This window comes from Chiloscyllium plagiosum, unplaced genomic scaffold (assembly GCF_037043375.1).
Source record: "Chiloscyllium plagiosum isolate Xiang-an unplaced genomic scaffold, Cpla_swu_hap1 HiC_scaffold_10, whole genome shotgun sequence".
Taxonomy (NCBI): Eukaryota; Metazoa; Chordata; class Chondrichthyes; order Orectolobiformes; family Hemiscylliidae; genus Chiloscyllium; species Chiloscyllium plagiosum.
This window is the reverse complement of record NW_028270148.1, coordinates 66,457,434-66,558,744: the sequence shown is the minus strand read 5'-3', so window position 1 is coordinate 66,558,744 and position 101,311 is coordinate 66,457,434. Positions and strand designations below refer to the sequence as shown.

Below are 101,311 nucleotides of genomic sequence, written 5' to 3'. Positions count from 1 at the left end.
TCCAGGTCCATAGCCTTGCTGGTGCAAGTCCAGGTTTGGTCCATAGCCTTGCTGGTGCAGGTCCAGGTTGTGGTCCATAGCCTTGCTGGTGCAGGTCCAGGTCTGGTCCATAGCCTTGCTGGTGCAGGTCCAGGTCTGGTCCATAGCCTTGCTGGTGCAGATCCAGGTCCATAGCCTTGCTGGTGCAGGTCCAGGTCCATAGCCTTGCTGGTGCAGGTCCAGGTCCACAGCCTTGCTGGTACAGGTCCAGGTCTGGTCCATAGCCTTGCTGGTGCAGGTCCTGGTCCATAGCCTTGCTGGTGCAGATCCAGGTCTGGTCCATAGCCTTGCTGGTACAGGTCCAGGTCTGGTCCATAGCCTTGCTGGTGCAGGTCCTGGTCCATAGCCTTGCTGGTGCAGATCCAGGTTGTGGTCCATAGCCTTGCTGGTGCAGGTCCAGGTCTGGTCCGTAGCCTTGCTGGTGCAGGTCCAGGTTGTGGTCCATAGCCTTGCTGGTGCAGGTCCTGGTCCATAGCCTTGCTGGTGCAGGTCTGGTCCATAGCCTTGCTGGTACAGGTCCAGGTCTGGTCCATAGCCTTGCTGGTGCAGGTCCTGGTCCATAGCCTTGCTGGTGCAGATCCAGGTTGTGGTCCATAGCCTTGCTGGTGCAGGTCCAGGTCTGGTCCATAGCCTTGCTGGTGTGGGTCCAGGTTGTGGTCCATAGCCTTGCTGGTGTAGGTCCAGGTCTGGTCCATAGCCTTGCTGGTGCAGATCCAGGTTGTGGTCCATAGCCTTGCTGGTGCAGGTCCAGGTCTGGTCCATAGCCTTGCTGGTGCAGGTCCAGGTCTGGTCCATAGCCTTGCTGGTGCAGGTCCAGGTCTGGTCCATAGCCTTGCTGGTGCAGGTCCAGGTCTGGTCCATAGCCTTGCTGGTGCAGGGCCTGGTCCGTAGCCTTGCTGGTGCAGATCCAGGTTGTGGTCCATAGCCTTGCTGGTGCAGATCCAGGTTGTGGTCCATAGCCTTGCTGGTGCAGATCCAGGTTGTGGTCCATAGCCTTGCTTGTGCAGGTCCAGGTTGTGGTCCATAGCCTTGCTGGTGCAGGTCCAGGTCCATAGCCTTGCTGGTGCAGGTCCAGGTCCTGGTCCATAGCCTTGCTGGTGCAGGTCCTGGTCCATAGCTTTGCTGGTGCAGGTCCAGGTCCTGGTCCATAGCCTTGCTGGTGCAGGTCCAGGTCTGGTCCATAGCCTTGCTGGTGCAGGTCCTGGTCCATAGCCTTGCTGGTGCAGGTCCAGGTTGTGGTCCATAGCCTTGCTGGTCCAGGTCCTGGTCCGTAGCCTTGCTGGTGCAGATCTAGGTTGTGGTCCATAGCCTTGCTGGTGCAGGTCCAGGTCTGGTCCATAGCCTTGCTGGTGCAGGACCAGGTTGTGGTCCATAGCCTTGCTGGTGCAGGTCCTGGTCCATAGCCTTGCTGGTGCAGGTCCAGGTTTTGGTCCATAGCCTTGCTGGTGCAGGTCCAGGTTGTGGTCCATAGCCTTGCTGGTGCAGGTCCTGGTTCTTGCCCATCACCTTGCTGGTGCAGGTCCAGAAAATAAATGGAGGATTTCTGCCTCAACCATTAAACAGGGCAGTAAATTCCCAGATACCCCACTCTCTGATTGAAAAATAGATTTTCCTTATGTTCTGTCTAATCCTGTGATCAGTCACCTTAAATCTATCACAAAAACAGAAACTGCAGGCGAAACTCAGAAACTGTGGAAATAAAGCAGAGTTAACATTTTGTGTCCAGTGATCAGAATTTATGTTGCCAGCCCAGCTGAGTGTCTCCAGCAATTTCTGTTTTTGTTTCTGATTCCCAGCATCTGCAGTTCTTTGTTACCTTTAATCTGTTAACTGACCTCTCTGTGAGGGGAATCAGGTCTTCCCAGTCCACTCTATCCAAGTCCCTCATTATTTTGTATTCTTCAATTAAATGACCTCTCAACCTCGTCTGTTCTAGTCTTAACCTCTCAAGCCTTTCCTCGTACTATTTTCAAGATCCAGCAACATTATTGAAAATCTTTTCTGTACTGTCTCTAGAGAAATTATGTCCTTCCTGTAATGTGGAGGCCAGGATTGTACAGAAACCTCCGGCTATGATCTAACCAGTTTTACATAGTTCAAACGTTACACCCCTACTTATGTATTTAATGTCTCATCCATTGAACCAAAACATCCCATAGTCTTCTTTACCAACTCATCTCCCTGTCCTGCCACCTTCAGGGAACTGGGGACTTGCACTCCATGGCTCTCAATTCCTCTATCTTTCTCAATATTTCCTGTTTATTGTTTATTTTCTTGCTCTGTTTGCCTTCACCAAATGCATGGTCTTTCATTGCTCTGAATAAATTCCATTACCAGCTTTCTGCCCATTCAACCATAACATTGTGGCCATCCTGCAGTCGTTGATAGCCATTCTCTTCACTATCAATTAGGCAATCAATATTTTTGTCATCTGAAAACTTCCCAGTCATGCCTCCTGCACCCAAGTCTAAATCATTCATATATACTCCCTAATAAAATCCACTCTATGTAACTATTAACATGGAAACTGCACTCAAGAGTTAATGCTGGTTCTCAATATAGCTAGCTACTGATGCAGGAAAGATTTGTTGAAAATTGTCTGGTTCAATTGATGATCTCATTTGTAGTACCAATTTGATGCGGGTGTCATGCGATCTTTTGGGGTAATTCCTAAATGGAAGCAATTAATATTTTTCAATTATTGTATCAAAGTTACAGAACGTGCACACTCTCAAAATAAGAATTCTGCCTACAGCTGTGTTTGAAGAGTGATACATTAACAGAGGTACTGGTGCTTTTTGTTATCTAGGTTGTAAATGTGAACCCAGACACTTATGTACCTCTGAATGTACTTCTTATACATTAGTGAACTGTGATAAGTATTTTTGGTTTCTTCATTATCATATTATCCACACCTTGTTTTTATCTTATGAGGGTCAATGTTAAGCAATGCTGCATCAATTAAAATACCCTGCTGGTAAACCCATCTTGCCCCATATTTGTAAACTTGCAGATTGTGCAACGAATTTGTTATTCAAATGTTTTTATTTCATAAATTTATTATTAGCCTATTTAAAATCAAACTGGCAATAGAGAAAATTTTGACAATTATCATATATTGATCAGATAACAATATAAGCGATATATAGAAAAATATCTTGACTAACAGGTTGGAGTTTACTGGGGAAATAGGGAGGAATCACAATGAGAACACAATCACATCAGTTATGATTTTACTAAATAGTGGAGTAGGCTAGAAGGGCCAAATGGCCTACTCCAGCTTATAATTCACATGTTCAGAAGAAAGATAATCTACTGCAACTAAAGGGGAGGCATATGGTCAAACCCAAAACATAGAGTGACTTCATCAGAATTAAACAATAAAATAATTTTTATAAAGATTACTTGAAATGAGTTGAGCAAATATTTCAAAAGAAACTAGATACCTTCTTTGATGTAATGGCCTGCTTCTCATTTTAAACAGAGAAGAATAGCATGCAATGTTTCAATAAACAGCTGTAGTGTGCTAAAGAAAGGATATTAATTAAGAGCAGGATTTGGTCTGATTCAGTCTTGTACATAAGACAAAAGGTTAGGTAAATGGTAAGGTAGGTCTACTTAATCAAACAATGATATTAGTTTCAGATTCATTAATGCCTGCTGATGGAAACAGAGAAATATTGGAATCTTGATTGTTAGAAAAGCAGAGGACAGAGCTGCTTCTATTCAATCTATATCTAAATTAGCCTCATAAGAGGGTTAAGAGTATACAATTAACAGTGTTAGGTGGGGCAATTGGGAATGCCACCTTCTCTAGATTGAGATCACGCTCTTTTTGGAATTGGTGTCTTTAAACAATTAATAGTAATAAGCACAGAGTTTTAATATTAGAAAATGGCCTCTAATAATAACCTAAATAGTCTTAACAAACCTGTGCAATTAGAATCACTTGCCCCATTAAAGGCAGTTCACTTTGATAAATATAGCACAAATCCAGAGGTGTACGCATGACGATACTCTTTCCTAAAATTGAATGCTTGATCATCATTAACATTAATGATTAATGGGAAAGCATCATTGTTACAATCAATTATCTCCTTTGAAAATCACATTTGATATGAAGATACAAATCATTTATATTGCCTCTTATTTAGCCCTGCAACCTAACCCCACTATTATAGCTTCTTTTGCTCATTTGTGAGTGATAAGCCAAGTTTGAAGTTTTATTTCAGGACCCAAACCTAAGTGACACAGTCAGGCACACCAACAAATATAATGTCGCTAAGTGTTACATTCAATGAACCAAATTAAATTTCATTTGTACACTACACCTTTATGGTGGTGATGGTGCCAAACTTGTAATCTACAGGATCTGAACTAAACGTCCAGAAAACATGAGTACAATTATGTCTTTGTATTAAGAGAATTTGAATTCAGGTTTTAAAATAATCTGGGTAAGTAAACTAGTTTTAGTAAGTGTAACTGTGAGACTATTAGAAAAAAAGCATAAGTTAATCAGTATATTTTTGGGATGGAAGTTTTGCCATCCTTAGCTGGTCTAACCTATATGACTCCGGACACTCTCCAACTCGTATGTGGTCTATCAAACTTCTTGGTTGTTCCTGAAGTACAGTTCAGGACAATTAGGGATCAGTAATCCATGCTGACCTTGCTGATAGTGTTCATAGTCTGCAAATGAATTTTAAATATTTAGCTCATTTATAAATTCAAGATGAATTTTTAATCTTTTTTTAAAAAAGAATCATAACATATCATCAATATGCCATTCTAATCTTCTCACTAGATGAAGCTTTAGTGAAAACCTAGTTCAAGAATGTGGACATAGTAACGGCATCCTCCCAACGCGCTTGACAATTCAAAATGTTTGGCTATGTGCCAGATCTCATAAGATACTAATAAATTTGGCCGCTAGTGTTCATTTTATTCTGGTACTATTCTTGTTTTCAGCATGTTTTTGAATTAAGCATTTAAAGAAGGATTAGGATATCTTTCATGATAAAAAAAACTGGTTGGTACTAAAGATTGCTTTGCTGCTGACTTTATTAAAACAAGGCACATTAGAAATTTTCATTTGTATAAATGGAAAATTCTTCTTCTGTCAAACAAATGATAAAATATTTGTCAAAGCTAATAAATGTGTGTTGAATGTCTAGAGTATGCTAAAATCATGATAAGTTACCAAATAGTTGAATTCATCAGCAGTTATGCCAATATCTTCTGATACTAGTAATATTGGATGCGAACATTTACAGAATGTTGAATTGTTTGTATAGCATGTTAAGAGTTAACTTATATGGAGGCACTGTAACATATCTTATGTTGAAATGTTAGCTTGGTTAAATATTAGATTCCATCGAATATTGCATTCTATTATTGCTCAGCCAGTATATTAATATTTGCTCATCATTCAACATTAACATACACAGTTAAATCTTTATAAATCAAATCAATGAATGAAAATAAAAGAAAGCTTCTGTTTATAAAAACAATATTTGCCGAATCCAATGTTTCACTTTTTAAAAATCCCTCACACTAAACAAGGGCTCTCTGTCTAGGCGTGATATTTAAATGATGGCAGAACTTGTCCAGTTTCATCAAATGATGGTCTGTAATTGAGAAGGTGTCTGTCTGTGCCATACAGTCATGTGTATAACATATACAGCATCGTCAATCAGCAGTATTAATGACATAACATTATTGGTCTAGCAAGCACTCAAACTTCTCTATGAATCATCGGTAGACCACCTTGTTCAGCACTTGAGGGGGGAAATCTGTGATTTAGTAACCTCTCGTTGGATAAGTTATCATATTTGCAGTTCACTTATCTGTTATTATCCAAATTTTACATATTTTAAGCTCAATTCTGGCAAACCTAATTGTAGAAATCATTTTTTTTAAATAAATTGAGCAACAGTTGATGCCATTTTACCAATCTTGTTTCGGAAGGAGTTATTATTCTTTTCCTTTGGAATGATAACATCAGTTTCAAATGTCAAATGCTCTAAAAATGTAAGATGCCCAGTCTTAGGATATTAGAAAAAATAGTTGAGTGTCAAAGATCTTCCTTCATCTGCCATTATTCACTGATTATAACCTGTATCCTGATTGGAAAAATTAGGAGTGGTAGAGCAGGATTTTCAGGATTCTGTGGAAACAGGTGATTCCAATAGTTTTATCAATGAATGGCATGCAAAGCAAAATGTTATCTAGAAATTAACAATCACAATTTTGTTTTATGTTGATAAGTCTATAGGAGGAAGACTTTAACCAACTTTTTATTTTATTTATTCATTTATAGCTTTTATTGCCTGTCCCTAGGTGCCCTTGAGAAAGTGGTGGAAAGTTGTCCTCTTGAACCAATGCAGTCTACATGCATCAGGTAGATCCACACAATGCTATTTGGGAGGGAGTTCCAAAACTTTGATCCAGTGACTGATAGGCTGGGACTATAATTCCAAGTCAGGATGGTGATTGGATTGGAGGAGATCTTGCAGATTGTATGTATCCATTGCCCGAGTTTTTCTAGATGGTAGTAGCCGAGGGCTTAGAAGGTACTTGTCTCAGGTGCCTAGGTGAATTTCTGCAGTGCATCTTGTAGGTAGCATTGCATTCCTACTTCTGAGATAGCATGGGCAAAGACTGAAACTGAACATCTAGAATTTTAATAAGTAGACTATATTAAGAAATGTTATATTATGTTTAATTTTAGAGTGCAAATCCTGCCCTAGGCAGCTCGGATCAGTGAATATTGGAACTCCATGTGGGTAACTGTCCAGTGGATATGTGGCCTCTTTCAGTGATGAATAATGGGATCCTTGAGCCTCACTCTAGAGAGGACCAACTACAGTATTACCTGGTATAGTCTGGTTCTAGACACTGCCAAAATGAGAGCTGACAATAGCATTGATCTTGATCAGGTTAAAACCCAACAAAATAAATGTGTCTGTTAATTGCTCTATTTAGAAAAATAAATAAATGCAGAGAATGTTTTGAGTAGCATTTTCTTTTTGAGATATCTGTTCACTTCCACTCAGCAAAGTGCTGAGTCTGAGACATGCGATAACCGGAGTTCACATTGACAGTGCTAGTGAGGAGAAAAATCCACATTGGCCCTGGTCATGACTGCAGTCCAATGAATTTCATTGAAAATTAGGATTTTAAAAAGGATTTCACACTATTATGGCAAAAAAATGTGTCAAGTTAACAAACCAGAAAATTTGTCCAACTGTAAACAGTATAGATGAATAAGATAGTGGAGTGGAACTTTCATTTTCAAATCTAAAACCATCTGAAATTCCAAAAAAAAAGAAGAAATTGCTTTTTGAAGTGCCTTTGCATCTTTGGGACTTTGGAGTTTGACACATTTTTGAGGTATGCTCTCGTATCGCTGTAAAAGCAAACATTACATGCCAACTAGCAAACAATGAGGTTACACAAGCATCAACTGAATAAACAAATACAAGGATAATCTCTTTTGGTGAGGGAGAGATTTTGTCCAGGACAACCCAAGAGCTCCCTGCTTTCCTTTGAATGGCATTTTGGGATCTTTTTTCATCATTTGAGGTTTGCAGTTCAGCCTTAGTTTAATAGTTCATTTGAGAATTGGTACCTTCCTTCGTATTGAATTGCAGGGACAGCCTGGATTATACATTAATGTCTGTAGGGGGCTTAAACCCACATCTTTCCGATGCAGAGGTGAGAATGTTGCCAACTGAGTCAAGCTGACATTGACATCTAAAATTTCAATTAAGTATTGAATATGCTGCAGCCAGACTTTCAAACTGTCGCCTGACACCATTCAACTCAGTGATGGTTTTATGTCAGGAAGCCACATCAAAAGTAGTTAAAGGTGTTAAATGTCAACTAAAGGTTGAATTAAATGAAACATATTCCATTTCTTTTTTTTTTGCCAATCCCTGCACTCACTATTATCCTGCCATATTTTTCCTCCCCTAGCTCTCAAACTCCTCTCCCCTCCTGTTATTATCTCAGCAGTTCCAACTCGAGACTGTAGACTTTCCACTATTCCTTGGTTTCTTTCACACTGAGCTCCCAGCTACGTCTTTCTTAAATTAATGTCTTCACTGCTGTCTCAGCTCTGGATCACCTTCGTTCACCTCCCTTACATTGCCTCAAATTGTTTCACTGTCTGGTTCCTGCCATCTTTTTTTTTGACTTTTTCATGCTTCTGTTTGCTATGCACTATCTTCCTGGCTCAGATTCTCACTTCAATTTGCAGTTTATATTTAATATTATCCTCTTTTCTTTCTTTGGTCTCTTTCTCCTTTTAAAATTGGTTTTCCACTATTCATGTCAACCCCTCAAAATAGCCACAAGCAGGATCTTGAGGCCTGATCTGTGATACACTTACAAGCCTTCTGTACCTGACTTATTGCATACATCACACTCGCCCCCTAGAAAATCCATTACTGATAGTGTGTTATGCTATGCGTGCGATATCAATACATCATCAGTCCATTTATTATCCTCAGCAACACACTTGGGAAGTAAACCATAGAGTCAACTGAACAAAGCCTAGTGCAACAAAGAAATTAAATCATGTCGCATTCACAGGTACCTCATTACTTCAAAAAACTGTAGGTGCATACAATGGAGAATTAACATATGTTTCTGCAATTTAAGTTCCACTCATAGACTTTCAAGTGCTTACAAGAAAATAATTCACCTGGATTATTTTGATTAAAAAAATTCATGCACTGCAAGTAAAGGCAAGTGATAATATCTAATGTCTAGAAAGCTTCGTCATTTTTAGTCAGTTTAAATGATCATTTTCTGATTGCTGTATCCAACTGCAGCCTTATCTGCCCAGAAGGAACATCAGAACATCACAGATGCTCTCGGTGTGCATACCCTTAGTGAAGCCATAAGATCCCCTGTCTCTCCAGTCTCCCCATTATTTTAATCACACAAACATAAATGTGGGAGACTTGTCTATATAACTCAAACGCTGAGGTTATTGGCCAATGATGTGGGTGGCATGGTGGCTCAGTGGTTAGCACCTCTGCGTCTCAGCACCAGGGATCAGGTTCGATTCCAGCCGCGGGCGACTGTCTGTGTGTAGCTTGCACATTCTCACTGTGTCTGCGTGGGTTTCCTCTGGGTGCTCCAGTTTCCTCCCACAGTCCAAAGATTTGCAGGTTAGGTGAATTGCCCATTGTGTTCAGGGGTGTGTTGGCTAGGTGCATTAGTCAGGGGAAATGTACAGTAATAGGGGAGGGGAATGGGTCTGGGTGGGATGCTCTTCGGAGAGTTGGTGTAGACTTGTTGGGTTGAATGGCCTGCTTCCATACTGTAGGGATTCTATGTCCTTGCTGCTATACATTGATTTCAACTTTGACAGAGTGGGAACGACCGTTTAAACCTGATGGGAGGCAGCAGGGTGCCCAGAGGAGGACAAATAAAGAATTATTTATTAAATTTCTGTGGGTTAGGAGGAGTAGAAGTGTCTCTCAGAGAGCTACAAGGAACCTGTGGGCTTCTAACCACAGGCTTCAGCTCTGAGATCGTGGAATCCAGTTACTGTTTCACTTCTCCTTTCTGCCGGTTCGTGTTTACTCCCACTTACTGCCACCTGGAAACTGGATCAATGTGTGACCGGACGGGCTGCTCAAAATGATGGACTTGTGAAAAAAGGGACAATAAATGAGGCATGCTGGGAAATTGAGGCAAACCTTGGCCAAAAGTGACTGTGCTCAAGGACTCTGAAATAGACAAGCTGCAGAATTCAGACAGGCTGCAGCTACAGACAGACAGTATACAATTAACTCAGCAGCTGCAGACAATACAATATACATTTCAATTTGAATTGAATGGAATTGACTGAATGCCATCCCCAGGACAATCAGAAACATTGAGCTGTTTACCAGGCGAAGGGGCACCTTACACCCTTATTTGGAGAGGGCTACCTGACCCCCACACATTCAGGAATGTATGTCCAAGGGCCACCCTGTTATTAACATGTCAACACCTGGCTGGTTCCAATTGATCAGGGTCTCAGACTCAGGGGTTCAGATTGCTTTGGCCCCTACACTCCTCATTCCCAACCTTAGACTTTTACATTCCAGCAGACACCATGGAGTAACAATTAGGGAGGAATTCTGACTGAGATTTAAGCTTTTTGGCCAAGTGTATTGAGATCAAATACTTAGTTATTTTTCCTCATTGTCCTATTTAATAATTTCATAAAGTTTACTCTAGGGGACCATTATCAGGTACCCAAAGAATATTTAAAAGTCTCTGGTGCAAATTTGGTTATGCCTTGGGTGTGTCTAGGTGATGTATGAATTGGGTATTGAACACCAGCAGGTTGCCTCACATAGAAAATAATCATAGAATCCCCAGAGTGTGAAAGCAGGCCATTCAGCCCATCAAATCCACACCAACCCTCTGAAGAGATCCAACACCCCATATATCCCTGTAACCCTGCATTTTGATGGGTAATCCACCTAACCTACACATCTTGGACTATTGGAGGAATCAGAGCACCTAGAGGAAACCCACGCAGACACGGGGAGAACGTGCAAATTGCATACAGATAGTCACCTGAGGGTGGAATTGAACCCAGGTTCCTGCACTATGGGGTAGCAGTGCTAACTACTGAGCTATCACACCCCACAGAACTGACCTTGGCAGGTGTATTGTCCTAGAACTTTACATCAGCTGTTATGAACCAGGCAGCAACCACCAACAAATGATAAGGTGATTTTTATACCTTGAAACTTTGAGCCAGGATCCTTTAGAGGCAGGAGGAGCAGGGTGTCTTCCTGGATAGATCCAGAGCATGAGCTAGAGTGGACCTGGTACGGTCATCATGCTGGTGGTGAGTGAGCCCCTGTTTATTTTTCCAGGGTGAGCACAGGACCAGGAATTGACAGCTGCCACATCGGTGGAGGCGATGTCGGCGAGGTAGGCCCAGCAGCAAGAGGTAGTGCTTGGGGGTCAACGACTTTGTTGTTGGTTGAGTCTAGCACTGGCGGCGGTGAAGCAATGGTAGAAGGGCATCTCAGCAACATCGACAAGGTGTGCCCAGCAGTGCCAGATGTGACTCTTACATTGATGGGTCAGGCACGAACAGTAGTCACGGAGGAGAATCGGCCAGCAGTGAAAGGTGATGCATGAAGAGCAGCAATTTCAACATTGGTTAGGTTCAGTGTGGACAGCAGTGAGGCAGTGAAGGAGGGATGGTGGTGCGGGCATCGTTGATGATGAGCTGGCGCGGGACTGATTGAGTCTAAGCTATTTCTTTCTATTTGTTTTTCCTAATTTTTAAAACTGTTCAAAATGGCACTGGATTGTGACTACAGTGGAAGTGTTTTTCACTGTATTTTTCTGTTTTTCTAAATGTAAAGTACACAAGGCAATAAAAGCATTAATTTATTCAGCTGCTGTTGGCTGTGATGGGCAAACCTCCTGCTCTCTTCCTTCCCCACCAGCACCTGGAATCTGTTGCTGCAGAAACGGAGCTCCATGTGGAGGCACCATGCACACTTAGAGATTGCCCAGATTCTTACGATAAAGGCTGAAGCTCAATTTTGGGCTGGCCTCCAATTTCATGGATGGGAATACATTCGATACACCAGTGCTTTCACATCTGAAACTGGGAGCAAACAAGCTTCGCCTTATTGCATTTTCAACTAAGAATCAAGTACTTCAACTGATAACATCGACGTAATGTGGCTACAATACCCAATCAGAAGCTGAGAAGCAACTCACCTTCTGACCTCCAAAGCCTGTTGACAACTTATAAGACATACATTTGGAGTGTAATGAAATGCTCTTCACTTGTCAAGATGAGTGCAGCTCCAATAACACAAGAAGCTCACCAGCACCCAGTGTAAAGAAGTCTGTTCGATTGACATCTCAGCCATCACCCTAAATGTTCACTCATTCCACCATTTGCATACAATGGCAACAGTGTGTACTATCTACTAGATGCTCTGCAACAACTCACCATAGCTCTATTGAAGCACCTTCCTAAAGCCACGACGTACCCCATCCGGGAAGGACAAGGCTGGCAAATGCATGGAAACGTCATCACTTGTAAGTCCTCCTCCAAGTCACCATCCTGACTTGGAAAGTTTTTACCATTTTTTTCACTATCTTTGAGTTAAAATCTCAGAACACTTCTCTTAACAGTCCTCTTGGTGTAGCTACAGCACATTGATTACAGCAATTCAAGAAGTCAGGTCATCACAACCTTCTCAGGAACAAAGTTAAAAATCACACAACACCAGGTTATAGTCCAACAGGTTTAATTGGAAGCACACTAGCTTTCGGAGCATCGCTCCTTCATCAGGTGGTTGTGGAGGACACAATTGTTCTCAGGAACAATTAGGGATGGTTAAAAAATGCTGTCTAGTGAGGAATGCTATATGCCATGAATGAATAAAAATAAATAAAAACATAGGTTTTTGCCTTAAGCTTCAACACTGAAAATGTTCAGGATTATGGTACAATCCTACCAATGCACACTCCAAAATCTTACTTTATTCTAATCATTCAATCTGGCATGAAGTACAAGTAGCAGATGATAGTAATATTGATGTCCTTGTTTTCACACAAATCCCCCTGTTACTATCCAAACCCACTCATGCTGTATTTATATGTGAGATACTTAAGACTGTTGATGAACAGATAGTTCAACTTTACCATGAAGACGTGAGAAAGTGCACATATCACATGAAGAATCATAGAATCCCTACAGGGTAGGTGCAGGCCCATTGAGTTCACACTGCCCCTCCAAAAAGCAGATCTATCCCCTACACTATCCTCATAACCCCACATTTACCATGGCTAATCCACCTAGCCTGAGCATCCCTGGACCCTGTGGGCAATTTAGCATAACCAATCCATCTAACTTGTACATCGTTGGTCTGTGGGAAGAAACTGGAGAAAATTCATGCAGACACAGGGAGAATGTGCAATCTCTATACAGACAGTCAACTGAGGGTAGAATTGAACCTGGGTCCGCAGTGCCACTGTGCCACCACAAGAAGCATTATCACTTGATTTAACAATAGCTCAAACATTGTACTGCACAGACTTTTGAGGATAGCACAAATCAAATCAGCGTGTCATGAGTCATCATGCATGACTGAGCAGCAGTGAAGCCAGAGGTTATGATAGAATATTTGCCAGCTGCTGTGGAGAAACATTCTCTTACTGAGGACTCAGATTTGCACTTTGAATGTGCAGCCTTGCTGTAATCTAATCTCTCTATAAATCCCCTGTTGAAAGCGCAAAGAGAAAATTGCCTTCAGTGGTATGCAAAGGATGAATTTTCAACCAATAAAGTGAAGGAAGCAGAATTGTTATACCTAACCGTTTGGGTCCTCAGCAATGAGTCAAAAGGGCTCAAAAGGAATCAGAAAGAAATGAAAGAAAATAGCTAAACAATGTTTGTAATATAATCTGGTACTATTGAACTGTGTCTCCCAGAGTTTGTGTTTTGTCTGCTAATACTCATGTCTTTGTATGTCTGTCCATATGTATGAATGGAAATTTTTAAAAGGTGTAGAATTGAAGTTATGCAGTTATAGATCAGCAATTGAACTTGCTTATTTTTTTTACCATTATTAGAAAAGAGTTTTATTGTAATAAATAATTACTTTCCTGTTAATAGAGAAAATCTGATGTGCATAATCTTTTAACCTGAGTTGGGCAGTTTGATTGAAATTAGTAATTTGGCAGTTTAATCAATTTTTCACGTTTGAGATGAATCCAAGAATAATATGGCTTGCTTTCCAGCTCATTATCCAAGTGAATTATGACAAGAGGCTTGATACTAAGAGGTTGCTTGTGGTAGTGCAAGCTCAGGGCAAGGGACTAATTATTTATCACCAAAATGGAAAGACATTGCTCACTCAAATGATTCTGAATCTTTGGAATGCTTTACCCCAAAGGGTTATGGATGCGCCATCATTGAATATATGTAAGTCTGAGATAGATATATTTCTCTCAGGGAATCAAAAGGAATGTCGAGTGTCATGTGGAATTCTGGAGCAAGATGGATAGGAGCAATTTAACGCAGACCCTAGAATCTATATTGAAAACAAAAAAAATGCTGGAGATCCCAGAAAGTGAAGTAGCAGCTCCATGAAGAGTCATCCAGATTGAAACATTCGTTCACTTTCCCTCCATGGACGCTGCCTGACCCATTGTGATCGGCAGCATTTTATTTTTGTTTTCAACAGAATTGATAGGCTATTTATCTTCTCTTTCAGTTCATGTTTTTATGTTCCTTTCTCCAGCATGAGGATTGCGGTTGTCTCCACAACAGCAGCTGCAAACCCAGTTGTGATGTAATGTTTAAAGCCTTATATCTGAGCTCCAATGCAGCACGAGAAGAAGCCAATCAAATTTTCGGGCTTATTTTTATCAAAAATTTAGTAAAGAGTCCATTTCAATGTACATCACAGAGGGTTGCTCTCTGTGATTTCCAATGAGTTATCTTGGGCAGTTCCCTGCTGCTCACTTCTATATGTATTTACTATGCCTCAGTGATGCTGCTCTCTTGCTATCTTGCACTTCCAGTTGCAGGAGTATTCATCATAACTGGGGCTTTTCAGGATTTTTGCTACCAATGTCATATTTAAAGGTCAGCTGTTCACCAGGTCAATCCCTGCCAGCCACAGATATCCCTTCACAGTACATGTAGAGGAAGGGAAAATATAAAAGAGCAGTTTCAGAGGGCACATGGGTGCCACTCCAAAGCAAATAGAAGCTCACTTTCATAAATATTGCCTCTTCACATTATCACTTGCCTGATTGACTGTCACTGTAACTGCAGCAATAAGAATGCAGCTACACAGGATACAGGTCTTTAGCACCATTTCATGTTTGAACCATGTCTAAGGTAGTGCTACTCTTCCTCACACTCAGTGTAGCATAACATCTTCTAATTGTTAAGGACTGACTATATTCCAAAATTCCACTCCACACCCACCTTATTCCCAATCTTGGATGTCCTGCCTTAATTGATTAGTGACAGATTCCTGACTGACTCACCACTAACACTCAGACTGTATACACTGGACCCATTTGGAACCCACTTCCTGGGCTGAACCTCTGTCTCTGACTGCCCCAAGCACCCACTTTACTGTGCCCAAGCCCCTGAACTGATGTTAGACAATGCCCTTGACTCACTGGGCAAGTATCCCTGACTGGTGACAATTCTCCTTCTCCCTCACTGAGAACTGCTTCCTTTATACTTTCAGACAGGCAATTTAAATGAAGCATATGTAATATACTTACCACATGAGTTCCTGGCACATGGTGTAGGTGTGACATTGACATCTCATGGGGCTGTAAAGCAAAATGTCCACTCCTTGACTAATCACTGCTGGCAAATGTGACTGTCTGCTTGGCTTTGACGTTTTGCTCAGAAGCAAAGCAAGACAGAAATTCAGTGAACCTATAAGTTCAGTAAAGCTATAAGTTCAGTGAACCTATAAGTTCTGAATGATGCAGCAATGCACAAAGAGTCAAGGCAAGGCAGGGATGTTGTGAGCATCCAATTAGGAGCAGAATGAGTAAGCAATAAGAGAGATGCACCTTGCTGTGATGTGTGAGATGGATGTCTACTCCTGCGCACATAGTATCCTGGCAGCATTACAATGCAATGTGTCAATGTACTCCAAAGTGTAATGTTAAAGTAAGTAACTGTATTCTCAGTCCATCAGAGATGTGCCATGATGGTGTGGAGAGGCTGGTGCATGTCCAATGTCAACCTTTGAGTACACCTTTTTTATGTGGTTGCTGTCCATGGAGTATATCCTGTGAAGTTGGGGTCACTTGATCAAGATTACGTCCCAGAGAAGCAAGCAGTGAGTTAGAGCCACCAGGAGCTTGCTCTGATTTCCATGTTGGATATCATCACTGCCGAGTTTTTCTCTGCCACTTGGGAGAATAGCAAACTGCATATAAATGAGGTCAGATTAGGTAATAATGAGATGCTACTGCATGCACATTGGCCTCTCGCCATCCACTAGTGAGTTTCTCATCTTGTTGTTCAAACGCTGGCTTCCAAATGGGACTTTGGTTTTTCAACATTGAGAATCTCATTTTTCCATTCGTGCCATGTTGTCTCATTTTTTATACTTTTCAGAGACTGGATGCTGAAGGTCAGGCTGAGGTCATGATCTCTATGCTTGTTGCCATGCAGTCTCACACTGTTGCCAACATGGCTGTGGGTTCCAGTGATTAAAGAGGTTTGCAAGCTATCAAAAAACTTTTTTTCTCCAGAAATTACTGGGATTGTTGAGGTAGCATGCCAGGGAAATGGCATTGGCTCCTTGGTGCAAGAACCTGCTGTTCTTCAGCCAGGATGACAACATTCAAACTTCCTCTAGCACTGTTCCTGTAGTATCCCTGCTTAAACCTGTCAGCTGGTATTTTACCACAAACACATGAAGCACATAATGAAGATATGTCAGTCATTTACGTAGATTCTTTTTTTCTAATTGATATGATGTGGGTGTTGCTAGCTGGCCCAGCATTCATTGCACATCCCTCATATGTCAGAGGGCTATTAAGCGTCAATCATATTGCTGTGGTTCTGGAGTGACATATGGGCCAGACAAAGTAAGGATGACAGTTACCTTCCCTAATAGGAGTTTGCACATTCTTCCCGTGTCTGCGTGGGTTTCCTCCGGGTGCTCCGGTTTCCTCCCACAGTCCAAAGATGTGCGGGTCAGGTGAATTGGCCATGCTAAATTGCCCAAAGTGTTAGGTTAAAGGGGTAAATGTAGGGGTATGGGTGGGTTGAGCTTCGGCGGGTCGGTGTGGACTTGTTGGGCCGAAGGGCCTGTTTCCACACTGTAAGTAATCTAATCTAATCTAATCTAATCTAATCTAATCTAATCTAATCTAATCTAATAAGACTCAGTGAACCAGATGATGTTTCCTTCCCTGACAATCAAAAATGGCTTCATGGTCATCATTAGTCTCTTAGGTTTTTATTTGATTCAAATTCCATCATTTGATTTGAATGGGAGTCCCCAGAATATTTCCTGGTCCTTGAGATTAATATTCCTGAAGAAGGGCTTGCGCCCGAAACGTCGATTCTCCTGCTCCTTTGATGCTGCCTGACCTGCTGCGCTTTTTCAGCAACACATTTTTCAGCTCTGATCTCCAGCATCTGCAGTCCTCACTTTCTCCTCCTTAAGATTAATAATTTAGCGACAATACCACTGGACCATTGCCTCCCCATGGTTTAAAAAGATGACAACATATAATACCATCTAACATGTTAACATTTGTAATCTTTTGGACTACGCCTACCTCTGTGTGATGATTTCATGAACATGTGCATTGCATCCTGAATGGTAAAGCACAGCAGTTTTAGCAACATCTCTTAAAGGTATACCACAATATTTAGCAGCTAGTTCAAGCTGCTGCCACTTTCACTGAAGTGGCACCAAAGTACTCAAGGCCTAAAATTGCTCAAGGTAAGATTATCCTCAATCTCCCCCACTTCATGTCATCAGCCTACCAGCTGCTATATTGCAGCCAGTGTGATAGCAATGTGAAGGAATAATAAGCTAGGCAAACGCACAAGAGAAAACACAGGGTAAATAGATAAATATCGGATGGATTGGTTACAGTGTTGTTGCATAAATTTTTTCAGGACTTTCCTTGTTGTGACATGTTCTATACAGGATTTTAGCCGAGAGGATGCTGTGCTAGCTCCTAGCTGAACAATGGAAAGATGAAGAAATATGGAATTACAGTGATGCAGACAAATTTTCATAGGAACCAATCTCTTCTTTGAAATTCACAGATGGACTGTCTGGAATGATGGTGGCCCTGATACGTTATTCCTTCAACCTCTCCTTCCCTCTCTACTTCTCCTCCTCCAGCTCCTCATCCTAAAGTGCTCATTGAAGACCTGATGTGTTGGGCTGTCCCCTCATTAGTGTCAGGCTGTGTAGAACACAACAGACCTCCTCAAATTAGAGATACCTTCTTACAAGTCTCTTCCTACAGCTTCTATGGAGTGTCCATGCTGGGGAAAGGTCCTTTCATCTTGCTACTGAAATGCACAATCCTGCAGTCATGTCATCGAGTCATAGAGCCATATAGCATTGAAATAGACCCTTCGGTCCAGCTCGTCCACACCAATCAAGTTTCCCAACCTAAATTTGTCGCATTTGCCTGCGTTTTGCCCATATCCCTCTAAGAAATGAAGAAAAGGTTTTAGTGAGTGAGAAGGTCTTTCTGCTGCAGATAAATGGGTGTCCGTTCAGTTATTGGTTCCTTCCAGTGCTTCAAGTGTATGTAACTATAAGTATGAAATGCCTTGGGTTTGTTTGTTTTACATATGTAAAGACTGTGTACTGAATCAAACTCTCCTAGTGACTAAGAATGTATATAAAGATTATTTTCATGAATAAAGTATATTTTTGAAATAAAACAAAGTAGTAGTAGGTCAGTGGTTGGAAAGATTCCGTTTTTCAGCAGAGATTATGAGTCCTGTTTGAGTGCAGGTGTTCAGGACATAAGGGAGGGACTGGATAAATTACTGAAAAAGGAGGATGAGCAACCAATAGTTGTTTCCTATTCATGTACCTGTCCAAATATCTTTGAAATGTTGTAACTGTGTCTGCATCTACCAATTCATCTGGCAATTCATTCCACATACAAACCACCCTTCATGTGAAAAAGTTGCGCTTCAAGTCCCTTTTAAATTTTCTCTCTGTCACCTTATAAATGTACCCTCTAGTTTTGAACTCCCTAACTTTAGGTAAAAGACCTTTGCTATTCACCTTATCCAAGCCTGTCATGATTTTATAAAGAGTCTAGATTAGAGTGGTGCTGGAAAAGCACAGCAGGTCAGGCAGCATCCAAGCAGCACTTCTATAAGGTCACCGCTTAACCTCCCACACTCCAGTGAAAAGAGTCTCAGCCTATCCAACCTCACTTTAAAAATCTAACTTTTCATTCCTGGCAACATCCTGGTAAATCTTTTCTGAGCCCACTTCATTTTAATAATATCCTTCCTATTGTAGGGTGTTTTATAAATTCTCAAGGATCGGGTTCGCAGGAGAGTAGTCTGACACAGACCAGGAGAAAAGAACTGAGAGACGAGTTTGCTAGAATATGAGTATTTTATTCCCCGCAGTGTCGCCTCAACCAGGTCTCGTACTTACAACGGGTCTGGTTTATACTCACTCTACATGTTACCGGAACTGGGAGCCGTCAGTTCTCGTAGAGCGGTTGCCAACAACCCACGCTCGGCGGTTAAACGTAACCCGGAGCAGACTCTACCGAACTGGTGACTTTCCCAGCTTATATACTCTTTCGAGATCTAAACATTCATGCGAACAACAGGGCAAGACTAAGCAACACCTTCCATTCCGGTAACATATTCATGCGAACAACAGGGCAAGACTAAGCAACACCTTCCATTCTGGTAACATATTCATGCGAACAACAGGGCAAGACTAAGCAACACCTTCCATTCCGGTAACATATTCATGCGAACAACAGGGCAAGACTAAGCAACACCTTCCATTCCGGTAACATATTCATAATAAGATTCACACATGTATTGGGACATAATTTTAACCCTTTCACCACATTCCACTGATTGGCCCAATACATGTGTTACATCATGCCCATATATATTTTTTCCAACAAGCGTCTACGTACACGCCAAATATACAAGCAAGTCAGGATATTACAGCATGTTAAGATCACCAGGACTCCTACCAGGATCGATAAGGGTGGGAATAGGAACTTCCCCGCAGTGGAGGACATACCACTCAACATATCCCACCAATGATGAGCTGACTCTACTTCCACTACATGGGCAGCGTGTACTACCTCCTGTCCATGTATAAAGGTAGACACTGTAACCTTGGTGACATTGGTTTGATGCTTTCGTAATATCTGCTTAAGCTCCTCGGATTGGTCCAATGCTTGCTTAAACCGATCCAGGGAAATGTTCCAAGGATTCATCAGCACTTTCCACTGCACCTTGGTAAAGTGGTGAGCACTGCTATAATTGGTTAACAGATAGGTCTGATTCTGCCATTGCCACTGATAGACATTTGAGAGGCATCCCGAGAACGGTACTGTGGGAAGCGTAGGATGTGGGTTATTGGTAGCCACACAGAGCGTGTGTGGCCCAATCTGCCACATCATGTCCCTTGGAGTTTCAACAGTCCATTCGCACAGGGCCGTTCCCTTAGTCAAGCAAGGGTCCCGATATCTGTCCATCAGTAGGCAAGTTTTTCCCTGATCAGTCTGTTCACAAGCGGACAGATCATAGGTAATATTGGTATCTGGGCTAAACCACTGCCCCCTTGTCTTCAGAAAATAATATCCAGAAGATGTAATCACTGGTAATACATAATATCGACAGACCGTAACAGTGTGGGTTACATTCATGGTAACAAAGTATCCTCTACACATAGTTGCATTACACCATGTTCTTTCTGGATGGGTTATCATCCACAATTTCTCAGATACATTCCATATTCCCCTCCACGCTTGTACATTAGGGGATGTTACCACACGCAAAAATCGTTCTTTCTGTATTTGTACGTGCAACATTTGAATATGACAGGCAGTCCAATTTAACTGAGCTGTAATGTTTTCAAACAGTTGTTGAGTAGCGTTCCAAACATTCAGTTCCCATTGTAGGGATTGCATCAATATTTTAGCTGTTTCTTCTTGAGTCATCATCACAGAAGGCATCCATCTCCCGATGGTGTGCAGCCCTTGTGAAGTAGCCTGTCCTGTGTTGGATAATTTAGTACGGGTTACCTCAGAGTCAATAGCATTTGAGATACCCATGACAGTTCCTGCACCTCCCAGTAGAGTGTCATACCATGCACGCCGCCTCCTCTTATGTTGGCATTCTGGGATAGCCGGCAGCCGCACCTGCCAGTGAACATCAGTGTGCAGTACTGCCTGGGCCATCTGCTGACAAGTTGACATAATGGGAGCCAACTATGTGCGGTGCGCGTCAGAGACGTTAGGACGCACCAAGATCAGCCATAACATTCGAGTCCGGTTTTGAATAACTGTTCCATTGCTGATCCAGATGTCCTCATCTGGCGGCACGGTGGCACAGTGGTTAGCACTGCTGCCTCGCAGCGCCAGAGACCCGGGTTCAATTCCCGCCTCAGGCGACTGACTGTGTGGAGTTTGCACATTCTCCCCGTGTCTGCGTGGGTTTCCTCCGGGTGCTCCGGTTTCCTCCCACACTCCAAAGATGTGCAAGTCAGGTGAATTGGCCATGCTAAATTGCCCGTAGTGTTCGGTAAAGGGGTAAATGTAGGGGTATGGGTGGGTTACGCTTCGGCGGGTCAGTGTGGACTTGTTGGGCCGAAGGGCCTGTTTCCACACTGTAAGTAATCTAATCTAATCTAATCTAATCTCATCTCCAGTCGTGATGTTCCATCGTGTCCCGTTTGAGCTTTCACATTCACGAGCGGTTATATTCCAATGACACATATTCACCGTTGCATTCAACATCAATGTACAGTTAGGGGTTATCAAAGTTACATTTCTCCCCTTATAACATCGTACACAAGTATACATTTGACAATCACTCGTGAGATCTAAAATTGTACACCATTGATTTGCCGCGCACTTAAAATCATCTTGCTGTCGTTCCTCACTACTAATTTTCCAACCTACATTTTGTTTCGATAAGGGTACCAACGACTGAGCTGGCACACTCCTCCAGACTGATTCCCCAGGATACATAATGGTGACCAGACTGTCTTTTCCTTGGGCTATGATCTCTGCCGGTTTGGGGGGACCAGTTGTCTGGCGTACCCATACCTTGGCACCCTTAGTGTCAGTAGACCCAAATCCCCCCGTCCCACGCTCAGTAACCTTAACGGGAGCTCCCGTCTCTTCCACCGTTGTAAGGTTACATGGTTTAATAACTAATTGTGCTATTCTGTCTCCCTTCTGTATCACATAAGGTTCAGATGTGATGTTGACCAGGACTACTCCCAATTCTCCTTGGTAGTCCGCGTCAATTACTCCTGCCATTACATCAATCCCCTTTAGTGACAATCCCGATCGCGGGAGGATATGCCCATAGGTTCCAGGGGGACAAATCAATCCTAATCCGGTCTTAATCACCGTAGGTTTTTGTTGGACCAAAGTCTGTGTAGTTAACGCTCGTAAGTCCAGTCCAGCCGAAGCCGGTGTGGCCCTTACGGGAATATTAGCTTCCTTAGCAAATTTCCACATTTTAATAGGCTGTGCCTTTGGGGTATCACACACCCGTATCATCCGATTCAAGGGCGTCACCCCGTTTCCCAATGGACGGTTATTAATTTGCTTTACTACCCGAATCAATTGTTTCTTCCAACCTGTTAAATTATTACATCCTCCTGCCTTTCGCAGGGAGGATTTTAGAAGCCCGTTCATTCGTTCAATAAGTCCCGCAGCTTGCGGATGGTAGGGCACGTGATAAATCCACTCCACATGGTTATCATGACACCACTGCTTCACCATCCCTCCTGTGAAATGGGAGCCATTGTCACTCTGGACCTGTATGGGCAATCCATAAAATTGTTCGATCAAATCTAAACACCGTAAGGTAGCCTGTTGGTTGTTATGTCGACAGGGATGGGCTACCAAAACCCCAGACATAGTGTCCACAGCTGTACATATATGGTTACATCCTTGTGAGGAAGGTAATGGACCCACAAAGTCCATTTGCCAGCTCTGTCCCGGTCCCTCTCCTCGGTGTATATGTCCCATCATATGTTGGGGCACTCCCTGCCGTTGATGCTGACACTGCTCGCATTGATTTACTGCAGTCTTGACATCATCTACCATAAGATCTATTCCCCGATCTCGAGCCCACTGCAAGGTTCCTTGCACTCCCCAGTGTCCGGCCTTAAGGTGTGCCCATCTAGCCAAGTCCACTGAGGTGCCCCTTTGTACACTCATGGCTCGGACAATGCCGTCTACATATCGGTTATGTAAAACTTCCGCATCATTTCGGGATGTATGAGCGTCTACATGGGTAATATATATATCTAGATGTCGAGCCTTCTCCCATATATCTTCCCATAATTGTTTACCCCATACCTCCCTATTCTGAATCATCCACTGATTGGCCTGCCAAGTTGGCATCCATTGGGTCATGCCATTAACCACTGACCAGGAGTCAGAAAACAAATAAACTCCCATGACCCCCGCTTGCATGACCACCATATGTACTGCTTTTAATTCTGCCCACTGACTACTTTTCCCCTCGCCTAGTTCTTCTAGGGTTATACCTTGTTTCGGATTAAAAGCGGCAGCTTTCCATCTACGTTGTCCTGCCTTCCATTGGGCTGACCCATCTACAAACCAAGCCGTGGTTTGTTCATCCAGGGTCAGTTCATCATACCGTTTGCCCATCTTGACGGGTGATTCTTTATACTCAATCACCTCAAACCGCTTTTCCCCTTCCTCAGGGGCCTCCGCCACTTGCTCATGCAGGACTGACACTCCCTTTTGTCCAGTCCGCACTCTTTCTGACACGTACCATTTCCATTTGATAATGCTGCTCTCTTGGGCGGTTCCTATCCTGTGGGTAGTGGGGTCACTGAGTACCCACGGGAGGATAGGAATAGCTGTTCTCATGATCACTTCATGTCCAATAGTTAGAGCTTCAGTTTCCACCAAGTTCCAGTAACATGATAACAATTGTTTCTCAAAGGGGGTGTATCGTTCCCCTGCCGGGGGCAATTTCCGGGACCAAAATCCCAATTCCGCAGGAGGCTGAGCCCGCGGTAATTCATGCATAATTGCCTCCCCCTGTTCATTCCGTATGGGATTCCCTTCCCCATCTAACATTACTTCCCGCTGCACCGGGAGGCGTCTCTGGACTTGTTTTCTCCTAACTACTGGTTTAGCCTGGAGTACGGGTGGGTCATCTTCATACTGATCATCTGAATCTCCCCAAATGTTTCCATCCCAATGATCGATATCCCACCGATCCCCGTTATTTAACTGGGCTACAAACGCCCGTACTTGTACTGGGTCCGGGGTTCGAGGGACCTTCCTTTTCTCTTTCCGTTTCTTAGCAGACAGATACATTATAGTTCGTCCTGCTAGTTCAGTTAATGCTGTCAATTCAGCCTTTAACTTCATAATTTCCTGCCTCAACATAGAGGCATCTCCCGAACTGAGTCCCTGCTCATGTTTCAGGAGGGCTAATTCTGCTTCAGCTTTTTGGCGCTTGTCTGACTGTTGTCTACAAGCCGCCGCACATGCCCACATCCTCCGCTGTACCCCAGGCAAGGGGTTCTTCGGCAGGACTGAGATCTTCTCAACGGTGGACAGCAGCGACACTGGGGTTCCTACGCCCTCGGCTTCCCAGTTTTCCGGTCGCCCCCCACCATTTGCCCACATCCTCCGCTGTACCCTAGGCAAGGGGTTCTTCGGCAGGACTGGGATCCTCTCAAGGGTAGACAGCAGCGACACTGGGGTTCCTACGCCCTCGGCTTCCCAGTTTTCCGGTCGCCCCCCACCATTTGCCCACATCCTCCGCTGTACCCCAGGCAAGGGGTTCTTCGGCAGGACTGAGATCTTCTCAAGGGTGGACAGCAGCGACACTGGGGTTCCTACGCCCTCGGCTTCCCAGTTTTCCGGTCGCACCCCACCATTTTCCCACATCCTCCGCTGTACCCCAGGCAAGGGGTTCTTCGGCAGGACTGGGATCCTCTCAAGGGTAGACAGCAGCGACACTGGGGTTCCTACGCCCTCGGCTTCCCAGTTTTCAGGTCGCCCCCCACCATTCCTCAAACAAACTGCCACGTCATGCCACGGTCCCTGCCATCCCGGGACGGTTGGGACCTCCACAGTTTGTTCTTCTGGTTTCTTAGTCCTTTTCCCAAACATTGTTCTGTATCAAAATCTCTCCCCAATTGCGATTGATCCTGCCGACTACGCCAAAAATGTTTTATAAATTCTCAAGGATCGGGTTCGCAGGAGAGTAGTCTGACACAGACCAGGAGAAAAGAACTGAGAGACGAGTTTGCTAGAATATGAGTATTTTATTCCCCGCAGTGTCGCCTCAACCAGGTCTCGTACTTACAACGGGTCTGGTTTATACTCACTCTACATGTTACCGGAACTGGGAGCCGTCAGTTCTCGTAGAGCGGTTGCCAACAACCCACGCTCGGCGGTTAAACGTAACCCGGAGCAGACTCTACCGAACTGGTGACTTTCCCAGCTTATATACTCTTTCGAGATCTAAACATTCATGCGAACAACAGGGCAAGACTAAGCAACACCTTCCATTCCGGTAACATATTCATGCGAACAACAGGGCAAGACTAAGCAACACCTTCCATTCCGGTAACATATTCATAATAAGATTCACACATGTATTGGGACATAATTTTAACCCTTTCACCACATAGGGTGACCAGAACTGTACACAGTACTCCGAAAATGGTGTCATCAACGACCTGTAAGTTTCAACATGACATCGCAATGGTCTGAGCAAAGAAAGTAAACATGCTAGACACCTTCTTAATCACCTTGTCTATCTGTAATGCAGCTTTCAAAGAACTTTGTATCCAAACCCTTGTGCGTGCTGTTGATAGGTTCTCTCTACTCAAAGGGGATAATGGTAAGTTTCTTTTCCTTGAACTCAGTGATACAGCAATGCATGGAGAATTACATGTTGTTGACAATATTGCCAGTTGAAATTTCCATGGTAATGTTCACAGCCATTGGCAGCACTGGTCTGGGGCTCCAGCTCTGGTTGGAGGAGGTGGCACAATTTGGTGAGCCACCAGATTGGTGAATTGGAGCTTCCTCAGACACTTCTGTTGGTAAAGATGAAGGCAGGAGCAATGCTTTGCAAATACAGGAGATGCTTATAGATTCTACTGAGAAGCTGCCTCTTTCTCTTTCTGTAGATAGCTTTCTCACTCTGTTCCTAATGATGCATACCTCTCAAGCTGCAGCCTAAAGGGACTGCCACTAAAGGGACTCTCTATTAGCAAAAGCATGTTTTCTATTGGCAGTTCACTGAACTATTTGGAAAAATTGGGAACTATATAGATTTGCTCTGGACTATTTCGAAAAGTCCAGCACTACATCTTTCAAGAACACCTCTGCCAACTGTTTACACAATATTTACTCTTGGTCTTCAACAGCAAAAGAAGGTTAAAAGCATCTCACTGAACGGTTCCATGCTGAAGCCTTGAAATAGCAAACTAGTGAAATATTCCTCATATGTGCTCCACAGTGAGTGTTCAGGAGAAGTTGTTAACAGGACATATGTTCAAAATTGCAGACGAGACACTAAAACAGCATTTAATACTGATTGACGTCACAATCTTCCCACTCTGCAAAATTCTGCTGTCCATAAGACATGCCTGCCTATCCAAGTGGGATGATCCATATGAGCATGGAAAATTGGATTGGCCATCATTTTCAAAAGCACAATAGCTCCGTGGACACCAATTTTATGTTTCAAATTTCATCCTCTCCTTCTATGCAAGCTCCTCCCCATTTACAGATGTAAATTTGGATTTGGCATGTTACCACTACATTATACATTGTGCTGCTTGTAAACCTATAGACATCCCTGAACAATCTTGAAACTTTTATGAGAGCAGAATTTCTGCATGATTCCTTTATATCTATGTTATATCTCATAGTGCTACAGCTCAAGGAACTATTTGTTACTTAACAATTTAACAAGGGAAGGCAATGGCCCCAATGATATTACAGGTGCCACCAAGCTATTAATCCAACAAGCTGAAAATGTGTTGCTGGAACAGCGCAGCAGGTCAGGCAGCATCTAGGGAACAGGAGAATCGACGTTTCGGGCATAAGCCCTTCTTCAGGAATAAGCCCTTCTTCCTATTAATCCAACAATCCAGGTCATGTTCAGGGGCCCCAGTTTGAATCCTGCCATGGCAGAAGGTGGAATTTGAATTCAATAAAACATTGGAATTGAATAAAACATTGGCATTAAGAGTCTAATGATGACTATGAAGTCATTGACACTTGTCAGGAAAAACAAAGTCTTTTGGCTCATTAATGTGCTTTAGAGAAGGTAATCCTTAAGTGGTCAGGCCTACATGTGACTCCAGACTTATAGCAACGCAGTTGATTCTTAACTGCCCTCTGAACAATTAGTGATGGGTAATAAATGCTGGCCTAGCCTAAATCCTGTGAATGAATTCAAAAATTGTGCTCATATGTTTGTCCTCAGGCAGTTCAGATTTTCACAAAGCTTTGGCCACAATCCTCTGTGGTGCTGAATTATCTAGTAGCCTGCCCATCCATAAGCCAGCTTTCTCTGTTGGCAAATGGCACATTGGATTCTGATCTTGATAATGTGCTGGATTTATGATGAGAATTTGAACTTGAAATGGAGTGTTAGTTTAAGTGCAGGCACAGTGTTTAAGTTGCCAAAAAACACATTGATGTCCAGTAGCCTGCTCCATAGTACTGACTTTTAGCTTTAACCTGGGTGCATTTGCCTCAGTCTGCATTAAAAACCTACTTGAGAGTTGTGTTACCAAACTCCTTGTGCAAATCACTCCTTTGCAATCACATTTTGAACAATATCCACCTGAAAACAAGGTGAGAACACAAAGGCAATTCATGTGGCTCATAAAACAGGCAGACAAATACTCCCATAAACATTTAGTTCCCTTAGCTGCTTTCTTCTCATCACTAGGAAACATTTAGTTCAGGGTACTTGTGGAGACAGGTTAGTTTTTATACTTTGGAGATTTTCTCAAATGTGCAGTTCAATGATCAAGAGGAGAAGCAAAAGACTTCAGAGTAGTGCAGTATTACCTGCAGAACAACGGGTATAGGCAAGGTTCAGCTTCCCTGACCTGTTAAAATAGTAGAGCTTTCACAGGCTTAATGCATTGTGTTAGATAGTCATAGATACATGTGGCATCCTAGATACTTTCTCTCTGCTTGACATGTAGCCATGTATTATCAGTCGCTTTGGAAGAACAGGAAGAGAAGGAGCAAGTAGTGCAGGAACATTGGAGACCCTAATGCAACAAAAATTGCTGACATTGTTTCCAGGATGCCAGGGATTCCATTATAGCTGTAATGTTCAGTTAGTTACCACTGTATAACAATTGGATCCATGGTCACTATTTTTCACCATCTCTCTCTCCACCCAATCCCTTCAGTGCAAACAGGTTCTGCAACTATCCACTGCCTAGTCCTCTATTTGACCATGTCAATGAATGTCTTCCCATTACTGAAAAGACAAGTTGTCCACCAAAAATCAGTAATGAGCAACATAGAAAAGGTGATGCATTCTAATTGAGTTTAGGTGATTCTACAAAAAGCACAGATGCTCAAGAATATGTCATTTATTCAGCTATCAATGCCTTGATGAACCTTACAGATTAGATTACTTACAGTGTAGAGACAGGCCCTTCGGCCCAACAAGTCCACACCAAACCACCTGAGCGCAACCCACCCAGACCCATTCCCCTACATTTACCCCTTCACCTAACACTTCAGGCAATTTTAGCATGGCCAATTCACCTAACCTGCACGTTTTTGGACTGTGGGAGGAAACCAGAGCACCCGGAGGAAACCCACACAGACACAGTGAGAATGTGCAAACTCCACACAGTCAGTCACCTGAGGTGGGAATTGAACCCAGGACCCTGGTGCTGTGAAGCAGCAGTGCTAACCACTGTGCCACCATGTCGCCCATTGCCACTGTGCCGCTCGTGAACCATGAAGCTTTACTCTTTCTCTCCTTCATCTCCCAAAGATTTCAAGGGGAGAATTATCATTGGATGACGAGATCACGGAAAGCAGAGGGAGAGGATGAAGATGGATGAAGAAGAATAATGTCCATGGAATTTTCTGCCATAGAAAGCAGTTGAGACCAAACCATGGAATGCTTGCAAGAAGGAGTTTGTTATTGTGCTTAGGGAAAAATGGATCAAAGCGTATGGGGCAAAAGCAGGAACAGTGTATTGAGTTAGATGATCATAATGGCAGAGTAGCTTTTAAGGGCTGAATGGCCTGCCGCTGCTATTTTATATGTAAGATATGGCCCTCATCTCTGTATCATTTTTTTACATTTCCACTGCTGCAATGACCAGAGACACTGAACCTAGCCAGTTACCATCCTATTAGTCCACCATCTGTCATTAGTAAAGTGATAGAAGCTGTTATTAACAGTGCTATCAAACAAATTGTTTAACAATAACCTGCTCACTGATGTCCGGTTTGGGGTCTGCCAGGGCCACTTAGGTCCTTACCTCATTAGAGCCTTGGTTCAAACATGGACAAAAGAGCTGAATTCCAGAGGTGAGAATACTCTTGACCTCAAGACCACATTTAACTGAATGTGGTATCACCGATCCCTAGCAAAACTGGAATAATTGAAAATCAGGGAGAAAACCTTCTGCTGGTTGGAGTTATACTCGGCACACCGGAAGATCATTGTGGTTGTTGCAGGTCGGTTGCCTCAGCTCCAGGACACCTCTACAGGAGTTCCTCTGGGATAGTATCCTAGGCCCAACCAAATTCAGCTGCTTCATCAATGACCTTCCATCTATCTTCAAGTTAGAAATGGAGATGTGTGCCAATAATTGCACAATGTTCCGCACCTCTTGTGACTCATCAGTTACTGCTGCAGTCCAAATGCAGCAAGACAAGGACAACATCCAGGCTTGGATTGACAAGTGGCAAGCAAAATCTGTGCTACACAAGTCCAGGCAATCACCATCTTCAACAAGAAGATCACCCAAACTCCATCAGATAAACAGTGCTCCTTGATATTCAATGGCATTACCCTCACTGTATCCCCCACAATCAACAACCTGGTGGACACCACTGATCAGAAATGGAATTGGACTCATATATATATATGTACCATCGCCATGAGAGCAAGCGAGAGGTTAGGGAGTGTGCAGCAGGTAATATAGAAGCATAGAAGATGGGAGCAGGAGTAGGCCATTCAGCCCTTACAGCCTGCTCTGTCATTCTTTATGGCCGTGGCTGATCATCGAGCTCAATACCCTAATCCCACCCTCTCCTCATATCCTTTTATCCTTTAGCCACAAGAACCACATCCACCTCCTTCTTGAAAACACTTAACATTTTGTCCTCAACCACTTTCAGCGGTCATGAATCCCATAAGTTGATCACTCTCTGGGTGGGGCAATGTCTCCTCATCTCAGTTCTAAAAGGTTTGTCCTGTTATCCTTAAACTATGGTTTCTGATTTTGGATTTTGACAACACCAAGAACATCTTTCTGCATCTAACCTGTCTAGTCCCATTAGAATTTTATAGCTTTCTCTGACAATCCCTCTCATTCTTGTCAACTTCAGTGAATACAAACTGAAGTGACTCAATGTCTCCTCATATATCAGTCCTGCCATCTCAGCAATCAACGTGATAATTCTGCACTGCACTCTGTCTACAGCAAGAACATTATTTCTCAGATAAGAAGACCAAAACTTCACACAATATTCACCCTCTGACTCTTCAAAGCCAGACCACTGTCAACAAGGCACACAGTCAGAGGTATGATGAAACACTCCTCACATATCCAATTGAAATCAAAAATCACACAACAGCAGATTATGGTCCAACAGGTTTATTTGGAAGCACTAGCTTTCGAAATGCTGCTCCTTCATTAGGTGGTTGTGGATTATACTCATTCCTGATGAAAGGCTTTTGCCTGAAATGTTAATTTTCCTGCTACTTGGATGCTGCCTAACCTGCTGTGCTTTTCCACCACCGCACACTTGACTTCCAAATAAACCTGTTGGACTATAACCTGGTGTTGTGTGATTTTTAAATTTGTACACCCCAGTCCAACACCGGCATCTCCAAATCATATCCAAATGACTGCAGCTCCAATAAAATCGAAGACGTTCAACCTAATCATAGACAAAGCAGCCACAAATATTCACTGCCTCCATCACTGCTGCTCAGTAGAAGCAGTGTGTATAACGTACAAGCTGCATTGTAGAAATTCACCAAGGCACCTTAGACAGCACATTCTAAACCAATGACCACTTACACAGAGAAAGATAAAGGCAGCAGATTATGTGGGAGCACCACTATATGTAAGTTCCCCACCAAGCTACTCACTATCCTGATTTGGAAATATATCACTGTTGTTTCAGCGTAGCTGCATCAAAATCATGTAACTCACTTCCTCACAGACTGGTGGTGGTAACTACATGAAATGCCTACACTAAATGATTGAAGTATTTCAAGAATGAAGCTCACTGCCACCTTCTCATGAGGAACTAGTACCTAGGGAGGCATGCTAGCCAATCCAGTGACACCCAGAGCCCAGTAATGAATAAAACATCTTTTTTTCTGAAAATGGTCATATTTCACTCACTGCTGAAATCGCATTGTTAGCACTGATTATTTTCTGACCTGTTGGTCAATGACATTTAGTTGTCATCAAGTAGCTAGTGGACCCCAAACACATCGGTTAGTCAGGAAGGCTAAAGTGCAACTGAACTCCAGCTCCCCTTCGCTCTCAATTCTAAGCTGTAAACTTTGTGTCAGCTATCCCTGGTTTTCTTCTTCTCCTTGGTATTCTGTGCTCTGTTACCTTGCAAGGATAGAATGAACCAACCTGTGAATGACTGTAATGTTCATCTATGGATTTGATGAGAGTGAACGTCAAAAAGAAACATCAAGTGGCAAAAGGATCAGCGTGAGTGACAGGGGTGGTTGATAGATGAGGAGGTGAGGAATTGCATAGAAACGGAGCGATGGCTGAGCTGCTATTTAATGTGCAAGTGAGGGGTGACATGGTGGAATAAGCTCGACAAGGCAGAGTGATAGTGCGGAGTGTGATGATCACAACAGCCAAAAATTGCACTCACATTCACTGATCTGGCTAAGTCATTAAAGCACTTAAATAAAACAAAGAACTGCAGATTCTGGAAATCTGAAGCAAAAACTGAAACAGCTAGAGAAACGTAGCAGCTCTGGCAGCACGTGTGAACAGAAAGCAGAGTTAACCTTTCAAGTTCAGTGAGCCTTTTTCAGCAACGGTTTAGAACTCTTCCGAAGAAGAACCATGATCTTCCTGAATGACAGAATACATTTGAGGGGCTGAATGATTTACCTTTGCTTCTAATTTGTAAGTAATTCATATATTCAGGTTATTAGGGCGATGAGTCTGCATTCACTTTTGCTGGTGATGAAAGTTAGATTGATTCAACTAGATCATCTTTCACCACAGCTCTCGCTAGCTTTCATGTGTACACACTTACTCAAATGTGTTTCATAACGTGAAGAACCTCCAACACAACTCACTAGCATTGCTCTTCATTTTCACTTCCACATTCAGTCACCATTGGGAAACAGGCAAAGTTTAAACTTAAGGCCAAAATTGACATCTGGAAGTAAATGAAAACGTTGTGTTGCAATGAGCTAATACACCGTCACTCTACATGGGGGAGGGATGCTCCTTTGAATAATAGGTTTCATCTTGGTGTGATTTGAATCTCAGTGGAATCATCTAGGAGGATACCTGCATTTATTACACGAACCATTCACCAAGTAGTTTGTTGGGATTGGGGACTGAACATTGTCTACCGCTGCTGACCAGAAATAGATGAAGTAATCGATTAATAGTGCAGAAAAGAAAGTGAAAAATGGTAAGGAAACAAATTCCAAGTGTTACTGTTAAGATAACTCTGAATAAAATTTAATATAGTAATATATAGTTTCTGAAATTTCAAATTTTAACAATGTGCTGGTGTGGAGCTTTACAATTGCATGTTACGATTCCTATACAATGTCCAATGGATAACTTTATTGTAAGCCTGTAACATGTGAAAGCTTCTGGATGCTCTGAGCTGTGAGTATTCTCTTGGAGTCCTGTCCAAGAATAATCTGGTGAAAATGTGGACAGAGAACTGCAGACCTCTGCTTTCCCCGAACATATGTGGCTCTGATCAGTCTGGTATTTCAAGAAAACAAGGTCCTGAACCCTAATCCTCAGACACATAACAAAGCACACTTCACAGCTGTGATGCACTGCAACTATCAGCTACGAGACCTGAGTGTGTCCCACGACAATGCCTCCTTTATCACCCTGAGGACAAATAACTAGACAGCAATATTTTCTGCTTGAATGCACCAAGCTTCTCTCACAACTCATGACTGAAAGAAAAACTGGACTGAGAGAGAATGTTTGTTAAGTGATTATTCTAATTTACTAGCTGATGTAAATTTAAATGAACTGACGCCAATGCAGACATGAATAGACCCACCATCACAGGAAAGCAGAAAGCTAACCAATATTGTCTCAGCAGCCACTTGGAGAGCACGGGTAATGTCAAGGGGGCCGTATGCACAAAGCATCACTAGTGTGACAAATGCTTCCAATGAGTAAATATTTTGTTATATTCTCAGAACTAAAATGTGTCTTGTTCATGCATTCAAAATGTACAATTTTACTACGCAATAAAAATAGAAACATCGTAGCTTATATTGATTTTCCATATACGGTTGTCTTTATACATTTGAATCTCTTAACTGGGAAGCTTGTTGGTTTTAAGTTTTAAAGATTTTTAATTAACCTTTGTTCACCACAAATAGGCCATGATTTTCAACTTCCTTCCAAATCAGGGAGGTGTCCGCATTGCCCGTCTGATGACACCGTCACAAGGCTCGAACCATTATTGAGTTCATGCCTCATTACAATATTCATGGCGAGCTGCCAGCTCTACAGCACTTATTATTAGCAGCGAACCCTTGGGGGAGGGTGAGAAATTGAATGGAGACATCACAGTCTAAAGGCAGATTACACCTCTTAAAGGGGAGGTGTACTTTTCCAATACTGTCCCTTGCAAAGAACACAGCTGACAATGTATTTGACCAACCCTCTTAGAAGCTCCTTATTTGGTTCAATCTCGATTTTTGTCTGGTTACACTTTTGTGAAGTGCCTAGGGACATTTTTAAATGCCAGTGTGTCTCAACAAAGAGGCCCAAAGCCATCCTATAATTGGACATCTGGGTATTAGTATAGTTTGTACTTGCATGGAGGATAAGTCAGTAAGAGACCAGTAGTACTTGGAAGTGAATGAACTCTAGCTTCAAGTGCAAAATAGAATGCACTGCCTGGAAGAGTGGAATCTGGAGGCAGGTTCATTTGAGGCACTCAAAGGGGGTATTGGATGGTTATTTGGTAAAACTAATGTGCAAGGGAATGGGGAGAAAAGCAGGATTTTGGCAACGGGTAACAATACTCATTTAGTGAGCCAGTGCAGGCATTGCACTTCTGTGACTCTAATTCTGAGTTTGTATCATTTGCAAGTTTTTCTGGTTTTTCCTTGTCACAGCACCTCTTGTACTTTCACAAGGAGATTGGGCATTTGAGGAGCACAGTTACCAAACTGGTTGCCTTTCCTTCAGCAGTTTGATGGTGTAGGTGGTGGTTGGGTTGGAGAAGGACAAGAGGGAGTATTGGGTTGTGTCATGCTTACCCCTCTCATCGTTGCTTAACTTTAATAAGGGTCCTAGATAAGCACCAAGTCCCTCAGTTAAATCTGTAAGGGACCGAGCACTTAATTTAGGTAAAATAAAAGCAACATAGATGTTGGGAATCTGAAATCAATCAATTTCTGAAGAAGAATCATATTGGACTCAAATGTTAACTCTGTCTCTCTCTCTTTCACTCTCTCTCCACAGAGGCTGCCAAACCTGAGTTTCTCCAGCATTTTCTGTGCTTAGTTTAGGTCACTGACTTGGATGGTGATAAAATACTTTACATACAAGGGGTGGCACGGTGGCTGAGTGGTTAGTACTGCTGCCTCACAGCACCAGGGTCCCAGGTTCGATTGCAGCCTGGGGCGATTGTTTGTGTGGAGATTGTTTGTGTACAGTCTCCTCGTGTTTGCGTGGGTTTCCTCTGGGTACTCCAGTTTCCTCCCACAGTCCAAATGATGTGCAGGTCAGGTGAATTGGCCATGTGTTAGGTGCATTATTCAGAGGGAAATGGGTCTGGGTGGGTTACTTTTCAGAGGGTCGGTGTGGACTTGTTGGGCTGAAGGGCCAGTTTCCACACTGTAGGGAATCTAATCTAATACAGGGCAACTTTTTCACACAGAGGGTGGTATGTGTATGGAATGAGCTGCTAGAGGAAGTGGTGGAGGCTGGTACAATTGCAACATTTAAGAGGCATTTGGATGGGTATATGAATAGGAAGGGTTTGGAGGGATATGGGCTAGGTGCTGGCAGGTGGGGCTAGATTGGGTTAGGATATCTGGTCGGCATGGACGGCTGTACATCTCAATGACTCCATGTGTCGGACTTTTTCAAACACCTCAAAAGTGTAAGTCGTTAGTCCCAGAATTTGTTTCTTGATCGAGACACTTTACCACGTCAATTCCTCACACATCTCCCTGTTACTTCCCCCAACTTCCAAGATCCAATCTTAACATTTCAGTGGAAAATGATGGCTGGGATCTAAAACAGATACAATATCTGAATTATAATATATATATATATATATATGGTGCATATTTCAGAAAGGCATGTGGGGTGCCTAAGATAAGGCCTACTTTAAAATGGTGCCAGGTATTCTATATGCACAAAGTGAGGAAGCAAATTTGACCTTCACTTTTTGATTCATCTCAAACTGAAATTGCCTCCATCAATCCTAGAGCACTGTGAATGACAACACATTGTGTCAAAATGCAACAAAGTCAAAAGCCCCTGTTATCCCTATACAGTGGTCGCATAAAATGGAGCATAGATTTGGATTGTGAATTCTTATGCAGTGAATAATCACTTACAACTACACCAATGCACGGAATATCCTTTCTACTGGCTCTTTGTAGCAAATCTGCCCAAATCTTCTCTTTACACCCTGTGGCAGGAGCCAACAGACAGGGAAATGCAGAGTTACAGTGATGGAGGTGTGCTCTTCAGAGGGTTGACATGGACTCAATGGGGTGAACTGCCTGCTTCCATACTGTAGGGATTCTATGAGACCATTATCTTCTCCATGAGGTCCTTGAGTCGAGTAGGGAGATCTGATGAAAAGGGGAGAAAATGTCAGAAAGCTTTCTCCATTAAAAAAAGAATTAAACACATAAAAGAGATTTTAATTTTTTAAAATGCATTATCTTCTTATGGTTTGTTCACATATTAAACAAAGGTGGAGGATTGATGCTCAGAAGAAAATCTAGTCCGCCCATTACTGACAATATAAAGTATATAATTTGCAAAACTATATTAAATGCTAATTCTTTTCTGCTCATATGTGTCAGAGGCTATGAGCTATTCTTGAATTGTGACTGATGAATTTGGACACTGCTTATATCAAACTCATTACCTCACTAATGTCAGCATGGATTTTCAGTATTCACCCTATGACCTGAATGAGTTGGGTACTTGCACCAATATCAGAAAACACTAATGTTCCAAATCACTACCTACACAACCATTATTATAAGCAATTCACAAATCAATAATACCCACCTGGTTTTCCTCCATTCTATGCACACTATCATTATTTCTCAGATCCTACATTAATTGGCTCTCACAGTTATTCTTCACTTTATCCCATTCCACAATCTGTCATGTTCTTCCTCCTGAATGTAGACACCAGAAAACATTGCAAACTAGTAAATTATAAAATAAATTGCTCTTGAAAAGTATCGCAGGTTTTGAAAACAGTCACCGTAATCATGCATTAGTTCAAAACCCAACCCAAATTCTTTGGTTATTCAGCCCTCTTTGTAACAGGGCTCTTCAGGGCAGAGTATTTTCCAGATTATGAGTAAAAGCAGTCCAGTCTGGCTCACCCACTACCAAGTTTGATTTTCTTCATTTGGGAGCCTCTTCAACTGTATTTGATACTTCCTACAAGGTACTGCTTGAGATTGTAAATTAACCACAATACATCCTCAATGCTATAGTTTATTATTAAATAATTATTATTGTATATACAATTTAATTTCATCAAATACACAGCAGCATAAATATAGAAATAAACCTCCTTTGCAGAAACAGATGCTTAGCTAGGAACAGCACAAATGTTTGATACTTTGATTTCTTGGCATGATTTTTTTCATTTATCTGGAGATCCTGCCATTGGGCCTGAATCTGGTTAACAGCACCCACTGTGGTGGGCAGCTGGAGTTGGGGCCATATATTGGCCTAGTGACCAACTAAAAGGTATCCAACGAAATCTTGAGGGGGTGGGGGGTTTGGTGGGGCTGCCCCCAGATGCTGTTAGCCCTATCAGCAATCGGACAACTCAAAAGCACCACAGATCATGGTAGTCTGTGACAGAACTCCTCAAATGTCAAGGTGCCCTTAAAGGGAGCTCTGGTAGATTGTGGAAAACCAAGTCCCGAGCCATTGGAGTGAAAAATTTGGTTAAACACCATCAGACAGGTTGCTGCAAGTGACCTCCTGCTGTTTGCAAAATACCCAGATTCAAAAATTACTAACTGACCACTTTGTGTGTCAATTCTTATTGTTTGCTAAGCTTCCAAGCTTTCCTTCCCTAGCACCAAATGGCATTGAAAGCAGTTGAATAGCTTTGATGACATCTCTGCTCACCATTTTGTATATCTTCTTGCCCCTGTTTTGACATAACTGGGAAGAAAGTGTCAATAGTCACTGTCTTCTGTTCCACATTCTAAAATGTGTAAAAGAGGTTATCAAGCTGACCAATTTATTCAGGCCAAAAGTAATTCGCACCGGATTTTGTCATTAACCAAAAACACTCTATTTCTTGCAATACACTTAGCTTCAATGAAACATAGAGAAAAGAAGGGATTTCTGATCTACTACAATGCAGTTTAAACTACATCTCTTCAAAACCCCTAAATATAAACATACTCAGTCACGATTAAGAGACACAAAAGACAGATGATTTGACGCAAACACTTTGGGTGGAAATGAGTATATATACAGGATAAACAAAATTCTAAAGGTCAAGAGTTCAGATATGAAGGGTTTGTTAAATTGACTTACATCGTGCTTTTTGAGTTTTAAGCTTTGACTTTAAGGTGTTGGACATTCTGCACTTTAATAATTGATCAGGTAATCCTAATCCTTTTCTTAGTAGATTTCTTTCCATTAAGATTTCTTAGTTTTCTGTTTTCTCATATGAAGAGAGTAAAGGAGAGGGAATGATGGATTCTTTCAATTTACAGGTTCTGGGTGGTTCTCCTTTCTGGTCATCTGAGTACTTACTGCTGTTTAGAACTGTACAGTTCAATCTTTCAGAGGGCTGTGGTCAGGCAGAATTTCCTTGTCTCAAAAGGCCTTTGTTGCTACTCACTGTCACTTACTGCTTCAAAACGCAGTATCATTTGCCGTAGCCAATATATAGCATTTGGATTGGAAGTTGCAAGTATCTCCTTGTCAGACAATCATAGTGTCCTACAGAAAGGAGACAGGTTCTTTGGCCCAAACTGGTCCTTGCCGACCAAAATGTCCATCTATGTTCATCCCATTTCCCCTCACTTGGCTTATATCCTTCTAATCCTTTCTTATCCATGCATTTGTCCAAATTCCTTTCAAATGTTGTTAATGTACCCGCCCCAACCATTTCCACTTGCAGCTCAATCCATATGCTCTGTGTAAATGAGTTGCCCATCGGGTTCCCTTTTATTCTTTCCCCTCCAACCTTAAACTGATGCCCTCTAGTCCTCGATTCCCCAAGCCTGGGAAAAAGACGGAGTGCATTCACCCTATCATGCCTCCCATGATCTTATATACTTCTATAAGGATCCCACCATCCCCTCCAGGTCTCCTTCACTCCAAAAAAAAAGTCCTAGCTTGTCCAACCTCTGGCTATAACTTGGACTGTTGAGTCCTTACTGTATCCTTATACATTTCTTCTGCACTCTTTCCGGTTTAATAACATCATTCCTATATGAAGGTGACCAAAACTGAACACAATACTCAAAGTGCAGCCTCACCAAAGTCCTATATAACTGCAACATAACTTCCCAACTTCTATACTCAATGCCCTGACTGATGAAGGCCAGTGTACAAAAAGCTTCTTCACTGCCCTATCTAGCTGTGGCTCCACTTTCAGGGAACCCTTCCTGAATACCAAGGTTCCTCTGTTCCACTACACTCCTTAAGGCCCTACCATTCACCATGAAACTCCTACCTTAATTTGACTTTCCAAAATGCAAGACCTCACACTTATCTATATTAGTGGGCGGCATGGTGGCCCAGTGGTTAGCACTGCTGCCTCACAGCGCCAGAGTCCGGGGTTCAATTCCCGCCTCAGGCGACTGACTGTGTGGTGTTTGCACGTTCTCCCCGTGTCTGCGTGGGTTTCCTCCGGGCGCTCCGGTTTCCTCCCACAGTCCAAAGATGTGCAGGTCAGGTGAATTGGCCATACTAAATTGCCCGTAGTGCTAGGTTAGGGGTATAGGTGGGTTGTGCTTCGGCGGGTCGGTGTGGACTTGTTGGGCTGAAGGGCCTGTTTCCACACTGTAATGTAATCTAAAATCTAAACTCCATTTGACATTTCTCGGCCCACTTCCCCAGCTGATTATGGTTCTGCTGCAATGATACCTCCTACTTTAGTATTGTCTGTAAACTTACTAATCAGATCTGTACATTCTCATCCAAATCACTGATATAGATAACAAACAGCAATGAACCCAGCACTGACCCCTGATGCACTCCATTAGGTACAGACCTCCTGTCCAACAAGCATTCTTCCACTATTATTCTCTGTTACCATCAAGCCAATTGTGTATTCAATTTGCCAGCTCTCCCTGGGTTCCACATGATCTAACCTTCTAGAGCAGCTTACCATTTGGAACCTTATCAAAGGCCTGACTGAAATCTGTTAGGACTGCGTCTACTGCCCTGCCTTTGTCAATCTTCCTGGTCACTTCATCAAAGAACTCTAACAAATTTGTGAGGCATGATCTCCCATTCACAAAACCAAGCTAACTATTCCTAATCAAACCCTATCTTTCCAAATGCATGTATAGCTTACCAACCACAGATGTCAGGCTTACTGGCCTATAGTTCCCAGGATTTTCTTTGCAGTCCTTCTTGAATAAGTGCACAACATTCGTTACCCTCCAGTCTTCTGGGGCCTCACCCGTGGCTAATGATGATGCAGTCCAACATTCAAGTTTGCATCACATATAGGTAGGATGGTTAAAAAGGCATCTATCACTCTTGCCTTCACTGCTTAGTCCTTTGAGTATAGGAAGTTATGTTGAAGCTGTACAGAACATTGGTGAGACCTCTTCTGGAGTACTATTGTCCCCCAGTAGGCAGGCGGGACTGGTTTAGCTTGGAATCTGTTCAGCATGGACTGGTTGGACTAAAGGTCTGTTTCCATGCTGTATAACACTATGAATCTACAAAAGAAAACAATGTGGTCTCTGCTGCTATGTCTCATGGTGTTATGGTCTTACATTTCCATCCTGTCACCAATAGGTTGGGAAAACTCAGTTCCTAGAAAATTGAACAGTGCCTGCCACTCAAACTAATTAGCTTCATTTTGAAAAGCGATACCATTTACAGATTCTTTATGAAATATGGAGCTTTCATTTATTTTAACTAAAGAATTGAATCTTTCAGTGGAAACAAGCCTATACTGAAACATAGGCAGAATTGAATTCTGGAGGGCTGATTCCTTTGACACCAGTGAGCTCAACACTTCTGACATATTAAGCAATGAACGACATTGGTCATAAAGCACAGAAAAGTCCAAGTTGGTGCACGTATCAATGGAGCAGTAATTAACATTGACAATGATTACATTTCTGTTGGGCATATCATTCTCTTGTATATTTGCTGATCAATAAGCAAAAGATAACATCTATTGGTTTTTCTGTGAGCAGCACCTATTGAAGAAAAAGATATGCGTTCGAACCACAAAAGTTCCCTTGGAAAATTAGCTTTGGAGGCTCGAATTAACCTGAGTTTTAACAACAAAAAGACATTAAGTTTAGAGCAGATTTAAAATTACAGTAGAGAAACGGTAAGTTTGTCAGTTGCAGTAATAACTGCTACTTACCCAACTACCAAAAATAACTGTCTGAATTCAGAGTATAAATTTCTTGCTAAACATTCAGGAATGTTTCTAAGTATCTTGAATCAGCCTGATCATAAATATTGTAAGCTGTTTCCAGCAAAGGCCTGAGCTTGAGTCTTCTGGTTCAGCAACAGGGACACTACCCCATGACGTAAGAATCCCAGAACTGCTCCTTCTAAATATGGGCATGACCACATTGGGGGTAGTTAAGGCTTTAAATGAGATTTTATCAATTTTAATACCCACACCTGTATAATAATAAAATAGCTTCTTCCCTTTTCCTCAGCTGTTCATTTGTTTCACTCATCGGTAGAGAGTTTCTCCAATCATTAAGGAAGATCATATATGTCAGCCTTGAAAACTAGCAAAATCTGGACAATCGCTTGGTAAAAGCTGCCACAGATGGACAGTCAAACCATTGCACAAACACTTAACCTTCAGCAGTGTATATGCACAATATTCCTTCAACTGTGTTAAAGGAATCAAAACACAAAAGCATGAAGACTGAAGGGGAAATCCTTAAGTTGAAGACACAAAATTGCTGATGCGGTTGTAAGAAGAGATCTATAGACTTGATCCATCATATCACCTCAAAATACTAAATTAAAAATGACGTATCCTGGACAATTCCAAGCACATTATCTTTCACAAAAAATTTAAAAGAAAACAAAGTGGCATTGGAATTTTCAATGGAAGAATCAAAACTTATGCAAAAACATGTCATTTGCAACTGACTAACTAGCATCTCCCATGTTCAGCACCAACAATGGGGCAGTGGTTTAGTGACTCCAGTATTTAAAGAGTCAATCCAAAAACAGAATTTAACAGAGCTGGAAGCAAAAGAAGACTAGGTGTGACAATGGATTCAGGATGTTTCAAGTCTCTACCCTGCTTCAATAAAGCCTTCTTCTCTGTACTGCTGGGGGCTGTGAGGAATTGGAGAGAGATAATCTTAAACAGCAATGGAAGGAGGAAACCACACTGTGGCCAGAGGCAGCCCAGGAGCTTAACAGGAAGGCATTTTGCCACGCTTCTGGATTCAGTGCAGGAAATGCTTTAATGACCTAATCAGTTCATGATAAGTGAGTGTAGCTGCACATTTACCTACATCCTGTTGTCAACATCACAGCACCCCTTGACTCTGCTTTCTCATGACTATTCCATCACATCATTTACAGCCTGTTATCTTATAAATGCATCCGCCCTTTTCCTTCTATACTTTTCCTCCCATCCATTTCTATCCATCCATCATTGACACCCATCTTTATATTGATGTAATTTGATACCTCTCTCACATTGTCACCCTCAACAAAAGCAATGCATCTATTGGGTGAACACTTGCCATTACAATCATTCATAGGTCAGCTCTTTCCCCTGTTGCAGAATACTAAGATGGAGACAATCAAACATGGTCCTACTCAGATTTTACAGCTAACAACTGCAGCAGAGGAAGATCTGAAGGCCAGTGAAATCAGACATCTCTGGCTATCAAAGATTGTGAGAAAGAATATATAAGAGGATGTGTTTTACTCTATTTCTCATTTTTCTAATTTTAAATATATTTATTTATAATTCTTCCTCATCAACCAAAACCTGTTCTGAGTTTATTTCTGCTCTGTTCACTGGACAGCACTGTCTTGTGTTGGGTTATGGTTCCACTGCCATCAGCAGTGCACTTGTACTCACCAAAGTAACCATTCTTCCTTTGCATGCCCAGAGACTGAATCTTCATGCATTTTTCAAGCGAGTACAAACAACAAGGTTAACCTTACTGTCCCGTTCTGCCGTGAGCACTTTCCAACAAGGGTCACTGGACAGTGATCAATCTCAGGAACTCTGCTTAATTTTTGTCAGAGATGCAGAGGTGAATTGTCACACCCTCTCTCCTGCCTTTTAGGATATACAGTAATGCAACTCAGTACAGGGTCACAGATAAAACCTGGAGTTTACAGCTCAAAATGGCTCAATAATACTAGTGAACAGTTACTGACATCAACAGAAATTATTATGAATATGATAAACTTTTAATAGCAGTTGCCAGCATGTAAACCAATTTGCCATATTTGGATTGTTAAAATGCACAGTAGGTAACATACTCATTGAATTCTTGCTTGCTTGCGATAATCCTGATTCTATCTGTTATTTTGAGTAAATCTCAATGACATACACTGTGCCTCTATACAGATATTGTTAATGGTATAATCTGTAAACCAATTGCAACTTTGGGTTCCAATTGCAACTTTGTACCTATGTCTAAGTGAAGAAGCTTTCCCCAAAGGTCGGAACTGGTCAGAAGAGGATCAGGATGTGAAGATTCCCTGAAATATTATTTTTACCATATTTTGTAAGGTAAGAAGAAACATTACGGGTCCACTAGGCCTCACATGTACTATACAGGACTTCCCCAATCCAGCCTTGGGCTGCTGTCGGTTGGGTAGGGAATAAATCTGACAAAAAGCCACTGAGACTTAAATCCGTCCCTTGTTTTTGGTGCAACAATGGTGGAAACCATGCAGTTTTTTTTCTTTTTATTATCATCTCTTCTATCGGACCTGGTCCATGAGATGAAGGGAGCTGAAATAAACACTGACAGTTTATCACAATGAAAGTTCAAACCACAAAAACCACTTTAAGAAATTACTTTTTGACTGATTCTTCAGAGTCGAAATAACTGTTTTGCAATAAATTTTGCTGCATAGTTCAAGTAGACTTGAACACTTTCAAAACATCACAGTCAATACAAATTAATACAATTTTAAAAAAACCCATTGGAACATTATTTCTTTTATGCTGTACCTTGCTTTCTTGCAGCAAAGATGCAGACTGTGACCATGAAACATACAAAGGTTTATTTTGCGCTTTCAATTTTATTTGAATCATTTTATCAGCAGGGTATAATTCAAAAGATAACATGTGGCTCAGTGGTTAGAACTGCTGCCTCACAGTGCCAGAGAGCCGGGCTCACTTCTATCCTCGGGCAACTGTCTGTGTGGAGTTTGCACATTCTCCCCTTGTCTATGTAAGTTTCCTCTGGGTGCTCCGGTTTCCTCCCACAGTCCCAAAATGAATCGTAGAGTTCCTATAGCGTGGAAGCAGGCCATTTGTCCAATTGAGTCCACACCCAAATCCACCACCCTACCCTATCCCTGTAACCCTGCATTTGCTATGGCTAATTCAGCGAGCCTGTACATCCCTGATACTGTGGACAATTTAGTATGGCCAATCCACCTAACCCTCACGTCTTTGGACTGTGGGAGGAAACCAGAGCAGCTGTAGGAAACCCAGATTGGCCATGCTAAATTGCCTATTGTGCCCAGGAAGGTGTGGGTTAGCCATGGGAAAATGCAGCATCACAGTGATAGGATTGAGGGGTGGGATGCTCTTCAGAAGGCCAGTGTGGACTTGATGGGTCGAATGGTCTGCTTTCACATTGTAGGGATTCTATGATTCTATAATTAATCGAATTTATCAAATCAATTGTGGAGAGGAGTTTAATAACATCCTTTCACGTGAAACTTGAATGATTGTAACTTGCCTCAAACTTTAAGTTGAACCATTAATTCACATCTGTACCTTTGCAAAGTACAAACTGATTAACTACAGAGCACTCCAGGCATTGGCATGCAAAGAATTCCTTATTATAAGATGCTTGCAAAAGTACAAAACTGGATTAATTCTAAGCAGCTGTTCAAGTCCCAACAAAAATAAAGTATTCCTTGTCTTAAATGTTGTGTCTCCCTGTGGTAATTTTATATGTGTCTGCTGTATTACACACATGCATATGTACCTCAAAACTGACTGGGCTATTATTGGTACTGTAGAAACCTTTGGAGCATAATCTAAACACAACACAATTAACCTAAATGTGAATTGGATTTTCATGCAGCTTGTTTAGAAAACACTGCTCATATAGCGTCAAATTTTCTGAGATGAAACTTCTGCACTCATCTTGATGTTCTATTTGTCTCATGTGAACTTTCATGATACATTTTCCGATTGTGTTGAGTTTGCACATTCTCCCCGTGTCTGTGTGGTTTCCTCTGGGTGCTCCTATTTCCTCCCACAATTCAAAGATGTACAGGCCAGGTGAATTGGCCATGGTAAATTGCCCATAGTGTTAGGTGCATTAGTCAGAGGGAAATGTAGGGAATGGGTCTGGGTGGGTTACTCTTCGGAGAATTGGTTTGGACTTGTGGGCCGAATGGCCTGTTTCCACACTGAAGGGAATCTAATCTATGGCTATCGATGATACAAATATCTCAGCAAAGGACCCAGCAAACGCTTTCCACAGGGTTTTAGGGTACATGATCAGGTTCTGGAGATTTATCCATCTTTATGCATTTGGAGCTATTCAGCACTGCCTCCTCTGTAATATTTCCCCGCATTCTGTATCTTCCATATCCTTCTCCTCAGTAAATCCTGATGCAAAATATTAATTTAGTATCTCTCCCAAATCCTGCAGTTCCATACATAGGCTACCTTGCTGATCTTTAAGGGGTCCTATTCTCTCCCTAGTTGCTCTTTTGTCCTCAATGTATTTATAGAATCTCTTTGCAATCCCCTTAACCCTATTTGCCAAAGGTATCTCATGTTCCTTTCTGCCCTCTTGATCTCCCTCTTAAGTATACTCCTACTGCCTTCATAGTCTCTTCGGGGTTTACTTGATCTCTGCTGTCAATACATGATATATGCTTCCTTCTTTTTCTTGACCAAAACTTCAATTTCTCTAGAAACCCAGCGTTACCTACCCCTACCAGCCTTGCCCTTCACCTTAATTGAGCTTACTATCTCTGGACTCTTGTTATCTCATTTTGACAGAGGTAGAAGTAAGGAATCTTTAATGACAGAGCATACCTGAGGCTGGATAGCATACGAAGGTATCAAATATTTTTCATAACTGTGGCCAGGGAGGGAAATAGAATGTAGAACATAGAACATAAAGCAATACAGCGCAGAACAGGCCCTTCAGCTCTCGATGTTGCTCCGACCTGAGAACTATTCTCAGCTTGTCCCCCTACACTATCCCAAAATCATCCATGTGCTTATCTAAGGATTATTTAAATCTCCCTAATGTGGCTGAGTTGACTACATTAGCAGGTAGGGCATTCCATGCCCTTACCACTCTCTGCGTAAAGAATCTGCCTCTGACATCTGTCTTAAATCTATCACCCCTCAATTTGTAGTTATGAATGGTGCTCACAATGGAGAACATAAAGAATTAGCTGATGGTTATGCTCAATCCCTTTTCTCAGTACTGTTGCATACATTTGTCTTAGTAATGGCAGATTAGAGGCATCCTCATTGAATTGCTTCTCTCAATTTGTAAATCCTCTTCTTCCCACCCGTTTCTATGGCCTTTTCCTCAAAGTGGGTGAGAATCCTAAAACCGGGAGCGCCACTTCTTGTCACATTGTACTCCTGATGATTATGAGCACGTTTTTCCTGAAAGCAGACAGAGTGATTGAGTATCATCCCATACTCAGTTTCATACTTCATGAAAATACATGCTTATGTTAGCTCCTGAGCCCCCTCCAGTAAGTGCATGACACCTACAGTATCCTGGTGGTTAAAAACAATGACTGCAGATGCTGGAAACCAGATTCTGGATTAGTGGTGCTGGAAGAGCACAGCAGTTCAGGCAGCTGCTCCTTGGATGCTGCCTGAACTGCTGTGCTCTTCCAGCACCACTAATCCAGAACCTACAGTATCCTGCAATTCATACAATGAAGACAGTATGAAGAGGCTGCACATATTCAGTCTGCACGGTTGATCTGTTGCTGAGGCAAGCCACCCAAAGTCCTAATAGACATTCCTCTATATTTGCATATTTGCCTATCACCACTCAACTCCAATCATGGCTTGTTAGGGAACATCATTCTCCAAAGAGGGAAAAAACAATGGTAACTGACTTCAGTTTCAGCAAGTATAGTATTTTGCCAGCTGCAAGTTGTGATTCTGAAGGCACATATTTCTCACTCACGGAGAGTTTAATTTGATAGGTGAACTTAATTCTACAAAGATTTTCTTTTCATGAATAAGAATTACGTCGAGAACAACATGCTGATATTTGCCGTTGAGAAACTTGATCCACCGTCAAACTTCCCAAAATGTCCTACCATAGTTCCACTCAGCCATCAGGAAGTTAGTTTTTAGCCTCGTGCTCAATTCAGTTTTTCCACTTGTTTCAAGGAGGGAAGTTGGATGGTCTGCAGTACATTGCAAATTGGCTTGAGAGAATAGGAAATGGATCTTTTGGATACATGAATTCAGAGTGGAAAGATTGAATGGAAAGATTTGGAGAAGAATGCTTTTAGGCTCGAGTTGATTGCTTTGACACTCAAGATAAGGAACAGCACCATGTGCTCAGTCTGGGTAACAAGAAGCCCACTAGACTCTTCAGTTGGCTGTTGGAGGTGAGAGTAAGTGGAGTAAGGATAAAGGTTTACAGAGACAGGGCATAACATGGTAGAGCCGTGGCCTGCCTATGTTTTCATTACTGTGTGTGGAGTGTGTCAGTAAAGGGTTTCCTTCTTTATACGTACGTTTATTCAGTTCCTATAACAGATGGTTTTCATGCCGATTAATACTTTCCACCTCTCAAGGCTGACGACAGTCCACAAACCATCTAATTTTCCTAATCAGCATTTCACTTTTTCCAGCTCATTTTGTTTCTAATATTTTAAACTGAAATAAAATAAAAATAAAAATCCTGTGAACGCTGGAAATCGGAAACAAAAAAAATGATCAGTTAGCATCTATAGAGAGAAATACAGAGCATTAAATATTTAAGTTATATCATTGATGATTTCCTGATTACACATAACTACATGCTAATGGACATGTTAATGAGAAGAATCCAGTGAAATAGCACTGGCTTAGATTTGTAATTTGGGTGGAGTTAATAAATATTTATTGTTAAAAGATCTAACAGGCTAGCTATATTCTTACTTTAAAGTACAACCTCATAGACATCAACTGGAACTCAACATTAGAGGCAGAAGCTGTCAGAAGAGGAGAGTGAGACCCATTAGTCCTTGATGTGGCTAGCTATTTCTGCAGGTAGATATTTAAGTGAGTTGTTTGGCAGATCAATTTTAAGAAGTACGTTCTATTTCAAAGACAAATAGGGGTCCTATTGAGGAAACAATTGTGAGAGCTTTTCTGGGGAATGGATGTAAAAGTTGGAGTTAAGAGCATGGTTTCACCAATTAACTGTTATAAAGCATTGTGATGATTTGAGTGCCAAAGATTAAGAATTCGGGAGGTTAAAGGTTCGTACCAAATGATTCGGGGCAGGATCTTTCTAGGAGTGTACACAGAGTGGCTTTTAAAGAGTTAGGAGATAGGACAAATGAAATGGTCAGGGATTGTTTTCTCTGTGGTTGAGTCTAGGGATGTATTATAAAGTTGAAGGGTTACTGTGAACATGGGTGAGAAAGTTTGCCTGAAGAGAGAGGTTTGGTTCAGGTGAGGAATCGGTGAATTTCAAGGAGAGATTGCAAAATAACAGATAGAATTTGAAATCATTGAGAATGAGGAGTCATTGCAGAAGCTGAGTGAGACCAAATGTTCCACAACGTGTTCGACAAAGTACCTCAAAAAAGATTAAGTTAGAAATGCCCATGGTGTTTAAGGCAGAGAAATAGTGTTTGAGCAGGAAAGAATGAGTAGGGAGAAGGGGTTCTTTTTCAGGTTGCCAACCTGTCACCAATGGGGTTCCATAGGGATCAGTGCCGGGACTGCAACCGTTTATAATGCATATGAATGTCTTGGATGCACTGTAACCAAATTTTCAGACAACACAAAAGTAAGTGGAAAGGCAGTTTGGGAAAGGGATGCAAACAGTTTACAGAGAAATATAGATCATTTATATAAATGGGCAAAACAGTTGGCAAATGGAGTATAATGCAGGAAAATGTAAAGTTGTTCATTTTGGAATGGAGATCAAAAAACAAAGTATTATTGAAACTGAGAAAAAACCCCTGCAGGAACTCCTTCATTCGTCAGCAGCAGAGGGATACATGACAGCGGGGACCAGTGGGCTACAGGGAATATATTTGGGCAGTAGCTGAACCCGAGACACGTCACGTGTAGTGTCTCCCACCTGCCCTCTTCCTCAAACCAAGAAAAAAGGGACTCTGTGGTATGTTGGTAAGGTAAGGTTTCCCATTTTTTCTATTTCTTCTGTATCATGTAATTGGTTAAAAAATTACATTTTTTATTTATCTATTAATTAGTTATTTGAAAAAGACCAGAGCAGACAAATATTATGAAGTATTTAACTCATAAATTTATGTAAAGTAATCAAGTAACTAACTAAGTAGAGATGGCTGAGCAGGTGATGTACTGTCGCTATATGATGTGGGAGCTGGCTAATCCCAGTGTAAATGGCAGTGACCACATCCACAGCAGGTGTTGGTTGTTGGAGGAACTCTGGATCAGAATTAGTGATCTGGAATCTGAGTTTCAAACACTGTGGCACATCCAGGAGGGGGACAGTAACCTGGACGCTTTGTTTCAGGAGGCAGTCACACCTGGTAGAGTAAGTCATTCAAATTCAGTTAGTGATCAGGGACAACAGGGTGTGACTGTAATTGAGGCAGGTAGGGGGATTCTGAGTTCAGGAGTGGAGGAGCCTCAACTTTTGACCTTATCCAACAGGTATGAGAAGTTTGTTCCCTGTACGAATGAGGGAAAGGGCAGTGGGGAGGATGTGCCAGCTGACCATGGCACCCTGGTGCAAAAGGCCATTCAAGGGGGGGGGGGGCAAAAAGACAAGTGAGAGTTATAGGGGATTCTATAATTAGGGGGACAGATAGTATCCTTTGCAAGCTGGATCGGAGGAAGGGAAAGGGAAAACGCCAGGGAGTATGATAGTAAATAAAAAGGTAAGCAGCAGGTTAGCATTTGTGCAGGAAGATTTAAATTCAAGGCAGATTGAAAGAAGCAAAAAGGAAGGATAACTCAGGAAATATTATTAGAAATGTTGGAAATCATGAGGGTAAGAAAGCTAGCATAAGGGGACACTTCACCTGAATGCTCGTAGCATTCGTAACAAGGTTGATAGGTTAACGTCATAAATCATCACGAAAGAATATGATTTGGTAACCATTACAGTGACATCGTTACAGGATGGTCACAACTGGGAGTTAAATATCCAGGGATACCAGACTATTCGGAAGGACAGACAGGAAGGTAAGGGAGTTGTGTAGCTCTGATATTCAAGGATGACATTAGAGCGGTGCTGAGAGATTATACAGTTCTACAAAGAATGAGGTTGGATCCATTTGGGTGGAAATGAGAAATTCTCAGAGGAAAAAGTCACTGATAAGCATAGTCTATAGGCCACCAAATAATAACATCACATTGGGGCAGGCAATAAACAAAGAGTTAACTAATGTGTGTAAAAATGGTACATCAATTATCATGGGGAACTTCAATCTACATGCAGATTGATCAGACCAGCTTGGTCAGGGTAGCCTAGAGAAGGCGTTCAGAGAGTGATGCAGAGAAAGCACAGCCGATCAGGCAGCATTTGAAGAGCAAGAGTATCAATGTTTCGGGCAAAAGCCCGTGTTCAGGAATGAGGCTGTGAGCTGAGGGGGATGGAGAGATAAATGGGAGGGGGTGCAACTAGGGGGAAGATAGCTGAGAGTGCAGTAGGTGGATGGAGGTGGGGGATGGTCAGAGAGGAGAGTGGAGTGGATAGGTGAGAAGGAAGATGGACAGGTAGGACAGGTCATGAGAGCGGTGCCAGGTTGGAAGGTTGGAACTGGGATAAGATGGTGAGGCTTGCAGGGGGGGTGGGTGCGGAATTGACGAAACTGGTGAAATCCACATTGATACAGTGGGGTTGGAGGGTCCCGAGATGGAAGATGATGTGTTCTTCCTCCAGGCGTCAGGTGGTTAGTGTTTGATGATGGAGGAGGCCCAGGACCTGCATGTCCTTGGCGGTGTGGGGGGGAGTGAGTTGAAGCATTTGGTCACAGGGCGGTGGGGTTGATTGATGTGGGTTTCCTGGAGATGTTCTCTGAAACGCTCTGTGAGTAGGCGTCTGTCTCCCGAATGTAGAGGAGACCGCATAGGAAGCAACAAATACAGTAAATGACATGTTTGGAAGTGCAGGTGAAACTTTGATGGTTGTGGAAGGCTCCTTTGGGGCCTGGGACGGGGGTGAGGGGAGCTGTAGGCGCAGGTTTTGCAATTCCTGCGGTGGCAGGGGAAGATGCCAGGAGGGGAGGGCGGGTTGGTTGAGGGCGTGGACTGACAAGGGATTTGCTGAGGGAATAGTCTTTATGAAAAGCAGATAGGGATGGGGAGGGAGATTTATCTCTGGTGGTGGGGTCCATTTGTAGGTGATGGAAATGGCAGAGGATGATGCCATGTATACGAAGGCTGGTGGGGTAGAACGTGAGGACCAAAGGGGTTCTGTTCATGTTGCAGTTTAGAGAATGAGAAGGGGAATTTAATTATGAGATATGATGAAATGGCCAAGGCATTGAACAGGTATTTTGTCACGGTCTTCACAATGGAGGGTACTAATAACATAGACTCATAGAGTCATAGAGGCGTACAGCATGGAAACAGGCCCTTTGGTCCAACCTGTCCATGCCGACCAGATATCCCAACCCACTCTAGTTCCACCTATCAGCATCCGACCCACATCCCTCCAAACCCTTCCTATTCATATACCCATCCAAATGCCTCTTAAAAGTTGCAATTGTACCAGCCTCCATCAATTCCTCTGGCAGCTCATTCTGTACCAATACCACCCTCTTCGTGAAAAAGTTGCCTCTTAAGTCTCTTTTATATCTTTCCCCTCTCACTCTAAACCTTTTCACCCTCTAGTTTTGGACTCCCCAACCCAGGGAAAAGACTTTGCCTATTTACCTATCCATGCCCCTCATAATTTTGTAAACCTCTATAAGGCCACCCCTTAGCTCCAGGGAAAACAGCCCCAGCCTGTTCACCTCTCTCTATAGCTCAAATCCTCCAATCCTGGCAACATCCTTGTAAATCTTTTTCTGCACACTTTCAAGTTTCACAACATCTTTCTGACAGGAAGGAGACCAGAATTGCATGCAATATTCCAACAGTGGCCTAATCAATATCCTGTACAGCCGCAACATGACCTCGAAACTCCTGTACTCAATACTCTGACCTTGACAAAGAGACAAAGGTAGATGAGGACCTGGAAACAATTATTATTACAGTAGACATAGTGTTGGGCAACCAAATGGAGTTAAGATGGAGTCTCCTGGCCCTGATGGAATACATCCCAGGGTACTAAAAGAGATGGCAGGAAAAATAGTAGGTGGACTGGCGGTAATTTTCCAACATTCGTTGGACTCTGGGGCAATCTCAGCAGATTGGAAAACAGCAAATGTGACTCCTCTGTTTAAAAAGGGAAGCAGACAAAAGATGCGGAATTATAAATCAGTTAACTTAACCTCTGTCATGAGGAAGATGCTTGAGTCTATTATCAAGGAAGAAATAGCAAGGCATCTCTTTAGAAATTATCCCACTGGGCAGACGCAGCATGTGTTCATGAAGAGCAGGTCATGCTTCACAAGTCTTTTGGAATTCTATGAAGACATTATGAGCAAGGTGGACAATGGGGACCCAGTGGTTGTGGTGTACCTAGATTTCCAAAAAGGCCTTCGACAAGGTGCCACACAAGAGACTGCTACATAAGATAAGGATGCATGGCATTTGGGGTAAAGTATTAGCATGGATGGAAGATTGGTTGACTAACGGGATGCAAAGAGTGGGGATAAATGAGTACTATTCTGGCTGGGAATCAGTGACTAGGGATGTATCTCAGGGATTGTATTGAGACCACAATTATTTACAATTTATGGAGATGATTTGGAGTTGGGACCACGTATAGAGTGTCAAAGTTTGTAGATGACACTAAGATGAGTGGCAGAGCAATGTGTGCAGACGACTGTGAAACTCTGCAGAGAAACATGGTTACATTGAGTGAGCGAGCAAAGGTCTGGCAGTTGGAATACAATGTAAATAAGTGTGTTTTTGTCGGAATAATAGTACAAAGGACTATTATTTAAACGGTAAAAAGTTGCAGCATGCTGCTATGCAGAGGGAACTGGGTGTCATTGTGCATGAATTACAAAAGTTTGGTCTGCAGGTACAACAATAATTAGGAAGGTAAATGGAATTTTGTCCTTCATTGTGAAAGGGATGAGTTTAAAAGCAAGGAAATTATGTTGCAGCTGTACAAGATGCTAGTGAGGCCACACCAGGAGTACTGTGTGCAGTTTGGGTCTCCTTACTTGAGAAAGGATGTAGTGGCATTGGAAAGGTACAGAAGAGGTTCACTAGGTTGATTCCGGAGTTGAGGGGGTTGGCTTATGAGGAGAGAATAAGTAGATGGGATTATATCATTGGAATTCTGAAGAATGAGGGGGGTTCTTGTAGAAACATATACAATTATGAAGGGAATAGATAAGATATAAGTAGAGAGGATATTTCTACTGGCAGGTAAAACTAGGGCAAGATGGCATAGCCTCAAGATTAGAGGCAGCAGATTTAGGACTGAATTGAGAAGGAACTTCTTCACCCAGAGGGTTGCAAATCTATGGAATTTCTCGCCCAGTGAAGTAGTTGATGCTACTTCAGTAAATGTTTTTAAAGCTAAGGTAGATTTTTTTGTACAATAAAGAAATTAAGGGATATGGCAAGAGTGTGGGTAAGTGGATCTGAATCCACAAAAAGATCAGTCATGATCTTATTGAATGGTGCACTGGGCTCGAAGAGCCAGATGACCTACTCCTGCTCCTAGTTCTTATGTTGTTATGAAAGTTGCAACACAAAAGGACTTGGGGGATACTTGTACATGAAGCACAGAAATCTAGCACACAGGTACAGCAGATAATCAGGAAGGCTAATGGAATGTTGGCCCTTATTTCAAGGGGGCTGGAGCATAAGAGCTGGGAAGTCTTACTGTAACTACAAGGTGCTGGTGACCACATCTGGAGGACTGTGAGCAGCTTTCATCTCCTTTTTTAAGGAAAGATATCATTTCATTGGTGCAGAAAAAGGTTTATTAGGATGCTCTCCAGTATGGAGCGATTGTGTTATGAGCAAAGGCTAAATGGGTTGGGTTTCAACTCATTACAGCACAGAAGAATGAGAAGTGATCGCTTTGAAATATATAGGATTTATCTGAAATAAATAATTGTAAGTTTGAAAAGACAGGCAAGGGAATATATATGGCTGGTTGATTGGAGGAGGATAAGATGCCAGGTAAGAAGGGAAAGACATAAATGTGCCTTGGTGACAAAGACCAAAATGCAAATCTTCGAATGGGGCACATGGTGAATAGTACTGTTAAATAAGAAAACTTTGCTAAAGGAGAAGGTCATGATGTGGAGGTGCTGGTGTTGGACTGGGTTGGACAAGGCCAAAAATCGCACAGTACCAGGTTATAGTCCAACAAGTTTATTTGAAAACACTAGCTTTCAGAGCACTGCTCCTTCATCAGGTGCTAGGGAGAAGGTAGCATCTCTCAGAGAAAGGGCATTAATCAAATAATTTGTAGTAAAGTTGTAAATGGTAATTAGCAGGTATTACTGTAGGTAATGTTACTAAACTCAATATGTTAATAATAATTTAATGATACACTAGTGTATCAGATGTAGTATTGTGCTTAAGATAAATGCAAATGCTTTATTAGAAACCACAAATAGATGCTGACAAACATGAATATATTCAGCGTGTGTAATGCGAAGGGACAGGTTTTGATGTTTCAGGTTTGCATCAAAGGAAATGCGTGACTTGTTTTACCCCTACCAACAGTTATTAACAAACCTACTGTGCGTTTTGAACATTTTCTATTTTAGTTTCATGCTTTTAACCCACTCATCAGACATGGTGGTATCATTTGACTTGGTTCAATAATATAAAATGAATGATAATGAATTGCCACCCAGTTTTACACCTCTCCCAAAGTTTATTTCCACTAACTTTAGGAGAGATGCTAAGCAAGTTGATGATTTGCTATCCATGTGCCATAATTATACAAATTCAAAATTGCACCTAATTAATCCATGAGTTTATATTAAGCATCCTCCATCATTTAAACTTGATATTGTGATTCCAGTACAAAGGATTGATAGTCCAATTACTAGAAGGCTACCGTCAGTGGTATCAAAATGTATTAGTTAACCCCTGAGGTTTGTTCTACTTTCATTACCACAGCTGCTCTATCTAACTGCTCAGGCAGCATGAAGAAAATGTCAGTGTCCCAGCAGCCTTTATTTGCTGGTGTTGTGAATGAAAATTTTGTGTTTCATTCTGGCTTTTAGCCACACTACAGAGAAGAAAATGTTTAGCTAAGTCTCTGTTTGCATGTAATTTTATCTTCAGGCACCTGGCCTGTTATGAACATGCAGAAGAACATAGACAGTTCTGCATTCTGTAAGTACAGGACCTGGCATGAGTTCAGATCCCTATTGTAGACAGGCTAATGGTGCATACTCCATTGAACTTACCCGCTCACATTTATCTAATCATTACTTTTCTATAAAACCCTGCTACTACACCCTCTTATTATCCATTTGGATCTCTGTGAATTGTTTCTTCCTCACTTCTGCCACCTATAGAATTGGAATGCCTGAAATTTATATTAAATCTGATCCTTCCTTAAGGAATAGTTTACTCACTTAATGCAGTGTTCCAAATCTGATATAATTTGAACATTTGCTCAGCTACTTGGACTGCAAAGTTAGCTGGGGATTGAATTTCCAACCTAACCTCCTAAATTAATGGTAGCTACTTATGGACAGTAGTTTGATTTCTTCTAGAAAGAAATGAGAAGTACCATGCAATTTCTGTCAGCTTGTCACTGGTGCATATGTGCAACAGCACCTCTGAGCTTGAAAGTATCTTCTCTAGTAGAAATTGTATTATACATTGCATGTACATTGCATCTGACACATGAAGTGTATTATATGAGTAAAGAAAAGCTTGCTGAATACTTTCTAAATGCACCTCAAGTCTCAGCTCACTGGTTGCATTTAGCAACATACAAAAAACTCATTCTTCCTATCTGAAAGACTTCTTTAACATCAATTTGTTATTATTCTAAAAGGGGTGTGGGTGCCATTAGCTGGGCCAGCATTTATTACCCATTTCTAGTTGCCCTTAAGAAGGTGGTGGTTGCTTTCTTGAGTGATAAACTGTAGGTGGACGGATTCCAAGATTTTGACACAGTGACAGCGAAGTAACTGCGATATGTTTCCAAGTTAGGGTGGTGAGTGGCTTGGAGGGGAACTTGTGGATGGTGATAATCTCATGTATCAGCTATCCTTGTCTTTCCAGGTAAAAGTGGTTGTAGATTTTTAAGGTGCTGTCTAAGGAGACTGGATGATTTTCTGCAGTGCATGAAGATGGTTGATGGGACACACTGCTACTATTGAACAGAGTGAATATTTGTGGATGCAGAGCCAATCAAGTGGGCTGCTTTGTCCTGGATGATGTCAAGCTTCATGTTTGCATACACTCAACAAGTGATTCCAACCTTCTGTTTCCCTGCTTAGCCATTGTGGGAAACTTCAGTGCTTGATTGTTCTGCTACCCAAAGTTGCTGTGAATGATTGAAGATAATTCTTTTCAGAATCTTCACTCTTCTAAATGCATTGAGAAGGTGAAAGGATTGCAATGACCTTTCCATCTGGCTTTCACATATTCTGAATTACTGACAATGAGAAAAGAGGAGGACAAGCAATATGAGCGAATACCATAGCTGGGGATTGTATCAAACCTCTCAATACATCTCCCTCAGGGTGTCGATGGTAAAATAACACCTTCACTGTAGCTGACAGAGAATCTATGTATGGGTTGTGCTTATATGTTATGGCTTGTGCAAGGATTGTGTTTCACCAAAAGCAATTAGGCATCAGTATGAACTGCTGCCGGAAAATCTCAAACTGCTCACTGCAGGACCGAAAGAGTCAAAATAAAGCTGAATGTGCCCTCAATTTCTGTGGCTGTGGTTCTTTGCACTGAAACACTGGAGATCTCTGTAATATCAGCCAGAAAGCTATAAGAACTGACATTACAAAGTGTAAAATGACAGCTAAATAGTCAATGTGGGTAGTAGGATGTGAATGCTGGAAGGTCATTTGGCTGCTGGCAGTAGACCGACAGCACTCAGGACAACCAAGCCTACTTATGGTTTAACTGGTTGTCCTTTAAAGGTACTGCTGGGGATCTCTACCAATAATGTGAGTCACCTGGCTGCCACGGCAGATATGCTGAGTATTTCCCTGGGAGAAATCCAATGTTTAAACATTCAAAGTCAAGATAACTTTAACTGGCAATGCTGCATAAGTGTTCAATTTTGCCAGCAGGCATCCCATAGGAAGTTGCGGAAGGTTGTTTTGTAAACCTCCATTGTCATTGCCAGACTGCTGTGTGTGTAAAGGTAGACCCACTTTCGGATGTGGCTGTGGGACCTGATGACATACCATGCTTGCCATCCATCAAGACAAATGCCTTTCCCTGTCCTCCTCTGCTCATCATGTGAAAGGAAGTACTTAGGCTGCAACACTGGACTCCTGAGTACTGTTGGAGTCTGTGCAATGGGAATGAAGAGGTACTGATGGTGGCTGACCCACTTCTGATGTATTTCGTGCAGTACACTCTGTATGGTACTGATGCAGAAGAGCCTGTACAGAGCAGGGAGAGTCAGAAACCTATGACTTCAGTCAAGCCTAACACTGACTTTGCACTCAACCTATCATTTTCTCTGTTTTATATCAGAATGTACTCTGCCCATCCCACAATATGTGCTTTAAAGGAATCAGCATGGGACTTTCAGATAAGAAAGCTTTTGACCATGATTTGTTGCTGCAGAGTTTATGGAAGTACAGTGAGCCATTTGTTGAAAGAGCTGTTTTGGAATCAAGGTATGTTATTTTGGACCTTCTACGACCTATGAGAAATTTCCTTTAAACACTCGCATAGGAACATGTACAAGGGATGTACTTCCAGTGCGCTTTTTAAAGACATGCATTGATTCACTGCGGTAATGTGCTGAAAACTAAGCCTTAGGTTATTCACAGATATCAAAAATGTGAAAAGATTTGGTCAAACTAAATCAACATGGTGGCACAGTGGTTAGCACTGCTGCCTCACAGCCTGAGGAATCTGGGTTCGATTCCACCCTCGAGTGAGGGCCTGTGTGGAGTTTGCACATCCTCCTCGTGTCTGTGTGGGTTTCCTCCAGGAGCTCTGGTCTTCTTCCACAGTCCAAACGATATGCAGGTTAGATGGATTGCCCACAGTGTCAAGAGATGTGCAGGCTAGGTGGATTGGCCATGGCGAATACAGTGTGATAGGGTTAGGTGGGTCTGGGTGGGATGCTCTTCAAAGAGTCAGTGTGGACTTGATGGGTTGAATGGCCTGCTTTCACTTTGTAGGGATTTTATGAACTATCCAAAATTCTCAGTTTATCTGACTGACAATCTCACGATAAAAGAAACTGCCCTATACTTAACAAGTAAATAACTGTTTATTGTGAATATATTCACTTTAACCAAAGACAAAAAGAAAATATGAAGTAGAATTAGATTTATTGTCATATACTCACATGAGTATGATGAAAAGTTTACAAGTCACCACTTATTGTGCCATCTTTGATACCAAGATACCTAGGGTACAGATTCTCAAGTACACATTCTTAGGGGAAAAAATAGAAAAATATAGAAATTAATAAGTCCAGCAATAAGCTAGATAAAAAAGTAAGAATTCAGAATAACAACCCTTCCAACCCAGATTGCATGGGCTTCACCTTGAGTGCAGGAATACCAGAAATTGAGTCTATGCTGAGGCAGGGAGGTTGAGCACACATTGAGGCCAGGAAGTCAAATCCATGCTGAGATTGGGAGGTCAAGTCCACAATGAGGCTGGGAGATTGTGTCCATGTTGAGGCCAGGAGATCAAGCCCGCACTGAGGCTGGGAGATTGAATCCACGCTGAGGCCAGGAGGTTGAGGCCGGGAGGTCAAGTCCACACTGAAGCCAGGAAGTCCACACTGAGGCCAGGAGATCAAGTCCACACTAAGGCCGGGAGACCGAGCCCCCAGTGAGGCTGGGAGATCGAGCCCACACTGAGGCCAGGAGATCACGTCCATACTGAGGCTGGGAGATTAAACCCACACTGAGACCGGGAGATCATGTCCAAACTGAGGCTAGGAGGTTGAGGCAACAGATTCAGTTATTAATGTATATCAATTATTTATTAATCCTTTTATAAATTATATTCCACTCCTTGTTAAATTCCCTCTCTCACATATAGACAGATGCACAAAGACTGAGGTGTGGATTATAGAGTGGAAAAAGAAATTGAAATCAGGGAATACAGTTCATGAGCACCAGTCTGTACCACAGGATTTGATGAGATTACTTCTTTCTCTTTCTTCTGATTCATTGATGTTGATCTAAAGTCATTTGTACACTGACGTTCAGTCTTTCATTCACAGACAAAGAATTAATCTTTTCAATGTTGCTAAAGATGATTCATTCCTCCGTCAGAAGGGGATTTACAGAGAAAGGCAAGAGGGATACAGCTTGCTGTTACTGGAGACTTTCTGGTATCTCCACATAGGAGAGAGAAAGAGAGAGATTTTTGATGCTTTCACTTTGCAGCTAGATCTTTCTGGGCCCACAATGGTCATCTGGCCATGAGCCAAACAAAATATTATTGTAAAGCAATTGCTCCGTAGTTTCGAACTTATTGACTTTGCTCTACTTACTTCCACTTTCAGTATTCCAGGAATGGGCAACATTGTATACAACTCACAATATGTTCTAGCAAATGTGCTTGTTAAAACTGCACAGTCCCCTTGGCTTAAGTATCTCTTCCTTTTTGAGTCCACACTCCAAACATAAAGATGTGATGCTTACAGGCATCACCTTGGGGCTTTCTGGTTAGATGCTTCTGATCTTATTTTGCTACTTTTTTACAGTCAGAAGTGAGTGGAGTTGGACTTTTCCAAGTGTTTCAGGAATTTGAAGGCGTATTGGGGAAAAGCCTGCTGTCACTTTTGGAAACTTTCATTGCAGTTCCTCTTCAGCTGTAGCCTGACTCTCCCTTGAGCATGGACAAATATTCACGCACTCTGGTTGATGTTTAACCACCATGCCATACACCCTACTTGTCAAAGAGTCATAGAGTCATAAGAGGTGTACAGCACAGAAATAGACCCTTCAGTCCAACTCGTCCACGTCAACCAGGTATCCTAAATAAGTCTTGTCCCATTTGCCAGCATTTGGCCCATATCTATCGAAACCCTTCCCATTCATATGTCCATCTAGATGCCTTTCAATGTTACAATTGTACCAGCCTCCATAACTTCCTCTGGCAGCTCATTCCATACATGCACCACCCTTTGCATGAAAAAGTTGCCCCCAGGCCCCTTTTAAATCTTTCCCCTCTCACCTTAAACCTATGCCCTCTAGTTTTGGACTCCCCTATCCCAGGGAATAGATCTCGTTTATTTATGCGCCTCACGAATTTATAAATCTCTAAAGATCACCCATCAGCTTCTGATGCTCGAGGGAAAACAGCCCCAGCATATTCAGCCTCTTCTTATAGCTCAAACCCTCCAAACCTGGCAACATCCTTGTAAATCTTTTCTGAACCCTTTCAAGTTTCCCTTTAGGTACATCTTGTCTGAAGGCCCTCTCTGAGTCCCCATGCCCTTTCCCCAGTCTCCACTGTAGACTCACAGTGTCAGTGTCCAGTAGGGGAATATCACACACAGGCAAGCAATTGAACAATCATAAATGTAGACTTTTATTGACAGCCAGCAAAAGGGAACTCGAATGAAATGAATACAGGCTACAGTTTGCCCCCAGAATGTGAACCAAATGTTGGCATCTTGACCTTGGTGGTCTATGATGGTCTCCAGCTAGTATCTATTGGAATAAAGGCAAAATATTGGTCGAGGCCAGAAATCTGAAACAAACACAGTATGCTGGAGAAACTCAGCAGGTCTGGGAGCATCTGTGGAGAGAGAAACAGAAGTAAAATTCCAAGCGTGGTCTGACTCTTCTTCAGAATTCAGTCATTTAATGTTGTTTCAGAGCCAATGTTTGATACATTAGAAGTTATACTGCTGTGCTCAAACCCATTTCACAACACAGACTCACATCAAACGTTCCACTTTCTTTTGTGTTTGATGGAATCCACTGTCATATCTACATGGCACATGATGCAGCGATGTTCCCCTCATCCCAAAACACCCTTGAAAAGTTCCATAAGTAATAGTCTGCTTCTACCAGCATTAGCCTCCTGCATTGCTGATGCAGGGCTTATCTCTGAAACATCAATTCTCCTGTTCCTCTGATGCTGCCTGAGCTGTTGTGCAATTCCAGCACCACAATTTTTGATTCTGATTTCCAGCATTTGCAGGCCTCACTTTCTCCTTTAAAGTTATTGCCTCTAAGTTCTGCTTTACTGAGATGACAATTTTACGTTAACCAGCACCAAATGCATGGTGCAATCTACCTTTGATCAAATTTGATGCATAAGCACATGCAAATCTGTGAAGGAATGTTTGTAAATAAAATGTTGTGAAGTTCATGCCTTTGGCTCTTCACTGTCCTATGGTCCAGCAAAGGTGGATCCTGCACTCTTGCCAATCAAATTGACACTGGTACCGCCCACCCTGGGCACTGTCCCAGCCATTGTTCAGCTGCGTTGCGCAGCCAGAGAATGGTAAGTGATGGCAGGGATGACACTTTGAGTTGGATACCACCATCAGCAAGCTCTGCCCGGTCATTAGGTACCTCCCCAGAGCCTCCATCTCTCCTTTTACCTCACAGTACCCCAACAGCCCATTTCCACCCATCCCCCAATATTGGCAGTCATCACATTGAACACTACCTCCAGCTTCCTCCCTGTCCCCTGAATCCCAACATTAAACCTTAATGATACCCACCCTGCTCCACTATGCTCCATCTGAGGAGGGAGCAGTGAATGTCACTGTTAATAACCCCCCCTCCTACTCCACCGTCCTGCAGCCTGGCATGTCCTTATGCTGTTCCGTGTAACCCCAGGCAACTTGAATTTCCCTCAGCGCCATCCTTCCCACCTCCACAAATGCCTCTGCTTTCCCCTTTACCAGTGTTAAGTACCGCCCCACCCCAACCCATTTTGGACATGATCCCTCCTTGGCTCCTAAATGCCTCTTTTCAATCTCCTTTAATAACTGAAAAACAGAACTCCAAGACCCCAAACTGACTTTGACAACCAGCCCACAGAGAGGACTGACCCAACCCCTGACCACAGCTCCCCAACTGATGAAACATGATTCCCCTGACTGCCACTAGTCCTATTAGACTGACAGCAGCCCACTCCCTGGATGGCATGGGGATAGGTCCCCTGATGGTGATTGCTCCAAATGGATGACTGACTGTGGCCAAGCCCCTGGACTGTGCCCATGACTGATACCAGGTTCCCCAGGCTGAACTGAGGACAAGTCCCCACTCACTGTCCGACATGGCCATTTGGTTGAAATCACATACAGTGTGTTGGGTGTACAGGCAGCTGGCACATGATGTAAGTATTAAATCAAAGTTTCAGTGTGCCATGCTGCCAACTGCTCCCCACCCTTGACCCACATAGATTCCTACTGACAAGTATGACAAAACATTGTCTGCAGGTCTCCACAAAAGGGCATGTCAATAAGGCAGCACGGATAGTGTTAACCTATATGGCATGGGAGGCCAGACAAGGCATAGATACTACAAACATGCTGGTAAATGAGAGCTGAAGTCATGAAGTACCTATTTTCATATCCATGCTGAGAATGTTCAAGAGAGAAAGTGAGGGCTGCAGATGCTGGAGATCAGAGCTGAAAATGTGTTGCTGGAAAAGCGCAGCAGGTCAGGCAGCATCCAAGGAACAGGAGAATCGACATTTCGGGCATAAGCCCTTCTTCAGGAATGAGGAAAGTGTGTCCAACAGGCTAAGATAAAAGGTAGGGAGGAGGGACTAGGGGGAGGGGCTTTGGAAATGCGATAGGTGGAGGGAGGTCAAGGTGAGGGTGATAGGCCGGAGTGGGGTGGGGGTGGAGAGGTCAGGAAGAAGATTGCAGGTTAGGGAGGTGGTGCTGAGTTCGAGGGATTTGACTGAGACAAGGTGGGGGGAGGGGAAATGAGGAAACTGGAGAAGTCTGAGTTCATCCCTTGTGGTTGGAGGGTTCCCAGGCAGAAGATGAGGCACTCTTCCTCCAACTGTCGTGTTGCCATGGTCTGGCGATGGAGGAGTCCAAGGACCTGCATGTCCTTGGTGGAGTGGGAGGGGGAGTTAAAGTGTTGGGCTACGGGGTGGTTAGGTTGGTTGGTCCGGGTGTCCCAGAGGTGTTCTCTGTAACGTTCCGCAAGTAGGCGACCTGTCTTCCCAATATAGAGGAGGCCACATCGGGTGCAGCGAATGCAATAGATGATGTGTGTGGAGGTGCAGGTGAATTTGTGAGAATGTTCAATAGCAGATTTGTTCAGCACATTTGGTGGATGGAAACCTGAGTATTAATGAGATGAGTTGAACCATTAAGAATGTGTTTAAAACAAATCCTCTTATTTACCACCTACTCTTGGCTAGTTAGAAACTCATCATGTTGCTTGGCGAAAGCATAAAGGATACAACAAGATACTCCTGATCACGAGATCATCTTGGGTAGACTTCTCTTCTAATTCTGTCGTATATCTCATCAAAGCTCACTTTACTCAGACCCCTATAAGATTCCACACAGTCATCTATACAGTACAGAAAGAAAATGTCTTTGAAGAAAACTTAAATCCACTTAAGTCATCACTAAGTTCTAAGAACAAACATGTATTCAAAACCACATCAAATGCAGATGATTTCATTATAACCTGTTAAAATTATCAAAGTATCTATGTTCTCAGTCCCACGAATACCTCTTTGAACAAATGTTCTGCTCAGTTGAGCACTTTGAAGCTCAGACAAGCATTCAAAACGGGATCCATTATCAAAACAAACCATTGTAGCTCCATACAGTGGAAACTTTTGAAATTGAAAGCTTTTGATCCATTTCTATGCAATCCTTCAATGTAATGTAGTTGATATTTTTCTTTAAAGATTTCAAATTGCATTTAAGTTAAAGACAAAAAAACTGCAGATGCTGGAATCCAAAATAAGCAGACAGGAGGCTGTGCCCTTTCACCATCTCTTGATGCTGCCTGGCTTGCTCTGCTCCCCCAGCCTCCTGCTTGACTGCTTTAAAGTTAAAGTACTCTGGGTATTTGAAATACTATCCAAACCATCACAGGAAAATTACCAAGCAGTGCTTTAACCTTGTTTGAATGCATATTAGCACATTTTCCAATGGGCAAAATACTCTAGTACATCTGAATGCTTACACAATGTTAATCAATGTAAAGATCACCTTATCTTTACATGACAGAGCTCTATGCTCAATTATTGTAGCAAATCATATCCAGCCTATGATACAGCCTCTAAGAATATGATTTGAAGTTGTCTAAACACTAAACATTTCCCTGTTAGAATGGGTTTTGCCTAATTTTCCCAAACTCGATTTTCCAAGATTTCAAAATACACCTGTCCGGAAGAAAACACTTTGGGACGTAAAATATAAATTTCCTCTAGACCGTTCAATGGTAACCCTGACCTCAGGCCAAACATACAGGATTACAAACTGAACAAACCCCGAAACTCTTGATTATTTTGTGTTGGTCTTTTTTTTGAGGGGGAAAGTCAAATTTATAGATCCCCAGCCTCAATTTTACTGACAGCCTCACTCATGCTTGATTTTTTTGGGAGACAGAAATATGGGGAAATATACACACATGGTAAACAATAGTTTGCTAACAGTGATATCTGAATTTTGAAATCAATTACTGGTAATCATTAGGCTATGAATACTTAATGCATTCTTATGACAGTCCCTTATCATTTTTACTTAGAAATTGGCTCATTTTAATAAACACAAACACGTTACACATTCCATTTTACAGCTTACTTTAAAAATATCATTTCTTTAATGTCAGTTCATTTTTTTTATTCAACAACTGTCACTATTGCAAAATTATAATAGTTTTCATTATCAAGCGATCCCCTTCTTATAAATTTATAAACTTTATCATAAGCAAAATGGTTTTTAATACAAATTGGGGATATTCAATATCACCTTCCATATTGGAAGTGTTAAGGCAAACAGTTTCTATAACTCTGCAAATATTTACCATCCTATCTCAGTTTGATTCTTACCTGTTTTTGCAGATAGTCAATGCATCCTTTTGTTTGAAACTGAAGCCAATCTTAGACGTACAAATTAGGATTCTGTAATGCCATCAGTACCCTGATGGCATTTTAACAGCCTACTGATTGGTGTGCTGTCACGGCTGCCGAGTTTAGTAACATACATGGGAAAGCAGAGAACAGGAACTGTGAGAAAGAAACAAGATCCGGCAGTTAAAATACCCAAGACTCAAACTGATGGTGATGGCAGATTTGATATTTGTCTTCTGCATACCATCCTCTGCACAACCGCTGCTCTTTGCCTGTTCAAAACCTGCTCCCAGTTAAAACCTTCCCTATTCTACTTTCTCATGGTGCACCTTCAATCCATTTTAAAATAATCAGTCAATTCTGTTATCCACTGATGTAGAGTGTGCACTGTGAACTGCTAAATAAGTGAACCACTCTGATCAAACTGCAGGCTTCTGGCAGACAACAGCTCCTTCTTGCCTTAGAACATTGCTGGCTTCAATCTACTGAGAATGCTTGCAGGCAAGATCCTCTCAGTTCTGTTGGCATGATTCAGTGAAGTTTGAAATAAAAGTGAATTACAAATGTTAGACTATTTACTGCGCAGGTTAACTCATGTTCTGCTCACTTGCCACAAATTTGTAAGAAAATAAAGATTGCCAGTCAGTTTAAATCCACATTAAGGGAATCATAAATTGTATAATATCTAGAATAAAACATCTGACAGAATGGAGGCTAGTTGTTTGGATGAAATAAGAATTAATAAACAATCTAAGTCAAACCATTTGTGTTTCCATGACATTGATGTTCTAAGTGTGGGAGTGAGCTTAAAATTACATGCCCTCACTCTCTGGATTTATTTTGAATAATTTCCAAAATAAATATGGATCAATTTGCACAAAGTGCCTGCTATGAGATTATAGCACTAAAGACACCCCACAATGCACGATATGCAAATGCAACATATTTATTTACCTCCATAATATACGGGACATACACACATATGGCATACAGCAGAGTTGAGAAAATCCTAGTCGAGATATGATACTTCACATAAATGAAATTGTTTAGGAGAGACGGCTCAAAAAAGAAACTTTTTTTTAAAACTGAGACTCTTCTATATGTGAGAATTGTTCAACGTTGAATCTGTCCAAATGGGACAACTCAGAATGGGCCAAAATTCTACAGAATAAAACAAAGGTGGAGAAAGTGTTGTTGAACTCTCAGTAAACATTATTAGAGTACTTAATAAATAAGTGGCCCAGATTTTGTGGGAACTGAAGCATATTGTGCAATGCTGCATCTATCAGAATTCTTTCTTCAAAAATATTTTGCCTTGCAAATTGCGACAAGGTTAACCCTGGCGAATAACCTCCTTAATAAATTAAGAATAATAATTCAGGAAAAACAATGGAAGAATAAAGTCAGAAGTAGGTTGTCAAATTGGCTACGAGAAGATAAAAAGGGAAGAAAAGATTGGGCAAGGGAGAGAGGGGAAAAAGTGGTAAAAAGAGGTAACAATGAAAACATTTAAAATTAAAAAAGCAATAAACACAAAAATATACCAAAGTTTGAACTGATTCCTTTCTCAGCCAGTGAGGTTGAGTGGTCTTCAAGAAGCACAAATCTCACCAATTATACCATGTGGGCTAAGCAGGAAGCCCCAGTGAACGTCCTGTCAGAACAACAAGTGAGGAAGTGAATTGAAATCATAAGTGGTTAACAGAATGCTCCTCAAGTTTGTACAACAGACACTTAGGCCTCCTTTGCTATGGGCAAAGTCTCCCTACTCATGATGAAGACATATCTGCAGGATGACTCCAGCAGACAATCCTGTTGTTCAAGTAGCCTTCATGATGACTTGTTGGCAGGATTGGCTGCTGGATCAGTTATTGGGATTTCTGGAGGTCAGTTCCATGTGATGTTACATCATCCTTCCAGGCTGCTCAAATCACTCTCTTTTTGACTAGTTTCACAAAACCTGGGTGAAGTGTTACTATCATCCTTTCACCAGAGTGCCTTCATGGCTGCAGGTGATGGCTGGGGCCTGTATAAGGATATTCAACAAAAAAAAAGAAAATTAGTTAAAAACTGAAAGTTTCCTTATCAACAAATCCTAAAAATGAGAGCCAGATTTATATAGGTTCGGAAGTAATTTAGTGGATTACTTTATTAAATTAATTTCTGTTTGATTATCTTGGACCAGATCAAATGAGACTGCAGTGATTGTAATGAGATCAGCTAGGTGGTTCCCTGATTGGGGCTGTTAATCTGGTCCAGTCAGGGAACCCTGGCTGAGAGATGTAAACAACACTGTCAGACTTTCTGTTCACTCTGAGAGCTGACTCTGAGGGAGCTGGATTAGTGTCAAAAACTCTCCACGTGTAAATAAAGGGTGACTTGGTGACAGGATATTGGCCTCTGTGGAGTTATTTCAGAGACAATCAGATGTTTTATGTGAATGTGACAACTCATCTATTCACCTTCAGAAGTTCATCAGGAGATAAAATAATAAGAAATAGGAACAGGAGTAGGCCATTCAGCTTCTTAAATGTCTCACTCAATTAATGCAATCATTGTTGATCTCAATGTGGCCTTCATCTCACCTTTCTACCTGCCCAACCCCAACTTTTCCATATAACTTGTCTCAATTACAGAGGAGAAAACCATCAAACACTGCCTTGAATATACTCAATCCTGGCTTCCAATGCTCTCTGAAAAGAAAAGTTTGAAGACTATTGACTTTGTGAAAAACTTCCTCTTTATCTCATTCCTTATTTTTATACTGTGCGATTCATCCACAAGGGTCATCCTGTTGAAATATACCTGGTTAAGCCTCCTTTATGTTCTATGTTTTAACAAGATCATCTCTATTTCTCTAAACTCCAATGAATATTTAGCCAAACCACCCAACCTTTCTTTGTAAGCGAATTCCTTTATCCAGGAATCAGTCTTATGAGCTATTTATGAATTGTTTTGAATGCAAGTATATCCTTCTTAAACAAAGAGGCTACAGCTGTACTCAGTACTCCAAATGCCAGTTATATGTACAGATATTGCAAGACTTCCCACTTTTATACTGCATCTCCAATTCAATAAGACAGTAATATTTCTGTTTTCATAATTACTTACTGAACCTGCAAATCATATACAAGAACACCAAAATCCCTCTGCATCATAGTATTCTGTAGTCTCTCCCTCTTCTTTAAGTAAGATACTGCTTTTGTATTCTTCTAGCCAAGCCTGGCAAGCTCATTTTTTTCACAATGCACTCCATATAATAATTTTTTGACCACTCAATTAACCAATTTATATCCTTTTGGAGACCATATGGATCATCCTTTTCTACTTCTCCTTTCACCATCTGTAAATTTGACTGCAATACAGCCAGTGCCTCCATTCATATCTTTAATATAGGGTGAACGTAATTGAAGCCCCAGCGCTGACTCCTATGGGCTTTGGCCCTGTAGTGTCCCTACTCCTGGATAAGGAGGCTTGGGTTGAAGTCCCACCTGCTCCACAGGTGTGTAATAACACTTTTGAACAGGTTGATATGAAAAATATGTTAATCTTTTTTAAACATTCCAAATCGCAAATGTGTAATGAAAATAAAAAATGGCTGCCACCACACCCAGACTGGATAGTGTAAGTGTTTTCTGTCTGAAGTGTGGGCTGTACTTGTGAGTGATATGAGGCCCTTCAATTGCCAATTACATTAATCAGGCACTTAGACAATGCAGGTTAAAGATGTCTGTAGCCATAGAATTCTGCAAAGTGCATGTGGCAACCAACTATGCAGGGTAGAAAGCCTGGTCAAAGCAATCTACAAGCCATTGTACATGACAAAATGATCATAACCATCTTTGTGAAGCAAAAGTAATCACAGACAAGTTTAAAAGTCTCACCTGTGGACCACTATTCACAAGAAAATTGGCTGCATAAGGACGCAGATATCCTTTCACCTTTAACTGTAGTTATTCACCAATGTACTCCTATATGTGTTGCTACCTTTTTTGGGTTATTACAATTTTCTATTATATTTGCATGGCATGGCTTGTGCTATGTTCATTAGGATAAGGACTGCTATGTGAAAGGTCCACATAATGCCATTCAGTGGCTCTCTTTGGTAATGGCATCCATACTCCATTGTACGGAGGAGTATAATAAGCTATAATTTGAGAATGACGGAATGCTGGCTGTTGATATCAATAATGATGTGTTCTGATTCTGATGTTTTCTAAGTTGGTTCATTGCAACTATGACCAATAAAGGCAGCCACAGCAGGGGGTATCTCATTCAAGCCACTGTACACAAAAATATAGAGAAACTGAAGAGGAACAAATGTACCAACAAACTCAGAAACAGCAATAGCCTCCACATGAAATAGCTGCAACTGAAGCTCCCCTCAGGATTTAGAGATTGTTGAGAAGTCCAGAGCCCATCCATCTCAATGCCATTACTTCCAGGCGAGTGAGTGCATTCCTGCAACAGATTGAGGATGTCGAGAGACACTGTCACAGAATGGCGTCACCTGCTCCTGAGGGATTTACGACCTGAATGACTGGGTGGACATCTTGTTCCCAAGTGACAGTTGTACTCAATTTTAATGCAACTGGTTGCATCCAAAGATCCATAAGGGAGCTGCATGGAATCTCACAGCCGTTAATCCTCAAACGTAACACGATTATTACCATTACAATTTGGACCAGATCATGCCACCTCATCTCATTTCCCTGTGTCAAGATCAGTGCTGCAGGCTTTGTCAACATAGCCCAGTAAAGATTACTATAGACTGTGTGCAATTTGCATTGAGAGTGCAATATCATAAGGCACTGACTTCATCAATAGAAAATGCCCAGATGCCTTTCAATGACTGTTACTGAGAGGCAAGAGTACTCTTTACAGTTATGGCTGATGACTTCAGTCTGCAACCTCCTGATTGATGCCTATTGTAAATACAATGCAGCCCATTCTTTCAGTTGGGTAGATCATAGAGTGGACGATAGGCCTCCTGAAGGAACTGGCTCTTGGAATGGGCCAGGAGGATCTTTCGGTACACTGCAGCAGAGTGTGTCACATAATTCTAGCATACTTATCTACACAACTGGAGCAGGCAAAGTGTGGATGTCATGGGCAGTGAAGAGCTGGAAAAGCAGCAGCAATCTTCCAAGGGGGGACATTGAACATTGAATAGAAAGATCATCAACTTTGGCACGATACAGCGATGACAAGCCAGGAAGAAGAAGGTGCAATAGATGTGAGTTGAGTGAAGTCATCAGTAATTGATGTAAATTTATTGTTACTTGAAAGCAAGCAGCCTCTGTTTCTTTCCTGGAAGGAAATACAGCTTTTCACTTGTTGCATCTTCACTTTTCCTGCTATTCATTAACAGTTATCATTAATAACAATTTGAAGGTTTTACAGCATGTTATCCTCCCCGCATTGAACAATGACAAGATATAATGCTGTGCTGGATATTAACAATAACACTCCTTCAGACAGGCTTTAACAAAGTATGATGCTAAGGACAGGTACCCTCTGCAGTTTCAGTTTTGTCATTGCAGTTACTATGACAGATGATCAGATAGATGATGATGTAAAGAGGCTGTGTACTTATGAATGAGAGATTCTTACTCTCCACTGCACGTCATCCATGTTACCCGTATGTTCTCTTTTGGTACTGTCCCACGAGGTATACTGTGCAGGGCTATTTGTGGCTGGCAGCATTTGACCTGGTGGTATAACTCTCAGAAAGTCCCAGAGGGTTTTGCTACATGGCGTGCACACAAATTCCATGCTGCTGGGGAGGTGTGGTGCATGTAAAGTAAGCAGCAGAGGACTGTGTGAGATAATTCATTAGAACTTATGGAGAGAAACCATTCATGAAACCACAAACCTGACACATTGTCAATATTTGGTCAAATTCAGTACAAACCTACTGGCTGTAACACCAGCAGAAATCGAAATAAGTAACTGAGTAAAGTAACTGGAGTGATTGTAATGAGGTAAGCCAACTGGATGTCATAGAATATGAGTTCCCTGATTGGGACTGTTAATCTGATTTAATCAGGGAGCCCTGGCTAACAGATAAAAAGAGTGAGTGTCATAGATACTGACACTCTGATACACGACTCTGAATGAGACAGTGCTAAAGACCGTTCATGTGTAAATAAAAGGTGATTTGGTGATGGATACTGTCTTCTCTGGAGTTATTTCAATAACCAGCGATAAACTCTGCATTATGTTTACAAAACAGTTCCCTCAAATATAAATTTGAATCTATCTTGCTTCAGCCTGCTAATAAGTTCTTCAACATGCTTAATAGAAAGTTAATTGGAAACATGGATTTGGCATCTTCCCTTTGTAAGACTGATACATAACCCAGAGCACAATTTTCAAAGTATGCTGTCTGGCCCAGACCTTGTGCCCATGGGTGGTTGAAAATCAGATCTGAATGTCTGAAATGCAAAGTATTCCTTCTTGTACACTAAAGTCTCTCACCTCAATGAACACAAAATAAATGTTTCTTTGAAAAAAAATCTTGAAACACTTGAAATAGATGGAATACAACAACAACTTTAAGAACATAACCTTGAAAACAAAACCCACAATGTAACAAAGAAAAGAATATATACATAATTATTTTAGAACGTGATGGTTTATTTTGTGAAATCATACAATATTCATGTTGCAATCATTAATCTTCTCACACAGATATTATTGCCTGCCTACAAAATCACCAGTTTAAGTTATAAATGATTACAAATACTCCAGAATTTTAACAAACAACTAATATATTCTCAACATTCAGGCAGTGTTTACAAAACATTCAAGTTCTCCTTCCCAGTTTATGGCATCCCCTGAAATTTTAGATTTTAAAACTTCATGATTAGATCATCAACATTTGATAATTTTGAATTAAGAGCAATATGAACCAAAAGCTTCACTACCTAATGCATTATGGTATTTAGAGCCAACTATTTTGCTCTTTATAACTAGAGTATGCCTTACTTATGTGCTTTACCTCACAGTAACATTGACTACCTGGAAGACTGGGAGTGTTAGTCAAAACAGAACGTTTTAGCTGAGAACTTTATAATGTGGTGAGCATCTTGAAATTTTACAGCAGTGGATTTTGGTGTTTGACTAAAATCTCATTGAATTCTATTTTACAACATTCAGCAGTAGACAATTAGTGAAAATGCCTCCTTAAGATATAACTTGTCATCATGGTCTTGTTCAATTTTAGCGACTGTAGTTGACCCTGCACTGGTATTCACTGGCTGTTTCACACTTTGATCTGAAGATAGCAAAAGCTAGCAGTAATCCTCCCACTAAATGGGGAAAGGTTCTGAAATACAAACATTACAATTCATGCAGAGATACTTGTGACAAGTATTTTTTTCGACATGAGTTGTACGGTAGCAGAGAACTCTCTAATATCTCCCCTTTGTGATTGGGAATGGTTGCATAGAGATTCTTGTGTTTCCCCAATTCTGGCCTGGTATTCATCGCTCCATCAAAGACCTTGCTACCGGTAGCCTGGGTCCTGCGTTCTGCAATTTCCTCCCTAAACCTTGCTGTTACTTCTCTCCTTTGAGATTCTCTTTAAAACCTACTATTTAACAATGCTTCAGGTCATATTATGTGACATGACTTTATGTTGAGTATTGATATTTTATAATTAACCTGTCAGAGATGTTATTACATACCACTGGAGCAGGTGGGATTTGAACCTGAGTCTCTTGGCTCAGAGGTAGGGACACTACCACTACACGTCAAGAGTCCATTCACCTAAACTAAACTAAATAATAATACTTCTGTTCTTGTTGATGATGCTAAGCATTTCATTTTGACTTGCCAGTTAAGATTAAAATTGTAATGCAAGAATCTTTTCTTATGAAGAGAACAACCATAAAAAGCAGGACTTGGACTATTTTGGTGCGTTCCTTTCACCAAGTAGTTATTTATAATGAAGAAGAAAACTGGAGACAGTTTCACATAATAGTTATCTCCATTCTATGACTTCCTACTTTTGGATTTTTTGAACAAGTTTGCCTCTTTGACTCTGAATCTCTGTGATAGAAATATTAACATTCCAAAGATTTAATGTGTTGCGTGATATTTCTTTGTCTTTATTTTAAATAGGTTAATATCTGCTAAAATAATAGATAAAAGAATTTTACATGAAAGAATTAAAAACAGCTTAAGTTAGAATTTCTATAGCATAATTTCAAGGCCATACTCTTCTCTTTTATTATTCTGTTCCACTTTCTTTCTTTTTTCTTTCAAAGCATATCTGCTGGATTAAATAACAAATTGGACTATCAAGAAAATTGGTTTTGAATCAAATTCTTCATCTAAAATTTGAGGACATTGAAGACAGGTTTGGATTGAACACATTTTCAGTGGGATTTACACTTTAGATAAGTTAAATTCTCAACATAAAGAATGCAGATTTATAAAGTATTGAGGAGTCGAAACTGAATTCATACCATTTTTTAGACTGTAAAGAAAATATGATTTGTATTTTCTAGATTTTCTTCCATGCAAATTGACACAATTTACATTTATAGTGTACACTAATAAATAAGTTGGTACACAATAGTTGGAGGATAACGTGTTATAAACTAGGTAATAAACGCATGCAAAACATATACTTGCATCTACTGACAGAAAACATTTGCTGCACATTCACAGACTAATAGAATCAATCAAATGTATTGTACTGGATGCAATTTGGTACAAATTTAGGTAAATTAAGTAAATACATAAATACATAAAATATATATAAGTACAATATACATATATTATCCTATGTATGCAGAAATATACATTAGCAGTGAAATTGACCCATGTCACTCGTGTGAAGCAGTACATCACCAACTGGATTTAAACTAGGGAATTAAAGATAATGGCATAAATGGATATGGTCTAAAAGGAGCTAATGAATTGTTACAAATTTACTTCCAGACTCAACAAAAAACAAAAGAACTGCAGGTGCTGGAAATCGGAAACAAAAACAGAAGTTGCTGGAAAGGCTCAGCAGGTCTGGCAGCATCTGTCACTGAACCAGAAACATTAACTTTGATTTCTCTCCACAGATACTACCAGACCTGCAGAGCCATTCCAGCAACTTCTGTTTTTGTTCTTGTCCTGCTCAACTGCATATTTGGAATTCAGGGGCTTGATCTCACAAAGTTCAAACAAATGATGGATTGCAAATACTAGGCACTATGCACCTCAATTTCCGATGTATATTCCTGGCCGTAAGTCTCTTTACTGGCAGAATAGGAATTTTACCCAAACTTTGCTAAGTGACAATTTTCCGGAGTCTTATGGAGGGTTTCTCTCGATGGGTCCCAGTGAGTGGTCTCACACAATTCTCCACAGCTCACCTCATTATGTATATACCAGGTCTCTGAAGGGTCAATCTTGAGCTATCTTGATTTCACCAGTGGTGGAAATATTTGCCACTGCCAGGGTTTCCACCACTGTGCCATTTCTAAAGCTGAGCTATGCACCAGGACAGTGGCTGCCAGCCGCAACAGTATGAGGGAAACAGAAAAGAAAAGTTTCTGTGGGCATGCAGGTGGTATGAGTGACAGAACATTGGGAAATAGAAGGTCATATTCATATATTATTGCTATTTTATATTGTCACTTGTCTAATTCACTGCCATTGTAACTGCAGTGACAAAAATCAACCATCCTTAGCACCAGATCATTGTAGAACCCTGTCTAAGGGAATGTTACTCTTTCCACCATGCACGGGATAGCATACTATCTTGTCATTGCTCAGGACTGACTGTGGCACCCCTGCACCCCTTGAAGTGGCATTCCCCAACCACCTCAACCAGTGACCAATTTGAAGGGACATTTCTTTAATCCTAACTGGCCACATCTGAACAGCCCCCCAGAGGACTTCCTACTAATCCCTGAACTGGTTGTACAAGACATTGGGAAGGCTTTTTTCTGGAATACTGTGTCCATTTCTGGTCACCCTGTTATAAGAAAGATATTATTAAGCTGGAGAGGGTACAGAAGAGATTTGCCAGGATGTTGTTGGGAATGGAGGGTTTGAGTCATAAGGACAGGCTGGGGCCTTTTTTCACTGGAGCGTAAGGAGGTTGTGGGGCAATCTTATAGAGGTTTATAAAATCATGAGGAGTATAGATAAAGTGAATGGCAGGTGTCTTTTCCTCAGGGTAAGGAATTTCAAGACCAAGGGGTATATTTTGAAGATGAGAGAAGAAACATTTTAAAAAGACCTGAGGGGCAATTGGTTTGTATGTGGAATGAATTTCAAGTGAATGCAGGTACTGTGACAACATTTAAAAGGTTTTTGGATAAATACATGAATAAGGAATGTTTGGAGAGGGGTGGCCCAATCACAAGCAGGTTGGACTAGTTTTGTTTGGGATTATGGTCAGCATGGATTGGTCTGTTTCCATTCTGTATGACTCTATGGCTGCGTTAGACCTGCAGCACCATGACCCACTTCCCAAACTGTAGCAATACAGATGCCGGACCCCATTTCCCCAAATTGCTGTCTGGCCATGTCCAAGCATGAGCTCTGAAATTGGATGATGTCCTTGACTTACTGTGGTGATACCCCCGAGGCCGACTCCCTTTCAACTCTGCAGCATAGCAATTTGGTGAAAGCATTTGCAGTATATTTGTCATGAAAGCTTCTGGCACATGCTGTAGGTGTGATATTGATGAATCACAATGCTGTATAGCAACCTGTTCATCCCCTTGACAGATCATTGCTGGAAATCATGACAGGCTCCCTGGAATTATGTCTGTGTTAAAAGGCAAGGCAAAATAGAAATACAGTGAGCTAACAATTATGAATGAATGGGCCAGGCACAAAAATCAAGGTAAGGCAAAATAAAGATAATGTAAGCACCCATCTATGAGGAAAATAAATCAAAGCTAAGAAAGCAAGCTTAACATCTTGAGATGCATAACATTCTGTTCCCATGCCTGAGATGGATGCCTTTGTACAAGTGGCCTGGCTGCATCATTACGATGTAATATGTGTATGTGCTCCCAAGTGTAGTATTTAAGTGGAGAACTATATTCTAAGTGAGTCAGAAATATGCCCTGGTGATGTGGCGGGGCTGGTGCACGACTGATGCCAACCTCCATGGACAAAAGATGCAGAGTGGTCATTACTTAGAATGTTTAGATCAGAGCTGTGCTAGAAAAACACAGCAGGTCAGGCAGCATCCAAGGAGCAGAAAAATCGACGTTTCAGGCAAAAGCTCTTCACCAGGAATGAGGCAGGGAGCCTGCAGGGTAGAGAGATAAATGGGGTTGGGCTGGGGAAAAGGTAGCAAAGAGTACAATAGGTGATTGGGGGTGGGGGTGAAGGTGCTAGTTCAGAGAGGAGGGTAGGGGAAGGTAGCAAAGAGTACAATAGGTGAATGGGGTGGGGATGGAGGTGATAGGTCAGAGAGGAGGGTGGAGTGGATAGGTGGGAAGGGAGATTGGCAGGTAAAACAGGTCATGAGGACAGTGTTGAGCTGGAGTGTGCCTTGTGATTTTGGGAAAACTGGCTAAGGTGGAGGTGCAGAAGGGCAAGTCATAAGCTTCCAGGTACTACCCCTCACCATCACCACCACCCCCCATCTTTCATGCCAGGAATTATCTAATTTCTCTCTGCTGTGTGGGAGAAAAGCAAACTATTTAAGTGAGCCAAGAAAAGGTAACAATGAGATGCAGATATATGCAAATGGTCTCTTGCTACTCACTCGTAAGATTCCCATCAAATTGTTCAAACCTTGCATGCAAAACTGGACTTTTTCTCAAATTTTAGAATTTTTTTTTATTTTGTCATACTTTCCTAATTGACTTGTCATTGTTCACATTTTCTGCAGGAAGGAGGTAAATGCAGCCCAATGTTTTATAAAACCAACACTGGCTTTGTGCCAGTCACCAAAAATGTGCTTAAACGTACACCTCAGAAGAGGTCTTTACTCAGAAAACTGGTAGATGCAAGGGTTAAGGGGAATAGGGTTGGGGTGGCTGGGTCTGGCTGAGATGCTGTTTGGATGTTCAGTGTAGATGCTATGGACCAAATGGCCTCTTTTTACACTGAGAGGATCCTATGAATACATATTATTGAAGATCTCAAGTCATATACATGTCAGACTACGTAAGGACTTCAGATTTCCTTGCTTAAAGGGCATTAGTAAACCAGACTGAATTTTACATCCATTAATTATAGTTTCAGCCAGCTTTCATATCCAGATTATATTAATTGATGTAAATTTCACTAACTATCATGATGGGATGGGAAGCCATTTCCCCAAAGCATTAACCTGGGCCTCTGGATTAGTTCTGCAATGAAATTACAACAAAGCCGATATCTCCTCTCACCACCCAACATAGGCAAGACAGTCAGCAGGATAGGGTACAGTCTTGGACAGGGAAGTCCTGCCAATTTGAAAGCAGAGCCTATTAGATTAACATTTCCTGAAATCCTATAAAAATCACTAGTTGACCTGCACGTTGGAATAGGACTGTAGTTGCAATGAGAAATGCAGCAATGCAGAGAATAACTTCTCATTTAGTTTTTGTGTCATAATCCTTCCACAAGAGGATATTTATCAAAAGTGTCCCTGTAGTCATTAGCAGCAGAAACTGATGAGCAATGGGAAAGGGGTTTTTGATGGAAAAGCAGGTTCCATAGTAAATGGACATGGAGGTGTAGGGAAATCTCAAGCATTCTTTACTGGGTTTGGGGAGTGTATTTCTGTTCCTCATCACCCACAAGGACCTCTGGCAAAACTTTTAAGTATCTGGCTGATATCCTCTGATTAGCTGATGTTCCCCACTGCAGCGTTACTGCAGAGCTGCAGATAGTACAGAAACCATCCCCACTGTAAGTTAAGATTTTATTGGAGTAGTGATGATGAGTTCTGAATCTTAATTCAGTACCTGCGTGCCAGCTACACAAACCGGATCGATGCTATGGGTCGCTGTCTTTAATATTACAACAAACGACAATGTGGGAGACTGGACTGGGAGCTAGAATTCTGACATTTTAACTTCTTCCATGTACTCCTTAGCAGCTGACTAGGGCAGTGAGTTAAAATCCCACTGTAATGTCTACATGAGAAATTCTATTCTCAAGGAATGTTAGTGTGAAATTCAGATTTCAACAAAGGAGTTTACTATAGATTTCCTTTCTGGTGAACCAAATTAACATTGTCCCCAAAGACAGAGAAGTGAATAAACACAAAATAAAAGATTTGCTTCCTGGAAATGAAGTGGTAGTGAATCAAATAGTACAAATAGAATATACAACTGACAATGATGCCATACAAATGTTTTTGCTATGTGTGCTGTGAAAGTTCATTAATTCATTTTCATTAATTCATTTTGGCAAATTAGATCTCAGTTGTAGTGGTTTACTGAATCACTAAGATCTTGCTTTGTGGGTTTTTGAGGATTATGATACAAAAACTAAATAGTAAGTTATTCTCTGCAATCCTTGTTGCATTTCTCGTTGCCTGTGCTTCACCCTTTCAAAGTAGCAGTTGTTAGTCAAATTCTTTTCCCTTACAAGTTAATCTGCAGTAAAAAGTGTCACTAGCAATTGCACCAATTACAGTATCAAACAGACACAAATCAATGAGAGAAGGATAAATATAGGTAGAAGAAAGTGAGGCAAATAAGTCACACTGATAAAATAGCTCACAGAAACATGTGAATTTTTTTTTGTTCAGGTGACAGCTTGACAAGCAAAACAGTCTTCCATTTTAAATATATTTCATTTTGGATGTGCATCATATTCTGGTCAAGATTGACGATGAAGTTCAATGGCCTCTGCCAATGGTATTTATAGATCAATGGTAAGGTTGTAGTCAAGAGCAATCGGGAGATCTTACCATATGGCATTTCTCCCTCCTTGTGGAACATGACCTGTTCTCAGCACCTTCTTGATAATACAGCTAAGATTCAAAAGAAGCAATACATTGATTCAGGATATCAATGTCCATTTTTTGGAACAGTGTGGCAGAGAATTACAAGATGCACTCGTTATCTTATACAAATGGAAGCTTGTTCAATTTGTAGCTTGCTGTTTTCTCAGAATATTGACAGCTCAGCTTCAAAGACCTCTGTAGCGTTATGATTTTAATTCCTATCTGCCTGGTTAACATATTTAACAGAACCGATAAACTCTGTACTAACTCCAAGGTAGCAGATGAGCTTGAACTTCATCTCACCCAGTTCTAATTTTCTAACACCTTTGACACTGAACAGTTAAAGGTAATTGACATCCACTAGTTTGAAATTCTTTCTCAACTGTTTGTGCATGGTATCCAATCGTCCAGATCATTCACATACAGGTCACTCTGCGATAATGTGCGTTTCGTTAACGTGGATTCACTGTAATGCAATTGACAGATTGAAGATGTAGTTTTGAAAGCACAAGCTTTTAAAATTTGAGTTGACTATAATGTGGTTACGTCGTCAACACTTTAAGCACTGTTTCTAAAGTGCAATTTTTCTATAATGCGGTGTTGCACAAGAATGCAACCATCACTTAATAGAAGAACTACCTGATTATAACTGAAGCTGGAGTCTCAAGAGTACAGATTCCATTTATATTGGGAACATACTACATGCAAGAGCATGTGCCAAAATGTTAGTGATCTGTACATTCACATGAAAACAGCAGCCTCCAGTAGTATATTCTGGTGCTCATCCCCATAACAATTCATGGTGAAGAGATGAAATTTAAGGGCAATAACAATCCACAGGGTTAAGAGGCTTAAAAACAGCAGTCATTGTAAGGCTTCAGAGCAACTTGGATTGCTAACAATAGCAGTGCTACTCTCTGATGGTGGCTGATGCTAATTCCAACACAGTTTGTTCAATACCACAATTTCTGAAGAGATTAAACTGCTTACCTTTACACTTTTTTAGAACTATTCAGAGATATTGAGGTTGAAAAGATGCTGACGGGCTAACACTACACTGCCATGTTGGACCCTGCTGAGTAGGCTTTTTGTTTATGACAGAAATGTGTAGCTCCCCTTTAAGTTCACTTCTTCTTAAGACCTGGATAATGCCCATAGTTAATGTTGGCTTTAGTAAAGTAAACTAACAAGATCAATATTTGACAGTTGATGTTGACTTATCCTGACCCTTCATTCTCTGTTTATGATACTGACAGATACAGTGTGAAAGAAATAAAATCTCAAGTTTAAAAATAATAACCTCATGACTTCTGTCCTTCACCTAATAGCATTGTTGTTCTAATAGCAAGTTATTTGTTTCAACCTCTGCATTCTGCGCATTCACTCTCCATATTTTTTTAATTGTGTGCTCAGTGTGGTTTGCTGTACTTTTATCTGCCAGAATCTTTGTTTAAAAAAAAAACATTTACAAGGTCATGTAGCAAAGTCAGCTTCAGTCACCGGAGAGTCTCATCACCAAGAGGGACTCCAGAGTCTTCCACATTAAATGATGCTATAGGCATTTAATAGTGGTGTCTTTTTATAGGGTGAGTGTGACTCTAAACCAAGATTGCCTGTGTAACTGCACCTTTTAGGGACTGAAAAATCAATGTTAAACCAGTACTGCCCTTAAATTTCTTTATAAACTATAAGAGAGAAAACCACAGCTGCACTTAAGACACTTTAGGTCAATAAGAAATCAATAGCCATAGCTGAGTGTTTGAAAAGGAAGATTCGCAAGTGCCTTGTGCTTTCAGATACCACAGCGTTCCCTATTGTTTGCTATGTAAGAGACTCTCCACTCTATTTTCTAAACCAGATGAAACCCTCTTTGTTGTGGCCCAGTGTCTGGGGCTGATGCAGTTGTTTTCGGAACACAACAGATTCAGGATGAGTTCAGCCCAGACCTCCTGAATGTGGGGAGGCCAAGTGAAGGAACCAGTTCTCATTTTCTTTACCTGGAATGTTAGAACATGCAGTTGTCTCATCCCCAGTCAAGTGTGACATGTCATTTGAATTTGACAGCACTACCGACCTTGTCATTAACTGTCAGTGATCATCACACTCTGACATTTGTAATTCATTTTATTTACAAAGCAATGGTCATATGGGAAAGGCCACAGTGCTAATTTTAGCTCAATGCTTAATATACACCAAGTTCAAAAATGACTGCACCAAGATCAAAGTTTAATTAAATTTAATACATCTGAAGTAGCAAATGTGTATGACATTTTTGAAAATAATTGATGTGAAAAGCCTTGGTGCCTTACTTATTTGTTGCCACTTTATTGACCCTTGTTGCATGTGCATTTTTATAAGTATTGGTAATATTGTCTCAATTGCCTTTTATGCAAAATATGGATATTAATGGTCAGCAGGTCACGTTAGTTTCTTTTAGACAGTGAGGTTTATTTGCATGATTAGGGTGTACAGTATCTAGGTTACATTGTGCAACAGAATCAGTACTGACAAGCCACACTGCCAGTTAGTGAGTGGAACTCCTGCTGTTTTGCTGACAGAATTCAGCTAGTGTTGTTCTCTGTAATCAGCAAGACGCCAATATCACTTCTTAACTGGTGTACCTCCTTCTTAATCTTTACTGCTGGTGTAGGCAGCCTGTCTGAGGGCCTTCACTCCTCACACTCCATGATTCTCCTCTGGTATACAGGCCCTCTCTAGTTTATGAGCATCTAACTTATGAGCACTTGTACTTATGATTGAGATCCCATACAGAGGAACATTAATATTAATTTTAAAGATCTGACATGTGAACAGTACTTCATAATTAAGAACGGTTATTTTGGCATTTATATTCATTTTATATTTTATGTCGTGTCCCTGGCTTGTGTACAAATAGACTAATGAACATAATCCAAATGAAACCAGTTTGCAACCTGGGGACTGCCTATACATGGAAAATGTTTGGAAGCATTGCAGAAAAATAATCACTGGACAGTTTTTTTGGGGAGTGGGGGAATCCACTTGCTATGAGCAGCACTCAGCACTTATATAGATCTTGTCATTGTTCTGCGTGTTATCTTTGATAGCGGCTGAGCAGTGCTCAATTATAAATGACTGAAGGTTAAAAAAATGAAATAAAATTAAAGCCAGATAAATCAGTTTCACAAACTAAAAGAATTGATAATGGAATGAAGAAAACTAAAAAAAAATTCCAACAAATATAATGTAAATCCATAAGTCATACAATGGAGAGGTCTACAGCTTTTAATAGTTCCATTTCACTTTGCTTCAGTATTTGTGAATGTTAGTTTTTGCGTAGCATGGAGACTATATGTTGGAAAACATATAAAACACCAATGATTGAAAGGTGACAGGAATGCAATCCCCAGACAAACAAGGAATGCAGTTATGCTTGTGAGAACTGCCTGTACTGTAGAGATTGCAGCAGAAAGAGAAGGAAATGAACCAGTATTCTTGTACTGGCCAAAAGTTGGGGGGGGGCGGGGAGAGATTGAAGAGTGTATCAGAGAAGCAAGAAGTACAATTGGTTTCATCACTAACTAACAGACAGAAATATGAGCTAAAATAATATTGCTAACAGTCACAACCATGATCCTAACTTGGAAACACCTTTGCTCCCTTTGATCTTTAATGGCTATTTATGGACTTTTAAAAAAAGGACTGCGCACCCAAAAGTTGTCTGCTGGTGTAAAGGTAGTGGCTACCTGGAGAGAGACGCTCCAGAATGTTACCCCCGATGAAGGGATAAAGAAGCTTCAAAAGGAGAACTGCACCATAAATCAAATCTGTAATCTCCTGAGAATATCTCAGACTATGAATGTGATGGTACATGAAGTCAACAATCTGGGTAAGAAACATATTTGCATTTTTCAATTTCATAAATACACAGAGGCAGGGATTGAAAACAAATGACATTCTTGGACTATGTGTGTTAGCAATCTGTCATCTGAGAGTTGACCAGTGTGCTGTTAGGGTCATAGCATTGAGCACATTTAAACAGCTCTGCATTGCAGGTAAAAGAAAAGGGTATTCTTTCCTCTCTTTCTCTCTCTCTTTATCTCTCTCTCTCTCTCTTTCTCTCTCTCTGTCTAATTCTGAGAGCTACCAGTCACCACTGCCAAAAGGAACCAGGAGTAAAGACTTTCTACTTTCTACAAAGCCAGAATCTTGAAATTGGCTGTTCAACTACCAGCACCACATTTACTGGTAACACTCTCTGCAAAGTTCAACTATTTACTGTTTGCAAACAGTTCAGAGACTGATCCATAAATCTATTTTTTAACTTTCACATTTTTGGACTCATCTCTTATTTCTAAGCAGTGTATATATGCACTACAATACTGTTTCCTTTTGCATTTAATAATTCAGAAATTCACTCTTTTTGTTAATTCAAGAATGTCTGGTTAAATTGGCTCCTTTCAAAACCTATGTCTATTTGGGTCTGGGAAAAAGATATTCATAAGGGAAGGGTTACGGAGTCATACAGCATGGAAACAGACCCTTCGGTCCAGCCAGTCCATGCTGAATATAATCCCAGACTAAACTAGTCCCGCCTGCCTGCTTCTGGTCAGATCCCTCCAAACATTTCATATTCATATATCTATCCATATGTCTTTTAAATGTTGTATTTGTACCCACATCCACCACTTTCTCAGGAAGTTCATTCCACATGTGAACCATCCTGTGTGTAAAATAAATTGCCTCACGTCTTTTTAAAATCTCTTTCCTCTCACCTTAAAAATGTGCCCCCTTGTCTTGAAATCCCCCAACCTTGAGAAAAGACAACTACCATCAAATATGAACCTTGTTGAGACCAGTTTGATGAGATGAGTGAATACCCAAGGGGAGCCAATTCATTGCTCTTCACCTGGGACTTGAATACCTAGAACTGTAATAAATTGAGGAACCTGACTAGGAATCTGATTATAACACTAACTTATTGAAAAAGATCAAAGTCTCGAATATGGTTTCCCCAAATGACACTCCTGGGAATGCAGAAAGGAATGGAAAATCTCAGTAGGTCTGTATGGACAATTTCACACATGGTTGAAGTTTTGCTTTGGTTGATATGCTAAGTTAAATCATAATTACATTATTAGTTGATAAATTTGTACTGTTGCTTTCCACAATGACCATAACATTTCTATTCTAGATTAGATTCCCTACAGTGTGGAAACAGGGCCTTTGACCCAACAAGCCCACACCAACCCTCCAAAGAGTAACCCACCCAGACCCATTCCCCACATTTACCCCTGACTAATGCACCCAGCACTATGGGTAATTTAGCGTGGCTAATTCACCTAACCTGCACATCTTTGGATTGTGGGAGGAAACCGGAGCACCCGGAGGAAACCCACACAGACACGGGAAGAATGTGCAAACTCCACACAGACAGTTGCCCGAGGCAGGAATTGAACCCAGGTCCCTGGCGCTGTGAGGCAGCAGTGTTAACCACCGAGCCACTGAGCTGCCCCCAGCTCATAGGGAGATTTTCATTTTAGTTCAGAGCATCAACTGGGTGTTTTGAGGCTATGTGGCTCTGACGTGTAGAATACAGTTTTTAAATAGGTCTACCTTCCAACAGTCCCATTTGGTATAGTTACATAAATGTCAACCAGCAGTATACATAACCAAGTGAGCCTCAAATAATGGTCCAAGTAAAACATTGAAATCAATAATAATGTGAGCTAAAAGTGAAGAGGAGGCAAATTGGCAATGATCTGTGACCTAATGCCAAGACACAATGTGCCAAACGGTTTTTTACCTGTAGTATAAAATTTCCAGATTTCTGAAAGGTGCTATAGAGTACTGCAAAAAGAAGCAATTCTCAGACTATTAAGAACTGAAAGTAAACCTGATCCAATGTAAACCCAGCAACTGAAGCAAGTACGAGAGAAACAGGCTGACAGCTTTGCTCATGGCAGAAGATTAGGGTTGTCACCACTCTAGGATTGGCCTGGAGTCTCTGGGAATTAAAGATTAATTTCTGGATGCTGCTGTAAAGTGTAATGCTAGCAATCATGGAGGGTAAAATAACATTATCTCTTCATATGCCCTGTGATTCTTTCTGTTTATTAGTTACAAAAAAGATGTCAGGATGTAAAGAAACTGGTAATGGAGAAATCTTTTGCTTTGCAATTGGTGTAGCAAGGCAGTGCACCAAAAGGACGAATGTGTTAGATGACAAATGGTAAGAGAATGGGAGTCAAAAGATTCTGGAGTCCATTCAGTCAGAGTTGGCAACTCTAGGGTACATATGTAACTCACAAAATAAAGCCCAGTACAAGACCAGGTGGTATCAGCAGTGTCTGCATTGACGAGGTGGACCTGAAACTGATTCATGGTGGCAGTGGAGCTGAGCTTGGGGCTGGTTCAGTGCCTGGCAGCAGTGGTGTTTTCTGCATTGATGAAGTCCAGAGAGGATTCATAGTGGTAAGGGCATTGGTGGAGATGAGATAGTGACTTTTATTTCAGCAGTGGCAGCACAGTAAAGGGGACTCATACCTGAGCACCAGGTTCAAGGCCCATGTCAGAGCACTTAACAAAAAGACTATAAAGTTGAACACTTGCTTTATTTCTTCATTCTTCTGCCTTTACATTTTGTATATTTTTTTTCTTTTGTGTTCTCAGGTGGCACCGGAGACTGGTGAAACTACATAACACTTTTCACTGTATTTTGTAACCAGATATTAATGGCAATAACTAAATCAAATCAAATGTTCATAACTTAGTGCCAAACCACAGTCTCAAGATTTCCTTTGATATCGATGTTATATCCTATAACATTCATCAGCAGTTAAGGGGCCAGTAACACTTCAAGATTGCAAAAAAAATGGAATGGAACATAAAACATCCTGTCGGTCATTGACTCATTTCACTAAATAAGAATCTAATTAATTGCTCCTCTGAAGGTGGATTAGCACTATCACTATAATTCTCTGTGAAGTGCTTGTGACATAAATATAGCTAGAAATTGGAGTCACAGGCTGACCTAACAAAAAAAAGTGGATTGATACTCCATAGAGAATACAGGTCTCATTGCACCTTGCTTGTCAGTTCAGGCCTTAATACCAAATTTATACGCAAACCTAGTGTCAATACAAAGCCAAAACTACATTGTGCCAAGGCTAAACATGGTTTGTAAATGCAACCTGATGTTTCAGATTTGACAAAATGACAAAGTGGTTATAAAAGCAAGGTGTTAAAAACAGAGACTGTTTTTCTATTGAAGTCATCAGAAAATATATGTTGCCTTAAAAAAAAAGGTTTCTCTCTGTATGTGGGCTGCAAATTGCTTGGCATTGTAGTCCTGATGGACAATGAACTGTGGGTATTACAACTAAGTGCTGTCATGAGATTGCCAACCACTGTCAACACCAACCCGAGCCAAACAATTATCTGAAATCCCTACAAATTATAAAAATCTACTTTATTGACCTGTTACAAGTTGAGGCTGTTATTTTGGGTCATTGACCCATAAATGCATCAAGGTCTGATTTGCCTGCTTTCTGTTCTTCCTCTGGCATGATCTCAATCATGAAATACTAGGTCCAATGTTCACCTCTTACAGTTGACATGATTGGAGCACCGCAAAGGGCTCCAATAAAGATAAAGTCCAGACTTGGCATGGCACTTATGTCAATTGGTGCTTTAACTCCCAGGTCTCTGGGAGCACACACCTTCACTGCAAGGTATTAAGAATTTCATTAAAACATAAAATGTCCTGCCAGATAAATTCTTGTTGTAGCTTTTCTTTTCTGTCTTTACCTGCCACCACTCTCTGTCTTCAAGTCATTGAAATCAGGCTTAGGCAGGAATCAGGACTAACGCAATTGCATGAGGCCTGGGAAATAGAACAATCTTACAAACTATGGAGAGGCAATATGATGGGGTGTTCACTTAAAAACACATAAAATTAGAGCAAGCAATAAGAAGGTGGAACTTTGCCAAAGGGTCATGTATAATAAAAACAATCATTGGTAACAGATATGAAAATGAGTTTGCAAACTACTAATGAAAAATAATTAAATAAAATTGAGACTGCAATATTGCATCTGAGTTGATTCATTATACCAACCAGATAATATTTAGCTTCTGTGCAATATGATAATGTGAGGAATCACTGTATAAAACTGGAAATAACATAATCAGCTCAAGACAATCAGCAGGTAACATATTTGGCCTCCCACGCAACACCACCCCACCTCCCCACCCCGCCGCCCTCCACTAACCCTGCCACCAAGAATAGTGAGTTTGCATCAAGTTAGCTGTTAAAATTTGAAAAATTTCAAACTCATCTATTTTCAGTTTTGATGCAAGTGAGATGCAATGGTAAGCAACCAAACTCATCTTAGGAGGCAGTAAGTCAGCAGGTAAATTAATTTAAAGAGACCATAAGACCATAAAACATAGGAGTGGGAGTAAGGCCATTTGGCCATCGAGTCCACTCCGCCATTTAATCATGGCTGATGGGCATTTCAACTCCACTTACCCGCACTCTCCCCATAGCCCTTAATTCCTTGCGAGATCCAAGAATTTATCAATCTCTGCCTTGAAGACGTTTAACAGCCCGGTCTCCACTGCGCTCAGTAGCAATGAATTCGACAGGCCCACCATTCTCTGACTGAAGAAATGTCTCCTCATTTCTGTTCTAAATTGACCCCCTCTAATTCTAAGGCTGTGCTGACGGGTTCTAGTCTCCCTGCCTAACAGAAACAACTTCCCAGCGTCCACCCTTCTAAGCCATGCATTATCTTGTACATTTCTATTAGATCTCCCCATGATCTTCTAAACTCTAATGAATGCAATCCCAGGATTCTCAGCTGTTCATCGTATGTTAGGTCTACCATTCCAGGGATCATCTGTGTGGATCTCTGCTGGACATGGTCCAGTGCCAGTTTGCCCACTCTGAGGTGTGGGGCCCAAAATTGGACACAGTATTGTAAGCAGGGCCTAACTAGATCTTTATAATGTTGCAGAAGTGCATCGCTGCCTTATATTCCGACCCTCTTGAGATAAATGACAACATTGCATTCGCTTTCTTAATCACGGACTCAACCTAGAAGTTAACCTTTAGAGATTCCTGGACTAGAACTTTCAGATCCCTTTGTACTTTATGAATTTTCTCACCATTTAGAAAATAGTCCAGGCCTGTATTCTTTTTTCCAAAGTGGAAGACTTCACATTTGCTCATGTTGGATTTCATCAGTGTTGAAACTTTATTGCTGGAACAGCACAGCAGGTCAGGCAGCATCCAGGGAACAGGAGATTCGACGTTTCGGGCACAGGCCCTTCTTCAGGAATGAGCAGAGAGTGTTCAGCAGGAGAAGATAAAAGGTAGGGAGGAGGGACTTGGAGGAGGGGAGTTGGAAATGTGATAGGTGGAAAGAGGTCAAGGTGAGGGTGATAGGTCGGAGTAGGGTGGAGGCGGAGAGGTCAAGAAGAAGACTGCAGGTCAGGAAGGCGGTGCCGGGCTGGAAGGATCCGGCTGTGCCCGAAACGTCGAATCTCCTGTTCCCTGGATGCTGCCTGACCTGCTGTGCTGTTCCAGCAATAAAGTTTCAACTTTGATCTCCAGCATCTGCAGACCTCACTTTCTCCCCTTGGATTTCATCAGCCATTTCCTGGACCACTTTCCTAAACTGTCTAAATCTTTCTGCAAGGAGAAAGTGAGGACTGCAGATGCTGGAGATCAGAGCTGAAAATGTGTTGCTGGAAAAGCGCAGCAGGCCAGGCAACATCCAAGGAGCAGGAGAATCGACGTTTCGGCCATGAACCCTTCTTCCACCTCCTCAGTACTACCTGCCTGTCCGCCTAACTACGTATCATCGGTGAACTTTGCCAGAATGCCCCCTGTTCCTTCATCCAGATCATTAATATATAAAGTGAACAGCTGCGGCCCCAACACTGAACCCTGCAGGAGACCACTTGTCACTAGCTGCCATTCTGAAAAAGAACCTTTTATCCCAACTGTCTTCCTTCTATCAGACAGCCATCCTCAATCCATGCCAGTAGCTCACCCTGAACACCATGAGCCCTCATCTTACTCAGCAGCCTCCCGCGAAGCACCTTATCAAAGGCCTTTTGGAAGTCTAGGTAGATAACATCCACTGGGTTTCCCTAGTCTAACTTATTGTTATGTCTTCAAAGCATTCTAACAGGTTTGCCAGCACGATCTTCTCTTACTAAATCCATGCTGACTTGTTCTAATCTGACCCTGCACTTCCAAAAATTTAGAAAACTCATCCTTAACGATGGATTCTAGAATTTTACCAACAACCGAGGTTAGGCTGATAATTTTCCATCTTTTGTCTTGATCCTTTCTTGAACAAGGGGGTTACTACAGTGATTTTCCAATCATCTAGGACTTTCCCTGACTCCAGTGACTTTTGAGAGATCACAACCAACATCTCTGCTATTTCCTCAGCCATCTCCCTCAGAACTCTAGGATGTAGCCCATCAGGGCCAGGACATTTCTCAATTTTTAGACCTTTTGGCTTTTCTAGCACTTTCTCTTTTGTAACGGCTACCATACTCAACTCTGCCCCCGATTCTCCTTAATTGTTGGGATATTACTCATGTCTTCCACTGTGAAGACTGACACAAAGTATTTATTAAGTTGTTCAGCTATTTCCTTCTCTCCCAGCACTAGTCTTACTGCATCAATTTGGAGCGGCCCAATATCTACTTTTGCCTCTCGTTTGGTTCTTATGTATTGAAAGAAGAGGTTACATACTTTCATTTTTACAGGCTTTATACCATTAAACCACTGCAATCATGATTTCCAGGCCTCAGAAAACATTTGCCGCACTGCTTGTGTGTCAAGAAATTGCTGAAGGCATTGAATACAACAAAATGATATAGGAACAAATACCAGCTGCATCACCAAGATGTGCATTCCAGATGGGCTGCATTCTGAGCCAAAATGTTTCAGTGCAGCTACAACACTTCAACTACCCAACAATTTTGAAAATTTCTCCTGGTGAGACCTGTTCCAAAAAGTAGAAGAAATTCAATATGATTCATTGTTGCTCCATTCAGATTCCCTTTAATCATCAGAGAAATGTTGGAAAGTCTTGTTAACAATTCTACAATGTGACACTTACTCAGCACCAATCTGCTCGTCAGTGCTCTGTTTGGGTTCTGCTATAAGTTTCCATCAAACAAGTGAAGTTGTAGGAAATCAAGCATAAAATTCAGTCCAAACATCATGAACATATTGATGACCAATATTTTTTCAAAAATGTCTGTTTCTTAATGCAACCCGGAATCAGTTCCTAATCAAATATGGACAAATTAGCAGAATTCTAGGGGGTGAGTGAGAATGACTGTCCTTTGATATCAAGACAGCATTTGACTGGATGTGGCATCAAAGGATCTTAACAAAACTAAAGTCAATTTGAAACAAGGTGAAAACTCTCAATGCTTTCAATGCAGGCAAAAAGGAAGACAGCTGTAGTTGTTGGGGTTAAACATTTCAACCTCAGGACATCAAAAGGGGTTTCTTAATGTAGAAGAGTCATACTGCATTAAAAATAATAACTCCTTTCTCTCTCCATAGATGTTGCCAGATTGCATATTTTATTTCAGATCTCCAGCATTTCCAGTATTTTGTTTTTATTCCTCAAAGTCATGCCTGATGTGATTTTGTTTCCAGCAGAATATTTACTGAGTGTGGCAATGTTTATTTGGTTCCTTTCCATATTAGAAACTTGGCATCGATGTTGTGGTACCAAAGAATCCACATACATTTGTGATTATACATACATGATATTTCCCAGGTGTCTACTGTCTGGACTAATATTAAATTAATAGATTACAGCAGAGCAGCATTCTTTCTGCAGCATATCATGTTTCAAATGACCCAAGGTAAGATGAAGAAAGAGATCTTAATACTCTCAGGTCACATGGTATGATACAGTGATCATATGTTGAACAATTCTGTTAAAGGTACACTGACAAAGTGTATCTCTTGGAGATATACTGACATACTGAGTGTGAGATACCATATAACAGTGTACAAAGTTCAAACATCCTCATTAAAATAACTGCAGAAAATGTTTTCTGATGACTACATAGTGGTCAGTACCAATTGCAACTCCTCAGATACTAAAGCAGTCATCACTAGCATTTTAAAAAATTGGAAATCATTCATACTTGGGTTGATTAATGGCAAGAAACATTTATGCCATGCAAGTATCAAACAGCATTCATCTCTCCTTGATGTTCAACATGTTTGCCATGAGTGATCTCCCTCATCAACATCCCAGAATGCACCATTGACCAGAAACTTAATTAGTCCATATATGTAAATACTGCAACGACAGACAAAGTAACTCTTCTTCTGACTCCAAAAGCCTGTCTGCCAATTACAATACACAAGTCAGGAATGTGATGGAATACTTTCCACTTGGCTGGATGCATATGGCTCTAACAATACTCAAGAAGCTTGATCGTATACAGAACAAATAACCTACTTTACATATTCAGAGCCTCCACAACAAATGCACAATAGCACCAGCATGTACCATAGACAAGATGCATTGCTTCAAATCTCCTTCAGTTATGTGAGCTGAACTCTTAATCTCTACCATCTAGAAGGACAAGCACAGCTTGCACATGGGATGACCGTCACCAGTAAGTTCCCTTCGAAGTTACACTTCATGTTGACTTGGTAATGTGTCGCTATTACTTTACTATTGATGGGTCAGAAAACTTGGGAATCCCTCCCTAACAACCAGGAGAGTGCATCTATTGGATACGGACTGGAGTGATTTGAAGGTGGATTGCCATTAAGGTCACTTAGAGGTGAGTAAACAAATGCTAGCCTTGCAAGCATAGAGTCATAAATTCATAGAGATGTACACAATGGAAACAGACCATTTGGTCCAACTTGTCCATGCTGACAAGATATCCCAATCTAATCTAGTCCCACCTGCCAGCACTTGGCCCATATCCCTCCAAACCCTTCCTATTCATATACCCATCCAGAAGCCTTTTAAATGTTGTAATTGTACCAGCCTCCACTACTCCCTCTGGCAGCTCATTCCACACATGCATACCATCTACATGAAAATGTTGCCCCTTAGGTCCCTTTTATATCTTTCCCCTCTCACCCTATACCTATGCCCTCTAGTTAAGGACTCCCCCACCCCAGAGAAAGAGACTTTGTCTATTTATTCTATCCATGCCCCTCATGATTTAATAAACCCCTCAGCCTTTGATACTCTAGGGAAAACAACCCCAGCCTATTCAGCTTCTCCCTATAACTCAAAGCCTCCAACCTTGGCAACATCCTTGTAAATCTTTTCTGAACCCTTTCAAGTTTCACAACATCCTTCTGATAGGAAGGAGACCAAAATTGCACACAATATTCCAAAAATGGCCTAATCAATGTCCTGCACAGCCACAACATGAGCTACCAACTCCTATGCGTAATGCTCTGACCAATAAAGGAAAGCATACCAAAAGCCTTCTTCACTATTCTATCCACCTGCAACTCCACTTTCAAGGAGCTATGAACCTGCACTCCAAGGTCTCGTTATTCAGCAACACTTCCTAGGACCTTACCATTAAGTATATGAATCCTGCTAAGATTTGCTTTCCCAAAATGCAGCGCCTTGCATTTATCTAAACTAAACTCCATCTACCACTCCTCAGCCCACTGGCCCATCTGATCAAGATCCCATTGTTATCTGAGGTAACCTTCTTTGCAATCCACACCTCCAGTTTTAGTGTCATCTGTGACAGTCACATACCATGAATAAATTAACATGCAAGAAGCATGAGTAGTTTTGTCAGCCCCACCATCTTACATATTTTCTGTTCCCTAATAATGATGGATGATCATTGTCACCTTGCCTTACCTTTATCTGTAAGTTAGTTCTCATCCTTCTAAGAAGTAACTCTTATTTTTGAAAACCATGTACTGATAGTTGGGTGCGTGTGGCACCAGACACATTGTTGATGCTAGTTTAACATGCATTATGTGCATATTAAAACACTCTGTGTTTTTCACAATTCTTCCCTTTATTTTAATAAGCTAGAATTTTGCAAAGTTAAGTATTAATATGATAACTGTTAAATTAACTCTCATGCGACACAATAAATAGGAGGAAAATTCAGTTTTTCAGGCACCCCAATAATTAACAAGGGCTTTACCTTGAAGCAGTTAAAATATGGAAGGATGGAAGTTGTATTGTAGTTGTATAAAGTTTGGCTCAGCTATATCATGAATGTCTCAATTCTGGGCACTACAGTTGAGAAAAGGATTTATAAACATTTGAATGGCGCACAGATTCACCAGTGTTATGATACAGGGAAACCATTCTGCTAATTTAAACCAGACACACAGAAAAGCTCACCTCGCCTCATAGTCTGTAAAAATACGAATGACAAAGAAATACCAAATCCCACGAGTTAAAGAAAAAGTTAGCAATTTAAACTTTAACTCCAAGAAAAAAAAGAATATTAAGCAACAACTATACTGTAACTTCTTTTGTCTGATCAATCTATTTACCTCCCACTCTACAAAACTATAGATCCGATACTACCCACCAATTAAGATCTACAAAAAAATTCAAATTTCAAAACCAGTCAGCTATGTCAATTCGCCTCTGAATCTTCCTCTGTAGATTTTTCTGGGATTTTTTCTTCAGTTTTCTGCTGCACAGGTTTCATATGAACAGGTACCTTTCAGAGAGTGATTCTGCAGTCCAACTGTGTTTGTCGGTGCTCCTCGTCACTCTGGCTAACTGTTCAAAAGTCCTGATTTTTATACCCCTAAACATCGATGGTCTCATTGGTTTGGTGTCGTCAAAACAGTAAAAATCAAAATCGACTGAATTTTGGCAACTTGTGGCATAATTTAAACTGATTGGCCAAATTCGAATTTGTTGTGTACCATAGCAATAGCTCAGCTATGTGTTTCACATTTTTAAATTTTTCCAGCACACTCTATGCTTGTTAAGTCCTTGCCAGCTTTCACTTTTTCTTAAAGGTACAGTACAGATCTACACCTTCATAACACCTCCCCCTTAAGAATAGAATGAACCATCAAAATGTAAAGATGGCTTCAATTGTTTTCTATTCCTTAACCACATTACCATGACAGACACACGATTTTAATCTAAGTTCACATTAACTTCTTCCCACGCATATAAAGTGTTGAATGGATACCAATCTCATCTATACTTTATCAGTTAAATCCACGATAACACATCTGCTATTACATCCTTACAACCACAACATATACAATTTGTAAATTATAAGTCTGTAACATAAGACTTCAATGAAATAGTCTCATATTCTTGTCTTTAAAGCATTCCAAGAGTGTAAGTGGATTGTGATCCATATATACAACAATCTCTGACACATTGTTCGCGACATAAACATTAAAATGTTGTAAGGCCAGTACCAAACTCATTAGTTCTTCTTCGATCGTAGAGTATTTTCTCTGATGGGTGTTGAGTTTCTTTGAAAAGTAACCAACTGGCAGTTCAATTCCATCTTCATCGTCCTGTAGCGGTGCAGCTCCAACTCTGGCATGGTGGCTCAGTGGTTAGCACTGCTGCCTCACAGCACCAGGTTCACTTCCAGCCTTGTGCAACTGTCTGTGTGGAGTTTGCACATTCTCCCTATTTCTATGTGGGTTCCCTCCTGGTGCTCTGGTTTCCTCCCATAGTCTAAAGATATGCAGGCCAGGTGAATTGGCCATGCTAAATTGCCCATAGTGTTAGGCACATTAGTCAGAGGGAAATTGGTCTGGGTGGGTTACTCTTCGGTGGACTGGTTGGGCTGAAGGAACTGTTTCCACACTAGGGGAATCTAATCTAATCTATGTCAATAGCATTGATGGCAACTTTAAAGCATTTCAAAAGGTTTGGTGTTGCTAAAGCTAGTCCAGTGGTTAATATTGCTTTTAAATTGTTAAATGCCTCCTGGCATTATTGTGTCCACTGAAATTTTGTGTTCTTCTTCAGTAAGTTGGTTAATGGTGCCACTCCGCTGCTGAAGTTTGGAACAAACCTCTGATAGGATCCGCTTAGTCCCAAAAGTCGAAGCACCTCTTCTTCAAGATTGCTCTTGGAACTTTCTCGATTGCCTTCATCTCTGTGTTCCTTGGGTCAACCTTCCATGACTGATGTTATGTCCCAAGAACATCACCTCTGTTTTTGCAAATTCAGTTTTATTTAAGTTTATTACCAGTTTTGCTTCTTTTAGTTGGTCAAAGATCTCTGCCAACTGTATCATGTGACTTTTCCAGGACTTACTAAAGATCACTACGTTGTCCAAATAGATTGCACAGTTTGTTAACCCAGCGACAACTCTGTTCATGAGTCTTTAGAATGTGGCAGTTGTGTTCTTCATTCCAAAGGGCATAACTTTTAATTGATATAGCCCATTTCGATTACTTACAGTGTGGAAACAGGCCCTTTGGCCCAACAAGTCCACACCAACCCTGCGAAGAGCAACCGACCCAGACCCATTCCCCTACATTTACCCCTTCACTTAACACTACGGACAACTTAGCATGGCCAATTCACCTGACCTGCACATCTTTGGACTGTGGGAGGAAACTGGAGCACTGGGAGGATACCCGCGCAGACACGGGGAGAATATGCAAACACCAGAGACAGTAGCCCGAGGCGGGAATTGAACCTGGGTCCCTGGTGCTATGAGGCAGCAGAGCTAACCACTGTGCCACCGTGCCACCCACAATAAAGATAAAACACTGGGGTTACAAATGCAGAAATTCTTTTCACCTTCTCAGATAAAGGTACCTGCCAACAACCATGCAGTAAATCCAACCTTGTGATGTAACTGGCTTATCCAACATTATCTATACAGTCCTCCAATCTCAGTATTGGGTATGAGTTCAATTTTGGTATGGCGTTGACCTTTCGATAATCCATGCAAAATCATTGAGTCCCATGAGGTTTGGGAACTAAGACAATCTGGGAACTTCACTCTCTCTGACTTGGTTTGATGATATTTGCATTGAGCATGACCTCCACTTACTTCTGGACCTGTCTGGCTTTGAAAGGATTAAGCCAATAGGGGTGTTGATTTATTGGAACAACATTCCCTACATCTACCTCGTGCACAATGCATTAGTTCTTCCAATCTTATACCGACATATGTTTTCCTACTGCTGTAACAAAGTTTTAACTGTATTCTATCCCACACTTCAAAGACCTCCTCATTGTTTAATATATTTTGAGGCACAACAAATTCCACAACATCTGAATTTGCTTCCACACTCTGTGGGGCAGGAACTAACACCTGTTTCTCTAGTTCTTTCAGATAATAACCTCAGGAATATCCTCTGCCTCCTTTTCAGAGTGCACATCCACATATATATCTTTTATTGTCTCATCTTTTGTTGCAAGTCCATTAGCCTTTCAGGACTAAACACTTCTGTCTGACACTCTGCCTGTTCATGTTTTTCCAGCACTATTATGTCAAACAGGGTGTCTGCTAACTGAACTTCAAATCCTTTATCTTTCTGTTTAGTTTTTGCTTCATGCTGTGACCTTCTGATAGTGGGACCTTGTTACTACACATTTGGGAAAACACCAGGATATTTTTCTTTTAACTCCTCAGTTTACTGGTCTCCCTTGGGCTTCTTCAAAACAAGGGGTGTCACTCCCACCTTGGACGCTGCTAAATTGCTCCCAAGAATAAACTGCATACCTGGAACTGACACTCTGTCAATCACTCCCACTGTTACTTCCCCAGTCTAGAGTTGGCACTCCAACCTGATCTTACATAGGGGAGCGCTAAATTTCTGTCCATCTATCCAACAAATTACCACCCTCTTGTGTAACAGGTCAGAAAGAGCTCAAGTACATTCAGCCCTAACTGTCAGAGAGTGGTTAGATCCTGTATCTCTCAAAATTGTAACTTGTTGCCCTTCTCCCCCTGTTCTTTCTGAGTAAACTTTACCCACAGAGGCAAATTCTTTGTAGAGATCAGACTCCATACCCAGCCCCTGCCTAGCCTATGCACTCTCCTGCAGCTCCTCGGCTGTCCTTGGGGTTTTCTTTACTACCTTCACTGGCCTAGCTTCTTTTACCACATCTTTTCCCATAATACCTTTCTTTATTGACCAGCACTGTGATTTTACGTGTCCCACTTTCTGGCAGTGAAATCACCTTTTCCCAGTGCCCTTCTTAAACCACTGGCATTGTAATTTTCTGTGGCCCATTCAATTACAGTGAAAATACCTGAAGCCTTTCACCTCCTTTTCATCCTCTTGGGCTTTTTTTTTAAACCTGTGGTAAACAATTAACAATGTCTTTGTTTTGTAATGTAGGATCACCCCTTCTCCAAATTCTATCCCACACAGGATGAAATTCTTGCCAGAAGCTTGTCTTATGCACCAACGAGTATTCATCTGCTAACTCTGCTACTCTTCTCACTTCCTGAACATTCTATTCATCTACGAGAATTCTTGCCATCTTTGGTAGTGAGTTTTTAAAATCCTCCAGCAGAAAAATCTCTCTTAGAGCCTCATAGATCTTATCTATTTTTAAGACCACACCCATCTATCAAAATGACTATGTTTAATTCTTTTGAACTCTATTTAAGTCTGAGCTAGTTCCTTCTTTATTTATTTCTGAACCGGTCTATACGTTTCTGGTGCCAATTCATAAAAACTTAAAATAACCTATTTGATCTGTTCATAATCTCTTGACCCCGTGTCTGACAGTGCGGCAAATACCTCATTAGCACTGCCTACCAGTTTAGTCTGAACTAGCATTACCCACAAGTCCTCGGACCACTCCATCTGTCTAGCCAATTTTTCAAGTGAAATAAAGAAGGCTTCAACATCATTCTCATCAAAATGCAGTAGGGTTTCAACATAGTTGTGTATATCACTGCCTTCCCATTTAATTTTCATCCTATTAACTTGACTTTGCTGACTAAGTCGCAACTTCTCAAGTTCAAATTCTTTCATTTTCTCTTTCTTCTCTCTCTTTCTCTTTTTCTCTCCCTCTCTCTTTCCCCTTTCTCGCTCTTTGTTTATCTTCTAAGTCCATTTTCCTCAATTGTAATTTAAGTTTTCCTAACACTACTGCACTTGTCTGTTTCTCTGACACACTAAGTGTTTGAGTAATTCCCTTACAATATCTGCTTTACTTTTGTCCTTGGTTAAACCCAATTCTAACATCTTTGCTAATTCTAAGTGTATGCTCTTTTCTTTCTAAACTTTCTTGGCAAATTTGGGATTCATTTTCAAACTCCAGAATATCTTTAGCAACTTTAAGAGGCATTTCTCTCACTTTTAATTTAACCAACCATAAGTAACCAAAAGTAAGCAAATTGTCTCACCTCACTAACCGACAAGTGTTTAAATCTACTGGGTTTATGTTCAAATCTGTCCAAATCTCAGACTGGATCTGTCTAAGGTAAAAACAATGACTGCAGATGCTGGAAACCAGATTCTGGATCAATGGTGCTGGAAGAGCACAGCAGTTCAGGCAGCATCCGAGGAGCTTCAGCAAAATCGACGTTTCGGGCAAAAGCCCTTCATCAGGAATAAAGGCAGAGAGCCTGAAGCGTGGAGAGATAAGCTAGGGGAGGGTGGGGGTGGGGAAAAAGTAGCATAGAGTACAATGGGTGAGTGGGGGAGGGGATAAAGGTGATAGGTCAGGGAGCAGAGGGTGGCGTGGATAAGTGGAAAAGGAGCTCGGCAGGTCGGACAAGTGCGGACAAGTCAAGGGGACTGGAAGTTTGAAACTAGGATGAAGTTTCAAACACACCAGATGGCCTCCTTCTTTAGAGACCGCAATTTCCCTTCCCACGTGGTTAAAGATGCCCTACAACGCATCTCGTCCACATCCTGCACCTCCGCCCTCAGACCCCACCCCTCCAACCGTAACAAGGACAGAACGCCCCTGGTGCTCACCTTCCACCCTACAAACCTCCGCATAAACCAAATCATCCGCCGACATTTCCGCCACCTCCAAAAAGACCCCACCACCAGGGATATATTTCCCTCCCCACCCCTTTCCGCCTTCCGCAAAGACCGTTCCCTCCGTGACTACCTGGTCAGGTCCACGCCCCCATACAACCCACCCTCCCATTCTGGCACTTTCCCCTGCCACCGCAGGAACTGTAAAACCTGTGCCCACACCTCCTCCCTCACCTCTATCCAAGGCCCTAAAGGAGCCTTCCATATCCATCAAAATTTTACCTGCACATCCACTAATATCATTTATTGTATCCGTTGCTCCCGATGCGGTCTCCTCTACATTGGGGAGACTGGGCACCTCTTAGCAGAGCGCTTTATGGAACATCTCCGAGACACCCGCACCAATCGACCACACCGCCCCGTGGCCCAACATTTCAACTCCCCGTCCCACTCTGCCGAGGACATGGAGATCCTGGGCCTCCTTCACCGCCGCTCCCTCACCACCAGACGCCTGGAGGAAGAACGCCTCATCTTCCGCCTCGGAACACTTCAACCCCAGGGCATCAATGTGGACTTCAACAGTTTCCTCATTTCCCCTTCCCTCACCTCATCCTAGTTTCAAACTTCCAGCTCATCACTGTCCCCATGACTTGTCTGGACTTGTCTGACCTGCCTAGCTTCTTAAGACAGATCCAAATCACTGACCCGAGCCCCCAAGCTGTTACAAAATGGTGGAAAATCCTTCTGCTAATTAAATCAAACACCCAGAAAATCTCACCTTGCTTTAACAATTTATTCTTTAACTCCAAGAAAAAAAGGAATATTAAGTAGCAACTATCTACACTGTAAGCCTCTTTTGTCTGATCAATATATCTACCTCCCACTCTACAACACTATACTGATCTGATAAAATCTCAGAATTAAGAGTTACAAAAAAAATTCAAACTTCAAATTAGTCAGCAATGTTGATTCTACTCTGACTTTTCCTCTGGAGATTTGTCTGGATCTTTTCCTTGATCTTCTGGTGCACAGATTTCATATGAACAGGTTCATTTCAGAAAGCGATTCTGCAGGCCGTCTGTGTTTGTCAGTGCTCTTCGCCATTCTGGCTAACTGCTCAAAATGTCCAATTTTATACCCCGAAACATTGGATTGTCTCATTGGTTTGATGTTGTCAAAACAGTAAGTTTCAAAATCAATTGGATTTTAGTATCTTGGGGCATAATTTAAACTAATTGGCCAAATTAGAACTTGTTGCGTATCATAGCAACAGCTCAACCAATTGTTTTCACAGCTAAATGTTACATTTTTAAATTTTTTCAGCACACTCTGTGCTTGTTAAGTCCTTGTTAGCTTTCACACTCTCTTAAAGGTACAATGCACATCTATACTTTCATAACATCAGAATTAATCCAAGGTTAAATATTTAATTATGGGGACAGGTTGCTGAAACTTGGGTTGTATTCTCTTGAGCATACAAGATATTTTGGTTATTTAATTGCGGCATTTAAGATGAAGAATGGAGTTAGAGATGAAGTTGAACTGTTTTCTCTGATAAAGAAGTTGAGAATGAGGCGACATATTGTAATATTACAGCTGCCAGGAAGCACATTTCCTCACAATGGTAAGTGGATCTGGGGAGGGAGACAATGATGTAGTGGTAAGATCGCTCACCTCATAATCCAGAAGCCACATGTTAATGCTGTGGGAACAAAGTTTTGAATCTCACTGCAGCAGTAGTAGAATTTAAATTCAATTAATAATTCTGGAAACAAAATCTAGTCTTGGGCAATGATGAACATGAAACTAGCATCAACTTCCATAAAAATGACATCCTACAGTGCAAACATGTGCCACACTTGCCTAACCTCGGCAATGTGTGATTCCAGACCCACGGTAATATGATTAACTCAAGCTATTCAGTTCAAAGGTAAATTGGGGATGAACAAAGCATGCTGGAGATGTTGGTAAGGCTTCTTTAGGAGTATTGTGCACGGTTCAGGTTGCCTTGCTATAACAAGGATATTATTAAACTGAAGAGGGTTCAGAAAAGATTTACCTGAATG

At 41.4% G+C, this 101,311-nt stretch overlaps 1 protein-coding gene and 1 long non-coding RNA gene across 3 annotated transcripts; both read right to left on the bottom strand.

Annotated features, from left to right (window-relative positions):
• Positions 1-19,491: 19,491 nt before the first annotated feature.
• LOC148148973 (uncharacterized) lies at positions 19,492-24,988 on the bottom strand. Its single transcript, XM_087991725.1, has 2 exons — positions 21,460-24,988; positions 19,492-21,036 (listed from the first exon to the last, which is right to left on the bottom strand). Exons 1-2 carry the CDS (start codon positions 24,943-24,945, stop codon positions 19,687-19,689), a joined length of 4,836 nt encoding a protein of 1,611 aa, XP_087847851.1. The 5' UTR covers positions 24,946-24,988; the 3' UTR covers positions 19,492-19,686.
• Positions 24,989-25,063: 75 nt separating this feature from the next.
• LOC122552890 (uncharacterized) lies at positions 25,064-65,821 on the bottom strand. Of its 2 annotated transcripts, XR_006312543.2 has the most exons (4): positions 65,636-65,821; positions 65,371-65,547; positions 36,534-36,646; positions 25,064-36,085 (listed from the first exon to the last, which is right to left on the bottom strand). It is a non-coding gene; the product is annotated as an uncharacterized LOC122552890 (long non-coding RNA). The 2 variants fall into 2 exon arrangements; XR_006312542.2 differs by having other exon boundaries at positions 65,371-65,821.
• Positions 65,822-101,311: the final 35,490 nt, after the last annotated feature.

What these genes read in the sequence shown, in the direction of transcription:
- LOC148148973 (XM_087991725.1), bottom strand. Translation starts at nt 24,945, where the DNA reads ATGTTTGGGAAAAGGACTAAGAAACCAGAAGAACAAACTGTGGAGGTC. An exon ending in CGACTGGAGATGAGATTAGA is followed by an intron (nt 21,037 to 21,459) that starts TTAGATTAGATT and finishes CACCGCACATAG; the next exon opens with TTGGCTCCCATTATGTCAAC.